This window comes from Primulina tabacum, chromosome 4, assembly GCF_025594145.1.
Source record: "Primulina tabacum isolate GXHZ01 chromosome 4, ASM2559414v2, whole genome shotgun sequence".
Taxonomy (NCBI): Eukaryota; Viridiplantae; Streptophyta; class Magnoliopsida; order Lamiales; family Gesneriaceae; genus Primulina; species Primulina tabacum.
In genome coordinates, this window is record NC_134553.1 from 2,192,287 (window position 1) to 2,319,681 (window position 127,395).

Consider the following 127,395-nt stretch of genomic DNA (forward strand, 5'->3'; position numbering starts at 1 on the left):
TCGAGAAATCTCAATATAGAACATAGAGATTGCAATAAACATCAGAAGCCACAATCTTAAAGCAATAAACAGAAAAGCAAACAATAAATAAAAATTCTGAATTGACCACCAAAAATAAAAAAAGGTAAAAGATAACCAAACTTGACTAAAAATCAAAATCAATCAACTTGCACTTCGAATCTCTCAAAGCCTAACCGAGAGAGGGAAATATATTTTCAATGACTATTTCAAGACAAAAATTTGTGTGAGACGGTCTCACGGATCGTATTTTGTGAAACAGATCTCTTATTTGGGTCATTCATGAAAAGTATTACTTTTTATGCTAAGAATATTACTTTTTATTCTGAATATCGGTAGGATTGAACCGTTTCACAGATGAAAATTCGTGAGACCTTATCACAAAATACTTACTCCGCTTTCAATGCTGTTGAATAGGATGCTTAGAAATTATTTGGATACAAGAAATAAAACGAATTTGAATGTCATTGTCACTTCTTATAGACCAACCAAAGCTCCTTAGACTTCACATAACACCTCTTGTTACATTTTTCTCCTTCAAGAAATTGTTTCCAATCTACGCCATCAACCAAGAAAGAAAAAATAATAATAATAAAAGAAAACTTATCTATTTGTGAATAAATTAAGTGAATGAACCAACACCAAAGGTCTTAACATAGATACATGATATTTATTCCTTTCTTAGCTTCTACATATTGGAATTCACTTCTCTGTTATTTTTGTTTTTCCTTTGTCAGTTTTTTTGGCATATAAAAGTAGTGTTCTTGTCAAGAAATCTAAATCCTGAAAAGGGTTTTTTTTTCTTGAAAAAAACTAAGCTACTTGCTTGATTAAAATGCTATTTTTTATTATTATAATAAAGCCATGATCATGGAAATTGTATTATCCGTGACACTTTTATTCGTCGGGATAGCAGCTTTGGTCATCATTCATATTTGTGTGGTGGGGAGAGCTTTCAGAGGCGATTCCATCCCAGGAAGGACATCGATTTCCGGCCCTAGTCGAGCGGTTCGGATTCCGAGCATGAGACAAGAGGATATAAAGGAGTTGCCATGTTTTGATTACAAGGTTGAACAGAATGGGAATGGAGAGTGTTCTGTGTGTTTGGAAAATTTCAAGAACGGGGAAACGTGCAAGATGCTGCCCAAGTGTACTCACAGCTTCCATTCTGAGTGTATTGATTCTTGGCTTTTGAAGACCGCAGCCTGCCCGATCTGTAGAGCATCCGTTGGATCATTACGTTTTGAACAAATTCACAATAGGAGCCATTCAGATGAAGTTGGAGTAGAGTTAGTCTAGCGTTGCCTCACCGCATAGTTTTCGTATTTGACGGCACATCCCCTGTTATAGTGATTGACTGTTTGCTGCATACGTTGTAAGCATTTTGTCAGTGCTTAAGAAATTATTTGAATGTCCCTAATGTAGCAGATAACTCAGCGACAACGTCTAGGTTGCACTTGACACGATGAATTTGATTCGGAAAGAGAGATTTTAGAAGATAGAAATTTGAGGACCATTGTTTTGAGGAAGAAACCTTGGAATTCTGATAATTCAGGGGCAAATTGTGATGAAAGGTGACATGCCAACCGATGGTGGAAGAGAAGAAAAAGCTGGATTTTGAGTTGTTGTATTTGTTCTTGCCAATCTTTAGTATTCATGGTTTCTTGGTCAAATCACACTGACCCCTAAATACAATAATTCATAAGCAAGTGTAAATATGTCAAATATTACGTCTCTCGTTTGTTGACAATATTCTTTGATTTTGTTCAAAGAACAAATAAAATATATATGACTTTAGATTATGACAAGTTTGTTTTTATGGAAACAGACCAGTGACCCAAAAATAGTAGATTAGTACTGACGGGAAACATACAAGTTTAAAATCGTGGGAATCCATCTAAAGGAAAAAAAATGATAAGAATAGGAATGTCTCATTCACGACGTATTTTATAAAACTAGAGATGACAACATGCGATGTGTATGTGTAAATTTTTGTTTCTAAAAAAAACAATTTTGAAATTTAGTGTAACATTGATGGACCAAATCGATTACTCTACGTGACTCAAGTTTAATTAATTAACAATAACTAATAATATTGACAGATAGATGAAGTTGTATTTAGACTAAATAATAGATTTCTTGTGAGACGGTCTCACGAATCTTTATCTGTTAGACGAGTCAACCCTACCGATATTCACAATAAAAAGTAATACTCTTAGCATAAAAAATAATACTTTTTTCATGAATGACCCAAATAAGATATTTGTCCCATAAAATATGACCTGTAAGACCGTTTTACACAAATTTTTTGCCTATACTAAAATGCTAGGGAGAAGATAATGAATGTGGGATTGATTAAGAAGATAAGCATGATATAATATTTTATTAAACGACAATGTTTTGTCGCCATCAATCTTCAATCATGGATGGTTGGCTCTTTTTTTCAAATTATGGTGGCGCTTGGTAGGCGGACTCTTATTTTCTTGATAATACTTTCTCCCCAAAAATTAAATTTAATATTATTATTATCTTATTTTCAGTTTCCTCATCAATTTCAATTTCAATCAGTCCAATCATCCACTTAACATGCAGTAGTAAAAATTTTGAAATTATTACACATTATTAAAACATGATAAAATATTTAAAATTAATTCGTTCATGTACGATAACTTTTCCACTCAAAACCTCTTCACCTCGACTAATCTTCCATCCTACACCAAGATAAACGACATAAGCAGGGTAATTGCCATGACACTTGCATCAGGGCACTACTTGACTATCCAATATGCCCTTTCTCGTTATTATGAATACAGCACTCGAGTGTATGACTCCTCAAATATACTTTGAACATCGTCATTTTAGATGGAATAACTATGAGTCATACATACGACAACCTCCGGTTTATTTTATTTTTCTAAACCAGCGTAGCAAGAACAGCATCCGCTGAAAATTAACATCTGATAAGGTGTTATAGGACTTCAGTTACGAATACAATCCAGTCTCCAAACATGCACAACAATCAATTAACCAAAAACATACACGAACACGACACAAGCCATCCACATAATATCTAATTTGCTAACAGAGAGGCTATAAGAAGATGCTTGCAATTTCAGAAATCATTAACAGTAATTGCTTCATTATAAATGTTCAGTAATCAGAATTACAGGCAAAAAGACATCAAGGAATAAAGACGGTCTATGCAGATGGAATCGCATTTACCGGTTAGAGTTCAAAATCAAAACATTGTCAGTAGCAAAAAGGCCATAAAGATGGTATCTAACACATTCAATATAAAAGTTGTTAGGGCAAAGCATGACCAACATCAACAAATCAAGTAGACTTGGCCTCATTCTTCTCAGCGATGCTTTCCAATTCCCTGTGAAGCTGCAACGAGAAATCATCACTGACATCATCATCATCCCAGTCATCTTCCCATTGCTGAGCCACTTCTTCTTTCTCCTTCCACTCTACAACCACAATAACCATGAGGGGGCAAAAAATCCACAAAACTTGGCGCTACTAAAGATTTTGACTACTCATAATCAAGTTTCACATTAATGACCTGCAAACAAATGAAAACTCACAAGAAAAAAAGAGAAAATTTTGCATTGCGTGTCCATCGTTTGAGGAAGGGCGATAAACAAAATTGACCAAGTCGAGGAACCGATACAAACTTTCAGTCTTACACATCCTGTGAAAGGCCCATAAGGACGACCAGCTAGAGTGGAGTTTTACTCATTTAGAAGTCTAATGAGCACGGAGACCCACTCACCCAACCAACATGTTAAAATGACTACCGCATTATAAAACAGGGCAACCGATTATTTCAAAGTTCGAATAACTTTTAAAGACAGATGCACCAAGAAAATTGGAGATTGAGCGCTTGTAAGCGATCTCAAAGATTCAGACAATAATCTTCCAGATATCAATTTCAAAACCTTGGTTCATACTCCATAACACAAAATAAAGGATATTGCATCAACATTGCCAGTGTTTTCAATCCAGCAGAGTAGCATAATTCTCAGTTCCAAACATTTTACTAAAAACACTGACTTAAAAATCCACAACGTATTTGAATTGATAAAACACAATGCCTAATTCACAATCACAAAATTTAAAACATGCTAAAACTTAGAAAGCTTACCACGATCAATATCAAAATCCTCAAACTCGTCATCGTCTTCAAATAGATCCATCTTCACTTCTTCGGTTCCAGGATTTGGTGGTTCAGTCGCCATTCCTATATCATGAAACAAAAAATTCACCGCATTTAATTAGTTTCATGCCACAACATAATACACAGAAAAATCAAAATTCTCCGGTTCAAAACCTCCTAAAAATTCTAGCTTGAACATAGAAATGAGTGCGAATACTCAATCAGAGATTCATATTACCGGTTACGTTGATTGAGAAGTACGTTAAGAATTATCAATTGATATTTCCCAAAGTTTGAAAAGAAAGTAAATTTACAAGGAACGGGTGAAGTTTTCATCTCGACGACGTCGTATGGAATGCACCTGGTAAATCAAATTAGCAATTGCGACCTAGGAATAAAGAAATTGCAGTTTCAGCCTACAATTAAGAAGTAACATCTTACGGATTTTTGCACGAGAGACGAGAACATAAAATTATTTAGAATAAGTCTATTGTGAGACGATGTTACGAATCTTTATCTGTGAGACGAGAACCTTACCGATATTCACAATAAAAATTAATACTCTTAACATAAAAAGTAATATTTTTTTATGGATAACCCAAATAAGAGATCTGTCTCATAAGACCGTCTCGCACAAGTTTTTGTCAATTATTTATTTCAAAAAAATTATATTTTTTAAAAATAGAAATTCCAGACATACTAATGTTTTAAAATTATTATTGAATCTTTTCAAAAAGAAAATGAGAAAATTAGTATTTAATCTCAATAATAATATTTTATAAACATACTTCATAAGAATTCTGCATTTTAATTTTCGGAAATCAACTAACATAAATATATGTGTGCAACATTTTGTACAAAGATTTCTTTATATATAAAAAAAACACGTTCTTTATTTTGTTGGTGAGTATCATAGAATACATCTAAACTTATACATTTATTTGTCAAAATTCAACTGATTTTTTCATTATAACGTAATACTATTATTTAAATTCAAATTTAACATTAGAGTTAGTTTAGTTAGATTGATGAGATTTGATAAATTAATTGTATCGATAAATAATATCCTGATTATTAAAATATTTGAGTTTGATGTAAAATAGTATTGAATTAATATTAACGTATTTGGTTTAGTTGATTAAATTTGAAATAAAATGATAAAATTATATTTTTATAATTCTAATCTAAAAAGATTAATAAGAAAAAATAAATATGTGAATGATAATATTATAATTTTTTATTCAATTATTTGATTAATGTGTAATAAATTATCAATACATAAATATACAATCTCATTCAAGCAATCAAACATAACCTAATAATATAATAATAAATAAATGAGCCAGCTCCAGCTAAAAAGCTTGCCAAATTATCTTTTTCACTTCATGCGATCACGATGTCATATGATTCCCGAAGATAAATGAAAACCAATTCACCAACATAAAAATTAGGTAAAAACTTGCGTGAGAGAGTCTCACGGATCGTATTTTGTCAGACAGATCTCTTATTTCGATCATCCATGAAAAAATATTAATTTTTATGCTAAGAGTATTATTTTGTATTGTAAATATCGGTAGGGTTGACCCGTCTCACAAATAAAAAATCGTGAGACCGTTTCACAACAGATTTACTCTAAAAATTACATATGAAGGACTTAAATAATTTCAAATGAAAAATCCCATTAAATTTTAGTTTTCCACGACCAAAAAAATGGCAACATGTAAATATGATCCAACATCACGTTAATATTATTCAAAATAACCGAAATAGGATGAAAAAATGTTGTTCCCAAAATCACTTACTACTCAGAATCCCATAAAAATATTCAACCCCATAACGTGTAATTTTTGGTAGGAGTAAAATTAATATTAATCATTGGGAATTAGGAGGACGGCTGTTAGCTGATGAAACCCTCGATCCCCACTCAAGAAGCTTCTTTGCTAGTATCATCTTTGTGAACAATCACTTCTATAAAGCACAAGCAATCTTTCTTCTCCAAAGTTGCGGTTTCAATTGCTTCAGTAAGCTCTTCCTCACAATACACCTATACACAACACAAATATTCTTTTTTTTTTTTAGTTCACCAAGTTATTTTTTGTAACAACAAAAATATGTTAAAAAATTCAGAATATAATATGATCAAAGACTCTGGAAACTATATCTCGTTATTCAAAGATATGAAAATTGGATGGACGGATAAGTTAGCATACCTTGGCAGTCCAGCATTGGCCCTCGCCGTTGCAAATGGCGTCGACGACTCCTGTGTAGTTCCAATTCTTGATCACATTGTAAGGACCATCATGGATTTCAACTTCTATGGTGTACCCACCATTGTTAATCAAGAAAATAATGGTCTTTTGCCCACATCGGATCATTGTTGAAACATCTTGTGCAGTCACCTGCCGAGAAACATCATTTTATGTCACTGGTTAATGGCGTGCACATCATGGTTATTAGAGAGGAAAGGCTGTTAAAGTGCAGGGTTCCCTAAAATTAGAATCAAGGTCACCTAGTCTACTGATGTTGAGTTATCGAGATAGCAACAACTTGTAGTTTCGCTATGCATAAACAAACTTTGAAGGGCTTTTAGTTACCTGAAAACTTCCATCGCCAATGCAAGCAATCACCCTTTTCTTGGGAACAGATTGTGCATAACCTAATGTAGCACCAACTGACCATCCAATCGATCCATACTGCATTTGGAACTCATACCTGCAACACCACCTTTTTTTGCCTCAAATTTGATACGACAAAAATGGCACAAAATGATCATCAAAGCACACAGATCTCCTCTTACCCACATCCATCGGGCAACTTCAGCTTCTGGCAATTAAACCAAGAATCCCCTGTTTCAGCAATCACCGCGGTTTCCCCAGACAGCATCTTTTGGATATGTTGGAAAAGCACATTAACTCTCAGTGGCCCGTTAGGCTCATTCTTGACAGGCAATCCATCAGGCACATAAATCCGCTTGTAATTCTCATACGCTGTAGTGTTTTTCTCGATTTTCTTGGCAAGTTCACGTAAGAAATCTTTCATCAAGACACAGCCAAATGAAGGACCGTGAGCAACGATGACACGATCAGGTTGCACGATAATTGCCTTTTCCCTTTTCAGCAAGAGGGAGTATCCCACCGAACTATAGTCGTTAAAGATCGGGCCCACGAATATATAAGCATCAGCAGATTCCACAATCTCACCACAGAATGCCGTCCCTACTGCACCCCAGTATGTGCCGATGAAGTGAGGATGCTGCTCAGGGACAAGTCCTTTTGCTGACGGCATGACCGCCATTGCATAACCACAGGCATTTACAATCTCCACAAATTCAGAGCAAGCCTTAGCAACTCGTAATTTTGGCCCGCCAATTATCACCGGCTTCACTGCCTTGTTTAGAAAGGCCGCTGCTGCATCTACTGCCGCCTCGAGTCCCCTTTTATTGCTCAATCTGTTTCACCATCGAGGAATTTCATCAAACACTTGCGCCAAGAAGGCATCAGGATAGGAAAAAAAAGTGTGTCAAATGCATATACCTAGGAGAGAGTGAAAACGGGATTGGATCTCTGGCAAAGGTTGGGTGAGAAATGCCTGGCAAATTGCAACTGATGCTTATATAGACAGGCTTGCTCTCTTTCAAAGCAGTGGAAATGGCTGTATCAATTTGCTCATGAGCATCGTCCACGTTGTTCACAACAGCCTATAAGTTTAAATATGTACATTGATCAATTTGAATGGTTAAGCAAAAGTAGATCAAATATCGAATTAAAATCAAACATTATCCCTACAAAGTGATGACATATAAAAATTATAAATTAAATTTGAGAATTCTTAAGGTTGCATGAAGACTCCGAAACAAAATCTTAATCCAGGATTTTACATGTCTGATCCCCGTATTTACCTGGTAACACGTGACGGTCTGGAAACATCTCAGTTCCTGGCTGAAATCCGGCAACCCAATCGTATGGTGCAGAATCCTGTTCGTTCCGTAATCATTCGTGTTCGGCCCTCCCACAATACATATCACCGGAAGATTCTCACTGTACGCGCCGGCAATCGCGTTTATCACGCTCAGCCCACCCACAGTGAACGTCACCACGCAGGCCCCGACGCCCCGTTCCCTGGCGTAGCCATCCGCCGCGTAACCAGCGTTGAGCTCGTTGCAGCAGCCGACGTTTGTAAGCCCCGGCTCGGCTATCAGGTGATCGAGGAGAGTAAGGTTGAAATCCCCAGGGACAGAAAAGACATCCTCCACCCCGATCTCCACCAGACGCCGAGCCACGTGGCTTCCGAGGGTGACGTCCGGGATGGCGGAATGATGTTTACGAGTGCTGTGGACTGCTGAGACTGCCCCATTACCGGCGGGACATCCAATGTTGGTGTTATTGGGCTTGCATGCGTCGAGCGAGCCTAGAATAGTCTCCATGAACCGTAAACAATATGACAGTAAAAAACTCAATGGCTGTTGAAAATTGGCTGCGAAAAGTGAGTAGACGAATGGGTAAAAGGGGTGATGTTTTATATATACACTGCATGATTAGTACGTGGCTTTTGCTTAGTTAATTTCGGAAATACGAGGTTTTTTTCCTTGGGGAAGAGGTTTTCCCATTTTTAGTCTTAATTCCAAAAAGTCTTGGTATACTCGATGAATAATACTTGATTGATCCATGTGTTACATTTTTATTTTCAGTAAATTATATTTTTATTATAATAATTTGTTGAAACTATATTACTGGTTGTGCTTCAATTTTACGGAGTCGATTACATGCCATCACAATCTTATGTATTCTTTTTAATAATTTAGATTTTAAGTTTTCATATAAAAATATATATTGTTGGAAACAGGATTTTTAAAAAAATATAATATATAAAATTTTATATTATTTTTGGTTAAGTTTAGATTAATTGAATTCAAATATATGGATTTTAGATTTATTCAAGAAGACACGTAAAATTCAAATTCATTACCTTATTGCTTCATTGTTAAAAAAATTATAATCAAATTAAATGTATTTCAAATACATGCAAATCAATACAATCATAAAAGAAATGACTCCTCTCGTGGTGGTGAAAATTTTATCTGAATCTGACGGTGAATTCGATAACCTACTCGAATGGAGGAAGGTGTTAATGAGATTTTTTACACGATTAAATAAATAGATAATCGAGTATGAGAATCTTCGGATATGGAGATGGAGGCGGATCTTAATTTTTTTTACTCGTATCTAACCCGAATATCCACTTTATATATATATATATATATATATATATATATATATATAATATATATAGTGTGTGTGTGTGTGTTTTATTTTCGGATATGATATTAATTATAATATGTATTTGTTGAATGATACTAGTTGGATGGAATGAAAAAGTTGATGTTATTTTTGTAGGAAAATGATGCTAGATAAATTGTTTCTAATATTTTGTTATTTATCCTATAAAGTTTAAGAATAAGTCTCTTGTGAGATGGTATCACGAATTTTTATCTGCGAGACGGGTCAAGCATACCGATATTCACAATAAAAAGTAATACTCTTAGCATAAAAAATAATATTTTTTCATGAATGATCCAAATAAGATATTCATCTCACAAAATAACGACCCGTGAGACCGTCTCACAAGAGTATTTATAAAAGTTTAATTTGATAATTTAATTTTTAATTTTTTTGTTATTATTCTCGACAATTTTGTAAATATCCATAACTTACTCAAAATAATTCAGATGTGAGAAAATATAATTATACGTGATAATATAATATTTAAGTAGTATATAGATATTGAATCTTCTGATGAATACGAAGACAGAGATGAAAATAAAATTGAATAATCAATAAAAATGAAAATAAAGATGAATATAATAATAAAAAAAATATGTACGGATTAAAATCCTTACTCTCTTGTCTAGATTCTACTAAAACAAATTCACTACTCCTAATTATTGATTTCTAGCTGTAGTCGGGGTGGGAGGGACCCAGGGTTTCAAATGTGGCCCCACTTATCATTTTTTTTTGCGGCCAGGGTTAGGAACCCTATCTCCTGAGAGCTTGTGTTGGGAACCCTATTTTATTATTATATTTTGATAAATTTAATAATTTTTTATATTATCCAAATAAATCAACCTAAAGTTTTGTGTATATCTTTTCATTTGTTTTTTTTTTTTTTTGTGGGGTTTTGAATAGTGAGATGTTAGAGCAAAGACAAAACTACATATTGTATCCAAGTGTAGATATTTATTAATATAAATGAAATTCATTGATTTTTCAGTCCACGCACGGTGAAGGATGGTGGGAGGACAAAATTGTAGACTCAACCCTATGTCATACTGCCACGTATACACAGCCGTTACTTTCTTCCAGCCCAACTTTTCAATCTATACGCAATAATTACTCAAATCCGGAAAATACGCAAATAGATTGATACAGAAAGTACAGCAAAACCCTTCTCATTTTCTCCCTATATATATACACACACACACACACACATACACAAGAACAGCTGTGTCTCTCTGTGTATGTGCTAGGAGCAATGGAGGCTGGTGGGTTTTCGCGCCAAGGCGTGGAACCAATCGAAGAAGCATCGGATTCTCTGTTCCAGAAGCGTCGCTGCTGTTTTTTCTTCGAAATGAACTCCTCCCCATCCCCCGCCGTCGGCCTAGCGTGGTGGCAGAAGATACGGGCATCCCAGATCCCGGCAGGAGGTTCGCTTTGGTCCCGTGGAGTGAGCTTGCTGATGAAGATCCGAGAGTTTTCGGAGATCGTAGCCGGTCCGAGGTGGAAGACTTTCATACGCCGGTTCAACCGGGATGGACATAGAAGCGGGAGCGGGAAGCACTTGAACGTACAGTACGACGCTTTGAGTTACGCCATGAATTTCGACGAGGGACCGGGGCAGAACGGTCGTTTCGATGACGAAGGAGAGGATGGGTACTTCTCGCGGAACTTCTCTTCTAGGTATGCCAAGGGTTCCATGTATTTCGGCAAGGAAGAGGTCACCTTCGTTTAAGTTACGCCGGAAGTGCTATCTTGAACTATTCCGATCGCAGCTCAGCACATGTAGCAAGTCTATCTCTTTTTATTTCTCAAAATTTGATTTTTATTTTGTATATATAATATAATATATATTATTTTGAGTGGAAAGTTAATATTTTTCCGTTGGTATCGATTATTTTAAATCATCATTAAGACAAGTGCTATATTCTTTGACCTATTATTTTTCTTAGAAGATATAAATTTTTAAGTGGGTTTTTAAATATAATATATTGTTTTATACAGAAAAGTATATATATTTTCTTTTTAATAATCGTTTGAATATAAATACTAATGGATTTCGTTATCATAATTTAGAGATTCGGTATATTTTATAATCATTATGCGGCATATTCTGTCGTATTAATTCATGCAGCATTTGAAATAATAATTCTCCGAGTGCCTGTTTTGAATGTTAGATATAGTTAAGGGGTTAACTTGCTATTGACTGTGCCTGAGTTGAATTTTTTTAGTCGAGACTCTGAATGTAATATGTATTTTGTCTGTTTTGACTATTGTCAATGTCAAGTGACGTCACAATGTTTTAAATATATAAATGACAAAATAATAACAAACACAAGTAGAGCTTAGTTATATCTATTTTAATCAAATAATAATATAAAATACATACATAATTAGAACATGATTTAAATGGTGAAGATAAAATATTAAAACCAACAAACTTTTAATTTAAGGTTGTAATTGATATATTTCAATGTTTTAAATTTACCAAATCAGCAAACTTGGCCTCATTTTTGCCGAAGAACTGATGCATTCCAAAGCCACCTGCAGCAAACTCACCGTCCTCTCCGCATTTGAACTTTCCGAAACCAATGATTTTTTGAAAACCTCGACTATCCATTCTTCTCGAATAGCAGAATCAACCCATGCAGCTAGATCATACCCTTGTCTGGAACAACTTCCCCTGTAAATAACTCGAGGAGGATAACTCCAAAGCCGTACATATTGGCCTCAAAGTTGTTGTTTCTTTCATTTGCGATGGGGGAATCCCTGTCTTGAGATCTCTCTACTAGGGCTAGGTGAGAATCATCTTGACTGTTGATAGCTGCCAAGCCGTACTCGCTTATTAGTGGTTCCTTTCTTTGTTGAGTGTAGGATGTTGGAGGATTTTAGATTTCCATGAGGGATTCCAAGTTTCCAACAGTTTGTAGCTTTTCATTCATGGAAGCTAAAGCATCCGCAATTTTGGCTGCAATCTGCAGTCTGCTTTCCCAGTTGAACGGTTGCACCTTCTCGTGTCCTGCAACTTGTGACCCTAACATTTCTAAGACACTAGAAGAAATATCATAGAAGATTCGAATTGCGAATTTTGTAGGATGGTTTTTCAGCATATATAGGTTTCACTAGCAATTATATAACTATAGTGATGCGAATAGGAAGTAAAAAACTACCATGAAGAGGTTTCAACAGGCTGCCTATCTCTTGGAACTCATAAACCACGAGTTTTTCTTGTCTTGAGCAGTAAAACGCAAGGACGGGGAATAAATTTGGATGCTTCACTTGATCTATTGTCTCTATTCTCTTCGTGAACTCATCCTTTGAAACATCCCAGACCTTGATCCTTTTCACTGCAAGAATTACTCCTTCACTTGGTTGAACTTTATACAGACTTCCATTTTTGCCTCTTCCAATCAATTCGGCCGGGGAGAACGTAACAAATCCTCGAATTTCAGCCCTTCAGAAACCGGACTGCATAGTACGGCTAGGGAAGAATCCTTGCCGCTTTCAACAGATGTTACAGAAAACTCGGACCGATTTCCACCACCGATGCTTTTAGACTCACTCGACGGGCTGCTGACCATGCCTGTCTGGGAATCCTTTATGGAGACATCAGTTTTCTGTTTACTATTACATTTCATGATCAATTTGAAACCAATTGGGCAAACAATGAGCAATCCAATTACAGCATATCCTGAGTACCTCAGATGAATCTTGCAATTAAGTTTCTCCCTTTATTCTTTTTATAGGCGCAAGTATTAGGCTTTGGCTTTCCATATCATCCTGGATTCCCCAAAAGCTTGTCCCATTGAAACATCCCTGGACATCAGGAATCTCGCCGCTGAGATTATTGTAAGAGACATTGAAATCTCGAATCTTGGAGAAATCAAACCGAGGTCTCTTAACAAGTTACTCCTTTCCATTTATTTGCACAAGGGTCCGAGCTAATTCCAGCCAAAGTTACGCTCTCTGTGAATGTTTTGGGGAGGAAGTTTTTGCATGAATTGCACCATTGCTTCCCTTACTTCTGTTGTTTCCGCAGAAGCCATTGACAAGAGAAAAAGGAACTGCCATACCCGAGGTCGATCGATGATCTTCTTCTTAAAATAACATGGAAGAATTTCTTGATTTTGCTATCAAAGCCTATTTTAAAAGATTTTGAACCAAATTTGTGAAGTTTTTGAAGCATGTGCTGAATTCCGAAACAGACATCTTGTCCCAAGTTAGAAATTTCATCCCATATAACAAGTCATTGGCAAAACTTAAAATTTGTATGTACAACGTCAAAATCATCAATAGAACATGTCTATGAATGCTCAAAATTGCAAGTTTGACATTGTTTCTACAACCTAATATTTTAAAAAGAAACAGGTGCTTAAAAAAAGATTGGTTTTGTGAGACAAATGCGGAAGAGAAAATTACATTTTTAGTCATGTCATTTGCATTTTTTTCAATTTTGGTTCTATTAATAATGAATTTTAATTTTTAGTCATTTAACTTGCATTTTTCATTATTGGTCATGTTAATGGTGAATTCGCATTTTTAGTCTTATAACTAGCATGTTCTTTTTTTAGTTTTTGTCTTTTTTTTACTATGGCTCATCACACAAATACAAATTTCATTTCAAAAATCCATGTTAACATCCACATCTACCACATAAGCAATTTTCAACGGATACGATGGACTCCGGTCAAAAACGACAAAAGAACATGCAATTCAGACAAATGTTTTGAATAAACATGAAAGTTGAATGACTGAAAATTAAAATTTATTGTTAACGACACCAAAAATGAAAAGAAAAAACATGCAAGTTATATGAATGAAAGTGTAAATTCACTATTAACATGATCAATAATAGAAAAAGTGCAAATCACATGACCAAAAATGTAATTATTGTGTTTTTGTTGTGAAAATTATTTTTTTTTAAAACAAACAAGACTCTAAGTTCTTGAATTAATTATATTTCCCTGTTTTTTATGTCAAACAAAGGGTACAATTTTATTGTATTTAATTAATTATCAGTTTTAACCCAAGTTAACGATACCGAGAACAATTACCTATTTTTTCTAGCCCAAAAGCTATATCGCCGAAATTATTCCAAAAGATCAAAACACATGCCCAATAATTTTGGCAAACCTAAACCAAATATAGGTAATGCAAAGCAAGGATGATTCTGTTTTCTGGATGCAGGATATGGATATAAGTCGTGTATAATAGTCAATAAATAAATTCTTAAAAGTTCAATTTCAAAAGGAAATATTGGTTATTAATTCGATATGATCAATATTTCAGAAAAAAAAACTAAGAATAATTTATAGTACGTATTCCCACTTTTTGTTTTGAAAAAAAACAAAAAAACAAAACTTATTGATCCATATTATGCATGAACACAAGATCATATAAAAAGGTCTACAAGAAATAGGCGAGTTGGTAAGATCTGAGGTGACATGGAGAGATATATCACGATAATGCATAATCGATTGTCGTGTAGATGATATGTCTTACTGAAATATTGTGGGGTATGCTCTCGGTTGTTGTTTGTAGTCATCTTCCTTGAATCCTTGCCTACTCATGCACATCCATTGACTCGACTTGGTCAAGAGGCCTCTAACGAGTATCCCATCATTGATACAATTTTGTTTTAAAAAAACAAATACTATATAAAAAGAAAATAGTAAGTACGTCTACTTTTTGTCGTAGGAGAATGGTTCTAGATGTTAGTTGTTCAAATCAGTTGGATAAAATTCTTGAGATTTGCATATACTGAACTTGGTCAATCCTCCCCATTTTAGCTAGCTTTTGAGGTTGTGTTATGTTCAAATCTCAATCTTAGCATGATATCAAAACCATCGTTATGTGTTGAGCTGTTCATAATTGGTTCATTCATTCTGCCCATAGTTGGTCTCTTGTAAACTCTTGTCTCATATCGGTTGAATAAGATCTCCGAGAGTTGCATATGAGGACTTGGACAATCCTTTTACTCTTGAGCTAATTTTTGTAGTTGAGTTAGATCCAAATCTCAATATTTTAACACTAGAAAACAACAAAAATAAAATGAGAAGGAATAAACAAAAACGAAAAAGGAAAAAAACTAAATTGTTGAAAGGGATACGAATGAAAAGTTAATCTCACCAAGCAAATTTAAAAGCTATAATTGCCTAGTTAAAAGAAAGCGAAATAAAAAACTTGGAAATCAATAGCCAACAAAATTCAATGCACATGGATCGGAGGGAGGCTCACCCTCCAAAATTATCAAATAATTTTTGGATTTAATTCAAGCATCCACAAGACTTGGTCATAAATAAATTAAAATAATAAAGGATCATGAGTAGAATATTAATATATAAGCATATCCGAATAAAAAAAAACTAGAACAATGAGTTTTATATTTAAAATCCAAAACCAAACTCAATTAAACTTGTTGGGTGGAACCTAACATCACTAGAATCTTAAATGGAATGGAGTCCGGATTTGAAGGCCGACCCCTACCTTAGAGCTAGTGATGAGACCTCTAACGAGGTAATAAGGTAACCAATGAGACGACAATAATGTAACGTCAGATGTTAAGATTGGAACTTGAATTTGACTCAACTCCAAAAGCTAGCTCAAGAGGGAGGATTGTCCAAGATCATATATACAATTCTCATGTATTTTATCCAACCGATGTGGGACAACTGACATCAATATTTATGGTTTGGAATTGCTTATTCTCCGATGACTATCCGGCTCGATCATATATACAAATATATTGTAGTTAGGGGGCTGTGGTTGTTCCCAACAAGCCCCTCTTGACATTTTAATAGGTCAATTGAGTGAGAGAACGAAACACTCCAATTCAACTATATTAGAATAAATGTTCGCTAATTTTTTTTTTATAAGATCCTATCATCAACTAATTTTGTATAACAATTACAAATAAAAAATAGTTGTTATAGAAATTTAATGTCGTTTGTATTCTCATTGCTACATAGACTAATTATACACCTTTATTAGTGTACTTGAGCCCGATAATAGATTATTTAAGTCAATTAATCGAAAGTATTTGAATTGTTACTGTCTTACATAGAATAAAAAAGCGTGCGAGTTCGAGATGAGTTTAACAAAATTCGAGAGTCATCTCGCCAAAAAAATTTAGGATCCAAACCCGTCTCAACATTTTTTTAGACCCATCCTGGCTCTACCTCAAAACCCGACGAGTCCGACCCGACTATCCAAACTCGAGACTGGTCTCAGAACTGTTATTAGAATCGTTGATTCAAACCCATCCCGCTTCGCCGGCAACCCATTTAATTTGATCGGGCTTTTATCTTACATAGAACTCGGTTTATTATTATTATTTTTATAAAAAAAAAAGAGGTAGCAAATGGAATTAAAATTAATAATGAGGGGACGAGTCAGCCTTTCGCCATGTAAGAGTAGATGAAATTTGTCGGCAACCCCAGCTGCCAAATTACAACGGAGGACCTGATTTTGCTACAGCAAACGTGCTCATATTTTCATGGGGAAACGTAAAGAATCATTAGTGTTGCAAACTTTTAAACGCATACTTTTCTCAGGAATGAATCATCGCTGTTGTTTAATAAAATTTCAGTGAATTTTATCAAGAAACCCAACAACCATGTCAATAACATAATGAAAGAATATTAAACTAGTGTTTTTTCCTTTTCTTTTTGCTTAAGATTCTATCAAGTATTCGCTAATTCTTCGTTTACAAATCTTGAGCACCATCATCGTCACACTTTTCGCTCTGACTTCTCGAACTATTTTCTTGCATTTTTTAGCAAAATATTAGCCAACCATGCTGTAAAGTGCTTTCCTCTTTTCATTTGTCATATCCTTGAGAGGGAGGGGGAGACTTCCCTTTTTGCTGAAACCTTTTTGGAGGTGGGCTCTTTGATTCATTGACGTTCTTGTTTTGCATCCTCCTTGATTTGATTCTTGAGTCTTGACAAGCTCCTTCGTGTCACGAGCAGGTCACTTAGTTTTTTGTAATGATAATTGTTTTCCATTTTCTTGCAATTATTACACTTAATTAATCCATACACCTCTTCTGTTACATTTTTTTTCCTGTATTTATTATTATTATTTCCACCATTTTATGTTGTTTTACATTCAATGTTACCAAAAAGCGGTGGACCGTGTAGCATAGTGTGGGGGAAGTTACATGTGGGTTGTTGCGGTGTTGTTACTTGGAGCTGTTCCCGAGTTTTCAGTTTCTTTCTTGCATCTTTTCTCCCCGTAATTTTCATATCGTCTGCATTTTTCTCCCCTTTATGGATGCAGTCTTTTCAGCATTTCCTTGAAGATTTCTGATCTGGGGTGTTTGCAGATTGTGGGATTTTTCGCATTTTGTAGCTCTTAAGTCCCACTGAAAGATCTTCAGAACTGTTTTTCTACTCTATTTCTCCAGAGAGAGGAAAAAATGGCAGGGGGAGCAGCACCGAAGGCAGATGAGCCAGCGCCACACCCACCAAAGGATCAGCTTCCAAATGTTTCTTATTGCATTACCAGCCCTCCTCCTTGGCGTTAGTCTCTGTTCTGTGTCACTTTTATCTTCACTTTATTTAGTATATTCTTGTGAAATTTAGCATATAGTGGTTGTGAATTCTGTGAGCTACTGGCTTTCCTTTTCTGTTCTTTTTGTTTTTTGGAGAGGTAATTTATTTTTACTTTTTTCCTTTGTCCTCTTTTTGAGTGGTATATTCTTGAGGCAAATTCTTTTCAAGGTTTTTGGAAAATGTTGCAGAGTATCTGCGTGGAGCCAAATTTTAGCATTCTGTTATTCTATACGGACTTTATGCATTTTCCCTCGCCTGGCCTACTAGTATATAATATTTTCTGGTTCTTGTGAAATCTATATACCCTTTCCTGTCTTTTTTCCTAGATCTTCTGAGATCTTTTAATGTCCACTTTTCACTGATCAAAAGATTGTTACATCTACTTTAGCCTTTAAATTGTTGAACCTGAATCTACCTTTCTGGAACTGATGCTTTCACTCTCTATGTTCTTTGACTTTTTTAAATGGCATGTTTTGTAATGGTTTTGTGTGCTTTTCTGGCTATTCTATTACAGTTCGGTGTTGATACCTTAGATAGATCCACTGTTTTTTGTTTCCTTCTTTAGAGACGTGTTCACTTGTTTAATTTTGAGGATCCTGGTTCAAAAACCTTTCGGTATATTCGTTGTTCAAGATAACCATTGAATGTTTGTCTTGTTTTCACAGTAATTTTATCCTCATTTGAGGCATTGTAAAATAATCGAGCAGCAATGTATTTCCGGTGATTGTCTAGTTTATCTTGTCCCCTTTTTTGGTCTAGTAGCTTTGAAATATTTAGTCACTTAATCAACACTGTCTATCTCGAATACATAGGTTCTAATTGAATTATTTAACTCTGATTTGTGTTTTGCAGCTGAGGCTATCCTTCTTGGATTTCAACATTATCTTGTGATGCTCGGTACAACCGTCATCATACCGACTGCCCTGGTTCCTCAAATGGGAGGAGGAAATGTGAGCATTGAAGTGCTTATATTATCTTGAAGTTTGTTTTCTACTTGATTTTGTATCCCTTATGTACCCTTGTAATGTGCCTTTAGGCTGAGAAAGCACAAGTTATCCAGACCCTGCTCTTCGTTGCCGGGTTGAATACTCTGTTACAGACATGGTTTGGAACCAGATTACCTGTTGTAATTGGCGGATCATACACCTTTGTCTCACCCACAATTTCCATAATCCTGTCTGGAAGATGGAATGATCAAGATCCTATTTCGGTTCGTGATCTTCATACTATTTCTGTTGTACTTTATGTTCTTTTCTGAGAACATTGTTTCTTGTGCCATGGTGCTTGTTTCGGCTAATATAAGCTTTCCCCAATTTTAAGCTATATAGCTGCAAAAAAATTGGAAATAAAAAAAATGCTAGAAGGTTTTAATACTTCTATTTATTTTTTGCTAACTATGTTAAATGTAAATGTTGGTGCAGAAGTTCAGGAAGATAATGCGTGCCACACAGGGTGCATTTATTGTTGCCTCCACCATTCAGATAGTCCTTGGTTTTAGTGGTCTTGGCGAAATGTTACAAGGTTTGATATGAATTACGTTCTTGATGTACCTATAACCAGTTTCTCCAAGCTTGGAGAATTCACATTGTTATTTTATCTTTTATATAATGTTGCTGGTCTTGCCTACACAGCTCCGTACACATGCTATTTTGAAGAACATTAAGAAATTTTGTAGTGGAAATAAAAAAGAAAAACTAGTGACGACCCTTCATATAAAAATTATTAATGGACATAAATAACATAGAAATGGGAGATTATATTTCCCCCATACAGTGTTTGATACTCTTCTTTAAAAGTTTTGCATGATGCATCAGCATGTTTATTTATGTGATTTAATGATTCCTAGCCAGATTGCAAAAGCAAAGAATCCAAACCAAAATTTCAATGGAGATTTATACCTGAATCCATGTGGACTATGTATGGAAATATAGATAAAGAATGATTGCAATTTAAGGTATTTACTTTATCTTACCAAGGAAGTGGATAAAAAGTGTATGTAGATGCAGATTATGGGGACCCGGACGCTAATCATCTTCTTAATCATTTTTGGGATTTAATTATCAATTAAGATAAACAAGGTCTAAATTTTTTTCTTTTACAATACAAGGGCGGAACGTAATGGAATTTAATTAATATACATATCAGTATAAAAATACAATTCTGTACAATAAACATTCAGACTAGACTAAGGTTCAACTACTAGATTTCAAGTGTTAGAACCATATCTACAACAAGTCCGGAATCACCACGCTAAACTTGTCCTCTCTCATCATCTTCTTGACCCCGATCATGTCCCACCTGTTGTCATGCACACATACAAACAAGACAACAGCCGGATAACTCCGGTGAGAATAAATCCTAGTATAAACAATGTGTACATGCCATGGTATAATAAAGCATGAAACAGATATCACTACATGTATTATAATCTTACAATGCGAATCGATATCAAACTTTAAATAAAACATGAATTGAAATCTACAAAACATAAATTATACAATCGGTAATTCAACTCATGACTCGGCATCTCAGACTCGACTCATCTCTCATCTAATCTAGGGATCCCGGTGAATAAGAACGTAACAGATCTCTCACCTACTGTTACCGGTCGCGGTGGCGGTACGTTCTTATTTCTGGACTTTGGTCTAGTCTATATCGAATAATCTGTAATAAGGATGCTATCTGTATCTGAAGCATCTCGATATACCAAACGTCCAGTGTCTTGGCATGTCTGTCCAAGACTAACCCTATTCTGACAATGTGCAATGGGCCAGTGACTCCTCTGTTATAGTCTAGCCCCTCTGTCAGTGACTCTCACTCAATAGCTCTTTGCTTTCTACTTTCTAATTCAATAGAATAAACATAATCATTAAAACACAAAGGTATAAAAACAATACCATACAAGTATGTGGTTTAGAGAAACTCGAGTTAAATCTAACTCAAGTTGATCTCCCAGTTAACATCAATTTATACCTCTGACGAAGACGAAATCTCGGGTTCAAATCTGTCCATTCCCAATCTAGCAATGACAATCGAATACGTATAATATCAGTGAACAACTCAATTCAATACCTGTTCTGATCAATACTCAAATCAAAATACAATCTGATCAATGTCAATCGACATACAGTACAACAATACAATCTCCATCAATCGTAAATCTGATCAATATCAATCTACTGATGTTTCGACGGCATAACAATACAGTCTCGATAACCCCGTCAATCTCAACATCACAGATATAATACCAGAACTCATAATCAATATCGGTACAACTCATAATCTCAATAACAATACAAATCTGATATCGAATCTCAATCAAATCAACTCCGAAAATCATAACAATTACATAAACAGTCTGTTCTTTAATCTGACTTCAAATATACGATGTCTACTGTATCAGAAACATCATATCTGATTCATATTCGATTCTGACAATAACATAATTTCAAATCATGTCTAAACGTAACAAAACTTACGTCCAGTTGTAGCCTGCGTCGATAGGAATTCAGTACTGAAGTGGGATTCAAAATCTGACGGACGGATCGAAATATAAAGGCATAAGGATATTTCTTCTCAAAGCTTCGCTCCCTTTCTCTGAAATCTGAGGAACAATTCGTGCTTGCTATATATATATATACATATATACGTTGCATGTAAGGCAAGTGGCCCCTTTCTTTCTCGCGCACGTCGCACCGCGGGTGCGCTCACCTTTGGACCGCGGGTGCGCTGCACGTATTGGATCACCTTCAAAAATTCAGAAGGAACGACCGCGGGTGCGCTGACTCTTGCACCGCGGGTGCGGTCCTGTTCTTACCGCGGGTGCGCTGCCTCTACTGTACCAACACCAAAAATTTCAGAATGACAACCGCGGGTGCGGTAAGGTTCCTGGCGCGGGTGCGGTGTCTATTGAAATCAAAAATCCAACTTTCTGCCCTTACACCGCGGGTGCGGTCTACTTCTTGTCGCGGGTGCAGTCTCTCTCTTTGTCAACAAACTCAATTTGCAACGTCGCTTCTCCACGTCTGTTCTTCCATCGCCTTATTCATAATATATAACAATTCAAAAGTATCAAACTAAAATCTCGGGCATTACACAGATCCACGTGTTGTCTAGGTTAGCTTCATGGTTTCCAAGGTTATAATAACCACTAAAAAGCTAGTGTTAGCTTAAAGAGTTTGGAGTCTTTATTTCATGTGGTGGATTGTGGATCGCTCCTCCACTGGCTTTGTAAACTGAATTATTATTATTATAATAAAATGATAGTTTCCGATAAAAAAAAAAGTGTTAGCTTAAGATTGGAATTTGTTTTTCTTTTGTAGAAGACTGATTAGAAGGCGAGTAAATAAAACACGAAGGTCTGGAGTGGACATTATCCTTCAATGTCTTAGCCCTCCTAAGTAAAAACTATTTTTTGAGGAGAAATATCACCTATTCTTGGCCAGGTGCTTTCGTTCAGATAATACATTATGATTTGGATGCTTTTTGGAAGGGTCAATGCCTAGGTCCATAAGACATGTCGTTTTGCGCTCTAGCATCTATCTTGAATTAATGTGTGTATAGTTAATTAAATTTTGTGTTTTTTAATCCAATTAGTTCATCAGTGCAACTTATTTGAGCTTAACAAAGTCTTCAATTAAATAATCTTATCCAGCTAAACAAGGTATACTATTTGTGATTGATTAGGGGGCTGTAAAAACTTGGTCCATGTTCTTTGATATATTTTATTATATTTTTCCAGCGAATGCAACAGTTGACAAATCTATCATCAAGAGACACACATATCCACAAGATTTTCGAGTGAACAAATTCGCTTCTTATAGTTTTTCTGTTATTACTTATCCCATGTGTAACTACAGGTTTCTTAGTCCACTGTCTGCTGTTCCTTTGGTGGCTCTTGCCGGTTTTGGGCTCTACGAGCTTGGATTCCCTGGAGTACGTACAAGGGCCAATTAATTTCACTCTTTGTATTTTCCTGGATATACTCATCACAATTTCCTCTTATAAAAAGAAACAACTGGATTTAATGTACTATATTCAATTTTTAGGTTGCCAACTGTGTTGAGATTGGGTTACCACAACTCATCATTTTGGTTATCTTTTCTCAGGTGACATCTCAAATTGCAAGCCAACTTCGTATTACAATCTTGCTTTGATAGTACTAATCGGAGATTGCTTTCTCTAAATATTTCAATTTTTGTGCCCAAGAAATGTCACTGTCATAAATGTTACTTATTTTACTTTTGTTGCAGCATTTGTCTAATGTACTGTGCTCGAATAAATTTAAATTTTTCTTGTTGCAGTACTTGTCCCATTTCATACGTCCAGGAAAGAATATCTTTGACCGCTTTGCAGTGATATTCTCTGTCACAATTGTGTGGATATATGCACACCTACTTACTGTGGGTGGGGCATATAACGGAAAGCCTCCAAAGACCCAAACAAGCTGCAGAACTGATCGTGCTGGGCTTATTGGTTCTGCTCCATGGTATGCTGAAGGTTTTGCTTAATCATCAGTTGTGTTTCGTAATCTTGTGATTGTGAGCTATTTGCATACTGTTGTGAGTTGTCATTAAGTGCTGTTTGGCACTATACATTGTGTGTAGTTTTTTACTTTTTTCCCACACATTACCTAGTATGGTTTGAACCCGATACTAACTCTTTGGAAATAACTGATCCACAATGGTAAGCTGGTTGGCCACATATGGATCTGAGTTGATTTTGGGTTTAAATAAAATATATAGTAGCATCAGAGGTCAAATTTTATTTGGATGTGAATAAGATAACATATATCTGTTCCATGTTTCTAGAAAATTTGATTCTCTTTGGTCGATCATATGTGTTTTTGAGCTTGAAATACGTGGCTACTGTTCCAGTGCAAGGGCCAATTGTCTAAGAGTCCTCTTTGTGCGGTGTCAGATTCAGTTAGTTGTTAATTGTGAACATTGTGACTTGTTGATGTAGCATATGAATCAAGGGTGAAGTTAAGGAGCAGCCCTTCATCTCTCTTCATAAACCTTTACCATCTGAATAAAATCTAGTAGAATTTTAATTTAGAAGACAGTGCCCAGTCCCGCAAAATAATTGTTGTAAAAATTTTAATATCTGCCTTCCTTAATAATTTGTTCCTGCTCTGTATTGGCAACGACTTGTCTAATTACCATGTTGAGCTTGCACATACAGGATTAGAGTTCCATATCCCTTTCAGCGGGGAGCACCTTCATTTGATGCTGGTGAAGTATTTGCAATGATGATGGCTGCATTTGTTGCCCTTGTAGAGGTTTGTTTTTTTACCTCAGTTTCTCAGTTATTAATATTTTTTTTAATCAAATTTTATATACCATGTATTGGTGTTCTTTTTGAGATGGCGTGAAGCTTTTAAGAATTAATGGCTCAAAACAGAATATTTAGCTTGTAACTTTGGTCTTGACTCCCGAATCTAGATGAATGGATAGTCCAATTGAGATTGAAGGTCGAGAAATCCAGAGTGTGAAAATTTTCGCTATTTAGGATCTATCATCCAAAAGACTTGGGATATTAGAGAGGATATCGACTATAGGATTAAAGCAGGATGGATGAAATGGATGATGACATTAGGAGTCTTATGCGATAGAAAATTTTTGCGAGATTGAAAGGAAAATGCTATAAGACTATTTATGGAGATTCGTTCAACATGGTTTAATCATGTGAAGAGGAAACCAAACACGATCCCAATCCAACATATTTTAAATTGACAGGTTAATGAAAGGAGTAGAAAGAGGGGTAGATCATTGAAAACTTGGATAAATGTGGTTAAGAATGATATCTTAGACTTGGTTTAAGAGATGACATGTAAGAAAATCACTTAGTTTGGAGAACTAATATCCATGTAGACGACCTCGCATCTAGCGAGAATGTGCTATGACGATGAATTGATGATATATTAGTGTTCTTTTTGAACTCAAGCAGAAAAAAACTTCAATAATTGATTTTATTTTGGTGTTCAAACTCTTCTTTTGATGAGGTGGTTCTCTGTTTAATGTTGGAAATCAAAGAAAATACTCGAAATGGATATTATCAAGATTGGTATATATATTCCGATATGATTTTATTGTCCTTAGATTACTGTCTATCATATTTATCCTCAACTTGCTTTTCTTTTTCTTTTATATAAACATTGATTATTATAATAAAATTAGGGGAGAATAATATGAATTTTAGAAATTTCGTATATGTCTAATGAATATTGGCAATGAATATAGGTCCATGCCTGACTCAAATTACATTGAGTTATGTGCGTTTTTTTCTTCTATATGAAGTTCTGTTTTTCATGTCATCAGTTTAGTCTGCCATCTATATTATATCCATCGTCTGTGTAACATTTACCATTACCACAAAAAACTATTTTCATTTGTTGTTAACAGGATTAGTTTTCTTGTGATGAACATTTTTCGTGTACGATTGCTATCCATTTATGGCTATCTCATTTTCACATAAAGGATATCGAAATGTGCATATCGATTATGTTATTCATCCTTTTTTGAGCAAGGTAGATATGATCTCTGCCTATCCGCTCTTTGTTCTCTGACTCTGTATACAACATAAAACAAGATATACTTCTAGATTTTTTCTATGTTCTAGCTGAATAATGCAATAAGTATACCCGCTATTGACATTAGGGGAGTGTCGGACATCAAATTACTTATTGTTTAATCAGAACTGATATTTTCAAGATCATTTCAGGAATTGTTTTCTATCATGTTTATCCCCAACATGTTTCGCCTATGTCGGGGTTTCAAATTTTAATTGAGTTTAATAAGAATGTCAGTCATGTGGACATCTCTCTGGTCGACACAGTTCTTTCATGGTCGAACCATGTAAATCTTGTGATCTCTCACTAAATTTCATATTTTAACAGATGTAACTCGTAGTTTTTCTCGACATGTTTTGAAATGTCTAATGCAGTCCACTGGTGGATTCATTGCTGTGTCCAGATATGCAAGTGCAACCCCTTTGCCACCATCAATTCTTAGCCGTGGTGTAGGCTGGCAGGTAATTAGGCTCAGCATGTTGAATAATTCAAGTTTAGATTTTGCAGCTTCTTATACTCATCAAAGAAAGTAGGAAAAGATGAAATTACATTCTTGACAACAATCAAAAAGAATTTCACTGGGATATTCTTATATAAGTTTCATGTGTTGCATCGAGGTCTATACCGAGTAGTTGCTTTTATGACATTTCTCCTTGATTATTTTCATAGTTTGTCTTGTCCATATTGAATAACCACAAAGAGTATTATAGGAACATGATTGCTTATTTTGCCTAACTCTGAATGACAGGGTGTTGCAATCTTGTTGTCCGGTTTGTTTGGAACTGCCAATGGATCTTCTGTATCCATGTAAGATGCAATCACTTATTCACTTTCTCCAGTCCGTCTGTTTTCATTAATTAAGACCTAAACTTAAGATTTTCCTTTCTTGATTTGGTATCTAGTGAGAATGCTGGTCTATTAGCATTGACACGTGTTGGAAGCCGAAGAGTAGTGCAAATATCTGCTGGATTCATGCTTTTCTTTTCCGTACTCGGTAAAATTTTCAGCACTTTTCAAACTTTGCTTGTTAATCACTTGTTTCACAAACAAATGTCTCTTTAACAAGCAACACTTGTACTTACAGGGAAATTTGGAGCTGTCTTTGCTTCAATACCGGCACCTATTGTGGCTGCCTTGTACTGTCTCTTCTTTGCATATGTTGGTATGGAAATGAAGCCTGACAAAATCTTCTGTGCCTCTATTTTTTACATATGATTTTTATGAGAAATTTGAGTGTTAATCTTGAATTCAGGTTCGGCTGGTTTAAGCTTTCTTCAGTTCTGCAACCTCAACAGTTTCCGGACAAAATTCATCTTAGGCTTTTCTATTTTTCTGGGCTTGTCTGTCCCCCAGTATTTCAACGAGCACACTGCTATCGAAGGATTTGGACCTGTCAACACGACAGCCAGATGGGTATGCACTACTATGAATTTCCTGTAAACTTCTTGGCTGAGAAAAATTATAGCTTTCTTGTTCTGTTTCTTTCCTCGACAACTTTAATTGATACCTGGTTTTGTTTTGGGACATTCTTGGAAAATAATGTAAAAAATGTGTTCTTGAACAAAGTTTTCTGAAGATGTCAAAATCATGGAATGTGAAAACCTTTTCCAGGGCAATTGTCAAATGACACTATCTTTTTGAAAACTTCTAGATTAGAAAAATGATTTATCTTTCCACGAATTTCTTGAAAACTTCTTGGATTTGAAAAATATCTCTCTGTATGTTGTTTCTTTTCTTGACAATTTTAGTTGATGTCTGGTTTTGTTTTATGGAGAAAAAATGTTTTTCCATGCTGGTAGATGTCAAACGGTTATTCACGAACCCGAATTTCTTGAGAACTTCTTGAATTAGAAAAATGATATATTTGTTATTTGTTTCTTTTCTCGACAACTTTGTTTTGGGGTTTGGAAATAAATGTTCAAGAATGTCAGAAAATGAAGGATTCTTCAAAAAAAGAAAATGAAGCAAGCCATGTGATTTACGTTTGGTTTTGTTGTCTGAAAAACCGTTTGCCATGGCAGATATCATTTCATACGAGAATATATCGTGGTCATTTAATTTTTCCTTTTGTAAATTATTTCAAAATTTGAATTTGAGCTTTTTCTTAATGCTATATTTCTCTTTGTTCTAATATCCTTCCCTTTATCTCCAGTTCAACGATATGGTAAATGTCCCCTTCTCATCAAAAGCTTTCGTAGCTGGCATAGTTGCATATTTCTTGGACAACACGATGCACAAAAAGGATGCACAGACAAGGAAAGACCGAGGCAAACATTGGTGGGGTGGGACAAGTTCCGGTCCTTTAAGACCGATACTAGAAGCGAGGAATTCTATTCACTACCTTTCAATCTCAACAAATACTTCCCTTCTGTGTAATTCCGACGCCGGAAAAGGGAAATGCATGGTTAGTCTCAGCTCAAAATTTTCCTCTTCTAAGTAATACTTAAAAACCAAGTGGGCCAATAGACTTACACCTTCGTTCTTTGACTCATGTATTTTAACATGCGTTGGAACGAACACATATAGCCTTTGTCCATTTGCAAGATGACTGACTCGTCTCATCTTGTGTTTGGGATGCTTTCGGTTCCTTTACATGAAACACTATGTTTATAGTATTTAGAGTGCCGTCGTACTTTTCTTTTCTGGCGTCGATTTAGTCGTACCGCAACTCGTTTGAAGTAGCTATGAAAAAGCAGTTTCTTGATTTGGTGGGATTCTTCACTTGCATTAAGCATTGTTGGTGACACAAAATCTTCATATTAAACAAGTATGGGAAAAAAAATAACTGAATCACCATGCAAGTAGTGGGAGGGGGAGACCTATTACACTGTTTTATTCATAGATGTTGATATTAGGACTTGCAAATTATTGTTTCCATCAACTTTAATGCCTTGTGTCTGTCCCTATCTATTTATATACGTATCATTCAAAAAGAAAAAAATATATAATTGGCTAAATAATTTATTTAGCATAAAAAAGTCGACAAATTATTGTGACATCTTAAATTATTGCAGTGATATATACTGTTAATGTGTTGTATGTATTTATTAAAAGAAACGAACAAACAAACAGATCAAAGGCAAAGAAAATAGATTTAATTTAGAATTTGGTGTTAGCTGCATTATTTATCAAGACAACATTGGTATTTAAGCGAAAGAGGTTAAAAGTTACAAATAAATTATATTATAGTATAAAAACTATCAAAAAAGATTATTGCAGCATAGTTTAATAATATTACAAAAATTTATGTGAGAACGTCTAAATGGTCGTATTTTGTGAGACAGATATCTTATTTGGGTCATCCATGAAAAAATATTATTTTTTATGCTAATAGTATTACTTTTTATTATGAATATGGTAGGGTTGATCCGTCTTACATATAAATATTCGTGAGACTGTCTTATAAGAGACATACTCAATAATAAATAGTATATATGTAATAATTAATATTGATTTTGATTGTGGATACCAACCAAGATCTGATATAAATTTAGACCACAAAGGGATGAGTGCCGACTCAAAGATATTTTGCAAGCATATATAAATTTAATCAGCTGTGGTATATAAATAGAAATATAGCAAATTAAAAAAAAAAATTAGATTTTCTGATGGGTTAAAAATAAAATATGATTTTTATTTTAGCTTTCTCTCTCAAATTCTTGAACCAAACGAGTTCGAGATCCATTTTGAAAAAATAAAATGTATGCTTGTTTTTGGAAATAAAATTATTTCTATAGGTGTCAAATCATACAAATAAAAAAAAAATCGTTGAATAAAATTATTTTATAGATAATAAATGATGATTTTTTTCCAAATTTAAACATAATTAAGTTTCCATTTACCGGAAATTTCAACCAGGCTTCGCTGTCCAATGTGCAATTTGAAATAGTCTACTAGAAAATTTTGATTCAGCTACGACTGAATTTCGATATCTATGGCATTAAATACACACATTTTTCACCATCGATCGGCAAATTTAATATATATATATATATAAATTTATGTCAACCAAGCTCTTTAATTAATAAATGGCATATTATTAATTACATTAGATTCCGAACAATAAAAAAGTATCTATCTTTTTTAAAATTGTATTTGGGGAGATCAATTTGAAATTTAGATTATAGTTTTATTGTTTAAGATGAAAAGATGGATCAAATCTTAAATTCACGTGTTATTTATTTACACGTTAATAAGACAAAGTATAATGAATTCAAATAATATTTCTATTCTATGAACTTGAAATCTATAATATATTAATATAAAATATTATATAAACATATTACGAGTGATCACACGAAGATTATGATTTTACTTATCTAAACGTAAAAATATATTATGAAAATCCATAAATCCAAACGTAACCTGAATGTACTTGTTACAACCTCGCAAGGGATTCACATGGCTTGATAGGCAATGTAACATTTCTCTAAAGTATCTTTATATATATAAGCACACTGTAACAGCTCTTCTTTCACCCAGCTTCATTCGCAAATATAGACAGAGAATTAAAAAAACAATTTCAAAATCTGAAAATTTCAGAAGAGATGGGGAATTGCCAAGCAATTGATAACGCAAGTTTAGTAATCCAACACCCAGATGGCAAAGTGGATAATCTATATTTTCCTGTTTCTGCTCAACAGATCATGAAGATGAATCCTGGCCATTATGTTGCAGTTCTTCTCACCACCATCACCTACTCCTCCACCGCCACCGCAGCCGGTTCAGCCGCCGCGAATAGTACTGACAACATCCCACTTCGGGTGACGCGTATCAAGCTTCTTAGGCCAACTGATACTCTTGTTCTCGGCCATGTTTACAGACTGGTCACCGCCCAAGGTTGATTCATTTCTTCATATTTTATGTACATTAACTAAATGGATACGCGCGCGTAACCCCATTTTCTTATATATTTGTTGAGCTTTTTTTTTTTTTTTGCAGAGGTGATGAAAGGGTTAAGGGCGAAGAAACAAGGACCTGCGGAGAAGCATGGGGAGATGGTGTCGGAGAAATCATGTTCAGATTTTGAACATGTGATCAAAAGAACTGAATTGGAGATGGCCAGACAGGTAAAAATAAGAGATCTTGTTCGGATTTTCGAATTTTCCAATTTTTTTTAATCAGAAATTGTGCATGTGTATGATTCTGAAATTTTGTGTGAAACTTTTAAAAAAGACCCTGCATTTGAATCAAAAAAAATTATATTTACTGTTTCTTTCTTCCGTAGTAGAATGTCTTTAGCGTTTGGACGGATGAATTTGATTATAATTTTACTGATTACAATAAAATAGATCAAATCTTAAATATATATGTGCTACATTTATTTGTAAATCAGTAATATAAAATATGATAAATTTCAAATGAGTTCGTAATTGAGTGAATCTGAACATGAAATACTGTACAATCATGTAAAGTTAATTTAAAGTCAACAGCCCACTATTGTAATGTTTCATTTATTTTATATATGTGTGTGTGTAAGCAATAATTTTTGTTAATTATTATTATTATTTCAGGTGAAGCACAAAGGATCAAGAAATAATTACAACAGCAGAGTAGAGTGCAGTGTTTCTAAAAGCAGAGCTTGGCAACCATCATTAAAGAGCATCTCCGAAGCTGCAAATTGAGTCTCTTTTTTTCCCTTTTGCAGCTAAATTATCTAATTATTAATTCGAACATGGGTCGATCGATTTCCTAACGTCTGTAAGAAAAATTAGACGTAGTTTGCTAAAAATAATGTTTTTCGTAATGTGGTGTTCTATAATTTTCTCTGCGTAGTAGTTTCCACGCATGTATGCATATGCTTCATTCGACTGATGGTCTGACTAATGAAAAGTTCAATATTTAAGTATAAATCAAATGAAGTACAAATTCAAATGAAGAGTCGATCTTGTGTATTGGTAATCGGCGGTACCATGAGATTTTTTCCGACAATTTCTTGATCCTGCCAAACGACAAACGAGGTGGGTCGTGATAGTTCGGATCTTTTTCTATTTCGACCCTTTTACTAGTATAAGTAAAAACTAATTAGGTTCGTCGGATTGACTCGTCCAATCAAATAAACAACAACCTGCTAGCTCGTTTTAACAGCTCATGCTATCTCCATTACCTTAAAGTTGTTGCATCCTCATATCCACGTATTTATGGGTAAGTATTATGTATGTAAATATGAAATACGTCGGTGTAAACTGAGAAAAGCAATAGAAATATGTCTCTTGTAAAACGATCTCACGAATCTTTATCTCAATCCTACCGATATTCACAATAAAAAGTAATATTTTTTCATGGATGACCCAAATAAGATATTCGTCTCACAAAATACAACCCGTGAGACCGTTTCATACAAATTTTCGTCGAACAATAAATTTCATAATCTTAAATTTACTATATATTTGTTTGACTCGATTGCCTTCTGCAACCTCGTACCCTACGGCCTCTCTAGTCAATAGATGCATGTACACTATTGAATGAATAGTAATATCAGAAAATAAACAAAAATATATATATATCAGAGAGCCAATTAATTCCATTTAACAGTGTGTGAACAATTTTTTCACATCCCATCAACAATTTCTCAAATAATTTGAGAAAATCTTTAAAATTTGAATAAAAATATAATCTTTTTTGGGTTAAAAAATATATGTTGATTTGTATATATTATAAACCACAAACTTCGGAATAAAGATGGGATATTAAAAACGACGGTGGAATTTCAATTAGGGAAATTTTCGGCAATGAATATGGTATTTAAGTGGACACGCAATGGGTTCAATCGACATTATGAGGTATAACAACCAACCAAATTAAATTCTAATTCTAGCTCCTTTAATTGCACCGTCCTCCCTTCCTACTTAACTTCGGTCTTCTTAAAATAAAAATATAAAAAAAATTTAATGCTACAATTTGAAAATTCATTAGGTTTCTTTTTTCATTAAAGAAAGCAATAGACGAGGATTTGGACTTAGATTTACGAGGATCCAACATTTTAATGAAGGCAAAAATCTGTATGAGAAATTTTTACGGGTCGTATTTTGTGAGATGGATCTCTTATTTGGGTCATCCATGAAAAAATATTACTTTTTATAATAAGAATATTACTTTTTATTGTGAATATTAATAGTGTTGACCTGTAAAAATTCGTGAGATTATCTCATAAGAGATATACTCTTTAATAAAAATAAACAAATCATCATGTATCTCTTGCCTTGAGTTGGTTATCCAACTTCTGTTAAGTTTGAAAGTTTCATACTCAACTTTGAATTTTACCGTTGATGTAACCTCTAGACAAGTCAATAAATTTCAATTATTTTATTGTTTTTCGATATCATGTTTGTATTTTTTGATGTCACGATGAATAAGACTGAAAACAAAAAAATCAGAGTAAATAAACAAAAAAGAAGAAGCTATTTTCCCTGTAATTATTCAAAAGCATATTTTCATGGTTCCCTAATAAAATAAACTACACGAGTTACAACAATAAAATGCTTTGTTAATTGAAAACTTGCTTTTGGAAAAGGTACTTAAAATATGGGGATGATTACATAATGCGAATTCTTAATGATAGAAACATTCAGTGGCCCTATTTTGACTCATCAACCATTATATATATGAGTAGGTTTGTTGTGAGACGATCTCACGAATTTTTATCTGTGAGACATGTCAACTCTACCGATATTCACAATAAAAAATAATATTTTTTCATAGATGACCCAAATAAGATATCAGTCTCATAAAATACGATCCGTGAGACCGTCTCACACAAATTTTTACGTATTATATATCTGTGTTCCACAAGACCATGAAGACTGCATCATTGCACCGTCACTTGCAAGTCTGGCGGATTCAATGAGTGATAAAGACACCAAAGAAATTCGTTTTTTTTTATTTTACTTTCTTTTTGCTGTTTTTATATTCTTATATTATATATATAAACTCGATGTTTGTAATTGATTTCATCATTAAATATGTAAGAAATACACAGATAATACATATGTTATCAACGTACATTTATTTTAAAAAATAAAATCTGAGAAATTCACGATATAGCAAAAATCTTGAAATAATATTACTCTCTTAGTAAGAAAAAAGGAACTAATTAATTTTCCCTTCTGTTCCACTTGCAATTGAAGCGATTAATTATTATTGTAGTTGGGGGAGTCTTGGGACCAACAAAGGCATGGAATCTATGGTGGCAATTGAGATGATAATTTTGAAATTTGGAATGACAATTTTAAATTCTTGCACGACAACGTTAAAGCCAATTTTATTGGATTTCTTTGTTTGTGACTTTGATTTTTTTTAATAATGGAAACAATCAATAATAATAACCAAAAGTAAATGTTTTTTTAATGTTTCTAAGCAAATGAAACTTACTTTTCATTACAAGATTATGATTTCTTTGTAGATTGGAAATGGCATCGAAATACTATGCTATATAACGTAACCATGGCTTTTTTTTAATGGGGAAAAAAATGTACCAAATTTATGAGGCTAAGTAGATTTTAAGTAAAATGGAAAATAAGCAAAATTCATCGAGTATGTCTCTTGTGAAACGGTCTCACGAATTTTTATCTGTGAGACGGGTCAACCCGATCGATATTCAAAATAAAAGTAATACTCTTAGCATAAAAAATAATATTTTTTCATGGATGACCCAAATAAGAGATCTGTATCACAAAATACGACACGTAAAACTGTTTCACACAAGTTTTGGTCAAATCCACAAGAATGGGAAAAGGAAGAATAAAATTAGGATAGGACCATAATATTTGGTTAAAAATTACATCATCAAAATATTATATAGAACAAGAATTATTTTGGAAAAATAAATAGCTCTCCATTGTTTGTTTGAAGCTTTCTCTGTATGGTAATAAAATTGACAAAGGAAATTTCTTGCAGCGAGTAAAATGTAGCAGTCGAACCTAATTTTCTGGTACCATTAATTGGACACATCTCCACTTTGATACGTGATAGAAAACAACTGATAACCGATGACAATAATTACAAACAAATTATTTCCTTTCTGAAGACTGTGTTAAAAACTGATATGACCAAATAGTATTACAAAGACATGTTGCCAAGTCAAATAAATAAGATTTTGATTTTATTTATCCTGAATTTGGCAAGAAATTAGGAAATCCAAAATATATTAATTGTATATAACTTGGACAACATTCTTGAATTCATGATAGAAATAATAGGTAGTGATGAAATAATTTTATGTGGATTTGAATATTTTATGTGGATTTCAAGTGGCTTTAACATAATGTTAAACATCACGTTTTTCATTTTATTAAGCATAAAAGTAATTATAAAAAGACAACTTGTTCGTCTGTCCAGCATGATGAAGTTCGTGTTCCTAAGTAAGAACTCATCAAAAAAAACTAAAATCAGTCCAATTTATGGCTATGGACTACTCCACAAGCTAATAAGCTCTAGGACCACTCAAGTGGATGGCATGATTTGAATATGAGTTTTTGGTTGTGTTTGGAGATAAGAATTTGAAAGTTATGGATTTCGATTATAATTTTATCGTTTACAATGAAACAATAAAACAAATCTTAGATCCATATATTGCTTATTTACACATTAGTAAGACAAAGTAGAATGAATTTCACATGACACTATTGTTGGCCGAACTTGAAATACTATAAAAACACGTGAGGAGTAGATTTGAAATTTATGGTATTACTGATCTAAACAACAAAAAATATATTTAATTACATTGATCTAAATACAACCTAATATTATTTGCCGATTTGGTTCAAGTTCGGTAGTTGTCTACAAAACTTGGATTAGCCAACCAATTGTAGTTAAAAAAGGCCTAATAAAATAGTAACAGTTTCTTCTTACAGCCGACTTGGAATGTATCCTAAAAAATGTAAAAGAAAATAGTTAACTTTCTAATTGAATTTTCAAGAAAGCAGTAGCATGATAGGACCTAAGTCGCAAGCTTTTTGATAATCTGATAGTTGTGAGAACATAAAACAGAAAGGAATTTACTTCACTGGGCAATATTAAATTTATCGAGCTTCAAGAAGGCTAATTGAAATATATTGTTTCGGTGCCGTGGTTGTTAAAGCCAAGTCAAGTTTCCACGCAGACTATTTGCAGCAGAATAAAGATCTTCACAGAAACAGTGCCTGCAAAGTAGCTTGAAGCTCTCCTTCCACCTACGGAACACTCATCGTGTTATCACAATACAAATGTAATTCCTCTACCATGTGACCGAATAATACTTCACAGTTTGAAGGAGAGATTTAAAGCCTCTATGTATAATATCAACGTGATTATTGAGGATTTAAAACCATCAAAGCTATGATAAACATAGATAAAGCACATCATCTCTTACGAGAGATCTAGACTGGTTTGGCCAACAAAGGTCATAACAGCATAACAAAAGTTTGGACAAATTTTGTCTGAACTTATAATTGGTGCTGCAATTGTTCTCATTTATGTTTGATTAGAGAACACTACCAATAATCATTACAAGAACAATATCCTTCTCTAAAAGTGTGGAAGCGACATCGATCTCTAACAATAATTTCTCTATCATAAACTTTGGAGATTGCCTTCAGAGCTAAATGACAATCATCACAAGTTCTCAAGTTTTTAACTATTCTTATAGAAGTCCTAGGAAGAGTATTCATTAGTCCAAAAGCAACAGCTAGTTTCTCACTGTGCCAAGCTACTGCGTATGCTTTATCTTCCTCACTTATATCAAATGAAACATGGGAAGCATCAGCGATATAACCAACTAGACCAATCTTTTGCATTATTTCAGTTAACTTGATCTGAATTTTTATTATTTGTGGATGGATCACATCTGCAACTCGAAACTCATGAGAAACACCATTTATCTCTATCCAACTATATCCAATATCAGATTGGTTCTTTCTCAACCCCATTACTTTTCTTATTTGAGCAACTTTATCCCATTTTCCAAGAGAAGCATACAAGTTTGAAAGCAGCACCTTCCCACCATCATAACAACTAGGATAAAGTTGTTCTAAGTGATTTATCACTCGCTCTCCAAAATCAGAATTACGGTGAATTCTGCAGGCGCTTAACAAAGCCCTCCACACAGCAACATCAGGATTAACTGGCATGCTCTTTGCTACGCCAAATGCCTTTGCCAAGTACCCAGCACGGCCAAGTAAATCAACATAGCAACCATAGTGTGCAATTTTAGGCGTGATTCCCCATAAATCCTCCATGTTATGGAAAATTGAGGAACCGTGATGGACCAATCCAGAATGGCTACAACCATTTAAAACCCCCAAAACTGTAACGCCATTCGGTTTTAAATTCTCAGCTAACATTCGATTAAACACATGTACAGCATCATCACCAAGCCCATGAATCGATAGACCTGAAATCAGACTTGTAAAATTATGAACATCTGGTCTTGGAATCTTATTAAAAACTCTATATGCACAATCTATTCTCCCACATTTGGCGTACATATCGATTAGCGCAGTCTTAATATTTGAAGTTTCCACTATTTCATTCTTGTCTATATAGCCATGAATCCAGTCCCCTTGATACAATGAACCCAGATGAGCACAAGCAGAAAGTGAACAAACAAGAACAGCTTCATTCGGCCTCATTTGAGCAATCATCTCACGAAAAAAGCCAAGGGCATCAACATATTTGCCACAACCAACAAAGCCTGAAATCATGACAGCCCAAGAAACCTCATTTTTTACTGGCATTTCCACAAAGATTTCATCTGCTCTACACATGTCTCCATTCTTAGCATACGCAGACACTAAGCTAGTCCACGAAAACACGTCTCTATCCGACATTTTTACAAACACAGCATATGCGTTATCCACTTTCCGAAAAACCCCATACATATTGATCAATGAATTCGCAACACATAAATTCGCGCACCACCCATTTTTTATCACCATCCCGTGAACGATCTCCCCGTACACAATCGAGTTTTGGTGTGTACAGGAAGTAATAACAAAATTAAACGTATAATCATCAGGCACAACGCCAATTTGGTTTTCCAAATTAAGCATGCGGTGTAAAAGATAGATGGGTTCCAAAAGATCTTGGACTTTTGAATAGGCCCTGATCATGAGATTCCATAACAGAGTCGGAGGTGAAGGCAAAGGGTAGTCGTCGAACAAGGCTCTTGCAGTGTCGAGGTTTCTGGTGTGAAGGTAAGAATGGATAAGTGAATCAATCAAAAAAAGACGCGATGACGAGAGTGACTGAGTGATGATTTGGGCATGTATTTGCTTAATTTGAGAAGTAGGTGGACGTTTTTTGAGTAATTGAGAGAGGGATTTCTTGGAAATTTGAGAGAGCATCGAGTTGCATGGGTTGGTTCATAAAATGGTGGCACACACCCTGTGAAAAATGTAAATTAAACGCTTAGCTTAAGGAATCAATGTTACTTGATACATTCAATTAATCTACGAGTACGTCTCTTTTGAGACAGTCTCACGATTCTTTATATGTGAGACAAGTCAACCTACCGATATTCACAATAAAAATTAATACGCTTAATACGTTTAGTATAAAAGTAATATTTTTTCATGGATGACCCAAACAAGAGATATGTCTCACAAAATACGACTCATGAGACCGTCTCACATAAATTTTTGCCTTAATTTACATACGCGATACGATCAATTTTGTTCATATTTACAATAAAAATTAAGAATTTTGTCATAAAAATAATCTTTTTTTCAAAGACTATCTAAATAGAAGATCGGTCTAATAAAATTAACTTATGAAACCGTCTCAAAATAATTTTTGTGTGTATATAACGTCTCTCCCTTAGATAAGTGAGTCTTTTTTGGCACAGTGATTCAGTTTTTCAAAGGATCAATATTGTAGTTGTAACTTGCAAGCTTATGTACAAGACTTTAATAGACACGGGTTTCAAAACTTTGGATAAGAGATCAATCTTTTTATGTATAAAAAAATTCATCCAATGACAAGCCAAATCCAAGGCAAGATGTGCCAACGTGTTGATCCTGAAATTTGGAAATAGAGTATTATCCAAATTATTGTATTTGGATAATACTATTGTTGTTTCCTATTACTCTTATAGATATTAAATGTGGATGAAATTTCATATCTATCATCTAACCAGAAACGTGCAATATTTAATTACATGCCAAATTCCCCAGTCTCACACAATTGAGTAGTATACAGAACCACTTTATTCTCCAACAAAATATTTTTAAATTAAAGAACCAAAATGCTGCTTCCCTTATCCGTTTAACTACCTCACATCATGAATAGCTTCTGGTGTTACACACTATCTTCTGCTTGTTTACGGGTTTCCTCTCGCAGGACTGCTCTAACATAGATCTCATAGCAGCATCCTGGCAACAAACATCGTGTATGACGTGGAATATGTATAAGTTTGAAATGGTAAGTAGCAAAAACTTGTGGCAGCAATTAAAATATTGATTCATTCATCTATCCAAATCATAAATCAAACAACGAGTTTGTTGTAGGAGGAGCGCACAAACAAATTGAGCCAACTCTAAGAAAGTTTGATTCACATTCAAAGTAAATGAACTTGAACAAAGCTGAATATATTCAAGTTTAAATTCAAACCCAAACATAATTATTTTTTCAAGCTGGCTATAAAAAGAGGATGACCCTCTGAGACTCTTACCCTCGCTTCCCCTCCCATATCATTGCATGATCAGTTACTTGAGTCATGATCAAATGCGTAACAAAGATTTCAAGAGGATTACATTATCTGCACCTTAAGGTTATCAGGTGAACCGAATATTTTAGTGGGACTAACAGCTTTCATGCAATAACAACAATACACCTCAGATCAAATTGTAGTTCAGAGGAAAGTATACCAGCTACAACGACGATAGTCAGAACATCTCCAAATACTTTGAGGCGCTTCACACTTTTCTTATATGACTTGAAGCGATTCAGAGCTGGGTCTTCTGCCAAAAGCTGAAAATCAAAAGAATCAGTATCAAACGAAACCTGTGAAATAAAAATCGATTCTTGAATAAAGGAAAGAGTATATCAGATGGGTGCCCACAGTGGACATGCAAGTTAGCTCGCAAGCTTCTGTCAAGAAATCCTTTGATTCATCAAACCATTACTTGGGAGCAACATAATTACATAACTTAGCAAGTATAAAACACATTTCTCAACACTAAGCATGATAGGGGGTTCAAACACATGGACAAACTGTAATATTCATTAAAATAAATTATACGAGTTGGGAATATTTAGAATGGGATCCTCATGAATCGGTGCATAATATTATAAAGTCCAAGAAATAAATATAAGATGATACTCTTAATTCAACAAAAAAATACAGAACTCCTTTTGTATGCAACCTAATCTCTGAAGAAAGGATCAGCTTGCCTGTCCATAAAGAAAATTCTCAAAAGGAATCCAATGAATTTTTTACGCAAGAAAACAAAAGTAAATTGTAAGATTACTTCTATAAATCGAGAGCTTAAGAATCACATTACACTTTTTAATAGCAGTAAGGCAGTGGTTAGCTCTATATATTTGATCTGAAATGGATATGAATGCATACATTTCAAAAAATCCAAAATGAGAGAACTTGGAATTATTTCTCAATACAAACGGGCTAAAATGTCGGCTAACTATTTGAGATTCAATAAAATTTATAATATCCAAACAAGTGGAGTTGATTTACATAAAAAAATTGGATTCATTAATCTCATATCCTCCAAAAGACAAAAAAAAGTCACCTAAGCACCACTGTCCATTAAGTGGAGTCCATTGCTACCCAAATTCTGACCGATGGAGGCTGGAGCTACTAGGGGCAGATTCATAGAATAGGAGACGAGGCGAATCAATCGGTTTTAAGCTATAAAATCAAACTTATTTTATAAAAAAATCACATCTGAGACTCAACTCTTTCATTTCATTTGGGTGACGACTACAGATTGGCCTCAATAGGTTAGGTGAAAGAACTACCATAAACAGAGCGAGAGCCCCTCTTCGTTTGTGTAAAACTCTTTTATCCACTCTCTCTCTCTCAAGACCGTGTTAGGGTTTCATTCTCGATCCAAATCTCATCCTCATCTGAGAGGAAAAGTAATACTCTTTTGCCCGATTCCCCCATTCCAATCCGGGAACCTTAGATAAGTGTCATAAACAATTGATTCCATAACGATCACAAAAGCAAACGCAATCAAATTAACAGTAACTCAAATGAGTCTAATTTCAGAATCATATACAAATTATAAAAACTCAGACAATTTAAGTACTCACAGCCTTCTCGCGAGCCCCAGGTTCAACATGAAAGCCACGCCTCAATAGAGTCAACGAATCGTCGGCCTTCTGCGCCTGAGAATTGAGCCGAAGCGCGGAAAAGGTAGTCTTGTTGAGTAAAAACGCCATTTTTTCCCGTATATCAGACCTCGAAGAACGCAGAGAGGAAAAAGGTAAATATAAAAAAAGTGGAATTCGTACTTCGATGATTGTTTGTATAAATATTTGTGTAATCTTCCATGATCACATCACAAATTATGTTTACCTCCCAAAACTAGTGGCGTACACATTAAGGTCGCAAATGAAAGCGGAAAAGCTCGGGCTTCGCGAATTATTGGACAAAATAATTTTGATTCGAATTCCTCTCGAAAATAATTCGAATATATTTGAATTCGGCTCAAGTTCGATAACCTTAAATAAAAATCAAATATTTATCGATCTAGAAAAACTCATAAATCGACTTGATTTATTTATAGTTATAGCAGCGGTGTCTCATTTTAGCATAATGATGGACTGAATCAAAATCATACATTTGGGGGCGGCGAATGTAATGTTTAATAGTTGTTCTCGTGTTAAGTAGGTCTCTAGTAAGACGGTGTCACGAATTTTTATTTGTAAGATGGGTCAACCCTACCGATATTCATAATAAAAAATAATAATATTGATATAAAAAATAATATTTTTTATGGATGACCTAAATAAGATATCCGTCTCACAAAATACGACCCGAAAAACCATCTCACATTGTCTTTTTCCAAGAGATGGCTTTTACGCAATGGAATTTGGAATTTAAATTATTTAATTTGTATTGTATATGCTTCTTATCAAATTCTATCAATTGTTTAATAGAAATGTTACCGCTCACTCTATATAACCCGTTTTAATATTTGTTGTTGATAAATGATTTTTTTATCCTTTAATTTATGTTATTTTTTATCCTCAGTCTAATTTGACACAATCGATCAAATTCTCGTTTGCACGTAAGATTGCGAGACATGTAAGGTTGTGTGTCCTGATTTGAATATTCGTTATAATTCATCCGATATGACTTCAAAGCAAAGAATTTGATCGAAGAATTTTAACATAATTTTATATTATTTGAAATTAGATTTTTATTTTTAAAATTGATAAATTACATAAAAGCGAAAAAAATATCATAGAAGTGTGGCAAAATATATATATATATATATATATTATATATATATATATATATATATATTTTCAAATTACAATACAATTTTAGTTAATTTTTACAATTATTATATTATATATAAATCAAATTACTTATAAAAAATATCATAAAACTCAGAGATCACATCGGATCAAAACTTGAATAAAATCCTCTCAAGCCACCCCTTAACACCCTTATTTACTTGTGTTAGACCACACATGAGATCTTTTCAAGGTCTGTGCACACATCTGAGACCACTGAAGTGCAGTCTAGATAACAGTTGTGTCCACATCTAACATCATCTCGGGTCTGTCGCGAACACGGTTTTTTCGGGCCACCATCCTCCTTATCGAGAACCTCCATCTCAATAAGCTCAACAAAATATTCCACCGGCTTTGAGTTTGATCGACAGGAACTGCCGAAGCAGGCAACAATGCATCCATGCAACTACGTAAATCAGATGATAGTTCAATGCCTGAACCCTGGAGCGAGAAATCTGTCCCACCGAACTGTGTATGCACGTTTTCACGGAATGCTCCAGCCATGGAATCGGTGTTATAGATTAAGCTACCAGTTTCTTGATTCGGGAAACTCGAGTTTTGTCCAATCCCAATTTCCATGGGTTCAACACCTTGTGGATAGTGGATGTTATATACCGACTGCATAAAATCCGGGGATGACAGATTTTGTAGGGAGTAGGTGGATTCATCAATCCTTTGAGAGATCAGTTCTCGAAGGTAACTATCCTCTAACGACAAACTTTGAAATGATGCACCAGTAGATAAGCACGATGAAGAGGCGTGCGTATTTAGAGATGATTCATCATAAAACACGAGGATATTCTCCTTATCTTTAAATGCAGAGATCACCAGCTCGCGGGCATCAGCCTGAAACAGAAACGGTTAGAATATATTGAGGCATCTTTGAGCCTACACAAATGATGACTCAAGAAACTTAACCTATGCAACATTAACCAACAAGGTTAAAAGGTACGGGGATCCTGCCTTTTCTGATTCAGACAGGTTATCAGCAGATATGTACTGCCCGTTCGAAAATGTCCCCATCACTTGCCCAACTAGATTAAAAACAACCCCATTTTGTTGTTGAGATTGAGAGGCATCGTACAAGTATAATTTCTTATCAAGAACACACGTTCGAGCATGCTCCACCATAACATCCCACATCTTAGGCGGCATACCAGACCCAAGGATCTGCAAGCATACAAACAAACAACAGTCACGAATATTGACAGTTGAGGAAAGTTTGTTCTTTTTTGATACGATGACACTTAAGTAACGCAAGACGATAATCGACACATATGATGCATCGAAATTGAGGAAAGTTTGTTCTTTTTTTATACAATGACACTTAAGTAACGCAAGACGATAATCGACACATATGATGCATCGAAATCTTACACTTCGAAGCCTTGTGGGATCTAAGAAGAGTAAACACAGAAAGTCCTGCACAGTGTTTACTCTTTCCTTTCGTAACCGCTTGTGAAAAGCGCCGTCTTTGCCAATTTTTTCAAGACGCCATACTTCGTCAGAAAGAGATGGAGGGTGATGTTTCTTGTACACTGGAGGAAGTACAGAACTAAAAGTTAAATCATATGACTCAAAATTTTACTCGTCCCAATTTTCTAGCCACTTCAATTCTTATTTTCTACTTGAAATAACAAGAAAGCACAACAAAAATTAGAATAAAAGAAACTCGAACTGATATCAACGAAGGACTCACATTCTCCACGATGATCTCTTACAATAAAGGCTTCTGATTTTGCTTCCTTTACTCTTGCACCACCTGTATTTTCAATAAGTCTAGCTCCCAACCTGAATTTACGACTTCTTGTCCAGCTCGAATTATCTGTAAGCGAGATATCTTCAATTGGAGCAATACCATCTTTAAGAATCACAAAAGTGTCCCCCGTCAGAAGGGATTTTTTGCCTTCTCTTTCTCTCACTATATTATTCTTGAAATCTTCAGAAGTCCAATTGTCACCTTCATCGCCATCAAAATCTCCCTCAAGAACCACAATTTCAACTTTTCCAGATGATTCAGGGCCACACGAAACAACTTTCCCTGTATGAGCATCAAATAAAGCTACAGCCAGATTGTTGCACCCTTCTCCTTCGATTCGAGTCCCGGTAAACACAGGAATGGATATAGCGTTTAAAAACTGCAAAGTCCTTGATTCAGAACAGTGTGTGTTTGTCACACAATTCCTAGATATAAAAAAATCATGTTAATCTCCAGACATTTAAGAAAATTACCATAAATATGATCATTAATTCTTTCCAGTAAAATATCTGATCCTATACCGTTTCATATTGGTTGAGTATTTTCTTAAAGCTAAATCCACTTCCTCTTTCACCTGAGATCCAACATTGGAATGGACCAGAGTTACTCTTATTCGTACAGTGTAATGACTGAAGTAAGAATCAAAGTGATACTGAGTAGAAATTTCTCAAAGCATGTATTTCAAGGCCGTGAACTTACAACTCGACGAATCAAAGGCTCCAGAACCGGCTCGGTTAGCTGTTGGAATCTGTGCAAATTCAATGCATCTAGCACCACTCTACAAAAATTGCATGAATAAGATATTCAAGAAAACTTTAAGGAGAAACACCGTGAAAACTCCTGTGAGCTGATAAATTGGAAATCATGGTCAGTAAAAATTTCAAATTTGATGAGCATTTGTTTTTCAGGAAATATAAAGTGCACCGCCTGAATGAAACTAACTCAACCAGCCTCTCATTCCGGCGGTCAACTAAATTAAATTCTTGGTTCACCTTTCACGAATTAACTTACTCCAAATATTTTTTGTGGTACAAGCATATACAAATGGCTACTAAATTCATTTAAAATACAAAACAGACCATGCTTAAAATCTGGCTTGGATCTTTAAAGCACTCTAAGATGCGTGCTACACGCTCAAGAAGTGCACCTCATTAAAGGATGTCTCCAAGCGCAAAAGCACTTCAGAATGCCCTTTCGAGCAAAGAAAAGCAAACCAAATTTTTCCTACCACATAACATGTTCTTGTTCTTTTGCCTTAGCATAAATTAACGGCCAATCAGAAGAAAAAACAAAACCTCAGAAATTCCACCTCAAACCTACAGATTCCAAGGCCCGATGCATCAAACTCTAAAACCAGATTGAAATTTCAGTAGTGCAGAATTTCAAAAGTACGTTCATTCAGCGCACAGAATTACGATAATATTTTTAAAATTAAAAAATAAAAAGATATTTAATAGATGTACTTTCAACTCTCGTGAATCAAGACGTATCATCACTGTAACATAGCAGTCATGGTGCAATATACAGTCACATCGAGAATCATGAAAAACGGAAACAAACAACAAACAAGTCAAGAGAGGAGCAAAATCCCGCATCCCAAAACGCTGAAACGTCCAGCTCATGGCAAAAATAATTCAATAAAATGAGCTCATAATTTTGTTGCTGCGATTTCGAAAACTCAACCTTTTGAAAGAAGGTAATTTCCTCGGACGCAAGTCATCGGAGGAGCAACCTTCCCCTCGTTGCGGCCGCTTCTGAGACATTTCCAGAACTGCACCAAAGAAAAATAAGACAGCAAGTGCAAACTCTTCTGCCCTACGACTTAATCGTGGCAACTCTTAAACATGTAATAACTGCAAATAATATAGATAAAGCAACCGCAGCGAGACGGATAAGAGAAGTAAAAGAAAACATATTTCTTCCGGGTAAAAAGCCCAACACGCAGTGCTACGTTAAAAAAAAAACAACGTACAAACGGATGAAAAAGAACAACAGAGCAAACAATAAACAGATCAACAATGGGTCCGTTCTTGTTTGTGAGTGGTTTGAGAGAATGAAAAAACAAACGACTTATGATAAACGATAAAAATTTCTTGAAATCAGAAATATAGAAGTGACGAAGCTGCACGGGCTTCAGATTCTGAACGATTCACGGCTTTCTAGATTTCCAAAAGGCAGATTATTTACAGGGTTATTAGGGTTTTCTTTGCTACTTTCTGTGGGATTAGAGTTCAGGAAGCTAAGGCGCAAGGATGAAGTTGAAGTTGGCAAAATGCAGACTTGGAGGTGCTGATGTGTGGTTCCGGTGTAGGGACACCCATTTAGGAATTAAATTTATGAGTAATTATCGAAATATTATTTTATTCCCTCTTCAAAAAACAAAAAATCATATTTTAAAAAAAATATTTCAATTTTGTAATTTCTGATTTTAATTTAAAGAAATTGCTAATTCTTAAATATGGATAAGTGCCAATTTACTTTTGCCATTTGAAACTAATCGAACTATTATAAGAAAATAGACAAAAATTTCAACAAAAGACCTCTAAATATTTTACCATAAATATTGTAATATTTAATATTGACCGGTTGGTAATTTTCAGACAATCCACTTTAAAGTGATATTTTTTATAAATAATTATTTATACTATCTATATTATTATTATTATTTGAATAATAAATTTTATGTAATAGTATAATTTATGATAAACAAAAAATACATCTATAAGATTACAAAATTACTTCATCTTCATTTAATTAAAAAAATATTTATTTTAGTAAATTTGTATATTATTTATAAGTGACATATCTCAATAAAAAAATATTCATTATTTTATCTATAGTTTAAACATAAAACTATTATAAAAAAATATTTTTTAGACTTTTATATTTTTGCATTAATATAATATATAAATATTATTTAACATAAAAAAATTTAATGTCACTTACGTCTATCGTATGTCACTGGAAGCTGGTGTGTATTATATTTACAAGTATCATTTAATTTAATTTAATTTAATTTTACTTATTCAAAATACATTAAATAAGATATAACATCAATATCCTTTCAAAACACTCCATCTTTTGTTAATCTGTTGAGTTGCGAAAATGCTATTAATCTTAAGTGTAGTTGCAAGATGTAAAACTGAGATATTTGGCCAGTTGGAAATTAAATGAAGTCAATTTGAAAATCTGGTGAGATCAAATATTTCGATAATATATCACAAACCAGGAATACAAACGACTAGCGACCAAAACAGTTGGAAAGACAAGTCAATTATCTAGAAATCATATCTCATGTCGGTCGAGTGAATTTGAATGTTATCAAGGCAAAATGGTGGTCTCAAGATCTAACCGGCCAAACATCCTCAAGAAAGACAGCTTGATAGACCAGCTTTGGTATTTTGGTAATATCTCTCAGCTCAAATATCGTAATGGAACGGTTCAGCATGCATTGGAAAACTAAGACAATGATCTACAAATCAGCTCAAATGTTGAAGTTTGAATCGAAGTTTGAGAGGCAGATAATTCACAATCAAGTTGTTTTTTCTACACAAGTTGCAGACAGAGTTCAAATGTGTACACAGTTTGGTATTTCGAACATAACTCTCTCATATGAACTCAAAATTGAATGATTCTTGATTCTAGAAATCCAAGAAAAAGGACTACAACTTTTATGTCTACCACTTTGCCCATAATCAACCAATCAAAAGCTATATTCACTGGATCAGAACACGTTTCACTCAACCGTTTTTGTCGTCTGACCAGTTCATTCATTCAACCGTAATGCTCCTGAAACCGGACCGCAACAACAACTTGCCAAAAAGTCAATATGACCGTTGCAATTTCAGAAACAGTACATAACTTTTTCCAACAGTCATATTATCGTGTCTAACGTATATATCACTCTTGGAAGTTATATAAACAACATGTTGACGATCAAATATAAGTTTTTGAAGAGGATTCAAAACATGAGAAGCTTACATAAATAAATTAGCTAAAATGAAAGCAAACCCAAGAAGAGAGTCTAAATAGATATATTAGATTAGTGAGTGATTTTTTTCTTGTGTATGAGGATACATTTGAGATGATATACACTGTAATTGATTAATTTTCTCAGACACACAATCGCTCACATATATTCAAAGTTTAATTGAGTGATAGTTTTCATACAAAGATATTAGAAATTATGCTTGTAGTTTTGGCATAAAAATGTTAAATATTATGAAAATTGTGATATTGCGACCTACAATCGAGAGTGTGTTAGGAGTTTCGATTAGGCAATGGATAAGTCATAAGTCGAAATGAGTTTATACAAAGAGTTGTGTAAATCAAAGTCTTCTAGTGAATCTTTCCAAGAGGAAGAAATGACAACGTATGAGCCATTAGTCTCCGAACATCCATAAACAAATTCGTGTATATTTATTTGTCATATTTACTTGTTTTTGCTACTGTTTTTTTTTAGGCATAGCTGAATCATTTTATGTGTATTTCAAATTTCAACATATTGCTACAAATTGTTTAATAAAATGTATCAACCACACCAATTTTATTATTTCAACTTGCATAGTTTTTAACTTATTTTTAAAATGTTTATTCGAATTTTAGAGGTATTATTTTGAGTTTCGTACGTTTGGTTTTAGAATCAAACTCGATTTAATTTCTCAGTGATATATTCATTTTTAAACATTGCAAGAACGCATTATTGTAGCTCAAGTTTTTAAAGAAATTTTTTGAAAGAATTTAATCATCCCCTCTAAACTCTAACTCGATCATAACATAATCTAACAGTACATACAAATGAGAAAGGTTTCGTAAACTTCTGGTTTCTCAAATATAATAAAACTTTTGCTGACATTTAGAAATACTAGAACGAATTTGGTCTAGACAATTAAATATATTGCCAATGTTATGGGTAAAGTTTAATAGATTTTAAGTTTTACTTCAAATATACTCTCTCCATATATAAATTAAAACAAAATATCAAATTTAGTCATTTATGTATAGATGTGCGACATTTTTGGCCTCGTAAATTTTGTTAAATCAATTAATAATCATGTAACTACGTCTCGATTATAAATTTCAATCCTTCATTGTTAATTTTTTATAATTATGTGGTTAATAAATTTTTCGTATCATGCTCGTGTATTTAACAATGTAATCATGAAAATTAACAAAGATATTGATAATTTAGTTATATGATTTCAACGAAAAAGATTGAAATTGATCAACGAAACTTAGTTACATAATTATAATTGATTAGAAAAACGTGTAATAATTTATGATGTTAATTGAATAACTCTACAAATATATTTGCCTACATCTTGATAATTTAAGTGCTACCATTTGAAATTAAATGATAAAAAATAAAAGGAAAAAAATCCACAAAAGCCATGGCGACAACAAATATCAATTGTTGTGCGGCCAAACCCAAATAATGTAGATTGCAACTCGACAAGCTCAACCTAGTTCTACGAAGCTTCCTTCGGACAATGACAAATGCTTGAAATTGGAATCTATTTTTTTTTCCCTTTCAATAATTTATTACAATCTGGATTTTTGGGGTGCAAATAGTTATTTGTGTTATCTAGCGGATTCCTTATCCAATAGATTGTAATAAATTTCCACCTATCGTGCTTTGAAATAATTGATATATCATCAAGTACACACAAGATTGATGTTACAAAACCAAAAATAGTATGAGATGTCAGTAGTATCAGTGTCAGAGTAAAGTGCATGAGCAACCATCACGCCCTCAGGAGAGGTCGGACATTGAAAACAAAGTTATCATTACTTGTACCTCTATAAATACCCACTTTTATTAATTTGGAAGTATTCAGTTCGCTTACAATTTCCACAAATACTCTGATTGTGCATATTCTTTCACCCGAGTACCCTCCGTCCGAGCTCCGGCGTGCCCGAAAAGAATTCACTCGACTGGATAAAATCGCCCATTAAACTCACTCGATTTTCCGATCAACGTCATAACATATGAAAAATATGTATTTAAATTGAATGTCTATATTTATTCAATATTATTAAGTTTGAGACACTTAGATTAACAAAATTTTGGTGTCATAATCTGTTTTAATAATTATATACATTAATAAAGTTTTAAAATTTTAATGCAATTACATGTAGCTTAATGGATATATTATTTATTTCTTAAATTGGTCATTTTTTCTATTTACTTTTTAAATTCATATATATATCAAAATCACAGTGTAATTTTTTACTATTTTTTATAATTATATTTTGATCCTCATCTAAATATAAATAAAATAAATTATAAAAAATATTATATAAACGTAATATGTGCATCGGTGCGTTAATATCTACAATTGGTGACCTGCTGGGAACGGTAACAATATTGGGCATACAAAAATTTATGAAGTACTACGAATCACGTGCATGCATGAATGTAGTTCTATTTCATCAGACTTTTTTTAAAAAACAAAACAAAAAAAATATTTCAAATGTTTACGTGGATGGTAATGCATCCCGGGCCTCAGGCACATGACAAGATACAGTTTTTTGAGCTCCATATTATATATATATATATATATGTGTGTTCATAACCATGATCAACAATAATAATATTTTTTCAGCAAAAACTTTTGTGAACACGAGTCAATTTTGTGAGACAGATATCTTATTTGGGTAATTCATGAAAAATATTACTTTTTATATCAAAAATATTACCTCATTATTGTAAATATAGGTAGGGTTGACTCATTCCACAGGTAAAGATCCATGAGATCATCTCACAATAGACCTACTAATATATATTTTTTTTGAAAATCTAGTAACATGTTTTATCACAATGGTTTCAAAAATTGTAATAATGCACAACAGTTTCAGGAGTCCAGATACAAGAAACAATCAAATAATACAGAAAACAAGTCAAACTATATTATTTGATTGTTTTCTGTGTGTGTCGTGTGTGTGTATATATATATGTGTGTGTGTGTCTCTTTTTTTTAATTATTGTAGATAATTAAAACATAGAAATATGTTGCCATTGAGTTTTCTACCATCATTGCATAAAATGATAATTATAATTGTTGGTCCCTTCGTGCTGAATTTGAGATAATAAAACCCGAAAATAAAGAATAAACTGGACACCGAGATTTACGTGGAAAACCCCTAAAAATTATTAGGGTAAAAACCACGGGCAAGATGAAAAGAATTCCACTATAATATTTTGTGGTGTACAACTCACTCACTGTGTTTCCAAAGAGAACACACACTCTCTTAATACAGGAGAACAAAAAACACATCACAAATATTATAGAACTAAGCACTCAAATGTTTATAAGATGAGAGAAAACTCGAAGAAGAGATAATTTCAGAATGAAGGGGGAGCTCTATTTATAGAGCCCCCTGACCGTGTGAACACACGTTAAAAACGCGTATTCCATCAATTCTGCGAAACTTCCTGCAAAATAGGCAACACACATTTATTACATGTTTTCCTTTCCTGTGCTGCCTTTCCTGACTTTTCCAACATTTCTCCCACTTGGAGATTTGATTGAGAATCAAACACATCTCCACACATCCTTTCAATCTTGCCATTACCTGCTGCTTACGTCTCTGCTAGGCCACTTGAGGATCTACACCATTCAAACTTATCAGTGTTCACTGGCTTGGTCAGAAAATCAGCTATGTTGTCCTTCGTATGGATCTTCTGCATATCCACACTTCCTTCTTCTACTACTTCCCGCACAAAGTGAAATTGTACTCCAATGTGTTTAGTCCTGGAATGAAAGGCTGGATTCCTTGCGATGTACAAGGCACTCTGACTGTCACAAAACAAAGGAACATTCTCTTGTTTGTGCCCGATCTCCTCCAATAACCTTTTAATCCATATTGCCTCCTTGCAATCTTGAGTAGCTGCCATGTATTCTGCCTCTGTTGTAGATAACGCCACAACTGTCTGCAGTTTTGAAACTCTGCTTACTGCTCCCCCTGCAAGTGTAAACACATAACCAGTAGTAGATTTTTCTCTTATCAGGATCACCTACATAATCTGAATCGACATAGCCCCTGAGTGTAAAATCTGATCCTCCATAACATAATGCAGCATTCGAGGTACCCTTAATGTATCGAAGGATCCTCTTAACAGTGCTCCAATGCTCTCGTCCAGGATTCGCCATATACCGACTAACTGCTCCCACTGCTTGAGCAATGTCCGGTCTTGTACATATCATGGCGAACATCAAACTTCCCACTGCTGATGCATACGGTACTCGAGACATCTCCATCCTCTCTGCTTCACTGCTAGGACACATCTCAGAGGATAACTTGAAGTTAACAGGAAGAGGGGATCGAAATTGGCTTACTATCTTGCATGTTGAAGCGTTGCAAGACTTTCTTCAAATAATTTTCTGCGAAAGCCAAATCTTTCTGTTACTTCTGTCTCGATGAACTTGCATCCCCAGAATCTTGTTTGCTGGTCCCAAGTCCTTCATATCAAATTTCCTAACCAACTGTGCCTTCAATCCTTGGACATGATCTTTGTTGGGGCCTGCTACCAACATGTCGTCCACATACAACAGCAAAATAATATAATTATCACCAGACCTCTTGAAATATGTACAAGGGTCTGCACTCAGTCTGTTGTATCCAAGACTCATGATATAGGAATCAAATCTCTTGTACCAACACCTCGGCGCCTGTTTGAGACCGTACAAAGATTCTTCAACCTGCAAACCAAGTTCTCTTTTCCTTTTTCCGCAAAACCTTCTGGCTGGAGCATATATATTTCTTCTTCAAGATCTCCATGAAGAAATGCCGTTTTCACATCTAGCTGTTCTAGATGTAGGTCAAACACTGCACACAATGCCAACACTACTCTGACTGTTGTAAGCCGAACCACAGGAGAAAATATCTCATTGAAGTCAATGCCTTCTTTCTGAGCATACCCTTTTACCACCAACCTAGCACGATACCGCTCCACTTGGTTATTGTCATCACGTTTGATCTTATAGACCCATCTGTTTCCAATGGCTTTCCTCCCTCGTGGTAGTGTAACAAAATCCCAAGTTTTATTCCTGTCTAATGCCTCCAACTCTTCTTGCATTGCTATCATCCACAAGGATACATCCGAGCTTTGAGTAGCCTCGTGGAAACTTGATGGCTCACCATCCTCTGATAATAGACAATATGCAATGTTGCTTTCAGTGATATAATCTGAAAGCCAACCTGGTGGTCTTCTGTCTCGAGTTGACTGCCTCACATTGGAAACCTCAGACTCAACATGTTCTTGTTCTTCGTGCTCTGGTACTTGCTTCACAAGAAACTTGACCTTCGTCCGTCTTATCTTCCACCTCAAAAATAGTAGTTTCTGAATTCAGCGTGCCTTTGTCTCCCTTTACTTTATCTTTCTCGAAGATAACATTCCTGCTGATGACAAGCTTGTGAACAGTAGGATCCCACAAGCGAAACCCCTTTACTCCATCAGCATAATCCAAGAAGATACATTTTCTGGATTTCGAATCCAACTTTGATCTTTCTTGCTCATTGTACAGAACGTACACAGGACTTCCAAATGTATGCAAATGAGAATAATCTGCTGGCTTCCGAGTCCACATCTCCATCGGAGTCTTCAGATCAATCGCCACTGAAGGAGAACGATTGATAATATAACAAGCGGTTTTGACTGCTTCTGCCCAAAATGACTTTTCTAGACCTGCAGTCCTCAACATAGCTCTTGTTCTGTCCAACAAGGTCCTGTTCATCCGCTCCTGCCACTCCATTCTGTTGAGGTGTGTAAGCCGCCGTGAACTGTCTCTTGATGCCCTCATGTTGACAAAATGCATCAAACTCGTCACTGGTATATTCTCCTCCATTGTCAGTCCTCAGACATTTGATTTTCTTTTCAGAATCAAGTTCAACCCGCGCTTTGAAATCTTTGAAGATTTGGAAAACATCTGATTTCTTCTTGATTGGATACACCCAACATCTCCTAGAGAAATCATCAATAAACGAGACAAAGTATCTCGCTCCTCCTAGGGATACAACCGGTGCTTGCCAAACATCTGAATGAATCAGCTCTAATATGCTTTTGCTCCTGGCAGTAGAAGTGCCAAACTTTAATCTGTGTTGTTTACTGATAACACAGTGCTCACAAAAGGGTAGTGACACTTTTGTAAGTCCCGGCAGCAGCTTCCGTTCTGAGAGAATTTTCAACCCTCGTTCTGACATATGCCCGAGCTTTCTATGCCATAACATTGTTAATTCTTCTCCTGAACCAATTGATGCAACAGCTAGTTCTGCCTCTTTGTGTGTTTCTCCCAAAAGTACATACAGATTTGCAGCAACCTTTTCCGCCTTCATAACTACAAGCGCGCCCTGCACAATTTTCATGATCTCGTTCTCGATACGAGTTTTGCACCCGATGTCATCCAATTGCCCCATGGACAAAAGATTCTTCGTCAGTCCTTTCACATGTCGTACCTCCTGTATGGTGCGAATGGTGCCATCAAACATTTTAATTTTGATAGTACCGACCCCAGCGATTTCCAAGGCATGATCATTTCCCATGAATACAGATCCTCCTGAGACTGGTTCATAATGATCAAACCATTCTCTCTGAGACGTCATGTGCCACGTCGCACCTGAATCCATAATCCATGTGTTACAAAATTTGTGCCTGTCTTCCGCAACAGTTGCTACTTCGCTGAATAATATTTCACCACTGCCTGAAGTACTAGACACATTTCCTTGAGAGCTTTTATCGATACTCGTACACTCTTTCTTGAAGTGCCCTTTACCGCCACATTTAAAGCAGTAAATATTTTTCTTCTTACTTCTCGACTTTGATCTACCTCGTCTTTGACTTCCACTGGAGTCACGGTCCATAAATCTTCCTCTTATTATCAGCAAAGCCTCTGCTTGCTTCGAAGTTGCCAACCTGTCTTCCTTATTCTTGCGCCGGCTTTCTTCTCCGAGAACCGCAGTTAAGACATCGTCGAATCTTAGAAAGCCCATAAGAATATTGTTGGTAATGTTGATGATAAGTTGATCATATGAATCTGGTAGACTTTGAAGTAGAAGCTCCGCACGTTCATTTTCTCCTATTTTATGCCCCATGGAAGTGAGTTGGGCAAATAGAGTATTGAGTGTGTTGATATGGTCGGTCATCGATGAAGATTCCGCCATCTGAAGAGTATAAAGCCTTCTCTTTAGGAAAATCATGTTGTGTAGCGACTTAACCTCGTACATCTTTGTCAGAGTATCCCAGATAACTTTGGCTGTTTTTATCTCAGAGATACTTGACAAAACTTCGTCAGCTATAGCTAAGTGTAAATTAGCAACAACATTATCATTCATCTCATTCCACTTTCCATCATCTGTAATCTCCACCGGTCTATCTCCAATAGCCGCCAAGCAATTTTTCTTTCTTAAAACTGCTTGTATCTTTATTTTCCACAGCATAAAATTGCTTCCGTTGAATTTTGCTATCTCGTACCTTCCCGCCATTATGTCTACAACAATTTAGTAGACTGTATAAAATTAATCCCGCCTTAAAAAAATCTCAAAAAATCTTTTCTGATGTGGAAGATCATTCTATGCTGCAACCACAGAGCATACTCAGAATTTTAAGAAATTTTAAACCAAGGCTCTGATACCACTTGTTGGTCCCTTCGTGCTGAATTTGAGATAATAAAACCCAAAAATAAAGAATAAACTGGACACCGAGATTTACGTGGAAAACCCCTAAAAATTATTAGGATAAAAACCACGGGCAAGATGAAAAGAATTCCACTATAATATTTTGTGGTGTACAACTCACTCACTGTGTTTTCAAAGAGAACACACACTCTCTTAAAAACGCGTATTCCATCAATTCTGCGAAACTTCCTGCAAAATAGGCGACACACATTTATTACATGTTTTCCTTTCCTGTGCTGCTTTTCCTGACTTTTCCAACAATAATTATATTTAAATGATTGGTCAAGTTACATTAAATATGAAAGATTATTCGTATCTAATCAATTACTTTGCTCCTTAATTATCATTTAAACCACTTTTACTATTTTTAAAATTTACATATAATGAATATCAAGGCTGATTTCATATATAATTGACTTATTTTCCAATCATTTTTTATACCAACTTAAAATGTAATTATTTATTATATTCACGTTATTATTGAAATTCTTATTTTCAGCTCTATGTAAATAAAATTAAAACAAGTTGTCTGTTGTTTTTACAAATTGTACTAAGCCTTAATCCTTTAAGGCAAAAACTTATATTAGACAGTCTCACGATCGTATTTTGTGAGATATATCTCTTATTTGAGTCGTCCATGAAAAAAGTATGACTTTTTATGCTAAGAGTATTACTTTTTATTGTGAATATCGATAGAGTTGACGCGTCTCATATATAAAGATTCGTGAGACCGTCTCACAAGAGACATACTCTCCCTTTAATATCACCCTCTTGCAAACCTTTTTTTTCTCACCCCGTGGGATTGATTATCGGATACATGATAGCCTCTTGGACTTCAATGTGCCCGAGCCCAAGGGCATGCCCAAACTCACGAAGCCCCAACGTTTCCATGTCCAAACCCATCGTTGTCCCTCTTGCTAATGGACCAATTTTGGGCCGAATCAAAATGGACCTCCCATCTGGCGGCCCAAATGCATGAGCCACGTGACCATTGGCACCATCGAAGGGAAATTCATCGCCATGATACCCACGCAAGAAGCTAATCCAAATATCAGCTTGCGCAAATTTCTTGACTCGGTAGAATTTGAGAGGCGAAACCGATGAGGCCCATCGTTGCAGCGCATGCTCTAACGGTTGTTTTACGTGTGTTCTTCCACATTCTAGATAAAAGCATATCTTATTCTCCTTCCTGCAGGCCATCTTGGACTTCCTGGATAGAATGTATAATATGAACTCTCATACATCAAGTCTTTTCCATGATCATGCTCGTGTTTTTCCTCTATGATATCCGGATTTCGAACTCGTGTGACGCTAAAAAGATAGAATCTCTTCGGAGGGTGTTTGATAAAATTGATGTTTTTTATTGGTTTGGCTGTTGAAATTAAGATTGCATTTTAGGTAATCAATATGTAAGATAAATTTGTGCATATCATGCAACCTTTTCAAGTTGTAATGTGTTTATAACAAATGTACACGAGTTATTTTTGCTTAGTCACATTTATCTTCTTATATAATGCCAAAATTGGTGAGGCATATTTGGCAAAATACATCTATATATACTCACAAACTCGAATTTTTCGAGCGGTAATCTATTTTTGACTTTTTTTATGTATATAAATATAAATTTTACGACTTAAAAAAAATCATCTAACTTCTGACTCAAGTTCGGGAATATTGATTTATAATATATATTATATATGTTTCTTAAATACATTTGTAAATGATGTCCACGTATTTGAGCTTTACATGTCATTCGAACTCACTGGTCTGCGTTCTTGAATTTTCTCAGCATGACAGGTATTCCTTGTCCTGTAAAAATTGACAACTAAGGATAAGTTAGTCTATATATGACGTTAGATTTCGCCCACCTGGTTTAAGTGGCCATGCCGTACATTATGGGTTGGCATTAAGTATATCACACCATCCGTTTCCAGTATTTGACACTCCCTTGTTCATTTATGTCGCTAACCGATCACACCTAATGGACTTGGATCCATTCTAAATCCAAATCCCATTTATTATCTGAATCTAAATCCTTAAACTTAGTTAATCTTTTTAATTTACGATCATTCTTTGTGGCCACATAATTTAATTCAAGATTTGTCTTTTTGAATAATGGAGGAGTACCTAACGAGAATTTGTTAAAAGTTTAATACTTGAGCTGTTTGCTGCACAGTTGGAAAGGCTGAATGATGAGTGTTTGAGGATTGGGGTTGTGGAATTCTCGTTGGTGATCAATGGGCAGTTCAGAAGAGAGAGTTGTAGCAGTGATCATGGTGGGTGGACCCACTAAAGGTGTGATTTCTTAGCTTTATCATTTGAGCTTAAAGTTGTAATTCACTTGTAATAAAGGGAATATGTTACTCAATAGCCTTGATTTGGTTGCTTGGAAGGTGTAATTGGTCCTCTTTATGCAGCTTCATTGAGATTCTTGAAATTAGGGAGTTCCTGTTGAATGTTTGGACTTCAAGATTGGACAAGACAACTTTTTTCTTGATTTTACAATTTTTTCGCTGTGAATTTAGGGAGTTCTTGTTGAAGTTATGAATGTTAAGATTGGATAGGACAACCCTTTTCTTGATTTTACGGTTTCATTGTTATTCTTGATACGAGGGAGTTCTTTGTTAAAAGTTTACGACTGTAAGATTGGACATTACTATGGTACTGATGTGTTTCGGGAATGCAGGTACCAGATTCAGACCATTATCGTTGAACATTCCGAAGCCCCTCTTTCCATTGGCAGGGCAACCGATGGTTAATCATCCGATTTCGGCATGTAAACGGGTATGCATGCCCATTGAATGCTTGCATAATTACCCTGTTACTTTAGATTTGATGGTGTGAGAAGTGAGTGAATTAGCAAAATATCAACGTTCGTTAACTAGTTTGTGGCCTGCTAAGCTGCATAGATTGTAACTTGTCTGTGTGATGTATCTTTCAGATCCAAAATCTGGCACAGATCTACCTTATTGGTTTCTACGAGGAGCGTGAATTCACACTGTTGGTCTCTTCAATTTCTAACGAGTTTAGAGTTCCTGTTCGGTAATTTTGATGCTGCACTAGAACTTTTTTCGCATTATCAACAAAAAAATTCCGCGTTTTTTATGGTTTCAATAAAATCTTCACAACCCTTTTTTATTGTTAGTCTTGATTCCATTTTATCTGTCGTCAGATACTTGAGAGAGGACAAACCACACGGTTCAGCTGGTGGGCTTTATAACTTCAGGGATCTTATAATGGAAGAAAATCCGGTTGATACTCCGCAGTAGTCTGATATTTTTTCATACTGATACGGAGTAACCTCGACTAGAACGCAAAATTCATTTCTAATGAAGTATTATTAATTTACAATACTTTAACACCATCTTGCATTTTACCTAGCAGTCGCACATAATTTTGCTGAACTGTGATGTTTGTTGCAGCTTCCCACTGCCTGAGATGCTAGGTATTTTCGTGCCCAAGATTAAATTTATCTATTTCCATAATGAATTTAACCATGTTTATGGAATATTGAACTTCGAGTTCAATGGTATATCTCTGGCAGATGCCCACAAAAGATATGGTGGGATTGGAACGATTTTGGTGATCAAGGTCAATAGCTTTATTTTCCATCTGCTTGGCCGCTCGATGATTCTATATATTCATTCTTTGTTATAATGCCATTTCCTGCACTTTTTACTTCATATTCATAATTATCTATTTTAGGTCTCTCCTGAGTCGGCAAACCAGTTTGGTGAACTTGTGGCTGATCCTGATACCAATGAACTGTTGCACTACGCAGAGAAACCTGAAACTTTTGTATGTACACAAATCCGAAGTCCAAGTGATTGTTTCACGGCTTTTTTGAGATATATAATAAAATTTGCACTATGTGGTAATACAGGTGAGTGACCGTGTGAATTGTGGTGTATATATATTCACCCCGGACATCTTTATGGCTATTCAAGGTGTATCTACACAACAGAAGAGTAGAGGTTAGTCTAATATTTGAAGCTTTTGGTTGAATACCAGAAATAATAAGTTTACAATGTCCTTGGTCTAATAAATTTTTTATTCCATTCACTCCTCCAGTCTTTGTGATTTCCCTATTTATGAGTACTCATCATGTATTATTTTGATTTAAAATGCGCGACGATACTCTTTTTTGTTATCACAGCTACTCTAAGACGTTTATCCAGCTTTGAAGCACTTCAACCTGCAAACAGGTAGAACCTGCATCATACAGTTAATAACTTTTTCCTTTGGGGAAATTTCAATTAATAGAACATAGTTATTATCAACGTCATAGCCACTTTGAGTCCCGGGAAGCATCTGCTCAGCTCACCTTTTCCTTTTCCTTTTCCTTTTCCAAGAAAGGGGGAGTCTTATCAGTATTGTAAAACCTCAATGACCTGAAAAAACCCGAAACACGCTCACTCTTTTGAAAATTTGAATTTGGTTGTAGATGTAATACAATTAATTGAAAATTGGAATGAAAATATTGATTCTTAAAATCAACTGTCATTTATTCGATTTGAAATCATCAAATATTATTTCTCTTTTATTCATAATATAAGTTCGTCGACAGGAGTCTGCCTGCTGGCTTTGTGAGATTGGATCAAGATATTCTGTCACCACTTGCTGGTAAAAAGAAATTTTTCGTGTACGAAACAATGGACTTCTGGGAACAGATCAAAACTCCAGGGTGAGGAATGATATTCGATACTCAATTCTTTAAAGGGAAAAATGAAAATTTCTAATGATTCTTGCTTAAAAAAAATTTGTGCAGAATGTCCTTAAAATGTTCTGGCTTGTACTTAGCTCAATTTAGGCATACCTCGCCTCATCTTTTGGCAAGTGGAGATGGCCTAAAGAAAGCTTCCATTTCTGGGGACGTATTTATTCATCCATCTGCAAAAATTCATCCAACTGCGAAAGTATGCTGACATGTTCTATGAAACCAGAGTTTCTTCTCTTTTCGTTTCTTTGTGCTCTATAGCATACTGGTTTTTATTTTTTTGGAGTACGTTCTGATTTTATTTGTTGTTCTTTTTTGCCAATGACGAGTAGATTGGCCCGAATGTTTCAATCTCAGCCAATGCTCGAATCGGAGCTGGCGTGAGGCTTGTCAGCTGCATTATTCTTGATGACGTTGAGATCAAGGTACCATTCTCCCAAGACATGAAATACAATTTTGATGAATGCGGGGGCCGAATGCTTTGATGAAATGAATTTTTTGTGTTAATGTTATCAGGAAAATGCAGTGTTGATTCATGCCATCATCGGATGGAAGTCGTCTATTGGAAGATGGTCCAGAGTTCAGGTACTGCACGAGATTTGGTCAAAATTCATGAACTTTTATTCTAAAGCGTGAATACACGAAAAATCAGATTTCTTGGCAATTGGCGTGTAACTTGAGATGCTGAAACTCTTGATTTTTTTACTCGATCGTCCCAAAGTTTAGATTCTCGGATCAATGAACCCAAATGAAGGTCTTCAAAATCAGAACAAATTCATTCAAATTCCGCCACAACCTAGTGGCCATGAAAAAGAGTGGTCTTCGCTTTTACAGTGCTGTCTAGTGAACTAGTTTTAGAGTTGGTTCATCTTTTTGTGTGCTTTTGCTCATTTTTCTTTTCCCCATATAACGCAACTTGTGTGACTTGAACCTAGTCTCGCGAAATCAGTTCTTCTACACTCCACACTTGCACAAATACCCAATTGTCTAGAGCGATAACATGAATTTCATCAGTTCTTTTCATGTTCTTGATGCAACAATTTCATAAGCTTAATGATCGTATATCAGGCCTCAGGTGATCACAATGCAAAGCTTGGAGTTGCGATTCTTGGTAAGTTTGCAAATATATATATAAATTTTTTTGAAAAAATTAACAACGTCGTGTTCTTTTGTTTTGCAATAAGGCGAATGCGTGGCAGTGGAGGATGAAGTGGTGGTGGTGAACTGCATCGTTCTCCCGAACAAGACTCTTAACGTGAGTGTTCAAGGGGAAATCATATTGTAACATGTTCCATGCCCATTGCCAAGGATTTCAATCACTTTTACTGCACTCATTTCACGTGTAATTATCCTTCTTCTTTTCCATTTTTTTTATGTTCTTTATTTCTTGTAGATTCGCATCTCCGTTGTTGCAATGAATTCACTTCCTCTTTTATCGTTGATCAGAAAAATATGGGAATACGTACACTAGAGTCGCAAATGATTATCATTCATTGATTGTAGTAATTTGATGCGACTCTTAGCTTTTTCTTTGGTTGTTTTCCCGATGGAGAATGAAATAAAGTGAACCGGAAGCCGAGTCATACAGATACACTAGCTTCTTGTTACAAGGGGACGCAATAAGTGTGTTTGTGTTGTGTATGTATATCTTATCATATAAAATATTTTATCTAAGATCAAGTTTTATATCAGATGCAACTATAAATCTCTTAATTGTGATAGATATTGCGTTATATAAAAATATATTTGGTTCGGATATCACATGAACTAATTAGTTTATTGAACAATCAAGTACTTATTGGGAATTTCGAGCTAAAATTAAACGATACAAAGCTTCTACAGCTGTAACTTACGACCTTTATGATTACTTTGCATGGTAGTCATTCTGTGGTACTAACATAGACATGGCTGTCTTCCTACATCATCTCGCACCATGCAGAAGTCCATATAATAGATACTCCCCAAATTTCCAAATGCTGATAAAAAGAATCGTATTGCTTGATCAGTCCAAGACAAATACCAAAGAGAGGTTCGCAAGAAGTTAGCGCATCAGTCAAAGAGATTATCGAAAATTGTCCACTTAATTTTATCATCAAGAAGAGCATCAGCTATGTATCACTTCGGAGCAAAATCTCATATTAATAAAGTTCTAGATGTTCCATTTCGGTAGCACTTTATCTATTCACAGGATAACAGGTTTTCTAAATCAGCATAAGCACGGTACAGAGTGTATCAGCAAATACCGAAGAGGAATGGAATAAATTGCGCTGTAATTAAAAATATCTTTCATATATACCAAACCCAAAGCTATGAAGATGAGTCTAGTAGTAAACACACATGCAAGTCATGCTTCGGAGAAACAAGTTCAAGAATTAAACTCTTCCTAAGACCTTGTTATCATGCTACAAGAACGAGGCAATTGAGAAGTCAAACCGCCTCCATCCAGTATAGCCTCTCCCTCAACTTGGTCATGGGAATACTGCTTCCTGCAGCCTGGACATCGTCCATCTTCCTCCAGAATCCTCTTGTGACAAAAGAGGCAGAGCCTGAATCCACACAAACAAGGGAGAAAACTCGAGTCTGTGCAGTCTAACTCTTCAAAGCATATTGGGCATGATGTGGGGGCTGGCCCAACATTGTTACATCCCCAAACAGATGCTCCAAGGGCAATGCGCCGCTCAGAATTCAAGGGGAAACTATACTGCTTTGATAAAGTGGGTAGGCATTGAGGCCGAAGAGCATCGTTCACCCTCCAAGCCCGGAAATTCACTGAAGGCATCTGCCCACCCATTCTTCCACTCTCTGGATTTGCATTTGAAATCTCAATCCCTTGGTTTGTTATTTCCAAATGAAAAGTGGAATTTCCATGGTTATCAAATGGTAATGAATCCAACGCTGGGTAAGGGGTATGCTCAGGTTTTTTATCAGTTTCAGCCAATGCATCAGCTACAGCCTCCCAATCATCCAAGCACCCATCATCACTCATGATTTCTGGATCGCATCCATTGCTGCTACTGCTACTGCTACTGCAGCTTCTGCTACTTGCAGTAAAGTTGGTCCCAGAATGATTACTTCCCAATAAACTACTGGCATGACTGGTAGGACTGTCTGAAAGGGAGGATCCAGAGTCGATGTAATGCTGCATCAATGATCCATCCCCGTAACTCTCAACACCACCTCTTGGATTTATCTCCATTTTCTCCATCATCAGGTCCCTTCCTTTCTCTGTATCCACAGATGGCCCCCCATGTTTCCCTGCTCCACTATCCAGTTCCTCCTTGCACCTCCCCTTATTTTTTACTGAAATATAGAAAGTCGCAATCACGACATGTTAACGCATAATAAAGCAACTCTTTTTTAAAATATGTGCACACGAACGCCCAGAAGAAAAATAATAATTATAAGAAATCAAATATAAATAAAACAAAGAACACATGCACTGATATTAATTAAACACAAATGCAGAGAGACGTTATGCCATGCGTGTGGGGGTACAGGGAACTGAATGCATCTGAAAATTAGAACAATATCTTGCAAACCTTGAGAAAGCCACTGCTCACGACGAGTATCAAGCTTGCACTGCTTCAGTTTCGCCGAACGATTCACCTAAATTTCAGAAGACAAATTCGGTAAAGAAAAAACTCCCAACGTCAAATATGGGCACCAAAACGCAAATTGTACCAAGAAAATTATATCTTTGAAGACTCCCAATCACAAATAACATTGAAATCCATAAATATATGAAATTTTACAGTCACATCCACCCCCGCCCTCTAAAAATAATCCCACATCCTCACAGAACAAGAATTTAAATAAAACCACACGGAAATGCAAGAAATACAATGCAAGCTCGAATTTTGTTATATATTACAAAAATGAAAAAGACAACATACCCTTTTTTTCTTGGCAAAATTTCTGGCGTTTGAGGAGACCATAGGGATAGAGGCACTGGGGATGGAATCAGAAACCATTGCTGAGTCGAGTGGTTGGTGAATCGGAGAAACCCAGAAGTGATCAGATGAAGCGGTTGATTTAGAGGGAGAATGTGGATAACAGCTTCCTTTGCAACGCTCAACCCTTTTCGCAGATCTTTTTACGCCTTCACAACATGGGCAACACAACAGGACATACATATTCAAATCATTTGTCAATTTTACCCTTAGATATTGTTAGGTTTTTGTGTTGCTTCCCCTGATGACGTCGGGGGTATTATAGTCACATTATCAAAAATATCTTGACTCGGAAACTTAAGCTACGTCGTCGGGTTAAAACGTGCAGAATGCCAAAAGGCGGTGGTTTTTCACTAAAAACCGGATACGGATAAACAAAATATTTATATCTAAAATTATCGAATTTAAATCGAACTCGATTAAGTTTGAATTATAATTTCTCGTTACTATATAAATATATTCCAAACATTTGGATATTTATTATATGTTATTATCAACCGTTTGAATATTGTAACATGTTCGAATTTTTTAAGTCAAATTCGATCACAAAATTTAAATAATATATCTCTTGTTTCATATATCTTTATTCATAAAACAGATAAGTCATGTTCATATAATTAAAACAAAGTCGTGTTCAAATTCGATCTCAAAATATTAAGTATGCATTGCCTAATAGAAAGAAGGTAGAACAAAATTTATGTTCCATGTTGACAAATCTTTGAACATATTTTATACAGCCACTACGCATATTAAATAAAGAATGACGGTTTGATAAATATCTTACCTCCGATGAGTGGTCTGCAAATTTTGACGAGGCCAGTTAATTTATAATTTATAAATTTCCATGTATTATACTTATTTGAAATTAAATAAGTAATAAATTTCAAGATTATAAGAAAAATGCTATTAAAATTTATTTTTAAAGAAGACTATTCTACTATTTTTCGTTCCAAAAAGCCAAAACATCAAAATCTAAGATTTATGGCCCCAAATCACTATTTTATCAATTTGATCTAAAATAAATTTGTACAGAACAAAATAACAAGTTTTGAAATTAAATGACAATGTTATAAATTTATGTATCAGCTTAATTTCTTGGTTTAATTTATTTTTACTGATACCAATTTATAAGCATTTAGTTTGAGTATTACTTTTGACACTAATTACATTAGTTTTTTTTTTTTTTAATCTCAAGTCAAATATATCATGTCTATGCACTTGTATGTCAAATTAGTTCTCAAATACGACAATAGTTACACCATCGGATTATCTGCACCACTTCGTCTCATGTCTCCTATGTAAGAAAAGGGGACACCCCAAGAATGTGTGTGCGTTCATTGCCTCAATTGAACATAGATTTTCTTGCATTGCATATCCCATGGCATTTTAATGATTACGATGATCTCGTTCATGACAAAGATTGACTCAAATCGAACCAGAGAACGTTGATTATTTTATTTCCATCACACGAGAGAGAGCGGGTGGGTACGAGAGACCCGCAGCTAAGTTATAGGATGGAGGCGCCAGGATAGAAAGAAGAAGAAGTTTAAAACATGTCTTCTGCTGATTGCCACCGCTTCACAACCCAAGAGCATGAAGCATGATCGCGTTTTGCGCATGCATCCGGTTCTCTGCTTGGGGAAAAACGATGGAGTTTGCAGCTTCGACAACGCCATCAGTGACCTCCACCCCTCTTTCTGCTGGTAGACAATGCATAAAATAGGCTTTTGGACCTGCCAATTCCATCAGGGCTTCATCCACCTACAAAAGTTTTCGAAGTTCATGACAGCATGGAGGAAACAAAATCTATCGATTATGTTGTTATTTAAAATTTGTCTAAAAGAATGTGTTGTTAGATGAGTAAAATAAGTTCAAGGTGCCACCTTTATTGCTCAACACAACTACGTTCAAGATGCCACTTTTTACGAGCAACCCGATATTAAAACCGATGGATAGTGAGATATAGATCCGACATTCAAACTCCATACTATATACTGATCTCGCAATGATCATTGACCTAGATGGCAACAAGAATTCCACACAATAGCAACATGACTAAAGACAGATATCGTAATACCCTCGCTGTCATGGAGATATGTCGACTTTTTACACTCGTGAAGTAAATTTCAGATGACCAATAACTTAGCGCCTACGATATATCAATGAGAGTAATTTAACCGGTGCATGACCTAGTGGCCATATAAATTTTCTTGCAAGTTGCATACCTGGAATCCTTGGAAAGCTTTACGGCGGTATTCAGCTTCTTCCTTTTGTCCCATGCTAGCCCAAACATCTGTATAGACAACATCAGCTCCCTTTACAGCCTCTTTTGGGTCACTAGTTATTTCGATTTTGCTGATTCCAGCTTTTATTGCAGTTTTTGTCGTCCTGACATCTGGTTCAAAACCTCTAGGGCAGGCGCAAACAAAGTGGAAAGGGATCACTGATGCCAGCATCAACCAAGAATGCACAATATTGTTTCCATCGCCGACATAAACAACCTGAATAATGGAAAATATCAAAAAATTAACGTCAATAACTTCAAAATTCAGAATTAATGGCCATATACAGCCTATAAGGCCAACCTTAGTTCCCTCCAGATGACCAACATGTTCTATGATTGTGAGTGCATCAGCCATTATTTGACAAGGATGGTTGTAGTCAGTCAGCCCATTGACCACGGGCACAGAAGAGTATTTTGCAAGATCTATAATGTCCTGCATAAAGAATGAGTGTCAATATCATTTCACAAGACCTAGATCAAGACACCATCAATAATTGAAAATGCCACCAAACAAAAATGTATGCTGTCATGTTAGTAGCCACGAAACTTGGATCGGATTAGCATGTCAGAGAGTAACACAAAGCCAGTTAACCAGACCAGGTGCTGCTCGGGTTCGAAACAACATCTGAATCATGAAAATCGATGGATGCCAATGAAGAGCACATTCGAGCGCTTGAAAAAACTAGATGAACTTAATCAAGGAAACAACACCAGCATACCTGATGCGCAAAAACTCGAGCCATAATGATATCATTATAGCGAGAAAGAACGCGGGCAACATCACGAGTTTCTTCCCGTTTACCCATCTGGATATCATCAGGTCCCAGGTACAGAGCATGCCCGCCAAGCAAATAAAATCCAGTCTCGAATGAAACTCTCGTCCTCATGGATGGCTTAGCAAATATCATTGCCATTGTCTTCCCTTTAAATGGAAGATATGTCCTGTCTCCGGATTTTATCATCGACTTGACCTCCCTGGCTCGATCTAAGATCTTTAAAATGGTGTCTTTGTCAAAGTCTCTGATGTGAAGGAAATCCTTCAGACTTTCTTTAGCTGAAATATCAAACAAAATGCATATATTAGAAGCCTTAAGCAACAAACACTATAATAAATTGTAGTAAAAGCATGGATAAAATGTGCTTCCGTTGAAGATGCTTACATCCCACAGTATGGCAAAGGTAATATAATATTTTGGAATTAAAAAATCAGGGTCATCAATCATGATAAGTGGAACCAGTGCCTGGTGCAAAGTAGTAAGACGGAATTTCCCGCTGCATTACCACCAAAATATTTACAGGCTAGCACGAAATCAAAACGGCTCCCGTTCAGACGCATTTCAAGCAAACACAAGATTTAAGAACATAATACATACCAGAAAATTACAACAAAAGAAGAGTAAAATAAAACTTCGAACCTTTTCCATCGACGGAGGAAGGAGCAGAAAACAGTGAGTGGCACGAGATTCCTCGGGATATCGCCGGTGAGGGAACGAAGACACCGGATGCTGGGTAAAGAGATCGGGCAGTGAACGAGAGCGAAGACGCTGAAGAAACTGAAACTGCCTCCGGCGACGTAATGGAGGAGAGGTGGCAAGAAATGGCCGCCGCCGCCATCTGAATGAAGGAGTTGCTACTGAAGGAGTGTGTTAGGTTAGCGTGTCGTGACGGTGGGAAAATGCAAATAAACCGGGTTTTTTTTTAATTAAAATATAACCTCACGGAATCTGCAATTTTTTTATGAATATTTTTTTTGTCAATTTTTGTTTATAATCTATTTATATATTAAATTTATGTGAAAATGAATTACGTAATTTTTCTATTCTAGTTACTGATGATTTAATTTATTTAAAGAATTAATTAAAGTTACTTAAAATAATTTATTTACTTACTTTATATAACATAAATCTTATAGTGAATTAAATTCAACACTAAAGTATAATATAAAATCGATAAATGTATGTTTCAATTTTAATCTTTTGTTTTTTTGTTGGTAAAAAGATAATTCTAAAGTTTTCTTGGCTAAATGATTTTGTAGCATGTTGATCTTATTAACGCCTAAGATTGGATTTGTTCATTAAATTTGCGAGACACTAAATGATTTTCTTTGGTCAGTATAATAAAAAATTATTAATTTTTTGATTTATTTCCACCTCAACACTTATCTCAATTGAATTTTTTAACTTAATGTTTTGATTATTAGGACTTTTAAAGAAAACCAAAAAATATATAAAGTTAATTTTAAACATCAAATTAATAACGATGACTAATTTTATATTAATTTTAAAAATCACTGCTGAACAAAATTACTTAGAGATCATAAAAAATTTTAAGCAGTAAATTAATAGACCAAAAATATACTTAACAACGTAGATATTTTAGTTTACTCGTGTAAAATATATATATATATATATATTATTATTATAACTAATTTTTTTGTTATTTTTTTACAATACAATATAATATTAAGCTACTGGAATTAATCAATGTTGATGCTTCCGAAAAATTATCAACAAAACTGAATGATACTGAAAGATTAATCTTTTAGTTTAAACATTTTTTATCTTTAGGATAAAAGTTATATTTGTTATTGTTACCCAAAACACACGACTTTTATTTTTTTTATAATTGTGATCAACCGTGCAAAACCTTGTACTAAGCGAATGATAGATATAGCAATGATTGCACTGACGTGAGTGTCAATGAGCAATCACGTAAAACCTTAAGCATAACAAACACAAATAATTGTTGTATATCATAATATAACACTTCAAAAAGAATTAAAATGAGTTTAAATTGATTTTGTGTGAAACAATTATTTTTTTATACATCAAAGTGATTGAAAATGAAGATTCTAAACGAATTCAAATCGTATTTCTGTGAAACAAATTATTCTTACATCTAAGTTATTTAAAATTATTTATAAATTTGTAAAATTTTCTTATGTTTTTAAAAAAATTTGCTAGAAAAATAAATTTTTAAAAATATTATAATAGCCTTCATGTTGGATGCGCTAACAAATTTCCATCGATGAATACTTATAGAACTTGTTGCTAGTTTTTCAAAGACGTAATTTATGTATAGAATTTTATAATTTCAAAAGACATCATCAAAATTTTAGAAATTATAGTTGTTTTTAAAAAAATTTAAAATTGATATTTATATATATATTATTTTGTTTTATTAATTTGAATAATAATAGTCTAACCATATTATTTTTACCATTTTAAGGTTCGTAATATTAAAATAGATATCACAATGATAGTAAAAATATGATTCTGATTAAAGATCAAGTTAATAAATATTTTTATATTTGGAAAAATATTGCAACACTAAATACTTATATGTCTATCAAAACTAAAACAACTCAATTATATTAGTATTCAAGAACTAAAAAAAAATCTAAACCTTATCGAAATAATACTCATCTATTTAATATACAATTTTGATATATTTTCGTGTGTTCACCGACGTAACAAAACTATATAGTAAACATTTGAAACTGCAAGATTATTGAATATATTTGGTTATTCAGGTGATGGTTCTATTCCGAAATGACCATAGTGGGCCTCTTTTTCCATAGACTGGCAAGACGGATGACCCACCCGTGCGCATTAGCGGCTGCCCCATCTCCACCATTGCCCACCAAGACCCCTGCAATTTCCGTCCCTCTTCTTCACCTTAACCTTCGCTCCTCCTCCACCTCATCCTTCTCCAACATGAGCGCCACCATTGATTTGGATACCACTTTCAAGCTGAAGAAGTCTCTTCGTTTCAAAATTAAGAAGGAACTCAAGTCAATGGATCCCATCCTCAGATCTCGAGAAGGTATAAACTCGTGCAAAGACCATAGATTTTGATACACACACACGCATAATTTGGTTCTTGAATCTTGTTATTCACCGTTGTTTGATCTCTTAATGACATCGGTTCGTGTTTATCTTGGTTTGTTTGTTTCTTCAGATGATGCAATACAGAGAATTGTATTGGAATCTCCATGGTTTAAGACATGTAAAAGACTATGTGCTTATATAACTTGTGCTGCTTTAAGAGAAGTGGATACTTCTAAACTCCTGCTAGAAATCCTAAAAAGCACGGATAAAGGTATTTACTTTGATGAATTACTCTTTGCTGCTTCGAAAAGTTCGTTTTAATGATATATTGTAGAAAAAGATTATAACTTGATTTAGATCTTCCTTATATCTGGGATGGTATATTGCATATTTCTTTTAATCGTCAAATTTGGTTTAATTTCGTTTTGATCCCTCAGGCTATATCTTAACCCACACGAACTAGCAACTTACATGGTTTAATATGAGTTAGCAGGTGTCTGACTGTCTCTCCAAGCATATGTGAATAACCTTTAAGGGTCTAATTTATAACATAGTTATTAAAAGTATACACGGCATACCTTCCAGCACCAAGACATAAGCCAAGGTGCAGTCTTTTAGAAAAGCGCATACCTTGGCTGTAAGTGTACCTTGATTACAGCCATCCTTGGTTGCAGTGGTGAAATACATTGTGCTTTATACACTGACGCATATTTGTCTTATAGAGGTTCGGTTGTTCATTTTGGATGTCGTGTAACTTACTTTTCTGAAGCATCTCGATTCTACAATGCTATGTCTTAGTGTACATCGTTTAGACAAGTTGTGCTCCTTGTCTGGAGCTTCTCTGTGGTGCCTGAGCTCCTCAATGTTCTTTAGGCCTCTAGCAAATATGGTTAATCTACATGGATACGATATCAGATTTATGAGCAACATGTGCAGTTTGTAATACCTTTTTAAGCATAAAATGTTTGATGATGTCCTTTTGGTGAAACATATAGGATCATCACAAATACCCTATGGTCCAAGCTTCCTTGATTATATATCTTAGTGAAGAATAAGTCAGATCTAGAAAAAATGATCATGTGTTGCATAGGGCCATCAAATTATGGTATCTGCACATTGTTGCAGTTATTTAATTTAAAGGAGCTATACCCGTCGTTCCTGCTCAAGAGTTTTATTCATGTTTTTTCAATTTTAAGATGGTCAGTACCAGGTGAGAAAGACACTATATGTTCCGAGGGTAGAAGACAAGAACAGTCATATGAGGATGCTGAACATCTCTACTATGGACGATCTAATTGCAAATTCAATGAACATATTGGAACCAGCTCCCCTTGATGCTCAGGGAAACAAGCTCGAAGATGGTAATTCTTGCATGTTTTCTAAACAAGGTTTCTTTGAAACTTTATGAATTCGTCTCTGAATTTTGTAGTTCACCATTGGTTATCCATTTTGAACGTCAGTTTATTTGTAAATAACTAGGACCTTGAAAGTACACTTAGTCAAATAACTAAAAACATGAGAGTGCTGAATAATCTGATCTAATTCTATAAGTCCTCGTCAGAGCTAGTTTTCTTTGTCAAACTTTAAATATTGCGCTTGATTGATTTATTTTGGCTGCTAAAATTACAGGGAATTAAAGTCTAATTACATATAAATTTCTGTTCTTTTATTCTTTTGCAGTCATGTTAGCTGATGAACCTGTAGACTTGTTCCTTTTACCTGGTAAGCACTTTCTTCCAGCCCAACTTCTTCTAGTCCAGATATTTTTAACTCTGTTGAATTTGATCTGATTCGGGCATCCTTTTCTACTACAGGACTTGCTTTTGATAAATCTGGCCGACGATTGGGCCGTGGTGGAGGGTATTGCTCCTTTGTGACATGGGTTTTGTTTTAGTTCTTGGTTCTTGTATTTCATTTTCTTAAATTCTGACGGTTTTAATGTTCTGTGCCAATTTCATGTTCCTATAAAATAAAGTTATTACGACACATTCCTCACGAAATATCAAGAACTCGCCGAGGAACGCAAGTGGCAGAAACCATTGTTGGGTATGTTTCATTACACATTATGCTCGGAAATACATTGTCAACTTGAGCTACAAGGCTGTCATACCGTAAAATATTGTTGACTCAGTGGGACATATTTTTGTTTCATGTATAGTTGCTCTTTCTTATTCACCACAAATAATGGAAGAAGGCGTTATACCTATCACTCCAAATGATGTTTTTGTGGATGCGCTTGTGTCCTCCTCTGGTGTAATCCCCATCACTCCAGCTGCCGCCAGTGCGCTCTGTTCCTGACAAAGATGCAACTCTTTTCGCATCGGCCACAAAATATGTTTGGTTCGCGAGTGGGAGATTATTGAATGCTCCTTGATTTGGTGTTCTACTCAGAATTTTCATCAATAATTTCAAATAACTTGGTAAAATTTCCCTTATTTTAGGAGAGATGACAGCACACATGATTCAGAACAGAACAGAACAGACGTTCTTATGTATATCTAGTTTTTGGCTGAAGATTCGAGTCTGTTAGATGTAGTAATGATGTACGCAGAATTTCATTCAGCATGAATGTATCCCATGCCTTGCATGATTTATCCAGAGAGAAAAAAAATGTGATGCATTTTGCGTAGTAATTCAGATTTTGCATTTAAGTTTTCAGGTCCGATTCCAAAGTAGCTGGCTGCAAGTAAAGCGAGTATCTTAAATAAGAATTAGCTATTCTATACTCCCAACACAATAAAAAAAAAAAATGAGGTTCATCAATAAACATGTGTACTGATATGCAATTCGAAAATTAAATGAACTTTTTTTGTTCACTTGATCATACCAAGTAAATGGCCAAAGATATACCTTCACAGGAACTCGCGAGGCCAATTCTAACATTTTCAGAATCTACGGATCAAACAATAAAAGCTTTAAACATACACGTTGATATTCATCTAGTATCTACATATTGGTTTGTCTCTCTAATCAAGCACCAAATGAAAAATGCTCTTAGCTTCAGAGGGATGCATATGGCTTCTATGATGCCAAAGATGACAAATCATCAATTCTTGAAGTTCCAAGTGATAAACGAAATCCAAAATACGGATCAAAATTGATGCTCATAACAACAATACATCATATGATCCCAAAAACACATGTACCCATGGGCCATGCCAATATCCAGTTCATGTCATCTATCCAGAACGTTTCTTTCATTGGTGTTCCAAAATGATTTCTCATACCATATTTTATAAATATTGGTTGTTTCCGTTGCGGTAAACGACATCGAACAATGAAATGTTCCAATTCTTTCCCAAGTAAAACTACCATGTATAATCCAATAACGAGGAGGCGACAATATCATTCCAAAATTCTGTCTACGCTAAAAGGAAAATATTAGATATCACCTCATTCAATTTGAATCTGCTTTTGTACAGTAGTCTTGAATAAGAGGATATATATCTTGTGATCCATAGAAAAATACATGAATCCCCCAACTGAATGGGTTACGAATGACCCAAAACTTGTCCCCACTATACAGTGCCAAGCAGGTCCATAGGCCTCGTCAAATTCCTGCATAAACAAGAAAATAATAACAAAGACTATCCGATCAATATGTATTTAAGGAAATAAACCAATAAAAATTGAAAGAAGAAAAATTAATGATCAAAGTCCAACATCTTAAAGATTGAAGTTATGACTAATTACCTTTTTAAGTGTAAAAGCAAGAGACTTGGAGGTGAACTTCTCCAAGCTATCATGAGTCTTTCTTGCACAATTAACAGCATGAATTTGCACAGACGGAGGCATATCAACAGCAACAACTCTCACACCAGCACAAGAGAAGAAACCAGACAGGTCAATCTGTGAGCCGATAACTGACTTGTTTCTTCTTCCATTATCAAGTGGGAGAGATGACACAGATAACCTTCTCCCATCGAACCCTTTATGAAATCCCTTAACTTGGTCTCTTTCTAGACTCTTAGTCATAAACTGGGACGCCTTTTTCACGTCATACTCCACCAAAAATGGTTTCTTTTGGTCTTTATTTGATGGGTTCTTGATTTTATCCTTTTCTTTCACCTTGGCCCTTGAGCTGAAATGATTTCCCCCCTCAATTTTTGAAACTGGGAAATCGTTTCTTTCATGGTGGCTCTTTGACTTGGTCAAAGTCGTGCAAGATGTGTCCAGAACCGGGGATACGGTGAAGGTTTTTTGTCGGAAATGGTTCTCCGGTCGAGGATGAGGATGCGGGTTAGAGGGGCCTAAGGATTTGGAGCCAAATTTCTTGTGATTTGCATATAGCTTGGAGAAGCGATAAGATATGTTCTCGACAGTGGAAGCAGGGATAGTGATGGGATCTGGGATTGGGTGGTGGTGGACTTCGGGGACGCAGGCGGCGAAGGGGGTGGGTTTGGGGTGCTTCTTGAGTGAGGGATTCATGGATGTTTTGGGGTCGGTTTGTGCTGCGATGCGCCTCTGGCTGTTGTGTGCCATTTCTACAGACAATAATGAAAGTAGTGTGGGGTTGCGGAATAAAATGCTCGTCATTTAATACATCAACTTTTTTGTTCTATAACTAAATTAATATTTAAGTATTTCAATTATTATGTTCTATAATAAATTCTTAACTTTTAAAGGCGATATCACGAATTTTTATCTGTGAGACGGGTCAACCCTACCGATATTCATAATAAAAATTAATACTATTAGCATAAAAAGTAATACTTTTTCATGGATGACCTAAATAAGATATCCGTCTCACAAAATACGACCCGTGAGACCGTCTCACATAAATTTTTGTATTTAATTAATACATTTACTTTTGGCAATGTCATATATTATTGAATGATTTAAGCTATTTATAAGTTTTAGGTAAAATTTTGTGGGACTCGTGGAATTTGTGATACATGATGTGCCAAAAAATGGAACGAAAACACCGACATTATGTCGAACACAAATGAATAATGTGTGACAATTTACAATTATGGTGGGCTCTTTCTCATCTTTAGTAGTGCTTTGTGGTCCAAACTGATGAGTATAATAATAACAATAGTACTTAAAAGATACAAGCCAAAACTCAATACATATATATATTTTCAATCAAAAATCCACTTCTTCAAATTCAGACACTCATTTGTCCTTGAGCAACGATTTTCAAAGTGTTGTCTTAAGTGTATATCGAATTATTCATATTTATTATCATATGTTGGAGACAATTTTTATGTAGACCTCACGTGCCAAAATGAAGGTAAATCATTAAACACAACCTAAAAAGTAACACATAAAGATATCATTTTATTGACCAGTGACTGTAATTAAAATAGTCACGACTTTATTTAGAAGAATCAATAAAATGTTTTGTTTACTGTAAGTGAATTAATTACAAATAAATATTAATCTAATCATTGAATCGAGAAAATATCAACGAGAGAAAATATCTAGAGCAGTGATTTCACTAAGTTTCCACGATAACGATTCTCGGTTGAATTTATATTCATGAATTCAAATTATTTAATGATCAAGAACACTTAATTATTTTATTCCATCTTTTCTAATTGACGAATAAAATGTATCATTCAAACTTCGATTCAAACATTCCTAATAAGAATATAAGTTTAAATGATAATTGCAAACGATGTTCTTACCTAGGTCTCGCTAGAGTTATACGCCTTCCGAACGATATAAACATTCAACGACGTGTCTCTAATGATCTATAATCCTAGTCCCTCTCCCGAGTTGTAGAATTAATCAGACAACAAACAATTTATGGCCAGTAAACTGAAGTCGAATAAAAACAAAGAAACACAATTAAGCAATAAGTAAATCGATCATATCAACAACCAAGTCAAAATTATCGTATCAACGAAGCTACATCATCCTCTAGAATGAAAAATTAGTTCATAACGAAATCTAAACAAAAACAAAACATGTTTGAAGGTTTGGACATCGCAACACAAGAAAATAAAGGTGAAGGAATCAGATAACAAATCAAAAGTGGTGTCTATGTCCCCAAATTCGTCGTTTTTCGTCTTCGTGATCAATCCTTGCACTCCAGATCTTCTTCTCGTGTGTCCTCTCGTCTCCCGTGTGAAATCTGCTCCAAAAACTGTCGTCCCCTGTGTTGTAGGTTTTCTACCTTTTTATCTTTTCGTCCGGGCCGTAAATTCGAGCCCATTTGTTTGATTCTCGCCGCCATTAGCGCCGCGGCGCTGCTTGTCGCCAGTTGGTCGAGGGTGTGGCGCCGCGACGCTTGCTCCTTAGCGCCTAGGCGCTGATAGTTCGGCAACCTAGAGCTGCGACGCTGTTTTTGTGGTGCTGTGGCGTTTGTCCCTCGCACAGTGGCTCTCGTGCATCAACAGCTCGACATCAAAATTGCCCCTAATCGTCATCAATCATCTAATAGTGTTTTATCTCCTGCACGACACAAAAACAATAAATACCACGCGTAATTTTGTCTGATACTAACATAATTCAAATAGATTCTCATATAATTTAAGTGTAATTCTTGCACTCATCAATTTTTATGGTATAAAATAAAATAGCAATCATAAATCTAGTTGGCTACATTACAATTTACATCTTTTATGATTTTAATATAGCTCAAGGAGATGTCCGAGTTAGTGGACTAAGTGATCACTTGACCAATAGTCAAAAGTTCGATTCCTCCAACTAACATATTCTCGAGCGAGCTTGTGACACATATTGGTTTGTAGGCTATTGCATATTTGCACTAATTCGATGGTTTACCCAATGCACACCGAATAGAAACGACTGCGAACGTCATGTGTGTGCATGAAATCTTAATTTATAGATGAGTGTAGCCCGTGAGGACTTCTTAAGGTCCCAAATAAATGTGTTTGAATATTACTTGGATTTATATAATTTAGGTTGAAAGAAAAAAAAAGGAAAAGATTTTTGATGTTGTTTTATATAATAACTGAACAATAAATTTATTGTTGCTCATTTCTGCTCCATCAACTTTAGCTCTAGGATGTCATAATTTAGGAGGCTAGCAATTAACTTTTGATCAATGTCATAACAATCAGAACCCGAAGAGGAGTCTCTAGGAATCGGAATAAAACTGATTTCAAAATCATTTCCACATTTTGTTAAAACCGAAACCATCGATTATCCTAGACCTGGAATTCGAGTGGGGGCTGCACTTTGTGAAAAGATGATGCTGGAATTTGAGCCCACTTACAAAAGTGACGACCTTATCTAACAAGTTGGAAATTATTCTCGATTTTTTTAAAACCAAGTATGGAGCTATCAAGAATTATAGTTTGATTAAAATAAATTGATATTTGTTAACAAATCCAAAGTAATTTAATGTTCCTTAATGAGAATACAAAAGCTTATTACGTATAGAACACAACCTTTATAATAACTAGTGTACCGATGCACGCGTTGCGTGCTTGTATAATATTTTTTATAATTCATTTGATTTATATTTAAACGAGGATCAAAATATAACTATAAGAAAAATGAGGGACAACACTGTAATTTTGATATATAAATTTAAAAATAAAATGAAAAATAAAAGAATAAAAAAATGATCTCAGTGAGAATTGAACCTATAACCCTAAACACTAAAAAATATGACTCTAACAGTTGAATTACATATAACTTGCATTAAAATTTTAACATTTTATTAATATATAATTATTAAAACAGACAACGACACCAAAGTTAGTTACTTTAAGTGTCTCAAACTTAATAAAATAGTATAGATATAGATAATAATAATAATAATAATAATAATAATAATAATAATAGAAATTTACTTGATTAGTAGCTACAAATATTTATTCGGACGACCTAGATATATATATTTTACACTGTATAATTAACATGACTAACGTGATTTTCATTCTATTTAGTTTTGATGTGCATGGAAATATAATTGGAACGGATTTTTATATAGTAATAATAATAGACAAAAACTTGTATAAAACGATCTCACATGTCGTATTTTGTAAGACGGATATATTATTTGGGTCATCCATAAAAAATTATTATTTTTTATGCTAAGAATAATACTTTTTTATTGTGAATATTGGTATGATTGACTTGTCTCACATATAAAGATTCATGAGATCGTCTCACAATAAACATTCTCATAATAATAATAATAATAAATAACGGAATTCTGCTAATTCCTCGGAAGTATCTAAATATTTTAATATATCTATATGCATTTTATTATTTCAATTTGAATTGCTACAAGAGGAGAGGAGAGGAGATGATTCCCTGGGACAAACCCAGAATTTCACCTTCATCACCGTCTCCTCTATCTCTCTCTACGTAGGCATACAGGACTCTTGTATCTCTATCGGTCGAGACGTGGATAAAGCTTTGTGTTGCTGACCTAACGTCTCTATTTACTTCCGCTTGAATTATTTGGCACTTCTACAGATCATACAAACGACACCCTTTTTTTTCTCTAAAAAAAAGATTCCAGTTTTTACTTGGGTTTTCGTGATTATCAATACCAGCTATTACTAAGCCCGAGCTGGCGCCTATATTCTCAGTTTTTTTTGTTTTTGTGAACTGTTGTTAGAAGGATGAAGAGAGCGACTTCAGAAGCGTTCTTTTCGCTGAGCAGGGGAAGATCAATTCTGATGTTGGTTGTGTTTGGGATATTGTATATACTTCTGGTGAGTTTTGAAGCGCCTTTTTTGTTCGACAATGGGTTTTCTTCGGTTTCGTTCGAAGGTTTCTCTAATAATGGTTATGGATTATTGAATCCCAAAACTTTTGTGCTTGAAAGCGCGGAAAATTTGGAAGAAAAAGTGGCTCCCGTTCGCCCCCTTGATAATGTGCCTCAATTAGATAGACCCGAGAGAATAATTACCGAGTTTTCTCAGACTTTTGTTTCTGGCTTGAATTTTAGCGCTGCCAGGATTTCGGAGTCTGCGAGCGAAGCGTTTGAACTTGGCAGAAGGCTCTGGCAAGAGCTCGAATTAATGGAAAAGAATAGTAGTTATGAAAGTTTTAGTTCTAATAACACTCCTACCAATAGTAGTGGCCTTAAGGGTGAGGATTGCCCTCTTTCAGTGACAATATCTGGCAAAGAATTTTCGAAAAATGGGAGAATGGCGGTGTTGCCGTGTGGGCTTACATTGGGATCACATATAACAGTGGTGGGGAAACCAAAATTAGCCCACGAGGAGGCCAATACTAAGATTTCGGTGTTGAGGAAAGGACATGATGTGATGGTTTCGCAGTTTGTGATGGAGTTGCTAGGCCTTAAGACTGTGGAAGGGGAGGACCCCCCTAGGATCCTGCATTTCAATCCACGGTTGAAGGGGGATTGGAGTGGGAAGCCTGTCATTGAACAAAATACTCGTTATAGAATGCAGTGGGGTACATCACATAGGTGTGAAGGTTGGCAATCACGGGCTGATGAGGAGACAGGTGAGTAGAGGTTGTTTCTTTGTGATCGATGTTCTTTGCTTGCGAATGATAACTTTACATGGTTTTGGATTCAAATAGTAAATTTCATTCTTCTTTTTGACGAAATTTATAATTATCAGAAATTTATTTTGATTAAAATAGCTTGAATGAATAGATGAGTTCGAAAAGAAATCATAGTTACCAGCTGTTAGGTGGAGCAACGACAGTATCAATCCATTTCATTCAAGGTATTTGTGTGCAGAAGGTAAGTGTCACATTCTCGTGTCCAAGGGATATTTTCTTCCGGTCACAAGGTGTTGATCGTGAGTTCATAACAGAGGAATTGTTGCTTTTTAACAGTTTTATATCCAAATGTTTTAGCATAATAGAATTGGGGACATTTTACATGTAACTTGAGCAATTTATTCCTAAAGACCAATTTTTTTATCTCCTAATTATGAACTATCAAAGGATGCAGGAGACTCGTCTTGCTAGATTTGGAGGTTTGCATCATAATTTTGTTGCTTTCTTGTGCCACATAACTTTGTTATGTAGTTGTTCTGCGTTGTGTTTTCTTGATGCTGTATATTCAGTACTTCCATTGTGGGAATTGTTGCTTTTTAACAGTTTTATATCCAAATGTTTTAGCGTAATAGAATTAGGGACATTTTACATGTAACTTGAGCGGCAATTTATTCCTAAAGACCAATTTTTTTATCTCCTAATTATGAACTATCAAAGGATGCAGGAGACTCGTCTTGCTAGATTTGGAGGTTTGCATCATAATTTTGTTGCTTTCTTGTGCCACATAAATTTGTTATGTAGCCGTTCTGCATTGTGTTTTCTTGATGCTGTATATTCAGTACTTCCGTTGTGTTGCTGTGATTCCTGGTTAATTCTGTTGGCTTTCTGCAGTTGATGGGCTGGTGAAATGTGACAAATGGATTCGTGATAATGAGAATGGGGCAGAGAAATCAAAGACAGCTTGGTGGTTAAATCGGTTAATGGGAAGAACTAAAGAGGTGGATATTGATTGGCCGTTTCCTTTTGCCGAAAACAAACTCTTTGTTCTAACTCTTAGTATCGGCTTTGAGGGTTACCATGTCCACGTTGATGGGAGGCATATCACTTCATTCCCGTATCACACAGTGAGTATCTCATCACTGAACTTTAGTGTTGATATTCAAATGACCATGTTATCACTGAACTTTAGTGTTGATATTCATGAGACCATGTCTAAGAGTTTACTTAATGTTTATAGGGATTTGCCATCGAGGATGCCACTGGATTGACTTTGAATGGAGATATTGATGTTCATTCAGTTTTTGCTGCTTCGTTGCCCACCTCACACCCGAGTTTTGCTCCTCATAAACATCTTGATTTCTCTGGCAGATGGAAGGCCCCTCCTATTCCAGATAAGCCAGCAGAACTTTTCATCGGTATCCTTTCAGCAGGCAACCACTTTCCTGAACGTATGACGATGAGAAAGTCTTGGATGCAGCATGAGTTGATCAAATCTTCAAAAGTTGTCTCTCGGTTCTTTGTTGCCCTGGTAGCAAAAATGATAGGTTTCTTGTAAAATAACTTTTTCCTTTTTGATTTCTCAAGTCTAATGTTGCTGATGCTATTCTTGAAACTAATCTTTAACAGCATGCAAGAAAGGATCTTAATGCTGAAATAAAGAAAGAAGCCGAGTTTTTTGGAGACATTGTAATAGTACCATACATGGACAACTATGATCTCGTGGTTATGAAAACTGTTGCTATTTGTGCATATGGAGTGAGTAATGCGTTCCCTGATAAGTTGAGAATTGAGAATCTTTTTTCCATTTCAATTCAATTCATGCACTTGCAGGCTCGGACTTTATCTGCTAATTATATCATGAAAGGCGATGATGATACATTTGTGAGAGTAGACACAATATTTATGGAAGCAAAAAAGGTGCCTGCAAACACTAGCTTGTATATGGGAAACATAAATTACTATCACAAGCCCCTTCGTAGTGGTAAATGGGCAGTTACATACGAGGTACCATTTAAACCTTTTCCTTTTTTTGGCTTTTTCGGTTGATACTGGTGTAACACGAGCTTTGTCATTAATATGCGCATGTATTTCCATGAATCATCCTCAATTATTTGAGCTTTGTCAGTAATATGCCGACGGTTTTTTGAAATTTGACATGCTTTAATAAAAGCATTTATGGCAATAAGGCTGATATTATTATCACTTCTTTTGTTGCGATACAGGAATGGCCAGAGGAGGATTATCCACCTTATGCCAACGGTCCAGGCTATATAATCTCATCAGATATCGCAAACTTCATTCTTTCGGAATTTGAAAAACATAAATTGAGGGTAAATACCATTGGCCCATCTTTTTCAAGATTTCACACTTGCCCATGTCGGCTCTAATAGAATTTCACATCCGAAAGCAACCATCAACGGTTTATTGAATGTGCAGTTGTTTAAAATGGAAGATGTTAGCATGGGAATGTGGGTCGAGAAATTTAATAGCTCAAGACCTGTGGAATACGTACATAGCTTAAAGTTTTGTCAATTTGGATGCATAGAAGAGTATTATACGGCTCATTACCAGTCTCCAAGGCAGATGACTTGTCTTTGGAACAAACTAAGACATCAAGAAAAGCCTATGTGTTGCAACATGAGATGACACTTGAAATCGATGCAAAATTTTGCAGTGGAGATAACACATTTGTAAATCCGGTTGACTGAATAGATTGGAGCTGTTCAAAGGCTTAAATAAGTTCACTAATCTTTCCTGCTTTCTTTTTTCCCGTGTCATTCTTTTCTTTCGTTCGAGGATGAAAAATAATGTGAAGTATAGTGTGAAATATGTGCAGTTGATATCTCGTCGCCTCTTTCTTTACTTACAGTGTAAAAATTCTTCCACGAAAAGGGAAGAGACTTGGGGTTTATAGAGTTTTTTTTTTTTTTTTTATCTTCATTATATAATGATATTCCAGTGAATCCTTCATACTGTCCGATTACTTAGACCGACGTAATTTTACGCGTGATTTTCTCGAGTCGTGGATCCGTCCCTTATCGGTATCTCGGATTATACGCCCCATAAAAATATTAAGATCTCCCTGGTGTGGGAACTGTTTGTGGTATTTTTCCAAGTTGTAGAACATATGATTGAATTGATGCGTAAGCCAAGAGTTGGCAAGTGGTTGAATAAATGTGGGAATGGTGGCATGATGATATATGAGTAGAAAATGACATTTTAGGCAATGGAAACTACCGTGGGGCCTTTTCGTTATTTACCGAAAGAATGTCCGATCACTTGTTTTGGTCCTTGTTGCATTTGATATATAAAGTGTGATAAATTAGATGTATCCATACATCTCGTCACTCGTTAGCTTTTCTCGCATCATCCAAACAACTTGACTTAATCGATGGTTCCAAGTTATATATTACCAAGGTAGGACAAGTAACCTTTCACTTGTTTAAAAGGATCACAATTGGTGTACTTTTTTATTCATCAACTTTTCTTTCATCCAATATATTATTGTGACACGGACATCAATTTGATGGATCCATTTTCATTTTTATTATTCCGAATTCATTGAAATAATTGATTAAAATTTGATCAACCCCAAACCAGTTCCCTAGACAAACTTTGAGGACAGAATATTATTCATTATTTCGTAACGATCACGAGTCGAGTCGTAGATGGTTGGTTGACACAACATCAACTTCAATTCATATTCATACATCATTGTTGGTTACTATGCCGTAGATTGGTTCAACATGAATCGTGCCTCAGTACATATACATCGCCACTCATACAATATTTCATAAACCTCTACAACCATTGCCAATAAATACATGAATATATGTTCAGATTCATGTTAGATCAATTTACGGAAATGTTCGTCACGAAAATTTGTCTGATTTCGTCCCGAGACATCATTACTGATGGCCGCCACATCAATTAATGTCGCGTTTTAATGATGTGATGTCAGAAGCATAGATTAGTTTTAATTAAGTATAAGCACATTACTAGAGCGGACAAGAACAAGTAGAACCGGCTAATCTTGGAATTACTTTAATTTTCTTTATTACTTTTAGATTAAGGCACCGCCATTTAATTTCATATATACATTTTTTAAAAAAAAATTGGCAAGATCAGGCCCCACAAGCCGTACAAATAAGACCAAAATCGCATTTTATAGTTTTTGTTTTTTAGAAGAACAAACAAAACGTAAGGCTATCACTGCTTCAAATTAATTCCATTTTATGCAAACAAGATATTAAATTACTGACTTTATAATTAGTCTAATCAGGAAGCCGGAAGGTGCCACGTATATCAAATTATAACAGTTTTTTGATTCAATATATATCATAAAAGATTTTTTTTCTCGTAATATTATGAAAATTGTGCTTAAGACAGTCTCTCGCACTCTCGATAGGTTCACATCACGCGTCCGTTCATACGAAAATGATTAAAAATCAATATTTTAATATTTATAAATTGAAAGTATGTTAGTTGTCACACGTCGATTGGATAAAATCTCTGAGAGTTGAATATATGGACTTGAACAATCTCTCCCTATTGAGCTAGCTTTTGAGGTTGATTCAAGTCTAACTTCAATCTTAACATGGAATCAGATGATTTTTTTCCACAATTAGATGAGTATACAGGTCGGTGGATCTGTTCTTGAGTGATTTCGAGTGATTTTACATGTATATTGCATATGTTTTTTTTTTTTTTTTGCGTGATCATGGTGAATCCGACTTCAACCTTAAGCTTCAATGATCAATTGTATTTGCACCCCTCTAAAGCTCCAGGCATGTCTCTGATAGTCGATTCGTTGATTGGACATGAGAATTATAGAATTTGGAGCAGAGAAATGAAAATCGCACTTCAAGCTAAGAATAAACTTGGATTCATCAACTACACTTGTAGAACACCAGCTGCGAATTCTCCAACATTGTATCAATGGGAGAGATGTAATACGGTGTATTGTCTTAGATTTTTTCTTCGGTTTCTAAAGAGATCTTCTGCAGACTTGTCTACGCGGAAGATGCATCAAGTGTTTGGGAAGATTTCAAGGAAAGGTTTTACAAAATATGTGGTTCTCGAATTTATGCAATTGATCGTGACATTGTTCGATTATCACAAGGATCAGTCACCATTTCAGCATATTTCTCGAAACTCAAGCAGTTATGAGATGAGCTAGCTTCGTTGGTGACTTCTCCGTCTTGTGATTGTCCCAAATCCAGAGTATATGTTGAACACAAGCAACAACAACACTTGATTCAGTTTCTTCAGTTCTCATGGGTCTTAATGACAGTTATAGCCCAATTCGAAGTCAGATCCCCTTGATAAATCTACTCCCTTGTGTGAGTCAAGCCAACTCACTTGTATGTCAAGAAGAATGTGCTAGTTTTCCAACCAATCACAGATGCTCCCACAACGACATTTTGTTCTTCATCCTCCAACCATTCAGATCCAGTCAAGTGTGATCATTGCTCTGTACCAGGACATACAGAGGAAAATTGTTTTCGTTTGATTGGTTACCCTCCAGGGCACTGTACAAAAATTCCTTCAAAACAAAAATTTTAAGCCCACTTCAAGGAATATGAGAGCCTCTGCCCACAACTCGGTCAATGATACATCTGCCTCTACTACTAAATCACAGTCTATTCCATCATCTAGAGCACACTTTACCTATACCAAATATACAAAAATTCTGAGACTCATTGAGAATTCAAATATAAATTCTCCACCATTGGCAAACTTAACAAGTACGATCACTAGTTTGCTGTCCATTTCAGCTGTTAATGAACGTATATTGGATAGTAGTGCAACTACTCATATTTCAGGTACCTCTACTCGACTTCAAAACCTTTAACCATGTCTCTCTTTCACTGGATCAGTTAACAATTATGGTTCTATTTAGTTGTCATCATTTTGTGCATTAACCAAAGTGCTCCATGTCTTCGATTTCAACTTTAATCTTGTGTCCATTTCCCAATTCACCAAAGAAGACAACCAATTTTTTGTTGTTTTCTATCCATTCTTTTGTTTATTTCAGGAAGTCTTGACTGCGAGGATAGTGAAGATTGATAGACTTAAAGATGACTTGTATTACTTTGCAAGTTCATCATCTCTCACATCTCCCATACATTCAATAAATAATTCATCATGTACTTTACTTACTCCTGAATCAAAACGTTTAATCACTCGTAATGTTTCTTCTCAATTGAATAGTAACATCGATCTTTGGCACAAAAGATTTTGTCATATGTCGGTTGCTCGTTTACAGCTTTTTCCCTTCATTTCACAACTATGTCATATATGTCACATTGCCTAGAAACTCAAGCTGCCTTTCCTTCTGTTGAGAGACATAGGTCCCCTCACGTTTTCATCTCGTCCACGTGGACTTATGGGGTTCATATCTTACAACCACTTGTGAAGGTGCTGAGTATTTTTTGACTATTGTTGATGATTTTTCAAGGTATACATAGGTGTTTTTGACGAACCTTAAATCTTATACTCTTCGAATCTAAAAAACTTTCTTTGCTTTTGTTTCAACTCATTTTCAAACACAAATCCAGACCATTAGGTCAGACGATGGCTCTAAATTTTTTAACACCGAGCGTAATGCCTTTTTCATATCAATCTTAAATTCATATCGCATGATCTGTATACATATAAACATGATATCAGAGCTCAAGTTGTATTATAATATGTTAAATTGCCCATAGTTAGGTTACTCATTCTGTCCATAGTTGGATCATTTGTAAACTTTATGCTCCAAATATTCATTGTTAGGTATGAAGGAAATGTGTTAGTTGTATTATATCAGTTGGATAAAAATCATATGAATTATATATATAGATTTAGACAATCTTTTTCCCTTAAACTAAAAATCGAGTTATATCTAAATTTCAATTCTACGAAATTACAAAATATTGAAAGTAGGAAACCATCAATTATTTATTTTATTTATTGCAGTAGTAGTTGGAACCGAGGGTATTTCTGTAAAAGGGACTTGGTCGTGCTTACGTTGCGAATATAGGGGTCTGGCTTATGTAAGCAAACATGTACGTGGGACATAGAAGAATAAGGTTCGATCCACCTACCACCACATCGTCCTAAATTTTAAATTTTGGATCGAAATCTCAACTGAAATTAAACAATTTATTTTCTTTTGCGGTTAAATTTTCACCAAAAATTTCTTTATAAAGATTTCTGTAAATTAAATTAAAATTTTAAAATATATGGACAGGTAAATTTTAACTATATCGCCCTTTATGCTATGCTAGATTACAATTAAATTTGCTTGGCTTGAAAGGTTGCATAAATTGAAAAAAAAAATTAATATACAATTTCCAATATAGATTTTTAAGTAAAATTCAACCCAAAAATAATTTAATTAATTCTTTTTTTGAAACTCGCTACTTTTAATATTATTACGCTGATCAAATAAAGGTAATTTGGAGAAAAATACCTCTGTCAATGATTTAATTAAGATTCAGTACCCAACAGTTTTTTTTTTGTAATTTAATACCTGACAAAAGACCAACTTAGTTTTTACTACATGTTTTATGCATTTTTACATTTTTACCCTTTTTAATTAATAAAAAATTATATAAATCTCTAATTTTTGTTGGTCATCTTTTCTCTTTCCACTCATCATTCCCGATGCATTTTGATGACATGTACATTGAATTAAATATTTTTTATTTAGAAAAATACAAATTCATAACTAAGCATTGAACTTTTTGAAATACTTAGTTTTACTTGCGAAATACCTAATTTCAGTTTTAAAATACTTAAATCGGTAAATGAGATACTCAGAATGAGTATTAAAATACTAAATATTTGAATATGCAACGTAAGTTCACCAAGTGCTCGTATTTCCATCTAATATCCATTTGGATGACATGTTCATTTCATTTAATTATTTTTTTTATTTTTTAAAAAAACAAATTCGCAACTAAATATTGAATTTTTTCAAGTACTTAGTTTTACTTGCGAAATATCTAATTTCAGTTTTAAAATAATTGATTTGATAAATGAGATACTCAGAATGAGTATTAAAATACTGGATATTCTAATATGCAACGCAAGTTCGCCAAGTGCTCTTGGATGACTTGTTCATTTCATTTAATTTTTTTTATTTTAAAAAAACAAATTCACAACTAAGCATTGAACTTTTTCAAGTACTTAGTTTTACTTGTGAAATACCTAATTTCAGTTTTAAAATACTTGATTTGGTAAAATGAGATACTCAGAATGAGTATTAAAATACTGGATATTCGAATATGCAACGCAAGTTCACCAAATACTCGTATTTCCATCCAAGATCCATTTGGATGACTTGTTCATTTCATTTAATTATTTTTTAAAAAAACAAATTCGCAACTAAGCATTGAACTTTTTCAATTACTTAGTTTTACTTGCGAAATACCTAATTTCAGTTTTAAAATACTTGATTTGATAATTGAGATACTCATAAAAGTTAATAAAATACTGGATATTCTAGTACTGGCAATGTAAGTTCACTAAGTGCTCGCATTCCCATTCAAGATGCATTTGGATGACACGTACATTTCATTTAAATATTTTTTTTATTTTTAAAATAAAAACAAATTCACAACTAAACATTGAACTTTTTGAAGTACTTAGTTTTACTTGCGAAATACTTAATTTCAATTTTAAAATACTTTATTTGGTAAATAAAATACTCAGAATGAGTATTAAAATACTGGATATTAGAATATACAACGTAAGTTCACCAAATGCTCGTATTTCCATCCAAGATGCATTTGGATGATATGTTCATTTCATTTAATTATTTTTTTTATTGTTAAAAAAACAAATTCGTAACTAAGCATTGAACATTTTCAAGTACTTAGTTTTACTTGCGAAATACCTAATTTAAAATACTTGATTTGGTAAATGAGATACTCAGAATAGGTATTAAAATACTGGATATTCGAATATGCAACGTAAGTTCACCAAGTGTTGGTCTTTCCTTATAAGATGCATTTGGACGACATATTCTTCTCATGTGATATCTATTTTGTAAAAAAAAAATTCAAATTCTCAACTAAGCATGAAACTTTTAAAATACTTAGTTTATTTGATAAGTACCTAATTTCAGTTTCAAAATACTTGATTTCATAAATGAGATACTCAGAATAGGTAATAAAATACTGAATATTTCTAATATGCATTATGATGCAATTTCAATGCAATTGAAATTTTAACAAATACATTTTTCATCACTCTCTATGAAATAAAAATAACAATTTATTTCGGTATACAAAGAAAGAACTTACTTTTAATCCGGGACAAGTATACTACTATATTTTTGTTAAAAGTAAGTGCTTATTTTGATCTACAAACAACTTACTCTTACTTCACGATCAGTAATTAACTGTGTTCATTTCTATAAATGACATGAATAAGTATTCTAATGAATCTTAGTTGGAAAAACCAACCATGACTGAATTTACGTTGCATATTCGAATATCCAGTATTCTATCACATATTATGAGTATCTCATTTACCAAATCAAGTATTTTAAATTAAAATTAGGTATTTCGCAAGTAAAAGTAAGTACTTCAAAATGTTTCATGCTTAGTGATCGAGCAAAACTTTCATTGTAAAATTCTTAGTAAAAATTAATGATATTCAAGCTCGAAATAATCGCAAGTGCACGATGTCAAGTAATAATATAGTGTACAAGAGTACGAGTATCGTTCCTCTAAGGACTGTATTTCTCAATTATTATTCTCAGTTATTCAATTTTTAGCAGTGATACTTCAGATGATTGTTTACTACTACGATTATTAAATAAAAACTCAATGAAATGGTTCAAGGATTAAATGATGAAATAAATAAAGCTAGAATGATTGATTAAAGTTCAATGAGAAATGAATTTGTTGAGAATCTCGGTTCACCTACCCCTCGCTAATCTTCTTAATTCGTTCGACAATGATCTATGCTTTCGACGAGATTTCCTATCAAGGGTGAATTGCATGTTGTTTTATTAAATCCTCTAGCTTTCGACCTAATGGACTATGACTATCGACATGTATCCGACTTCATATTTATATGTAAATTGTAAATCCATGAATTATGCTACTTGTTCCTATCACGGGCTATTATCTCGAAGAACATTGTCCGAAAATCTTCAAATCTTCGCTCCAAGCCTTTTTTCTCTTTCAAAGCCTCGTGGTTGTTAAAAAGTCCTTGAACATGTTATCCAAATGCATCTTAGATGGAAATGCAAGCAGTTGGTGAACTTACGTTGCATATTCGAATATTCAGTATTTTAATACTCATTACGAGTATCTCATTTACCAAATAAAGTATTTTGAAACTGAAATTAGGTATTTTGCAAGTAAAATTAAGAACTTGAAAAAGTTCAATGCTCAGTTGCGAATTTGTTTTTTAACAATAAAAAAGTAATTAAGTGAAATGAACATGTCATCCAAATGTATCTTGGATAGAAATGCGAGTACTTGATGAACTTACGTTGCATATTCGAATATCCAGTATTTTAATACCCATTCTGAGTATCTCATTTATCAAATCAAGTATTTTAAAATTGAAATTAGGTACTTCGCAAATAAAAGTAAGTACTTCAAAATGTTCTATGCTTGGTTGCGAATTTGTTTTTTTAAATAAAAAAAATAATTAAATGAAATAAACATGTCATCCAAATGCATCTCGGATGGAAATGAGAACACTTGGTGAACTTACGTTGCATATTCGAATATTCAGTATTTTAATACTCATTCTGAGTATTTTATTTACCAAATCAATTATTTTAAAATTGAAATTAGATATTTCGCAAATAAAACTAAGTACTTGAAAAAAGTTCAATGCTTAGTTATGAATTTGTTTTTTTTTTTTAAATAAAAAATAATTAAATGAAATGAACAAGTCATCCAAATGGATCTTTGATGGAAATACGAGCACTTGGTGAACTTACGTTGCATATTCGAATATCCAATATTTTAATACCCATTCTGAGTATCTCATTTACCAAATCAAGTATTTTAAAATTGAAATTAGGTATTTCGCAAATAAAAGTAAGTATTTCAAAATGTTCTATGCTAAGTTGCGAATTTGTTTTTTTTAAATAAAAAATAATTAAATTTAATTAACAAGTCATCCAAATGCATTTTGGATGGACATGCGAGCACTTGGTGAACTTACGTTGCATATTCGAATATCTAGTATTTTAATACCCATTCTGAGTATTTCATTTACCAAGTCAAGTATTTTAAAATTGAAATTAGGTACTTCGCAAATAAAACTAATTACTTGAAAAACGTTCAATGCTTAGTTACGAATTTGTTTTTTTAACAATAAAAAAATAATTAAATGAAATGAACATGTCATCCAAATGCATCTTGAATGAAAATGCGAGCATTTGGTGAACTTACTGTTGCCTATTCTTTTTTTTTTTGAAAAGTACGTTGCATATTCTAATATCATGTATTTTAATATTTATTCTGAGTATCTCATTTACCAAATCAAGTATTTTAAAACTAAAATTAGGTATTTCGCAAGTAAAACTAAGTACTTGAAAAAGTTCAATGCTTAGTTGCAAATTATTTTTTTTAAAATAAAAAAAATTAAATGAAATGAACAAGTCTTCCAAATGGATCTTGGATGGAAATACGAGTACTTGGTGAATTTGCGTTGCATATTCGAATATCCAGTATTTTAATTCTCATTCTGAGTATCTCATTTACCAAATCAAGTATTTTAAAATTGAAATTAGGTATTTCGCAAGTAAAACTAATTACTTGAAAAAGTTCAATGCTTAGTTGCGAATTTGTTTTTTTAAAAACAAAAAAATAATTAAATGAAATGAACATGTCATCCAAATGGATCTTGGTTGGAAATACGAACACTTGGTGAACTTTCGTTACATATTCGAATATCCAGTGTTTTAATACATATTTTGAGTATGTTATTTACTGAATCAAGTATTTTAAAATTGAAATTAAGTATTTCGCAAGTAAAACTAAGTATTTCAAAGAGTTCAATGCTTAGTTGTGAATTTTTTTTAAATAAAAATATTTAATTCAATGTACATGTCATCCAAATGTATCGGGAATGATGAGTGGAAAGAGAATAGACCAACAAAAATAGGGATTTATATACTTTTTTATTAATTAAAAAGGGTAAAAAAAGTAAAAATGTTTGAAACATGTAGTAAAAACTAAGTTGGTCAATTGTCAGGTATTAAAATACAAAAAAAAATTGATAGGTACTGAATCTTAAAAAAATAATTACAGATGTATTTTTCTACAAATTACCCATCAAATAAAGCATGTCGTAAATATTTATCTTCTTTATTTTTTTATACGAGCTCATCATACTTTATGACATAAGCTTATAGTTTGGAACAAATAATAAATAATTTAATTATTGAACTAACTTAGAGTGGACTTGATTGGAGACCTGTTACGACTTACGTGTCTTTTTAAGCGACGGAATCAGAGCAACAACAAACGAAGCGGAAATAATCACGATGATCATGAATCCGACCAAAATAACGCCGGAGACGTGGGGAAACTTTGGATCGGCGGTCCTAACGTTTGTCTTTTTCTGGGACCTGATCCGAAGATACTGTCCCCCGGAGCTCTGGCAGTACTTCGAGAGAAGTGGTCGCAGAATCTCTGGATTCTTTAATACTACCATGCAAATTTCCATCCACGAATACATAGGCAGCCATATGAAACCTCACGAAGCCTACGGCATAGTTGAGGCCTATCTTAGTATCAGTTCATCCAAAGATGCTAAAAAACTCAAAGCAGAGATGGCTAAAGAGAATGAAACTGATCTAGTTTTAAGCATGGATGAAAATGAGAAAACTACTGATGAGTTTAATGGAGCTCAAGTGGTGTGGATTTCGGGTAAAATTCCGAGTCCTCCACAGACGACCTCTTTTTCTTACTATCGGGAGCCGGAGAAGAGATATTACAAGCTTAAATTCCACAGACGATACAAGAAATTGATAACCGAGTCGTATTTGGAGCGCATGTCATCAAGACAGGAAAGGATCGTATCCAAGCAAGAAGCAGGCAGCGGAGGCTGTACACAAATGGCCATAGTAAGTCGTATTGGAGTCATATTGCGTTCGAGCATCCGGCTACGTTTGAGACTCTTGCGATGGAGCAGGAGAAAAAGGAGGAGATCATCGAGGATCTTTTGAGTTTTACCAAGAGTAGAGATTTCTATAAAAGGATCGGGAAGGCCTGGAAAAGGGGTTATTTACTGTATGGCCCGCCTGGAACTGGGAAATCAACGATGATTGCTGCGATGGCGAATTTCCTGGATTACGACGTTTACGATTTTGAGCTTACATCAGTGAAAAATAACACTGAGCTGAGAAAGCTTCTGGCGGAGACGACGAGTAGGTCTATCATAGTTATCGAAGATATAGACTGCTCGCTGGATTTAACAGGCGAAAGGAAGAAGAAAATGGAGAAATCTGGTGAAACAGATACCGAAATAACCAAGAAACCTAGTTCTTGTAGAGACAGAGAAGCTGAGAGTGGCAGCCAAGTCACCCTATCCGGGCTGCTGAACTTTATAGATGGACTGTGGTCATCCTGTGCAGGGGAGAGACTAATCGTGTTCACAACCAACCATGTAGAGAAGCTTGATCCGGCTCTCACAAGACGGGGTCGAATGGACAAGCATATCGAGTTTTCCTACTGTAAATTCGAGGGATTCAAGGTTCTTGCAAAGAATTACCTGAATCTCGAGGAGCATCCAGTGTTCGGATCCATTCAGGAGTTGATGGATAAAGTTAAGATCACGCCGGCGGATGTAGCCGAGATTCTGATGCCAAAGTCTGCAAAGGAAGGTCCGGAGGAGTGCCTTCAAATTCTGATTCACGCTCTCGAAGAACTACAGGCAAAAGATGTTGGATCTCAGTTTTCTGCACGCACAAACACAGCGGAAGTTTAAAAATTTTATTTTATTTTGACAATCAAAATATGTTTTGCTTTGGGCGCTCGTATGATTTAAACAAAAACATGCATAGGGCGTTTGGTGAATAATTTCACTTGGCACCAACTACTCCGGTATTAGCGGACGTAGCTCTTGTTGTAAATCCCTACGAACGTTCTTCGATCTAATTCTTTAATCTTCGAATCAGGTCTACGACCGAATTACTTGTTCCTCCTCTAATTTGCAGTAGAAAATTAGAAGATGTTTTTGTGTAGAGATAGAACACGAAGAAGTCGACTCAATGCATTGCCGAAAACTTCTTGGAATAAGAACCAAACTTTCTAGAGCCGCTTGGCATTGGGAAGAGCCGAAAGTATCTTGTATTATTCTCTAGCCTTTCGGATGCATCTTATTCAAAATAGGAATCAAAATCATTATAATATTTCTAAGCTTTATTTACTTAATTAATCTCATTAATTAAGTTAATTAAAGTTCTAAATATATGCCAAATCACCGAAAAACTTTTGGGAAGAGTCAATGTATCTCCATCATCAACTTTCGGATGCTAATAAGGAAAAATCCTTATTAATTTTTTTTCTAATCTTTTATTCACTTAATTAATCATATTAATTAAGTTAATTAAAGATTCCAAAAATGCATTTCATATTATGGTCAATCTCGATGCATATATATTTGAGAATATCATGCATTAATATCATTTTGCTTTGTGTGCAAGTTTTAAAATTATGGTATCATGAATATTTCCATATTACATAAATCAATACCATATTTTATAAAAACTTAATGGGCTATATTTTAACTCAATTAAAATATAATTTGATTAATAAAGCCCAATTGAACTTTAATAAATTAGCATGATGAGCTTATACTCTTACAAGCCCATAATCCATGCTCCATTACATTAATATCATCATATTCCCGATCGACGATCCAATATCATCGATATGACAATTTCACCTTGTCTGTTATTATGATGCACACTTTAATTTCGAGATCACCAATGTCTAAATAAGGCATGTGTACTCCTTTGAATGTCTTAACAGTCATACTCTCAAAATTTCTATAAGCTTTTATAAACTTTATTTATAAACTTATCGATTGATCATATCAAACTCATTTCTTATAAATTCAACTCATTGAATTTATTATCTCAACGAGAACAAGTAAAACAGTGCTTGTGTGACCCTCAATGGTTCAGAGATACAGCTAGCCATGTGTTCACAACTCTTTGTGATTCAGGACAATTTCCTTTATTCAGGCTTACTGTGGGGCCTTAGCTCCTAATCGTTATTACAATGCAATCTGATTAGGGTTAACTAATTACAGCGGAAAAAGAGTTTAAAATTTCTTTACAATGAGCCCAAATCATTTCATTTGAATACTAAAAATAGTATTTCATCTCACGTCATAAACATGCCCACACGAAATCAAAAACCAATCACATAGAAACAACTCATATCCTCGGGACATGCCCCGGTATATAGATACATATACATATATACTGGGAACAAGACATAACATAAAACCTCAGCCCAAACTGTGGCTCCCTCCAGAAGTACCCTCTCCGGTCTCCTGATATCCTGGAGTACCTGCCATTGTCCACACACAAATACAACAACAGCCCCCCTTGGGGGTGAGCAAAGCTCCGTATGGAACAACCAATCATATATACCACAGATATCTAAACAATGATATATGGTATGCAATGCATGTATGTCGTGGAGGTATCGGGTCAAATGCCCATCCACTGAGCACATGTAGAAATCAATCGAATCGCTATCAAATCAATGCTCGAGCTGGCACACGGCCAATATGGGATACACGTATGATAGCGTCGGCAAAGCGCCATCAAGTCCCAAATCTCATATCCAATCATATGGGACCACAATTGTCTATGCTTTACGGGTCATATAATACCGGCATAGCGATTGTGTTCACAAACCCCGGAATCCAATCAAATCATATCAGGGTATCCAAGGATCATAGCTCAACGTGCATGTCATGTATCGAGGTATGCATAAAATGATGTGTGTTAACAAAACATTTATTTTATACATCGATATCTCAATCTCAATGTCATGTATGCCACATCAATCAACAAATAAGGCATATAGACACATAATCTCGTTCCAATCAATCCAATCAATCCGACATATATCATATAATACAGATACCTGTCGTATGTTACCCGGTCGCAACATACCTCAATTCTTCGTTTCCAGTTGATGTAGCCTGAAGATATTGATATTACACTTTATCTACATCAATAACATACTCATTCCAATCAATAACATACTCCAAAATCATTAATATGAGTTTCAAATATCATTTGAAACTTCAAAAATTCATATCAAATCAAATTCATATCATAATTCAATTCCGACTTCGAATACAAGTTTCTTGTCGGTTATTCTACTACATATCAGAAATTCAACTTCAAATACATGCTATTCCAGCACTTTGATATTTAGAGCTGCTGGAACTAGAAGAAAATTACCTCAGTCAGAAGCCCTCGACGCGACGATCACAAATATATAATTTGTTTCGCGTTTATACAGCGTTTCGAAGTCGATTTGGACGATAGAAAATGAAAATCTCTCGACTTTCTCTCGAAGTTATCGTATAAGGAATGAAGAAAGAAAGAGAAGAAAAGTTGCTCTTATCTTCACCGCTTCGGCGCTCGGGCGATAGAATTCTCGCGCCCGAGCGCGAGAGGTTCTGCCCCCGAGTTTCAAATGCACCGGCTCGGGCGCGGCATGTTCTGTCCAAATGCCACTTGCTCCGCGCTCGGGCGGTCACAAACTACCGCTCGGGCGCGAAGTGTTCTGCCCGAACACTCAAAATTTCTACCTTGGCGCTCGGGCGGTCATTTTCTACCGCCCGGGCGCCACTCGTTCTGTACAATTATTTATGTTTGTACTAAATTGGCGTCCGGCCTCTCCAATCGAGCTCTTACAACGTCAATTCATATTCAATATTCATTTTCTCAATTATCCTTGTCATAATATACATCAAATACATAATCACATATCAATTTCATGAATTATCGATAATCACACAGGATTTACGATAACACGATACACGGTCCTTACACTTACCCTAGTTAACCCCATTCTTTTTATCAACTCTTTGATCAAGAATGTCAGAACTCATTTCTGATTGCACCCATCGGATCATGGTAAGAGCGTCTAGTAGCATCGCCCCATGATCCCCTAGGTATCACTGATAGTGCCTGCAAGAACCAGTCGATTATGATTAACGTACGGTCAGGGACGGATTTAGTGTAGGATCCCAAGGGGGCCGTGGCCCCCCTGAAATTTTTTAAAAAAATTATGACTATATAATATATATTATATTAGTTAGTATATATATTATTTGATCATAAAAAAAAATATCTATAAACGGTCCCTCGAAATTTTTTTAAAAAATTATTACTATATAAGATATATTTTATTATTTAGTATATATATTATTTGACCATAAAAAAAATAAAGTATCTATAATTAGTTTAATGTTTATAGACTTTCAAGGTTTACACATGTGGTCCGCGTTTCATTCTCTGCAATTTTTTTTCGAAAAACTAAATAATGGGCCTTTACAAAGGGTCAAATGCCCAACTTAAAACTTTCATAGTTGGTGGTGAGCCGGGCCCCCAAACTTAAAATCCTGGATCCGCCCTTGAGTACGGTCCCTTCATCTCATATATCCCGATCGAATCTGCAACCATTGGTTCATCGAGGGTTGCACAATAATTCGATAACTATGTGATAACTATAATAGTGACATCGCGTGTACTATTTTGAGAACTCATTCTCTAACGTACATCTCATACTCTGGCCAGAGATTCCATGCACTATTATTTCATCAGATCACACAGGATATCCACACCCGTAGGTGAGTGGTGAATTCCCGACTACAATGCACTGTCTCCTATATGTGTCGCAACTGTACCCAACCTCGCCACCTGATGACTCTCCTGGAGCCGGTAAACGAGTCAAAGCACAGCCCTAGCATATAGAGCCTCAGTGTTGTCCCGGGTCGTAAGGACTAATGGTGTACAATCATAACCACGGACTTATTCTCTCGATGAATGATAACCACTTGGAAAGTCCGAGGGAGGGTTGTTCGGTATAATCATCATATGACTACCATGTTTGGACATTTCTATGCCCTTACCAAGAAACGCAGTACACAAAATCACAGATGCTAGTCTCGAGCTCAAGCGACCTTTATCCCTGTTTTAGGCGGCTGAATCGACTAGGAACGAATTTAGAATATGCAGTGTTTACAAATGGGTTTCAACATCGAATTACGATTCATTTGTATTAAAGCATAATCAAGGACTTTATCTATGTTAATTGCATGGGTATACAGATAAAGTATAACGAGACCATAAAAAGTTAAATTATATTAAAATAAAGATTGTTTATAAGATTGTTTATTTCTGTGAGGGCCCGTTATCCTAATCACGATTTATTAACATGCAATCTTGATTAATCAGTAAACAGCGAAAAAGTGAGTTAAAATTTTGCGTTTGGGCCTATAAAAATTTCGGCATGACCTTCCCGTAAATAGGACATACCAGAAAATCAAATACTCAAAATAACCAACATGCGCCCTCAATAAACACAACAGCATACACACGTGCCAGCCAGACACGATCATGACATATCCAAACCAAAATATCATAGAGCCGACAAGACTCGATAATACCATAATACAATCTTCCAAATATATATATATATAGTATCTGGGAGACAGCAACGCCACGCAGTACCTAAATACAACTGAGCCTACTCTCAAGGAGCTCTGGTACTTCCTGAGGCTTCCTGTCGAGCGCCTGAGGTCGAACCACCTGTAGCACCTGTCATGTCCACATACAAAAGACACGACAGCCCCCTCTCGGGGGTCAGTAACCCCAGTACGAGACATCAAGAAACCACGATATATGACATAGAAATGCAACGATGCCATGCATGAATGCAATGCATGAATAGGTGCAAGATATCAGGATATCAGGAGTCAAATGATCGATATCAACAATCATACATATATGCTCGAGCTGGTCCACAACTCAGCGGACCGTGCCTGAGATATGGCCCAGCCTCGAAGCCAGCAACTACCTAAGTCGGACCGAATCTAGGTAGCCAAACATCTCCAGGACACCATATCATATCATATATATAACAGATCTCAACCGAAATATAACTGGATCTCAATAACAGATAGGCTCAATATGATATGTTCAGTGGTATTGATGTGAATAACTAAAATAAAATGTGTGTGAACAAAAGAAATATTTTATTTTATTTTGCACATCAATTACCAACTGATAATATGCAAGTCAGCATATAATATCACATAAATCAGCAAATAGCAAATAAATCATACACAGGATCATCAGATGCCTCTGCCAGACATCGTGAAAATAACTGATCTCTACGTACCTTAACTAATTTACCAGTAACTTAAATCCTCAAGAAAGTCATGGAATTGCCAACTCAGACAAATCACCTGAATATTAATTTAAATGGTCTTATTATCATATAAAAATTCCAGAACCATTTTAATTCACTAAAAATCCAATTCCAACTATTTAGGCATTTTAAATTCCTAAAATTTCAATATTCGACTAAAATGTCTAAAATCAATCGTTTCTATTTTATCGTCGCAAATATTCTTTTTAGCTTTAAGTGACGCTAAACTAATATTTAAGCGACTGCGATAAATTCTAGATTCACCAGATTATACCACCAACTCGCACAATTCCGGAACCTACAACAATAACCCAATAATTAATCAATAATGATACATTATTTGAGTCGAAATTGACTTAAATTCACATAGGCAATAATTCGCACCGATACAACTTGTACTTCCAATAACAGTGGCTAAGGTCGAGCCTAAACCGAAGCTAACCGGCAACAGCGGTAGCGTGCGGTGGTGCAGGGGCGGAGTTCGGCCGGAAAACAACAGTGAGCGGCGGCGGTGACTGAACTCGTCGGAAAATGAGTTAACTAGCTGCGAAAAACCATCATAAACTCAACTATAAGCAACCTACAACCCAAAACTACCGAATTCAGTCAAGAAATGGCCGGAAAATCGCCACCAACTCCGACGACCGAAAATCGAAGTAGCGAAATACCTTGACATATTGGTACCAAAATGTAGCTCTCGTCAAGGGCTTTCCGGATATATATTTACTTGAATTTTTCGGCGACTGGTGCGACCACAATCGACGTTCAAATGTGACGAAATGGTTGAAAATGATTTCAGCATAAAGTTACGGGAAGAAATGAGGAATTCGGTGTGTGTTTATAGGTGTAGTGTGGGTCTATTTTATTTCAACTCTTGTGTGCTATAAAATTTAAATATGTATAAACACACAATTTAATTATTTGTCTTAATTATTTTAAATTCCTCAATTTAAAATAATTAATCTTAATTATCGCCAAATAACATATAATTAAATCGGGTCATTACAATTTCACTTGACTCAATAAATTTCCTAGCCAACCGTTGGCTTGCAGGGCATCTACTCTAACAAAAGAAACCAAAAATGTAGCTGCCGCAGCTGCACGAGAGAATCATGAAGAACTTGTAATAGAGTTGAGTAGAATGGATTCCCAAGGATCAAGAAACTAGAAATAAGTCTGAAAATCCATCATGTTTTAATCCAATTTCCAACTATTAAAAAATTATTGAGTTATTGGCAAGTTTGGAATATCTTTTTTTGATAAATCCGTATCCATTTCCTGATACAGTGTGGAAGATAAATGATTTATTCTTTTTCACAGAAGGCATATGACCAATATCATATAAAGAACATGTTTGTTGTTATATATATAACTCGCATCACGTACCAAAATTTATATATGTATGCATGTATATAAAAAAATACAGTCGATCCCCGGCCAATTACTTCGGATACACTTGTATAAAATCTTCAATATTAATAATTTATATAATTTAATTTAATTTAATTTCATATGTTTCAGAACTATAGAAGGTATTTTCCAACAACATAGTCTCTATATATAACATAAAATCCTCATTTTACACTGTATATACAAAATCTCTTTGGGAGAAAGTAACTAATGCGCACGTGACAACTGCAAATAAATCTAACTTCAGACATGTAAGATTATCATACTCAAAAGCTCCAATGTTACACTTTCATGCATGCTTACAGGACCTACTCATTCGCTCCAGTGTGTCACATTGTTCCTTATTCTGCTAGCCAAAATTTACAACAAGCGAACATAAAAATGAGATAAAAGCCATTAATACCATATATCGACCTTGAAGCACATCTCCTTTCGAACGTGGGGGAGAAGTGGAACCTGGAGATTCCACGATTTCCTTGGCACATGTGTATTTGCAACGACTTGGGCGAACAATCCTGTAAACCCCGCTATTAGTCAGGAGATAGACGTCCTTATTATTATCTTCCCCGAACGAGAAGATGTAACTCAGAGCAAGAATTGGACTGTTTGGAGCAAAAGTGCATCTTATAGGAGAGTCATTGGCACAAGTGAAAGAGATCTTGTTGCTGCTGAAGTTTCCACTGTTTATTGGATTTTCAAATCCTGTCCATATAGAACTTGCATACAGATCTGCATATAAATACCTGCAAAGAGAACATAGTGAAAAGGATGTGCCTCGCATAGTATACATGACTTTGTAACATTTGCTGTAGTACTACTACATGTGGAGTGATTCATCGGGACTTAATTGTATATAGCAGAATATGTAACAGAGGATCTTATGGGCGGTTGCAATCGAACCTTCCGTTGATACATGGATCGATCATGGACCGATAAAAATAGCCCCCTGTTATTGATGCTGAGCCTTGGTTTGAGTTGACTTCAGAGTGATTATATCCCATAACAGGAAAGATTGGCGTTATTGCATCGGCTGAAGTATTCCCAACCGGCGACTGGGGGGGTACACTGGTGGAAGGGCCTTCATAGTTGCGCCACCCATAGTTTCCATTCTTGGTGATCAAATCTACCTCTTCATATAGATCCTATTGCATGATTAATAAAATTTAAACCCCTATGCCATTCCCAAAAGATAAATAGTAATGAGCTATCATGAAATTTAAAATTTTCGAAGGAAACCATGCACTATACCTGCCCTACATCTGCACATACAAAATAAGAAGGCCTCAAGAAATCAAAACTGCAGCGCCAAGGATTTCGAAGTCCTAAAGCCCATATTTCTTTTTCGAGTTCTTTATCTTCGACAAACGGGTTGTCATTTGGGATTGCATAGTTTCCCCACAAACCAAGCTGATTAACAACAGCTGCACCTGAGAATCAGAGGATAAGATAAAATAATTTGATGATAAATGCAATTTCATTATTATATTCAAATTTCTACTAGAACAACTTCTGATTAAGGATCGCCAAATGATAAAAGCTTCTATCATGCTATAGATTGAGATTCTAAATCCACTTTGAACTCAAAAGATATAGCATATGAGCAGTCACAAAAATGACAATTATAATATCGCATGGCGTATGAAATAGTAACTCACTTGGTATGTTATCGATATCGAACCTCAATATCTTTCCAAGCAAAGATTTCTTGTTTTGTGCAAAATTTAGTGGATCTCCAATACCCCCTCCATCTCCCATCATGAAGTACAAATATCCATCTTTAGGTCCAAAAAGAATTTGTCCCCCATGGTGTGAAGTAAAAGGAAGTCCCATAGTGAAAATCCTTCTGATTTCTAAAGGGCTGGCACTTTTTACCTGATAAAAAACACAAAATTTCTTAATAAAAATTCAAAATAAAAATGTGTACATGTAAAGAATCTTGAGTTAAGATTTGTACCGAGGATGGCTGAGATGCGGTACCATTAACGGAATACTCAGCAATAACACTCTGATACTGGCAAGGCTGCGCTCCACTGTCGCTCACTAGTTTTGAAGGATCACAATTCACATCCGAGTTACATGCACATCTTCCTGCACATTTCGTATTCGTTGACTTATCACAGTTAAACGAGGCAAAGAGACGCCCGTTTTCTACAAACTTTGGATGAAATGCTAGACCAAGCATTCCTAACTGTGTATCAAAATGAACTTCATCCGTCAAGTCGAGAAACGGAGATTCTTGATTGATTTGTATCGTTTCACCCGAGCCCTGTTGAGGTATTGTCGCTAACCAGATCTTGCCTTGCTGGTTCGAGAAAAAGGCACGATTTGAGCCATCAGGATGAGCAACCATGTTTAGGTAAGATTCATTTGCAATTTTTTCTAGGCACATACCATTGGGAGGCGTGGGAGTTTCTACACTGATCAAATTGACTGGTTTGCCATCAAAACATACCGAATTATCATCGGATGATCCACCAAATGCATCACAAAAATCAGTTTGCGATTGCCAGTTATCAGTCAGCTTTGTAATGTTTGAGCTGGTCGGTGCTCCAACTCGACCTTGTAGTCCAGTTGCGAAGGGTGAATCAAACATGGATATGTTTTGACAAGTATTCCATACTTGTGAACAAAAGTTGACAATTTCTTGCTTAGATTGTGGTGAATTGGGTGAGATAGTGGAGTTGCACAAAACCGGAACTTGTCTAGGGAAGTCGTCGATTCTAAAGAGTTGTGCTGAAAATGGATCACACCTCTGTAAATGACAGACAGTGAACATTCAACTTACGATTCTATCATCTTCAGACTATAGCAGATACTACAAAACTCTATACAAATGGGTATTTTGTTAAGATATAGAATGAATAAAATTTCAGAATCTACAATTTGGTACGATATTAAAACTCGATAAGTTCTCACCGCACAAAGGATAGATTTGAGAAGGGGAGCACATGAAGAATCTGAAATGTTCATAGATTCAAATTGCTGCTTCAACAGCAAATCTTGAGCCGAGTTGCAGCATGTGGATCCATTGTAAGGACAAAAATCCAGACTTGAGTTTGAAGTAAAGGGTGCTCCTGCAATACCATAACAATTAAGATGTAAACTGCAACACTATATCGTTCAAGATATAATGAAACAGTTGAAACTCGCAACTTAATTAAGACCTACTTGAATCAGTACATAAAGGAAGAGCAAAACAAAGATCAAGAAACTGCAGCAGCATCAAGAAGCAGATTGAAGTCAAGAAATGAATGCTTCCCATGATGCCAAACACGATCAGAATGACAACAACAAGACCTTGTTTTAAATGGGAAAATCGATTACAGAAGAAAGACAAATTCCCATCTTTGACGGAATAAAATGATGACTGGGCCGACCAAATCAAGATTTTGTTGACAACCCAAAAAGGATTTCTTAATTTCAGACATATTGAAACTCAAATTCATCCGAATTGTTCAAAGTTTTTATAGTTGAAATATATTTCAAAGTAGAACAGAAGCTTTAAATAGATAGATTAGTCTACTTTTCGAGAGGCAATTAGCATTCAATATACACCAAATATCATTATATTAAGAACACAATAAGAAAATAAATAAATAAAGTCTTTTTTAAATAAGAAAATAATTGGCCGTTTACCAACTTTTAGAGATACGATGCATCAATATATTTCTCTCTTTTAATTTTGGGGTCATTTTCTACGCTTACTTGGGGAATTTGACGTTCCCGATGAACACGTACACCAAAGTCAAAAGAGTTGACTTCTGACATACAATATTGGTGTGGTCGAGGGACATTATAAATATATTGAAATATATTGCTTTTACTTACAAATAAAAATACAACAACAATATAAATAACTTAAAATATATGTATGAAATCAGATATGAGATCAATTTTAGATTTAAAAAAAATGTTAGAATCAAATTCTAATATTTTTTTAATTGTGGGTTTGCCCTATGTTAGCGTAGCATTAATTAAATTTTTCATGAGCAAGCATGCGTCATGCATGACGCCATCTAAATCATTAATATATATATCACACAGCAAAGATCTAGTAAGACATGATTAATGAAAAAAGTCGAAGAAAATAAATAAAAAATTTATTAAACTTAGATTTCATATATTCAATCAAAACTTTTATTTACTTCCGTTTTTTTAGTCAAAATCAGTAATTAAAAGGAATGATCAAATATGAGTTGATCTATGTTTCACTAATCTATATTCATAAGACAGTAAATTCGATTCATATCAATCATAAAAAGTAATATTTTTCATTATTTGAGTCAAGTCGAAAACTCTCGACTCACGCAATTGACACGTCGTGTGACGGCCAAAATAATGGATAATCTAATGTAGACTTCACCTTACTCTCTGTATACTTGTGGGTTCTTGCCAATATGCTGTCTGGACCAACTACTTTCTTAACAAAACAAGTTGAAAATCTATATTTTAATTTTCTTTGTATAATTTGTCTGGTCTGAATATAAGGATAAATGTTTTTCATTGTGAATGGACAAATGTGCACACAAGTTGTTTTAGTATGGGTCGATCCTGGAAAAACAGCGGGGTACAATTTGTTAGACTGGGCCAAACATATGGGCCTGTAAGAAAGTTGATGAAAAAATTCATGGATTTGAATCCACCAATCATAGTGAGATAAAAGCCCAAAATACCCTAATTTAATTTTTATTTTATTTTTTTAAAAAATGAAAGAATTGGCATTACACTATCATTGATTCACATCAATTTGAACTATACGTATTAATTTGTAAAGAAAACAACATAAATATTTATTTTTGAACTCACTCATAATTAACATCAAATTCAAAATTATCCTTGATTTTTTTAATCGCTCATAGAACGAAACCAATGATTTTGGTGGAAACCGATATAAATTGGAAAGAAGAAATTTTTTTTTGGTTATCTCAATCATAAAATTGAATCATTTTAGAAAGATGATATAAATTTTTAGAAGTAATATATATATGAATTTCAATCATATAAAGATGGAGAGCAGGACCAAAGATATGATGAATTTGGTTAATCATGAAATTGGTTGCTTTGATTGTTATTGTTATTGTTATTGTTTTATGTTTTTTTGAACGGACGAAATTTGTTGCTTAATAATTGCATTTCCCGTCACTTGGCCCACAACTAATAAATCAGGGCGAACGAGAAAGGTGGCATCTCGCGATCATAGTGTTCAAAATGATTAAAATACCCTTTTTTTCAAAAAAAAAAAAACAAAACAAAAACTTGTGTGAGATGGTCTCACGGGTCGTATTTGTGAGACGGATATCTTATTTGGGACATCAATGAAAAAATATTACTTTTTATGCTAAGAGTATTACTTTTTATTGTGAATATCAGCAGGATTGACCCGTCTCATAGATAAATATCCGTGAGACCGTCTCACAAGAGAGAGACATACTCAAAAAAAAAAAAACATAAAGCCCTTTTGTATGATAGAAATCATATATGATATAGGCGCCTTCTCACATAATACTCGCTACTAATTATTTCAAGTAGCGCAACTAGTAAATTTCATATCTACGAACATCAGCTCGGCAAGATGAGCCAACTTAGTGGATCTAACTCATTTAGGTGATCAAAATGAGTTAGTAAAACAGTTAATCTATAATTCGTCACAACCCATCATTTAATAGTGACAGACAGACATATGAGCCAAACACAACCAATTTAGATTGATCTGTAACATCAATAAATTTTTTGTCAACTATAAAAAAAAATACACTTATTTTTTTGAGTTGTTTTAACTAAAATTAAAATAAGGTAAAATGTTTTAAAAAAATAATCCGGTAGTTTCATTTTGAAGTTGATGGGCCTCGTAAGACGGAAAGATTTTGGTGGAAACCGATGCGAGCAGTAGTGCCACTTGGCGATCCCTTCTCCACGCAAGAACGAACGTGATTAATATAATTTCATTGTCATAACTAGGAAGCTAAGCTAATGGACGCCGCCATCAGCAAATGGGCAGCGGTGGTGGCCAGCATTTGGATTCAGTGCAGCTGCGGTGCATCCTATGCTTTCGGAATCTACTCTCCTCTCCTCAAATCGAGTCAAGGCTACGACCAATCGACGCTCGACACCATCTCCGTCTTTAAGGACATCGGTGCCAACGTCGGAGTCCTCTCCGGGATTCTGTACTCCGCCGTCAACCGTCCTGGGCAACGGTCTCACTTCCGCGGGCCATGGATGGTCCACGCTGCCGGCGCGATACAGTGCTTCGCCGGGTACTTCTTCATATGGCTCGCCGTCACCGGAGCTATTCCCCGGCCGCAGGTTCCCTTCATGTACCTGTTCATGTTCCTCGCCGCACATGCTCAGACGTTCTTCAACACTGCGAACGTTGTGACTGCTGTACATAATTTTCCCAATTACAGCGGGACGATTGTCGGTATTATGAAGGTTAATTTTCTATTTTGTTTAAATTTAGCAATCTTCTGAAGTTATGATTAGCTTGGAAAGCAGATTAAAAAAAAAAAACCAAACTTGAACCGAAATGCTATTTACCGATATAAGCAGGAGATAACCTGAATCAAGTATCGAATAAAATGCATAAACAAACCTAAATGATGTTGTTTTGGCTTTTGAAGTCCAATCAGATAGGAAAAAAATGGGGGAAGAATAACTGAAAGATGAAAGGAATCAGATAATGATGGGTACACAATATTTTTTATTTGATGATCATCATATGTTCCAATTGGATTAAAATGTATCAATTTGGCTACTGTGCATGGTCAACCTGGATAATTTAATTGAGTTTGAACTCTGCATGGTGCTTAGCTCATCCATACCACGATGCCCGTTTCAGATTACTTACTAACTCTATTCTATTTTACATTTCAATTGTAGATGAATGACTAAGGTGTATGGAATATTTCTGAATTTATATTAATCATGCATATAATAAACATACAACGAATCACCAAGTGGATTAAAGATATGGATTGAAACCCCCACCATATTTTTAATGAGTTTTGTCCTTTGATTTTCTGAAAATCTTTTGTTCATAAAATTTTGAAGCTTTCTCCGTTAAAACCTTTTAAAATTACTCTTTGCCATAAATCTTGAATTAAAAATTTCTTCTGAAAATATAAAGAACAGTAGCACTCTTTTGGGTATTTGTCATTTTCATTGGTCCAGGGGCATATGTTTTTAACTATCAAATTTGCGGCCGAGTTTTTCAAATGAACATCACTACTCAGCCCCAAAACTTTTACTCCACTTGCAGATTAACATGCTAAAGAAAACGTGATGCATTTGCAATTAGTACTGCTTTTGAAGTGGTATAAACTGCAGCAAAGAGTATGCTTTTTTAACTGTGTAATCTGCCAGGTGAGTTTGTGAGTATGATTTGCTATGAAAATTCTTGTGTGTCAAAAAAATAAAGCTTGATTGGGACAATGAGGAAAAGTGGGTGTCTTTTAATTGATGCATTTTTTAGTATTTGTGTTGCTCCTTTTCCCCTGCATCCTGTGTTTGAAATGGTTGCTGTAGGTTGTTGACTATCATTGTACATGATGTTTATGTTTTTCCATGATGCATCACAGAATAATGATAAATTTTCTTGTCAGATTGAGCGTGTGATTTGATGCCGATGATACAATGGACAAAATGTTGTGTTTCTGAACGTATTACTTTCCTTACCAATAAATTGTAGATATGCTTGAGACTAAGATTGAATAACCACAAGGTGATCTATGATTCATCTTGGCTGCATTGTTTACTATTTGTACTGATGTAGAACTTGGAATGCCTCAAAATGGCCTCCTTGAACATGGAACATTTGTTAATTATATTATCCCTACTGAATTTGATTGTTTCTCAAGCGAACCATTTTGCTTGGCAGGGTTTTCTTGGTATAAGTGGAGCGGTGCTCATACAATTCTATCAGACGTTATTTAAAGGGGAACCGAGCACTTTCTTGTTGATGCTTGCACTGTTACCAACTCTTCTTTCCCTTGTGCTCATGTGCTTTGTCAGAGTCCATCACGCACAATCTAAGGATGAGAAGGGATACTTGAATGGTTTCTCGTTGATTTCTCTGATTGTTGCAGCATATATTATGTTCTTGATTATTGTGGACATCGTGTTATCTCTGTCTCAATGGATGCGCTCTTTGACCTTAGCTGTTCTCTTCATCATACTCTCTTCACCTCTTTATATTTTGTTTAAAGCACATGAAGATGCTTCAGTACCAACTCTTTGTTCATCAACAACCCCGTTACTGAATGACCCTGAGTCTATAGAACCAGCAGAAAAACCCACAGAAATTCAAAACACCAGAGTCCAACTTACGGTTACAACCTCTAAGGATAGTTTGAATTTTGGTGAAGAACTAAATCCAATACAAGCGATGCAAACTCTGAACTTTTGGTTATTGTTCATCGCAATGATGTGTGGGATGGGTTCGGGATTAGCAACAATAAACAATATGAGCCAAATCGGAGAGTCCCTTGGCTACACGGAAGAAGAGAGGAGTGCATTGGTTTCTTTGTGGAGCATATGGAATTTTCTGGGCCGTTTTGGTGCTGGATATGTGTCCGATATTTTCATGCACAGAAAAGGTTGGGCAAGACCGTTGTTCATGACTCTTACTCTAGCCACCATGACTGCAGGCCACTTAATTATCGGGTCCGGTTTTCCGGGAAATTTATACATCGGTTCTGTATTAGTTGGCATTTGTTACGGTTCACAATGGTCCCTGATGCCCACCATTACTTGTGAGATATTTGGCATTCAGCATATGGGGACTATATTCAACACCATTGCTATCGCTAGTCCTCTTGGATCATATGTACTTTCCGTGAGAATTATTGGGAACTTCTACGACAGAGAAGGCTCAAGAACAGGGCAGCATATGTGCAGTGGTACTCAATGTTTCATGCTTTCATTTTTCATTTTGGCGTGTGTTAGTTTTTTTGGGTTTTTAGTGGCATCGTGTCTGCTTATAAAAACAAGGGGAATCTATATTCAGATTGCACGTGGGCGACGTGTAGTATGCGAGAACTAAGCTCGACGTGTTTTGTGGGAGCATGAAGGCTAGTTCTTGTTTCCATACTCTGTGATTCAAAGACATGGTCTCTTCAACAAATTTATAGATGGGTGCATAAATTAAAAACTGGTTCATAGCTCATTATGGTTGTTGCGACCACTGGTGAGAGGATGCTTAACGATGTGACCTAATCCACGATGCAGATGGGTTGTTCTAGTTACCAGCAGTCTCAGATTTAGAGCGTGTTTTTATCAGATTGGAATGATAGATATCGATATTTTCTGATTTTCAAGTATTATTTAATTCATACAAGTATATAATTCGTTGTATGCATTTATTGATACAATGCTATGTGAGATGGGATTTACGTACATTATGAAACAAAATTTGAAATATAAAAATGGATTACATAAGATATTCAATAGATTTGAACAAATTAATCTACGGATTTCGTTGCACGTGTTTTCACACACACACACACACACACACACACACACACAAAAGAAGTGAAAAGGTTGATGATATCTGCGTAATAATGTAAGTGCCAAAAGTTCTTTATTGCAACAAATTTTCTCTTGATATTGATTGTTATTTTCAAAGGCCAACATGAAATACTTGCATGTCCTCCCATACCCAGACAGACAACATCCTTCAAGTAACCCAATCAATGTCATTACTTAATTATCGCTCCATGATGATAGCCTTTTATCCGAGAGCTGAAAGCATAGAACAACGTTTTTTTAAAGATTTGAGTAATTATAATTGACCGAAATTAAACAAAGACACCTACATACGTGAATGAAAGAAATTAAGAACTGAATGAGAAAGTTCAGTAGGGGGAAGGGGTAGTGTTGCAAACGACGCAAGCAAGTAGAAGTATAGCAGAAGAAGCACCATCTTCTTCAGCATTGAAACAACTTCTCTTGAACTTGGTGCTCTTTCCTTTATTGCAATGAACATTAAATATCTGTTTTGGGCGCCTCTCGTCTCTTCCTTTCATCATTTCTTGCTTCCTCTCTTTCATGTCTAGCTCCTCTTACAATCAATCGTCTGTGATAAAATCAAGAAACTATGTATGTATATGTATGTGTGTCTGAGTGCATACATGTCTTCTATATATATAGCCTTGTAAGCAATGAATACTGAATATCCTGTCACTTCGAGGACCATACAATGCACTTTTGTTTTTTTGTTGTTTTTTGTTTTTTAATTGGAAGTAGAGCAGTAAAACACGGGTTAGGTCCGTTAGGCCGGTCTGTCCTATCATATAAAATAAGTGGACTGAGTTGACAATATCTCGTCTCGCAAAGTGAGTCGGTCTGCAGTCTCTCGAGATTTTTATTAATAGTGTCCTGAAAACGTAGGCATGTGCAAAGCCATGTGAGCATGTTACACCCATAATGCGTATTTTGTACCTTCCATCTTCATTTTTCTTCTTATGCAGAATCATGTTCTTATCTCAATATTGTATTCAATTATAAAATTATTGAAATTCAAAAAGTAATTTTAATTTGGTACAAAATGATTTGTGATATGTCCTAGATATTAATTAATTTGAAACATTCATTCTCTATTTTTAACTTCAGTATTTAAAAATCACAGCATATATGGATATAACAAAAGAATATTTTTATTGTAACATCGAATTTAAGTAAAAAATTACACCCACCAATAATTATGTAAGTTCATCAATTATCTTTATAATATTAAATATAAGAAATTGTTATAATTAGTATTTGTAGGAATTGAAAGAGACGAGGGGATGGGAGATGCATGAACCCATAATTCTGGGCATAAAGGGGTCATGTCTTCACAAAATGGGGTGTTTGCGATTCTAACAACATGACATGCGCCGATGCATTAATACGACAACAAAACACAACCTAGGATCCTTTTGGGTGTGCACTAAATTTGCTTGCTAGCTGGCTCCACCATTGGTCTTGCGTTTTTATTGTTAGAGCCAAAAAATCGCTATCCACCAAACACGAGGTTACCATTATTACATCTTAGAAGATTCATGTTTTTTTTTTAAGAGAGTTAATCTCCTTAACTTGACTTATTAGCGTTGAATAAAAAAATGGAGGAATCTGGTTTGCTGATGACCATTTCTACTTGCTTCCTTGTTAAATATCCTTTATTTTCTTTTTAAGTTAACCATTTTCTATATATGTAGCCAACCAAGTATACAGAAGTATTTTATACGTATACGTTATTACGACACGAGATATTTTTTATTAAAGTTAATTCTATATTTTGTGCCCGAACGAACAAAATTAACAAGGACAGATGGGCGATGCTTGCAAACTCCTGTTAACACAGTTTTGGGTTACGAGTTTAAAATCACACTAGTCTAAATTTCCAACTACAGCAGGCAAGTAGGTCATTCACTGGCAGTTGCTACGCAGCTTAATACTCCCTTGGCTGCTTCCCAGTGTGCCTCGCCAACTCCATCTACAAAAAAGTGAATGACAGAACACTTGTGGGAGAACTATGTAAACAAGAGTAGATTGCACAAACTAGACTGGGGGATTTTGATTCTATTTGAAGGAAGGATTTGAAATGATTGCATGTTAAGATGAAGTTGAAATACACCGTAATGATCCAAAAAATAACTAAGCAGAATTTAAAATCCATTGTTAAGTGCATTTACTCGAACAAAATGATGACTTTTGTTTATGGATTTGAAATCCTTATCTTCAAATACATCAATCCAAATGCAGCTTAATGTGCTTAAGACTTTGAAACAAGTTCAGCAAAACTCAAACTGCTCTTTTATACTGCTAGAGTCTAGACAATTATACACCAACAATTCCAAATATTCGAGAAATTCGACAATAGATATCCAAGGTCATTTTAATTCACATCAAATTTGGGATTATAAAATGCAATTAATATTTCATTCCTTCAAATTATTACCAGCATAGCTTCTAGAGTTGTCGCATATAGTAACAGTAGACTTTAGACATATTGCATTCCGGCTCTGCTACCCAAATATATATTGCAGACATCATGTAATCTAACAATACCTCAAATTCATTCTTCAGATGATCAAGCTCCTTATCCAGATCATTGATAGCCTGATTATATGCTTGCATGGGGGAAGATTGGCTTGTTGTGTGGATCTACAGATATTAACATGGCAAGCATTCAGAGACTTTCAGTAACCTTGAAACCCAGAGAACAAGTTGCAGGTGAAAAATCTGGAAGTTGGGGATATACATAATGCATAGATAAAAATATATTTTTGTTCTTCCAAAAGTTTGACATTAGTTTCAAAAGCTGGACAGCATTCCCTTCACCGGAAACAATGATGACAAGCATGTAAACAAAATAGATGATAAGAAACAAAAATCAAGCAAAGGTTGAAACATTAACCTCAATAACAATTATGAAAGTTGCAAAACACAATATAATAATTAATTCATCAATTTAAGAAAATTCTTAGTTAAGTTGCATGTAAACATCTGAGCTTGTTAAAATGGTCCTGCCTTAACAACAAATGCCAAGGTTTATCAACTGGAGAGGGAGTAGCGGATATTTTAGTAAAACAATAGGCATATGTACAAGAACCAACACGATGACGATACTTTTCCTCAAGGGTGACCAAGTAGAATCAACTTTATGAAGATGATAACTGTGTTTATTGTTTACAAGATGTTTGCAAGAAGAAGACTACTTAGAGCTTGAATCAAGATTAAGGCACAAACCAACTTGATCCATGGTGTGAAAATGACTGCTAGAACTCGTTTCCCGTAAATACTGATATCTCAAGTAAAACTATGGGGGATTGCTCGAATTGAAATTTAAAACACTGCATCCAATAGGACTGATCTACAAGTGACCATTAAATTGTAATCTAAAATCAGTTCACATTAATCGGAGTAGGAAATTTGCGAATATACACCTCTCTAATGTCCTATTTACAGGGCCAGGGCGAGACTAAATAACATGAATACATGATATACCATTATTGCCTCATAATTGGGTCCAATACCAGATACCACTCATAAATCACTTCCTTCTACAATGATCACAAGAACAACGAATAGAAAACTAAACCCAAAACAATATAAGCATACCCTGACAATGATTTTGTACTGGAGGGGATGAGGCAACTTGTAGCCAGCAAAGAGCACATTTTCATCCCTGTGCAGCTGCCTGAGTTGTATCTCGCACGAAAAACCAGGGCCTTCAAACTAGGGTTTTGAGCAAAGCTGAACAAATATTTAATTACAGAAAAGGGGTCAAATTCTATTACATGCGGAGGATGTTTCCAATGGTGTGGTCCTCTCGCTCGATGGTAAATGATGCTGCATTGATGATTTTGGTGTCCCTTTCGTATGAAACCCTTTTAAAATTTGGAGAAAAAAAAGTCGCAAAATTCAGCAAGGCAACACATAAATCAGTGTGAATATCAAGAGAAAAATGAAACTTGTGATTCAATCAGAGGTAGACAGTAGATTACTTGGAAACGCCTTCAGGAACGACAAAGCGCTCGTAACGATCAGGAGCATTCATGGTTTATTACCCTTAGCTGCAAGAACTTCCAATGGAGCTTCACTTTTATATGATTGCCACCACCACGGTTAAGGATAATTTCCAGAGCCTAGATTATCTCACGTGAATCACATCAGGAAACTATTAATTTATAGAGAAGTTTAAAAAAATATGTCTTTCTAAACAATCACATCAGATAATTTTTGTTTCAAAAGACGTCCAATTTCCCATAATCTCATAATCTAAATAAGAATAGCGTGACAAGAATTTGACTTAAGGAAATACTTTTCCCAATTCGCACACTATTAAATAACATGAAATCACGTAATGCACCAACTCCGTGATTTAAAAATCACAAGGACAGAGCGTCCAACAAAAAAAGCGGTTTAATAAAACAAAACCATAATCTCTAATAACCTGTATGTAAGCCTTAACTTTAAAGCTTATTTCATTTTTTCAGGACTTGTAAAATAACTAAAATCCAAATTTACTAAACCCATTTCTCGACATCCTAATGTCTGATTTCCAAATTACTACCGCATCCTTCATCCCAAAACAAAGGCACAAATTAGGCTTTTTTTTTAACTATAACTCAAGGTTCAGAAAGTGAATTGCTTACTTCAATTCCTCGATTCCCCTATGTTATTCTGCTCCAAAATCACAAAACATGTTACTTGAACCCAACAACAAGAAACTAAAAGTTGGAACTTTGGGGTCCCGGTAAGGGCGAACGAATTTGAGAAGAGGGATTTAAAGGTTTAATCAATGTAAAAGAGTTTTTGGCAAATGGGATCTGGTTGGTTTAATAATGCAAGCTCAAGTTTTATGCTGACACTAGAGATTTTCAGAACGAACAAAAATGACACAGATTCGAACATACCTTAATTTTTTTCTCGAAGGTGTTGATGGTAAAGAAACTATTACTACTGTGCGTGAGCGTGGCTCGAGAGAGGATAGAGGACGGAGAAGAAGATTGGGCCTAATTTAGGCCATTATAGGGTTAACTCTATTGGGCCAAGAAAAATTATAGATGGGCCTTCTGGGCTAGCTAGTCAATCATAATAAGCAATAATCTTTACCCAAATAAATTTATTAGTAAGCTAAGGCATCGAACCCAGAGAGTAGACATTAGCAGATTATCTTTGCTTCCTTCCATATTTAGCTTAAATTATACACAAATTAAAAATTATTATATTATTCATACATATGAATCATCTGTAATCTCATCTCACGAATCGAACAATGTTTGACTATATAATCGAATCTTATCAAAAAAAAAATCAAACTATTATTTTAAACATCAGAAATTAATTCACAAAAAATAAATTGATGTAGTTTATTACGTAGATGAGTTTGATTATAATATACATAAATGCAAAAAAAAAAAAAAACATTGGTCTTAAATTGAAGATATTAGAAACAAATTTGGTAAAATTAAAGAAATATACATTCTCGCTAGCCTTGAATTGAATTTTACTAATATATAAAAATTATAATTCCTTTGGTAGGAAATGTTAATATCGTCCTTCATTCAATCCGCCTCTTGCAATCCCCCTACAAGAATTGACCCAACGAACAATCCTACACCCCCAACCGCGAGCGCTCCAGCGATCACCACTTGCGTCGCCACGAGAGCTACCGAGTCGTCCGGGATGACGACGACCGCCGCGACGGCCGCCACCAGCAAGGGTAGAGCCGCGGAGGCGAGGATAGAAGGCGAGGTGTCTGCCACCTTCTCCAGTAGGCTGAGCAGTCCCAGGTCCTCCGCCTTGGACAGAAGCCCGAGCTTCTCTATGGAGGAGAGAGTGACTCCAAACTCCTCCGCTTTGGAAAGCAGGCCCGCTTTCTCTACATTGCTCAGAACCTTTCGCTTCTCGATCTTCTTGAAAACGTCTACTTCCAGTTCCTCGCTGCCCTCGTAGAATAACCCGGGCCCGTACCAATCCTTTTTCCACCCGGAATCATACTTGTTCACCTGATATCAATTCGTTTATAATATATTTGTGTCGAAAAAGAAATTTGACGTTATGAATGTGTTGAAAATTCGAAATTTGCTTATTTCTAATCCATTTTCGAATACAAAGTTCAACCACTCGAGAAAGATTCATCAACAAGCTAAGAGATTTAATTCAGGTGCTGATCAATAAGTTTGCAGATTATAAAAAGTCTGCAGAGATTAGAATAAATACCTTTTGTTTGGAAGACATAACTAAAAATCTTGGGGCGGAATGAGGGGAGGACAAGCGTCGATTGGGCGACAATGAATTATCCAGGTAATTGGTAGTGGCACTGGCCGCCGCCATCGCCATTGATCAGTTCTCAGCTCAGAAATAAAAAAATTCAATTATTTGTGAGGTCACTAAATTGTATAGCTTTGGCCAGGGAAATCTTCCAGCTAGACGAATCCCACCAATCACATTGCTGCATGCTTATCCTATCTAGCTGCTGAATATGGTGCGAAATTCCAAATTTGTCACCCGTTTTCATTTCGCATTTTAGAGCTAACTTAACTTGGATATATTACGTTATATTAAAATATGGTACCTAAAAATGTTTTTTTCCCTTAAAAAATTAGGCAAACTTGTGTAAGACGGTTATTTTGTGAGACAGATCTCTTATTTGGGTTATCCATGAAAAAATATTACTTTTTATGCTAAGAGTATTATTTTTTATTGTGAATATCGGTAGGGTTGACCCGTCTCCAGTGGCGGGGCCAGGAATCCGATTCTACCAGAGCTAGAATTTTAAAATCTAAAATACTTTAATATTTTAAATTGATCTACCCGGGCTAATATCAAATTTATCCAAAATTATACAAAAATTTACATATAAATTTTTTTAAAAAAATTAGAACCACCTGGGCTAAAGCCCGTGTGAAAGGTAATGTGGTTCCGTCCTTGTCCGTCTCACAGGTAAAGATTCGTGAGACTGTCTCACAAGAGATCTATTCCAAAAATTAAGATTCAAGCGTTACTAACCAGTCTTTTTAGGAGCAAGTATTGTTTGTATTTGCAATATTCTGTCTGACAAGTTCGTCCGAGAAAATGTTAACTTAATCATTGGTCAATGATTCACCAATTCCACATCTCGTACATCTGTTAAAATATATAATTCATTTTTTTCTAGTTTGCATGCTGCTGTTCTGAACATTATAAATTAGCTCTAACATATATGCTAGTTTGACAATCTCATCTTGTAAATGTTCCTGGAGACGAGACGAAAAATATATAAAACATATAAAATAAATAGTTTTTTTGGTTTCTGACATAGTGTCAATATGTAACGCTGACATGTGCAGCTTCACATGAACACTTACACGAAAAAAAAAAAACTAAAATTGTCAAAAATCGAAAGATACATGATTCAAACAAAAAGGAACTGATATAAGCATTTCACACAGAGGAGCCAGAATTCACCATTTTTTCACGTGCAATCTTACCTCATGCATTTTTAACATAAAGATTTATAGTGGAAAATCAACATGAAACTTCCCTTGGTTGCTAATTTAATTATAAGAGTAGGTCAACAATTCATGTGTTAGTCCAATTTCACGCCATAACTGACTCCCAAGTAAAATAATCTTTTAGTCTCGACGAATGGATTCTGCCCCTTTTATAATTTTCATGCACCGAACTAATTTATACAAAAAATTGAATATTCTATTTTACCAAAAGTGATCATACCCTTATAAGTCAATGTGTGTAGGAGATACGGAACCCAAAAGGCATACGTGCACATTATCAATACCATCCAACCATATATTCGTGTTGAGTGTGTAAAATAATAATGATTATATATAAATCATGATCAAAATTATTAATAAATTGTGTTGATTCTTACAATTTTATTATAGTTTTTATTTAGTATTTTGATCACGATACTACAATTATGTTAAGAAAAAACTTGTGTAAAACGGTCTCACAGGTCGTATTTTGTGAGACAGATCTCTTATTTGGGTTATCCACGAAAAAATATTGCTTTTTATGCTAAGAGTATTACTTTTTATTATGAATATCGGTATGGTTGACCCGTGTCACAGATAAAGATTCGTGATACCGTCTCACAAAAGACCTATTTTTATACTGAATATATAATTTGCAGAGATAATATGTGAATTTTTAAAGTGAGTTAGATATAGTAGTTATGAGAAAAATATATGGACATGTATGCTATTTTAGAAAAAATTAAGTGTGTCATGACAGAATCGGATCATTAACAGTGTGTTTGGCAACCAGAATTTGAGAGGATTTCATGGGATTTGGATTTCAAAATCCTATTTTTACAGTTTGACAACGTAATTCAAAAAAAGAATTCAGATTTGTTTAGGATTTCATGAGATTTCAATGAGTATATCCAAATCTCATCAAATTTGATAAGATTTGGTGAGATTTGGATTTTAAAAACAAACAATTATTTTTTTTATCCAAATTCCATCAAATTTTATTTATGTTTAGATGATTTCTAAGGGTAGCTTAGTAAAATTTTAAAATTTCAAATTCGAATCTTTTTTTCTTAAACAAGAAATAGATTTGTAAATACCATTTTTAAATTTTAAATCAAATACTTGAATTTCCAAATCCAAATCCAAATCCAAATTCATATTTCGAAAGAACCAAATACACAGTAAAGATCTCGAATTTTATATATTATAGATATTAAATAAAATTATATTGTTTTACGCTGTCAATGTATTATTGGATATTTACATTTGTTTGCTTGAATCTACTTCACGATCAACAAGCCTCTTAATATATAATATTGGAATCGAAATTTTCTTATGTACCATTTGGTTCGTCATATTATTTATCCGTCTTTTTATTCATATTTTTATCTAATCTAATCTCATATTTAGTGCATCATATTATTTATTCATCTACCAATCATTTATCTCACATCAATCAAATCATTGAATTGAAATTACAATATTACTCTCAATAAATAATATTATAAATATTTTATTAATATTTTCGAAAAGACAAAACGATAATATCACATTATCTCAAATTTAATCAAATTAATTAAGCAAATTAATTATTATATTAACTGTCATTTTTATATATTTAATTATTAAAAAATTACTTATCTCCATACTATTTATCTCATACCACGAACCAAGAAACAGAAATAATAAAATTCGAAACAATTAGAACAAGAATCGGTAATTTTGCGTTTGTAATATGTGAAATGGATTGTTTACATGATATTCCATATTGATGCACTAAGAATATTCGTATCTTTTAAAAGCGAAGAATAGTATAAAAAAAAATGTGACACGTAAAAAAGAAATTAATTCCAAGTTTTATTAGCCAATCCAGACTCCGCAGGAAAAAAACTACATTAATTTCTAAGGGCATGCGCGATGAGGTTGTTAAATGGGCAGTATCTCTCCAGGTGAGTGGGTATTATATATATATATATATATATATTTTAATTTTAGGTTTCTTTTGGATTTTTTAAAACTTTTTAAATTAATCATTTTTTTGGATTTTTATTTTTATTTTTTTCACTTTTTAAACTTTTTAATTATATTGTAATTTTAAATAAATCGTGTTCATGTCTTGTTTAAATAATTCTTTTGTCGTGGTATTTCTTTTGAACATCTATTTTATTTAATAAAAATATTTAAATAACAATAATATTATTTTAAAAATTAATAAAATTATTTTATTAAAAGAGTATGATTTTTTTTTAAATTTAGAATAATAATGATTTAAATATTGTAAAACATATTTATTTAATATTAAAAAAAATTAAGATGATTGAGTGGAGACCCATAAATACTGATTTTTAATATTAAAAGGAATGTGAGTGAAAGAAATATGTTGTTATAATAAATACATGAAAATAGATTTCACGATTTTTTATGAATCCGTGGTTGTTATAATTCGAGGGACGAGGATACCCTAACAAGAACATTTCATTCGCAGAAAAAGTTTGACTTAAGGGGACACGCTTTGTTTTTTCCCATAATGATTTGTTTTAGATCTTTTCCCATAATTTAATTGTGCATGGAGATTGAAAACAATTTTTTTTATTATATTTTATGATTGATTGGCACTCTGCTCTTGAAATAATAAATTCACAGGTGAGATAGTCAGTTTCAGCGGGCAATTATTCATTCAGTGACCCAATTCTTTTCTTGTTTTATATAGGGAAAACAAACTCTAACATGCAATCTATTACTCTAATATAATATAATATGAATTTAGATCATACAATGTGTTTTCATATATTTTTCTTACATTAAATGATAACATTATCATCTCGTTTAATTTGATAATTTTTTATGTGATATTCACAAGATGATCATGTGATCATCTCGTGTAAAAGTGCACATCATCAAATGTTGTATTTTCAATATAGTAAATGATTCAAATCCAATATATATGTGTACTTGTGGAACGAGGTTTCCATTATTTATGAAATTCAATTTATATTTTATGTGAATTATGGCTGCATGTCATACAAAAATATTATATTTTAAAAAAAGCACGATTTTCTATCATGTGTATATTCAAATAAGTTATGTTTTGTTAAATATTCTGTTGGGTGCAATAATTATTCATGTTTGATAGAGCGATTGAATCGTAGTACTTGAGCTGCTGTGCGGTTTAAAAGATTTGAGTTGCATTATTACCACCATCTATAGCTTTTGGTAAAGCGGCAAGCGCTCGATCCTACATATTCATAATCTATGTACCATCAATTTTGTTAAAACATTTTATATAACACTGGAGAATGACCATAAATTTAGATATTCCGACTTTATCTCCAAATAAATAAAAATATAATCAAAATTGAACAGCGAAATTTCGTCTCAACACAATGATAATGTGTCTTAAACAGTAAGAAAAAAACATGGTCCGTTGTATCCAATAAAACAATATTACATTTCTTTCAAAAAATAAAAAAGTAGTACTAATTAATATACAAGTAGTTACGTATCAAACTTTAAGAAAAAACAAGAAGAGATGACGAGAAATCTGTTGACACCAAGATTAATTAGTATAACTGCTAACTTTTTCACATAAAATATGAAATATATTTAATAATTCGATGCCCAAGAAGATCAGTATATATAATATATTTTCTTGATAATTTCAATTCAAATAGTTTAAATTTTATTTTATCTTTTTTTCAATTTGATTGATTCAATCTTTTTTAGATTTGAGTAAAACTTCGGAAAAGTTAATTCGGTTTCGATGAGAAATTCGATCGATTCAATTCAATCTAGAGTTGCATTTTGGATTGATAGATTTGAAGCTGTTTTAACAAATCCACTTATTTGTTTCAGCAAATCTTTTTGACAATAATGAATTTCAAAACCTAAATAGTTATTTCTCGAGTTATTGTAGTGGATTTCGAATTCATTCCGACGTATATTTTTTCAAATCCAAATCTTTTAATCCAAATGCAACCTAAAATTCGATTTTTAAGTTCTTAAACATTATATTTGGTTCGATTGAGTGATTACCTTAAAAATCCAAGTGCACAATCTACCAAAACAAGAAATAACGTGGAAGAGACTTCACAATTAATTTATAGCATGTGTCGATCAATAATTAAGACAAAATATAAAGATTTCGGTCAAGAAAAAAATGAAAAGGGGGGTGGGAGGGGGGGTGGGGGGTGCGCTATCCGCAGTCAAATTAAGATCACTTAAAAAATTATCCAAACTACTCTTAGTCAGTTATGGCGTGATATTGGAATTCAAACTTAGATACAAATCACTTTGTATATAAAGACCAAAGGAAGTTCCATGTTATTGCATAACTCATAGGTTTTACGAGAAAGAAATCCGATCCTATATTCAGACATACATACGTACTCAGTACACACACAAAAAGAAACCTCACGAAACATATGGCCTACACTTGCAAAGCATTGCATTGCCCGTTTCACCGATATCGAATCCGTGAAATCGTCCAAAGTTTCAAGTCCAAACCCGACTGCAAGACATTCGGTTCAATTCAATAATCACGTAAGAATGAGGATTTGGACTTTTTTTTTTAAAAAAATAATCTTATTTCTTAAACTTTATGTTGGTTGATTGACAATATATGTGTGTTTAGCAGAAGTATAAGGAGTTGTCTTCGTTATCAATGAACGGTTGCCAAGGTGATAGTCCTAGAGCACCGATTGGTACCATCGAGACCAAAACATTCCCAGTAGCTCCAACTCCGGCTTCGGCAGCCGACCGTCTCAACTCGGCAATCTATGACTTGAAGTCGAACCCTTCCCATTTGGACTCCGGAATTATCCGTCTTGAGGTATATCATCTACGCTTTCAATCTCGTATGACAAAACCTAATAAAGTTTCACAATTTTTTTCCCCAAGAACATGCTATATTTTTTAGACAAATAAATCAACAATTTCATATATTATAAGTACAATTATTGAAATCAAACGAATTTGAATATATATTACAATACTATATAACGATATTTAAATAAATTCCACGAAAAGTTTACAAAAAAATTATTTTTATGTTTGCTGCTTGAATTTATCTGTGAAAACTTAAAACCCGTTTATTGGTATTGCATGTGAAGGTGCCGATTGAGGAGCACATCGAGGCACTGGATTGGCTTCGTTCTCAGAGCATAGATCCCGTGCTCCCTCGCAGTTATTATTCTGGCCGCGAATCGTCAGTCGTTCCCGGTCTTCATAATAACGATGAAGAAAAGTTAGTTAGTGTTGCTGGATTCGGTTCGGCTGTTTCATTTCGCCATCTCGATGCATTCTCTTTGAATGATTGGCATTCCATCAAAAGGTATGTTCGAATCCATCACATTTTCGAGATGCTAAATATTCCAACAAAATAATTAACATATATGGTTTTGATCAGGTTCTTATCTAAAAGCTCTCCACTGATCCGTGCTTATGGTGGAATGCGTTTTGATGCAAGAGCTAACATATCTCCCGAATGGCAAGACTTTGCTTCTTTCTATTTCATGGTCCCTCAGATTGAATTTGATGAGTTTGAGGGAAGATCGATGATCGCTGCAACCGTTGCATGGGACAACCGCCTTTCCACCACATACGAACAAGCAGTTGCTGCACTCGAGGCCACCATATGGCAGCTTTCAAGTGCCATCAAATTCAACAATAATTCTTCTGAACAACCTATCTTGCTCGATCAAACTCACGTTCCCAACCAAATATCTTGGGAATTAGCTGTCAACAAAGCCTTGGACTCCATTAAAAGCAAAGATTCCGCTCTAACCAAGGTTCTAATCTAGCAAGATCCTCCTAGTCAGTTTGTGGTCCGTGACATAAATTCACGAATGGTTACTAATTGAGAAAACTTTATATACATGTATGTATGTATACATGCAGGTTGTACTTGCACGTAGCAGCCGAGTACATACAAATGCAGAAGTCGACCCCTTAATGTGGTTGGAAGCCTTACAGGCTGAAGGAGTTAATTCCTACCAATTTTGTCTCCAACCTCCAGAAGCACCTGCTTTCATTGGGAACACTGTGAGTATAAATTTTCAAGTCTTATTATTATTTGGCACCTTGAATGTTGTCTTGCCATATTTTGATATCCTTTAATTTTTATATATTGTGGATTAGCCCGAACGACTATTTTACCGAGACCAGCTGAGTGTCACCAGCGATGCATTGGCCGCTACACGAGCTAGAGGGACGTCAGAGGCTCTAGATATAGAGATAGGACGCGATTTACTTTCAAGGTACGTAATTAACTAGTTATCTAATTATTAAAACGTTATCGTATCACTTCAATTCTTAATGTTCTGAACAGCATCATTCTGTTTGGTGATTCATTTGCAGTCCTAAAGATCACCATGAATTTGCAGTAGTACGAGAAAGTATCAGAAGAAAACTCGAAGTACGTTTAGCTTAGATTCATCATTCACTGATTAAAGCAATATTTGCATTCACTTTAGAGTTAATACATTATTGTTTGATTTCTTTAGGCTATATGTTCGAACACAATAGTTGAACCAAACAAAGCTCTGAGGAAACTCCCACGAGTTCAACATCTTTACGCTAAACTCACAGGCACACTCGATAAAGAAGATGATGAGGTATGTATACATAACATAGGTCCCCGCTTACTTTACTTAACTTAATTTGTTCCTTGGAATCATGTATATAAAGCAGTGATTAACTTTCAAAAAATTTCCAGTTCAAGATTTTGTCATCTCTTCATCCAACTCCAGCTGTTTGTGGGCAGCCTATGGAAGATGCCCGTGTATTTATAGTCGAAACCGGTAGGCACACTCTACTCAGCTGGCCTTATAAGTCATAGTTCTAATAGATTATCATCATTTTAGTTCTGCGAATTAATATAGATGACACTGATGCATTTGACATTAATAAATGATGCAGAATCATTCGACAGAGGTTACTATGCTGGCCCTGTGGGGTGGTTTGGTGGAGCAGAGAGTGAGTTTGCTGTTGGAATAAGATCAGCCTTGGTTGGCAAGGTAATATATATTAGCATTACCTAGCACATATGAATTAAATTGATCAAAAACTTCACGACTGTATCGATGAAACTAAATAAATTTGCGTTGAAATGTGCTAGGACATTGGTGCTATATTATATGCGGGAACTGGGATAGTAGAAGGGAGCAAACCAGCCATGGAATGGAAGGAATTAGAGCTCAAAACCTCACAGTTCACGAAATTGATGAAACGTGAAGCACCTCGAATGGCAATAAGCGGACAGCATTGAAGTGCAGATATATGGATGGAACTGGAATACAACACCCACATTTTTTTCTTCTTGTAAATACGAATAAGCTAGTGTTGAGATGAACCAATATGCAGTTGTTGCTCTGTATTTCCCTTATTGCTTTATTCAGTTGATGGATTTTTTTAATGGATGGTTTACTCTATTTTATTAGTCAACTTTACACAATGTGATGCTCCAAATACTACCAAGTAATGGATTCAAATTTGCAAGTTGAGTGACATAATTTTATATGTGTTGGTGGGATTCTCTGAATCATCTTCATTTGATCGGCAACATGATAACTAAATTTATAAAGGTACGTTAGCAAATTTGAAAACGTGGCAAGAGAAAACTCTTTATCCTTAAGACGAATTTGTTCCGCACACAGTGCTTATGGGATGTGATAATCGTCTCCTAAATTACAGCGACTTCCAACTTGTAATAATAGCACTGCAAATAAGAAGTTTTATAATCCTAAAATGAAGCAAACTCCCTTTTGAGAAGAAAAGAGAAAAAAAGAAGTTCAAAATGAATGCAAAATGTTATTACTTTGTTTGATCATCTCAAAGTTTAAGTTATGTTGTCTCTCCTTATTTTAATTTATTCATATGGATTGATTTTTAAGTCTGAAATTTCGAAAATGTGACCAAGAGACACCTTTTGATGAAAAAGATAAATGAAAACTCGCAAACATTGGTAAACAATGCTGCCAGATGCCTAGCGCCACTTTACAGGAGCCTGGGCGACTCCCTCTCTGCTCTGGAATTCCCAGGGCAGCAAAGGAAGTGTTGAGTTGCCTCTTTTGCTGCTTGGGAAATTTCATCGCAAATTTTAAGACGTACATTTGATGTTCTTGTTCGGTCGAGTTTTTTTTGTTTTTTCTTTTGCTTAATTTATAGTTATTAAGCTCAAAAGTTCCAACAATCCCACACATGAATGAAATGAATGCACGTGATGTCGAAAGAGAGTTTACACAAAAAATCATCACATCAGGAGACATGACTTTTGGCTCTGAACATTTTTTAGTAGAATATTATCGGATTTACTAGGTCACGAAGTGAACATGATAGTCTTAAACTTTTTGCGGTTTGTGTAAAATCGGACAATAGTACATACATGATAATTTTTCTATCATTTCATCTTGGTTTTTCGGTTGTGTCCATTTTGCTCAGGGAACAAATCTTGGTTTCATAAGTGTTTTTTTTAGTCCATCAATCCTCATACTCACATAATTGACTTTCCTTTAAGAATATCCTATAATACTCCACCTTTTATAGGTAAATAAAACATTAAAAATACAATACTTAACATCGATATATTGGTAGATTACAACACTCATCGTTTTATGAATAAGAATGGATTAATTCTCTGTTTGTGAGCTCAATTTCCCATAATTTTGTTGTGTCATTGAACCAAGCTCTTTAAATCTCGAATCAACAAGGTTGAGTTCTCACTATGAAAACTTTATTCTGAAGATTTTAAGTGCATTCCTCTTGACAAGCTATATACTTGATCTTCATCTAAAGCTTTATAGAACAGATTCGTTAAGTTATCTTATGATTTACCTCAATCAAAATTATAACATCATTGAGGATTAAGTTAGCACGATATTATGTATTTGACGTATACGTCCAGACCTACCATCATTCATTTAATTTTGTGTCATATTTTAACATGATATGTTTACCCTAAATACGTAACCCTCATATTTCGAGTTATTTATAGGCATTAAAGACATTTTTTGAAATGTATAGAATTTTATCAAATTTAAATTTTAAGTGTTAAAACTTATAAATCAAAATCCAAGAATTATTTTTTGCAAACTTGGATTTAAACGTAATTGCTTAAAGAATTCAAAACAACTATCTACTATAATTCTAAAGTTTGAATTTTAAGCGCATACTTAGAAAATCCAAACTTAAAGTTTATATCTTGTAAAATTTTTGGATTGTTAGGCGCGAAAGCTTAAAAATTCCCATGTAGATCAATTAAGTTAGAAATAAAAGAAAAATGAGAATGATGTAGTTCAAATACAGTTGTCAATGCTTCCCACCACAAATTTGGGTGATGTGCTGTCGTTGAGCCACCAAACTTAATTTTCTATTTTTAAATATAGAGAATGCAATAGTGAGTAGGGTCGAGTCCACAGAGAAAGAGGGATTTATTTCTTTCGATAATAAAAATAAGTAAAATGAGGGATTTTGTGATCTGAATTTAATAAAATATTAAATTAAATTTATCAAAGAAAGGAAAAATAATAAATTAAAATGATAATTAATTAACTAGAATAAAATGAAGAATTTAATATGAGAAAACATATGATTCAAGGGAGTTCTACTATTTAATTATATCACTGTTCATCGGCTAACAAATAATTTACTCAAGTTGTTCCAAGCAATTAACCTTAGAATTATAAATGATAGCCGCTAAAATTCTTGTGTTTTCCTAAATTAATTGACTGAACTCAGCATCCCGTCAAAGCTTATCAATAACCAACTAATCACGATAGCGTTCCATATTAACTATAGATAGCTATTAGATTCGTAAAAACGGTTCATCTTGAAATCTAACGAGATAGTTACAATTGATAAATTCAATTATGTTGATTTATTTAGATTAAATATATTATGATAGCATAACACATCTAATCTATGCTCCTCATATTTGTACCAATCA

General features: G+C 34.7%; 18 protein-coding genes, 1 long non-coding RNA gene and 4 pseudogenes across 28 annotated transcripts; 9 read left to right on the forward strand and 14 right to left on the reverse strand.

The window, feature by feature from the left end:
- Positions 1-3,128: 3,128 nt before the first annotated feature.
- On the reverse strand, positions 3,129-4,557 carry LOC142541399 (protein DELETION OF SUV3 SUPPRESSOR 1(I)-like). Its single transcript, XM_075647937.1, has 3 exons — positions 4,416-4,557; positions 4,166-4,261; positions 3,129-3,488 (listed from the first exon to the last, which is right to left on the reverse strand). The coding sequence occupies exons 2-3, from the start codon at positions 4,257-4,259 to the stop codon at positions 3,352-3,354; spliced, it is 231 nt and encodes a 76-aa protein (XP_075504052.1). The 5' UTR covers positions 4,260-4,261; positions 4,416-4,557; the 3' UTR covers positions 3,129-3,351.
- Positions 4,558-5,842: 1,285 nt separating this feature from the next.
- On the reverse strand, positions 5,843-8,640 carry LOC142542321 (pyruvate decarboxylase 2-like; annotated as a pseudogene).
- A 2,065-nt stretch (positions 8,641-10,705) lies between these two features.
- Positions 10,706-11,182, forward strand: LOC142541323 (uncharacterized). The gene has a single exon (XM_075647875.1). It carries the CDS (start codon positions 10,706-10,708, stop codon positions 11,180-11,182), a length of 477 nt encoding a protein of 158 aa, XP_075503990.1.
- LOC142541324 (putative inactive receptor kinase At1g48480) lies at positions 11,059-13,493 on the reverse strand (annotated as a pseudogene).
- Positions 13,494-17,461: 3,968 nt separating this feature from the next.
- Positions 17,462-28,210, forward strand: LOC142542322 (nucleobase-ascorbate transporter 6-like; annotated as a pseudogene).
- A 1,799-nt stretch (positions 28,211-30,009) lies between these two features.
- On the forward strand, positions 30,010-31,318 carry LOC142541400 (uncharacterized). The gene is made up of 3 exons (XM_075647938.1): positions 30,010-30,411; positions 30,514-30,641; positions 31,086-31,318. The coding sequence occupies exons 1-3, from the start codon at positions 30,120-30,122 to the stop codon at positions 31,194-31,196; spliced, it is 531 nt and encodes a 176-aa protein (XP_075504053.1). The 5' UTR covers positions 30,010-30,119; the 3' UTR covers positions 31,197-31,318.
- Positions 31,319-35,661: 4,343 nt separating this feature from the next.
- On the reverse strand, positions 35,662-37,948 carry LOC142542323 (pentatricopeptide repeat-containing protein At3g62890-like). The gene has a single exon (XM_075648905.1). It carries the CDS (start codon positions 37,890-37,892, stop codon positions 36,042-36,044), a length of 1,851 nt encoding a protein of 616 aa, XP_075505020.1. The 5' UTR covers positions 37,893-37,948; the 3' UTR covers positions 35,662-36,041.
- Positions 37,949-38,651: 703 nt separating this feature from the next.
- Positions 38,652-41,077, reverse strand: LOC142542324 (succinate dehydrogenase subunit 7B, mitochondrial-like). The gene is made up of 3 exons (XM_075648906.1): positions 40,822-41,077; positions 39,414-39,516; positions 38,652-38,918 (listed from the first exon to the last, which is right to left on the reverse strand). Exons 1-3 carry the CDS (start codon positions 40,948-40,950, stop codon positions 38,845-38,847), a joined length of 306 nt encoding a protein of 101 aa, XP_075505021.1. The 5' UTR covers positions 40,951-41,077; the 3' UTR covers positions 38,652-38,844.
- A 962-nt stretch (positions 41,078-42,039) lies between these two features.
- On the reverse strand, positions 42,040-46,084 carry LOC142542325 (calmodulin-binding protein 60 A-like). Of its 2 annotated transcripts, none has more exons than XM_075648907.1 (7): positions 45,476-46,084; positions 44,492-44,570; positions 44,314-44,366; positions 43,733-44,217; positions 43,411-43,571; positions 42,997-43,203; positions 42,040-42,879 (listed from the first exon to the last, which is right to left on the reverse strand). In XM_075648907.1, exons 1-7 carry the CDS (start codon positions 45,553-45,555, stop codon positions 42,262-42,264), a joined length of 1,683 nt encoding a protein of 560 aa, XP_075505022.1. In that variant the 5' UTR covers positions 45,556-46,084; the 3' UTR covers positions 42,040-42,261. The 2 variants fall into 2 exon arrangements, with proteins under 2 accessions (XP_075505022.1, XP_075505023.1); XM_075648908.1 differs by having other exon boundaries at positions 42,686-42,879; positions 42,952-43,203; positions 45,476-46,083.
- A 10,170-nt stretch (positions 46,085-56,254) lies between these two features.
- Positions 56,255-56,665, reverse strand: LOC142541325 (metalloendoproteinase 5-MMP-like). Its single transcript, XM_075647877.1, has one exon. It carries the CDS (start codon positions 56,663-56,665, stop codon positions 56,255-56,257), a length of 411 nt encoding a protein of 136 aa, XP_075503992.1.
- A 686-nt stretch (positions 56,666-57,351) lies between these two features.
- On the forward strand, positions 57,352-61,879 carry LOC142542326 (uncharacterized). Of its 5 annotated transcripts, none has more exons than XM_075648910.1 (16): positions 57,352-57,760; positions 58,152-58,249; positions 58,407-58,507; positions 58,638-58,716; positions 58,847-58,910; positions 59,010-59,056; positions 59,171-59,263; positions 59,349-59,439; positions 59,622-59,670; positions 60,033-60,149; positions 60,234-60,381; positions 60,515-60,607; positions 60,699-60,767; positions 61,251-61,293; positions 61,367-61,437; positions 61,576-61,701. In XM_075648910.1, exons 1-16 carry the CDS (start codon positions 57,703-57,705, stop codon positions 61,651-61,653), a joined length of 1,299 nt encoding a protein of 432 aa, XP_075505025.1. In that variant the 5' UTR covers positions 57,352-57,702; the 3' UTR covers positions 61,654-61,701. The 5 variants fall into 5 exon arrangements, 4 of the variants coding, with proteins under 4 accessions (XP_075505025.1, XP_075505027.1, XP_075505026.1 ...); XR_012819504.1 differs by having other exon boundaries at positions 57,353-57,760; positions 61,232-61,293; positions 61,576-61,615; XM_075648912.1 differs by lacking the exon at positions 61,576-61,701 and adding an exon at positions 61,735-61,879 and having other exon boundaries at positions 57,353-57,760.
- A 552-nt stretch (positions 61,880-62,431) lies between these two features.
- On the reverse strand, positions 62,432-64,330 carry LOC142542327 (uncharacterized). The gene is made up of 3 exons (XM_075648914.1): positions 64,076-64,330; positions 63,722-63,788; positions 62,432-63,482 (listed from the first exon to the last, which is right to left on the reverse strand). The coding sequence occupies exons 1-3, from the start codon at positions 64,313-64,315 to the stop codon at positions 62,566-62,568; spliced, it is 1,224 nt and encodes a 407-aa protein (XP_075505029.1). The 5' UTR covers positions 64,316-64,330; the 3' UTR covers positions 62,432-62,565.
- Positions 64,331-65,444: 1,114 nt separating this feature from the next.
- On the reverse strand, positions 65,445-68,100 carry LOC142542328 (ornithine transcarbamylase, chloroplastic). The gene is made up of 5 exons (XM_075648915.1): positions 67,832-68,100; positions 67,136-67,470; positions 66,718-66,849; positions 66,358-66,633; positions 65,445-65,893 (listed from the first exon to the last, which is right to left on the reverse strand). The coding sequence occupies exons 1-5, from the start codon at positions 68,028-68,030 to the stop codon at positions 65,711-65,713; spliced, it is 1,125 nt and encodes a 374-aa protein (XP_075505030.1). The 5' UTR covers positions 68,031-68,100; the 3' UTR covers positions 65,445-65,710.
- Positions 68,101-69,900: 1,800 nt separating this feature from the next.
- On the forward strand, positions 69,901-72,571 carry LOC142542330 (5-formyltetrahydrofolate cyclo-ligase, mitochondrial-like). Its single transcript, XM_075648919.1, has 7 exons — positions 69,901-70,241; positions 70,377-70,517; positions 71,443-71,607; positions 71,927-71,968; positions 72,061-72,106; positions 72,222-72,292; positions 72,405-72,571. Exons 1-7 carry the CDS (start codon positions 69,968-69,970, stop codon positions 72,542-72,544), a joined length of 879 nt encoding a protein of 292 aa, XP_075505034.1. The 5' UTR covers positions 69,901-69,967; the 3' UTR covers positions 72,545-72,571.
- Positions 72,572-72,787: 216 nt separating this feature from the next.
- On the reverse strand, positions 72,788-74,768 carry LOC142542329 (uncharacterized). Of its 2 annotated transcripts, XM_075648917.1 has the most exons (3): positions 73,940-74,768; positions 73,639-73,804; positions 72,788-72,926 (listed from the first exon to the last, which is right to left on the reverse strand). In XM_075648917.1, the coding sequence occupies exons 1-2, from the start codon at positions 74,726-74,728 to the stop codon at positions 73,640-73,642; spliced, it is 954 nt and encodes a 317-aa protein (XP_075505032.1). In that variant the 5' UTR covers positions 74,729-74,768; the 3' UTR covers positions 72,788-72,926; position 73,639. The 2 variants fall into 2 exon arrangements, with proteins under 2 accessions (XP_075505032.1, XP_075505031.1); XM_075648916.1 differs by lacking the exon at positions 72,788-72,926 and having other exon boundaries at positions 73,002-73,804.
- A 3,670-nt stretch (positions 74,769-78,438) lies between these two features.
- Positions 78,439-82,496, forward strand: LOC142542331 (hydroxyproline O-galactosyltransferase GALT6-like). The gene is made up of 7 exons (XM_075648920.1): positions 78,439-79,651; positions 80,546-80,778; positions 80,892-81,182; positions 81,281-81,409; positions 81,485-81,658; positions 81,877-81,984; positions 82,091-82,496. The coding sequence occupies exons 1-7, from the start codon at positions 78,799-78,801 to the stop codon at positions 82,298-82,300; spliced, it is 1,998 nt and encodes a 665-aa protein (XP_075505035.1). The 5' UTR covers positions 78,439-78,798; the 3' UTR covers positions 82,301-82,496.
- Positions 82,497-92,082: 9,586 nt separating this feature from the next.
- Positions 92,083-93,607, forward strand: LOC142541326 (AAA-ATPase At3g28580-like; annotated as a pseudogene).
- A 4,779-nt stretch (positions 93,608-98,386) lies between these two features.
- Positions 98,387-99,532, reverse strand: LOC142541402 (uncharacterized). The gene is made up of 2 exons (XR_012819330.1): positions 99,058-99,532; positions 98,387-98,474 (listed from the first exon to the last, which is right to left on the reverse strand). It is a non-coding gene; the product is annotated as an uncharacterized LOC142541402 (long non-coding RNA).
- Positions 99,533-100,723: 1,191 nt separating this feature from the next.
- On the reverse strand, positions 100,724-104,026 carry LOC142542332 (HIPL1 protein-like). The gene is made up of 7 exons (XM_075648921.1): positions 103,666-104,026; positions 103,414-103,571; positions 102,452-103,249; positions 102,153-102,369; positions 101,746-101,924; positions 101,398-101,639; positions 100,724-101,240 (listed from the first exon to the last, which is right to left on the reverse strand). The coding sequence occupies exons 1-7, from the start codon at positions 103,757-103,759 to the stop codon at positions 100,847-100,849; spliced, it is 2,082 nt and encodes a 693-aa protein (XP_075505036.1). The 5' UTR covers positions 103,760-104,026; the 3' UTR covers positions 100,724-100,846.
- A 2,344-nt stretch (positions 104,027-106,370) lies between these two features.
- Positions 106,371-109,872, forward strand: LOC142542333 (protein NUCLEAR FUSION DEFECTIVE 4-like). The gene is made up of 2 exons (XM_075648922.1): positions 106,371-106,926; positions 108,371-109,872. Exons 1-2 carry the CDS (start codon positions 106,468-106,470, stop codon positions 109,532-109,534), a joined length of 1,623 nt encoding a protein of 540 aa, XP_075505037.1. The 5' UTR covers positions 106,371-106,467; the 3' UTR covers positions 109,535-109,872.
- Positions 109,873-111,784: 1,912 nt separating this feature from the next.
- Positions 111,785-115,193, reverse strand: LOC142542335 (DNA-directed RNA polymerases II, IV and V subunit 11-like). Of its 3 annotated transcripts, none has more exons than XM_075648927.1 (6): positions 114,894-115,193; positions 113,982-114,122; positions 113,775-113,864; positions 113,596-113,674; positions 112,543-112,638; positions 111,785-111,967 (listed from the first exon to the last, which is right to left on the reverse strand). In XM_075648927.1, the coding sequence occupies exons 2-6, from the start codon at positions 114,032-114,034 to the stop codon at positions 111,923-111,925; spliced, it is 363 nt and encodes a 120-aa protein (XP_075505042.1). In that variant the 5' UTR covers positions 114,035-114,122; positions 114,894-115,193; the 3' UTR covers positions 111,785-111,922. The 3 variants fall into 3 exon arrangements, with proteins under 3 accessions (XP_075505042.1, XP_075505040.1, XP_075505039.1); XM_075648925.1 differs by having other exon boundaries at positions 114,633-115,193; XM_075648924.1 differs by having other exon boundaries at positions 113,982-115,191.
- Positions 115,194-115,397: 204 nt separating this feature from the next.
- On the reverse strand, positions 115,398-116,368 carry LOC142542334 (uncharacterized). Its single transcript, XM_075648923.1, has 2 exons — positions 116,203-116,368; positions 115,398-115,988 (listed from the first exon to the last, which is right to left on the reverse strand). The coding sequence occupies exons 1-2, from the start codon at positions 116,320-116,322 to the stop codon at positions 115,545-115,547; spliced, it is 564 nt and encodes a 187-aa protein (XP_075505038.1). The 5' UTR covers positions 116,323-116,368; the 3' UTR covers positions 115,398-115,544.
- Positions 116,369-121,867: 5,499 nt separating this feature from the next.
- LOC142542337 (isochorismate synthase, chloroplastic-like) lies at positions 121,868-124,864 on the forward strand. 2 transcript variants are annotated; one of them, XM_075648928.1, is made up of 11 exons: positions 121,868-121,994; positions 122,089-122,283; positions 122,564-122,784; positions 122,860-123,241; positions 123,351-123,494; positions 123,591-123,709; positions 123,810-123,867; positions 123,956-124,066; positions 124,168-124,252; positions 124,371-124,468; positions 124,570-124,864. In XM_075648928.1, exons 2-11 carry the CDS (start codon positions 122,116-122,118, stop codon positions 124,717-124,719), a joined length of 1,536 nt encoding a protein of 511 aa, XP_075505043.1. In that variant the 5' UTR covers positions 121,868-121,994; positions 122,089-122,115; the 3' UTR covers positions 124,720-124,864. The 2 variants fall into 2 exon arrangements, with proteins under 2 accessions (XP_075505043.1, XP_075505044.1); XM_075648929.1 differs by having other exon boundaries at positions 121,888-121,994; positions 122,086-122,283.
- The last annotated feature ends 2,531 nt before the right edge of the window (positions 124,865-127,395 follow it).

Excerpts from the sequence above, each read along its gene's own strand:
- LOC142542332 (XM_075648921.1), bottom strand. The coding sequence starts at position 103,759 with ATGGGAAGCATTCATTTCTTGACTTCAATCTGCTTCTTGATGCTGCTG. Across the intron at positions 102,370-102,451 it reads CCGCATCTCAGCCATCCTCG|GTAAAAAGTGCCAGCCCTTT; the intron begins GTACAAATCTTA and ends GTTTTTTATCAG. Across the intron at positions 101,640-101,745 it reads TATGTGCAGATGTAGGGCAG|GATCTATATGAAGAGGTAGA; the intron begins GTATAGTGCATG and ends ATCATGCAATAG.
- LOC142542323 (XM_075648905.1), bottom strand. The coding sequence starts at position 37,892 with ATGCTCTCTCAAATTTCCAAGAAATCCCTCTCTCAATTACTCAAAAAA.
- LOC142541400 (XM_075647938.1), top strand. The coding sequence starts at position 30,120 with ATGGGGAATTGCCAAGCAATTGATAACGCAAGTTTAGTAATCCAACAC. Across the intron at positions 30,412-30,513 it reads CAGACTGGTCACCGCCCAAG|AGGTGATGAAAGGGTTAAGG; the intron begins GTTGATTCATTT and ends TTTTTTTTGCAG. Across the intron at positions 30,642-31,085 it reads AATTGGAGATGGCCAGACAG|GTGAAGCACAAAGGATCAAG; the intron begins GTAAAAATAAGA and ends TTATTATTTCAG.
- LOC142542331 (XM_075648920.1), top strand. The coding sequence starts at position 78,799 with ATGAAGAGAGCGACTTCAGAAGCGTTCTTTTCGCTGAGCAGGGGAAGA. Across the intron at positions 81,410-81,484 it reads TTGCTATTTGTGCATATGGA|GCTCGGACTTTATCTGCTAA; the intron begins GTGAGTAATGCG and ends ATGCACTTGCAG. Across the intron at positions 81,659-81,876 it reads AATGGGCAGTTACATACGAG|GAATGGCCAGAGGAGGATTA; the intron begins GTACCATTTAAA and ends GTTGCGATACAG.
- LOC142541399 (XM_075647937.1), bottom strand. The coding sequence starts at position 4,259 with ATGGCGACTGAACCACCAAATCCTGGAACCGAAGAAGTGAAGATGGAT. Across the intron at positions 3,489-4,165 it reads GGATTTTGATATTGATCGTG|AGTGGAAGGAGAAAGAAGAA; the intron begins GTAAGCTTTCTA and ends TTGTGGTTGTAG.
- LOC142541325 (XM_075647877.1), bottom strand. The coding sequence starts at position 56,665 with ATGGCCTGCAGGAAGGAGAATAAGATATGCTTTTATCTAGAATGTGGA.
- LOC142542328 (XM_075648915.1), bottom strand. The coding sequence starts at position 68,030 with ATGGCGGCGGCGGCCATTTCTTGCCACCTCTCCTCCATTACGTCGCCG. Across the intron at positions 66,850-67,135 it reads CTCGAGTTTTTGCGCATCAG|GACATTATAGATCTTGCAAA; the intron begins GTATGCTGGTGT and ends TTCTTTATGCAG. Across the intron at positions 66,634-66,717 it reads GTCATCTGGAGGGAACTAAG|GTTGTTTATGTCGGCGATGG; the intron begins GTTGGCCTTATA and ends TCCATTATTCAG.
- LOC142542334 (XM_075648923.1), bottom strand. The coding sequence starts at position 116,322 with ATGGCGATGGCGGCGGCCAGTGCCACTACCAATTACCTGGATAATTCA. Across the intron at positions 115,989-116,202 it reads TTATGTCTTCCAAACAAAAG|GTGAACAAGTATGATTCCGG; the intron begins GTATTTATTCTA and ends AATTGATATCAG.
- LOC142542324 (XM_075648906.1), bottom strand. The coding sequence starts at position 40,950 with ATGGCGTTTTTACTCAACAAGACTACCTTTTCCGCGCTTCGGCTCAAT. Across the intron at positions 39,517-40,821 it reads CTGGGGCTCGCGAGAAGGCT|CTTTTGGCAGAAGACCCAGC; the intron begins GTGAGTACTTAA and ends TTTGATTTTCAG. Across the intron at positions 38,919-39,413 it reads GACTATCGTCGTTGTAGCTG|GATGCTGCTATGAGATCTAT; the intron begins GTATACTTTCCT and ends GTTTGTTGCCAG.
- LOC142542329 (XM_075648917.1), bottom strand. The coding sequence starts at position 74,728 with ATGGCACACAACAGCCAGAGGCGCATCGCAGCACAAACCGACCCCAAA. Across the intron at positions 73,805-73,939 it reads TTGCTTTTACACTTAAAAAG|GAATTTGACGAGGCCTATGG; the intron begins GTAATTAGTCAT and ends TTGTTTATGCAG.
- LOC142542330 (XM_075648919.1), top strand. The coding sequence starts at position 69,968 with ATGACCATAGTGGGCCTCTTTTTCCATAGACTGGCAAGACGGATGACC. Across the intron at positions 71,608-71,926 it reads GGGAAACAAGCTCGAAGATG|TCATGTTAGCTGATGAACCT; the intron begins GTAATTCTTGCA and ends ATTCTTTTGCAG. Across the intron at positions 71,969-72,060 it reads AGACTTGTTCCTTTTACCTG|GACTTGCTTTTGATAAATCT; the intron begins GTAAGCACTTTC and ends TTTCTACTACAG.
- LOC142542333 (XM_075648922.1), top strand. The coding sequence starts at position 106,468 with ATGGACGCCGCCATCAGCAAATGGGCAGCGGTGGTGGCCAGCATTTGG. Across the intron at positions 106,927-108,370 it reads CGATTGTCGGTATTATGAAG|GGTTTTCTTGGTATAAGTGG; the intron begins GTTAATTTTCTA and ends TTTGCTTGGCAG.
- LOC142542337 (XM_075648928.1), top strand. The coding sequence starts at position 122,116 with ATGAACGGTTGCCAAGGTGATAGTCCTAGAGCACCGATTGGTACCATC. Across the intron at positions 123,242-123,350 it reads AAGATTCCGCTCTAACCAAG|GTTGTACTTGCACGTAGCAG; the intron begins GTTCTAATCTAG and ends GTATACATGCAG. Across the intron at positions 123,495-123,590 it reads CTGCTTTCATTGGGAACACT|CCCGAACGACTATTTTACCG; the intron begins GTGAGTATAAAT and ends ATTGTGGATTAG.
- LOC142542325 (XM_075648907.1), bottom strand. The coding sequence starts at position 45,555 with ATGTCTCAGAAGCGGCCGCAACGAGGGGAAGGTTGCTCCTCCGATGAC. Across the intron at positions 44,218-44,313 it reads TACTCAACCAATATGAAACG|GAATTGTGTGACAAACACAC; the intron begins GTATAGGATCAG and ends TTTTATATCTAG. Across the intron at positions 43,204-43,410 it reads ATCCCACAAGGCTTCGAAGT|ATCCTTGGGTCTGGTATGCC; the intron begins GTAAGATTTCGA and ends GTATGCTTGCAG.
- LOC142542335 (XM_075648927.1), bottom strand. The coding sequence starts at position 114,034 with ATGAATGCTCCTGATCGTTACGAGCGCTTTGTCGTTCCTGAAGGCGTT. Across the intron at positions 113,865-113,981 it reads GTTCCTGAAGGCGTTTCCAA|GGTTTCATACGAAAGGGACA; the intron begins GTAATCTACTGT and ends AAATTTTAAAAG. Across the intron at positions 111,968-112,542 it reads ATCTGAAGAATGAATTTGAG|ATGGAGTTGGCGAGGCACAC; the intron begins GTATTGTTAGAT and ends ACTTTTTTGTAG.
- LOC142542327 (XM_075648914.1), bottom strand. The coding sequence starts at position 64,315 with ATGTATGTCCTGTTGTGTTGCCCATGTTGTGAAGGCGTAAAAAGATCT. Across the intron at positions 63,789-64,075 it reads ATTTTGCCAAGAAAAAAAGG|GTGAATCGTTCGGCGAAACT; the intron begins GTATGTTGTCTT and ends TCTGAAATTTAG. Across the intron at positions 63,483-63,721 it reads TGAGCAGTGGCTTTCTCAAG|TAAAAAATAAGGGGAGGTGC; the intron begins GTTTGCAAGATA and ends TCTATATTTCAG.
- LOC142541323 (XM_075647875.1), top strand. The coding sequence starts at position 10,706 with ATGGAGGCTGGTGGGTTTTCGCGCCAAGGCGTGGAACCAATCGAAGAA.
- LOC142542326 (XM_075648910.1), top strand. The coding sequence starts at position 57,703 with ATGGGCAGTTCAGAAGAGAGAGTTGTAGCAGTGATCATGGTGGGTGGA. Across the intron at positions 58,911-59,009 it reads CCCACTGCCTGAGATGCTAG|ATGCCCACAAAAGATATGGT; the intron begins GTATTTTCGTGC and ends TATCTCTGGCAG. Across the intron at positions 61,438-61,575 it reads TCCCGAACAAGACTCTTAAC|ATTCGCATCTCCGTTGTTGC; the intron begins GTGAGTGTTCAA and ends TATTTCTTGTAG.